The following is a 144,179-nucleotide window of genomic DNA, read 5'->3' on the forward strand; positions in this document are numbered from 1 at the left end:
TTCTCCAGAACAGACCATGTCGTTTCGAACAGTGTTTTGCAAATAACCCCTGGTTAACAAACCGCGGTGGAGCACGTCCTTTACGCTTACCAGCTCGTCCATAGCTTTGCTGCTATGCACTTGCGCAACATGCATGTAATTCTTCTGAAAAAAAACATTGCTAAATCATCGGTGGTTTCCGGAAAGTAAAGAACCAGAGTGCGCTGCGACCTAACCGCCTGTTGTGGTCTGTCATCTACTTCTGCATAGTGGTATTAGTAGTGGTTTATTGGTAAAATAATGAAAAGGAAGAAAAAGATTTTTGCTAGCCCCGACATCTGCAATCGCTACGGAAGCATCTCAGCTCGGGCAACGGAAATAAAAGCATAGCAAGCAGGCTGAAGAAACGAAATGAAAGAGTTGAGGGGTCAGGTAGAAAGGATAAGGGGAAGAGGTACGATATGCAAATATTCAATTTACGCTACAATATACACACAGGTCGGACGCGTGTTATGTCCATAATAGAGAAAAAAAGCACAGGCGCACATCACAATGTACACTACCGCTGGTAATCATCCAAGGTAACACACGCTGAGCATTCGGTCACTGCGCGTCACTATCTGGCGAAGAATAGACGGGACGTCAAGCCCGTTCGAGTAATGGACCGAGGCTCACCATGGTTCGCTCACGGGTGATTTCTGCCTGCGTCGGCATTACTTCTTTGGTAACCTTTAAGGCAAGCTACTCTCGGGAGCCGTTTCGACAAATATCATCTGTAATCCTATGTAGCTCATTTTTGACGCTGATGGCACTGGAGTAACGGAGGCTAGGAGAAGTCACCAAAAATGTTGCCACAGATCGCTTGTGCACTTTCGGATGTACACAACTGGAGGACCTAACGTGAGATGAGGCGACAAAATTTATCCTTTGATTGCACCGTGTCGCTTCTAGAACGTACCGAGTAAAAAGAGAAACGCTGGCGAGAGAGCAGAGAAGCGCCTTTATTCCTTGTTGATTCTTGTTCTAGTAGCTGCACAGAGCCGCTATAAATTTTGTCAGTGCTCCGTCATTTAGGATTAGGTTGTCAAACCCTGTACTTAGACCAAAGTCAGGGCACTCATCCCTTCACAGTGCAAAGGCTATCTGTAAACGCAGATGAAAGTATAAATCGCTCGTAGAGCGCTTTACAAGCCAGGCCATGAAGGCGATGTTTCAATCAATGTTTCAGTTGGCCGTTGCGCGTCACTGAGATTTTTCAGGCATTGTTGAAAGTGCCACCTGTCCAAGGCGCAAATTTGGCAGTCGTCGAAGTACGGTAAAACACCTCCTGTCTTGGCAGAATATTTACGAGGCTTCTGGCTCTATGGCTTCAAATGCTAAATTCGATGTGGTTACGGAGGTCGAAACTCCCCACGCGGTTTCGAAGGTTCGCTTGTATACGGTACCGTTGTTTTTGAAAGAAGTGTTTGCCAGGTAACAGGAGCGGCTGGCACAGTTCGCTTCGGGTTAAAAGATATCCGGCCTTGAAGTCGCCCCCTGATTTTTGTCCAGAGTTTGCTTGCAGGTGTTCATCCCTAAGTCGACGGGAACACGTGCGAACAGCGAACACATGTGACATTATAGGAGCACGCTGTTTCTTTCAATGACCGCATCCATCATATTCGCAATAATTTATTGCCTGTTTCTCATGCTTATACTCGTACCATGTATTTGCAGAAGTTACGAGAGGGCATGGCTTGCTTCTCACTCATTTAGTTGAGCCCTTACGGCTACCTTAAACGACCAAACCTCTTCAAAGGTGAGGACAAGGGTTTGACTTCACTAACAGAGAATTTAAGCTTCATGGGTGGTATAACTTCTTTAGTGTACGACTTAGAACCAAACCTTGCAGCCTGGTAACTACGTCTAAATATTGAGACTGTCAACAATAGTTAATGCGTTCGATAACTTTTCAAACTACCTAGCAATGATATTCCCGAGTCATAGCTGAAATCATTTTTGGCGCCACCTTTGTGAATAACATCAACTCGAGGCATTTTGAGCTCGCCCGGCAACAGTCCGTCTGGAAGAACGCAGTTGCATACAGACTGGGCGGGCGAGCAATCATGGAAGCAACCTCTTTAATTGGTTCAGCTTTGATCTCATGCAGACATGCTGCGCAATCTTATTCACGGAGTTAATAGGGTCTATAATTTCAGCCTCATTTGTTGTTTGGGGAATCATGGCAACGGTTGCAATTTTATATGAAACGAACTGCTGATCTTTGCATCCTTTCAAGCTTTTTAATGTATTTTAATTAAAGAATCCCTAAGTTCACATGCGTATTGTAACCGAGATCTGATTGAAGAGGTATAGACCATAAGCACTTCGTCGGATAGGCAGTATTTGAGCCTACGTCTGACGTGACCGAACTTGGTGCGTGCAGAAGCGTAGACATTATCAATATGTGTGGACCACCTCAAGTAGTTTGTAGTTATCTCCCATTATATTAAACAGTCCGTTTGTGATATCAGTATCTGCTTGACAGTGTATTGGTTAAGTTGACGAGCCCTTCCCGGCGTCTTTTTCATGCTCGGACTCTCCTCCGTCGCTCGCATCTGGGTATCTAAGTTGACAGGTGGCCATCGATTTAAGCGCGAGATTTTGGGTTCTCTGCTTCGTGTAAAAGTGTATTATTTGGCTCAGGTGTTCATGACATTTCAGTGCAGTGATTGAGATGGTAGATGTGCTCTTCTGGGAAGGTGTTTAGGAGCCCCTCAAGGAAAAGGAGACTGCTGGTTTGTAATACGGAAGAAAATTGTTTTCTCAGGAATAAGTTTCGTATCCCAGAAATCAAACCAATTCCAAATATGATTAAGAGTTTAACTAAAAACTTGTTTATTTTGCTTTTAATAGCCTTGAATAGCAAGTAGTAATGAGCGACAACCGCAATGCTAACACTTTAAGGTCTGCAGGTGGCCAAATCTTTCCCCTATGTTCAGAAAATGCGAGGACCTAGAACACTGTCTTGCTGAACATCACATTTTACACGGACAACCTCTAAATGATGGCCTTCAAGAGCAATGAATTGTTCGCGCAGATATAGATAGCACGATATTCAGTTTACTGCAGTACAGGTGTAGCGCCCCCATACCAGTTTGCTGGTGCTTCATGCCAGGATCGAGACTCAACTCGACATATTTGGTTTTAAATTGCAATGGTTCTTAATTTAGCCTTGGTATTGATATAATTGCAGCAAGTGATGCCATGTATGATGGCTCCAGTAAAATAAAAAGTGATGGAATTGGGACCACCTAAGAATGATGAATAGAGGAGCCCAGCGAAGACATCTTGAAAACGAAAGCCTTCCGCTGTCTTGGTTCCTGTCTTTTATACTGCCTGCCGCCTTCCCAGAGAGGATCTCGCTGTAAAAGTACTTCAGGACGATCCCCACTGAGTTGAAAAACGGAGCACCTTGCTGTGCTATGAAAGTGGTGTTTATAAGAGAGGTTTAGACCGGTAAGTTATAGACCGGGTTTTGGATTTTAGACAGGGCTAAATATTGAAGAGAGGTGCCCCAAATATTTTAATTTATCCACTTCACAACGGTTGCTTGCATGTGTTCCTAGAGAATGGTTTTATGTCGACATATAAGAATGTTACAACTTTTTGCGAAAGAATGTCCACCTCCTACCTGAAATTACCTAAGCTGCTGCAGCGAACTGCTAAAAAGCCAACAAGCAAACTAAAAAATTGTGGGCAAAAGCATTTTTGAGCAGGAGACCATTTATGGACGCAATTTTGTAGCGAGAGCTACACTTCGCTAGTAATTAAAACCTTCAACGTGGAACCCCCTCAGCTGCATGGAAACCCTTGAGCTCCGTGGCGGCGCCGTGGCTGGTTACGTGGTTGGTCACGTGGTGCGGAGCAGCTGCTGCTGCTGGCAGTGCGGCGCCGGCGAAACCCCGCTGCAACAGCTGTGCGCACGCTCCGTGTCAAGTGGAGGGGAGGGAGTGGGAGAGAGTGTATCCTTGTCCAGAGACGAAGACGAAGGAGGAACACCCAGCGAAATGGAGCGGTGAAAGACTGACTTTGCAATTCGACTGAGCGAGTTCCACTCGGCCAGATGAAGCTATCGCGTCACTCCAGGTTTAACCAGAGCTAAACCACAGCCAATGTTTTAAAAATACAATCTAAAATTACACCATAACAAGCAATATATACACAGATAACCCGACAGCAGTCTTGTATTGATTTTCAGCAAACGTTTTTGCTATTGGTAAAAGCCCTTTCCAATGAATTTTCTATGGCAGCCTTAACTATTCGATGCGACCGGTGGAAACTGTTAAAAAAAATCATTTTTCTACATATCATGAGAATGGACCATTACCTTCAGTATTTCGATAACAGTGTCTTACAATTGTCCAATTTTCAAACTTTTTGTTTGAGAATGCTGGACATAAAGCATCTTACCTGTACAATGTAGCATCGGGTATCGCAAGAAGAAGAAATCATTTAAAAAGAAGATATTTCAGTGAGCACAATAAATACAGCCAATATATTCACAAGAATAACACTATGGAGTAATATTAAACTTAGACAATGCTTCAATGAGGCTTAATTTAGCATACTAGTGCGCAGTCACGCTGTTTTGCACGGTGAAACAGGATTATAGACAACCCCACAAAAAAAAAAAAAACTATTTACTCCCACTGAAAACATGAGGCGAGTTAGCCAAAATTTTATTCCTAAATCATATAGAGTATTTCTGCTTGCGGTTTCAAATATCACGTGTAATCTGTTTTACAGGCCGCAAAGGTGTATTTTTCCTACATTCTCCTTTCAAAAACACGGTGGGCGACGCACGCCATGACACTAATTTCGCGGCTTCAATCTTTCGAGGAGGAAAGTTACTAAACAAACGTTGTTTAAGAGCTCGATTAATATTTCTGTAGACACTGAAACGACAGATGAAAGTGGAGACGGCGACGAGGAAACGCAGCTGTGGGCGTGCGATGCGGCTAATAAGCTTAATACTAATGGGGGCTTCCACGTGGCGGTATGAACCTGCTTTCTGGTTTTTTTCGTCGGCATTCTACTAAGCGGACAGAATAGACTGTGTAGAAAAAATCAACCTGATTTCAGTTTGCACACCACAAACATTGATGTCAAATGAGGACTGAATATGTGTACATTTCGTAAATAGAAATCATAACATCACATGGTGCATACAGCGTGGAGGTAGACATTGTATGAGTTAGCGGAGAGAAGAATGGTGATCAATAATTTGGAAATATTGGTCGCGTGACAATAAACAGCGATATATGATTGCCGTAACGTATGGACGCCAAATAAAACCTTAAAATGGGCTGTTTAGATGCTGCAGGCGCTACTGAACTCAAAAAAAATTTTGGTCTGTAAGTACCAAACCAATGAAGACACGTTGAGAGTTCAGAGCGCCAGTTTTTTTCGTAAAAGCTACTATGTATTTATTTTCAAACAAGCAACGCTTACTGAAGCTGTGTTGATAAAATCGTAAAAGATACGCCCTGCAAGACAAAGCGCAAAGCAGGAAATGAAATACTCAGCAGGAGTGTGAAGAAAAAGGATATCAGCGGCAGGCAGTTCGCAGGTAATGAAAGCGAAAACAGTTAGTTCAGGGGCAATTACGCGTTACTTTGTAAACATCGAGAAGCACGCCGTTTTTCAATGACTTGGTGCTCACATCCTCGATGCTCTTTGTTATTTTGAACACCTATGCCTTCGGGCGAAGAATGCTTTATGTTCTGACTGTGCACAGAGGCTCCCGCATAAGTGATAAAAGTGATTTCACGTGCACCCAAATATCCTTTAAAAACTGCACAAAGCAGGGTTTTTATCGGTAACTGTGTTGATTATATAAACTGAAGCGAGCACTTGAGGCTCTCTGCAAGGTCATAAAAGATAATTGTTGGATTATGAACAGATATCTTCCCACGAGAGAATATCGAAAATATTGACAGTCTGGCAATAAGTAGAATATAGCTGCCTGAAAAGATTCAATCACAAAAGTTTCCCATGGTTGTGCGCAGAGGCAGGCTTGCAATAAAATTTTATTAAATACTGAAGGGATAAGGAATTTCTGATATGACACAGGTTTTAGTGGCTAACTGAATTAAGCATCTGTTAATTAAAATGCTTGCATATGCGTCAAATTAACACGTTTGGTTCCCAACAAATGACACGGGCACAGCACGAGCGCACTGGTCTGCAACTTGAATTTCTTCAGTTTGAAGAGAAATCACAGCAAACACATACAATGAAATGAAACTTCGGCGTAGCTTATGTAGAGTTCGCACTTTAGTATGCAGGAAAACATGCAGCTAAATAGTACAATATCTTATACAACTTGCGATTAAGTGGATTCATTCATTCATTCATTCATTCATCTTTATTCGACAGCTTTACAGAGGTCTGAAGCACAGACAAAAAGCTGAATAAGACAGCTTGACAGGGTATGCGCCCCTTGACAATTCATATTCGTACGGACATGTATAAATGACAGTTGGCAACGTCAGTTGCAAATTTATAATTCAGAACATAAAGAGTCATGATTGAAAACTGAATGAACAATTATCTTATTACCAACTGTGGACAAAAAATACAAAATATACTACTAAAAAAACATTCTGGGTTATGATACAAGGTAGATACAAGGGTAATGGCTGAGTAAAACAAGCAAAGGACGACAGCAACGAAGCACAGGGGGATACAGGATAACAAAGCCAACAATCGGAACGTTAGGAAAACAATAGAAAGTGACACGTTGATGTAATTTCTAAAAATTGTAGGAAAAGACCTAGTCTTTCTTTTACGTTTCCTTTTAGCTTACAGATTAATTTTTCATAGATTACAAATACTTGGTTTGGTTTGGTTTATGGGGGTTGAACGTCCCATAGCGACTCAGGCTATGAGAGACGCCGTAGTGAAAGGCTCCGGAAATTTCGACCACCTGGGGTTCTTTAACGTGCACTGCCATCTCACAGTACACGGACCTCTAGAATTTCGCCTCCATCGAAATTAGACCGCTGCGGTCGGGATTGAACCCGCGTCTTTCGGACCGGAAGCCGAGCGCCGTAACCACTCAGCCATCGCGGCGGCAGATTACAAATATTTAGTAGGGACGGTAATCTCATGCGTAATGACTGAGTGCCGTAATTGGTGCACACTGATGGAATATGCCATATTTCATGGTGACGCGTTTCATAAACATTATCATTTCTCATAAGGTTCGATAATGTTGCAATGATATTATTTCCTTGGTTTCTTGTTTTAAAGTATCGCTTGAGTAATGCGTCATTATACAGAAGGCGGACTTGACGAATTTTCAGATTACCAAAGAGGGGTTCTGTATGAGCATCATATTAGCAGTCGGAAATGACGCGCAAGGCTTTTTTCTGCATTAACAACAGCTTGTTCATGTTAGAGGCAATGGTAGTCCCCCAAATTAGATTACAATAGCTAATGTGCGAAAGAATGAGTGAGTTATAAATAACTCATTTTATTCTGGTCGCTAAAAACGAACGTAATTTGGTTATTACTCCAACTACTTTGGCAATTTTGTTAGCAACCATATCGACATGTGAATTCCAAGAAAAATGTTCCTCGAATATGACCCCAAGACTTTTGTTGGAATGAACGATGTCAATGACTGATGCGCCGATCATTACATTGCTAGTAACGGACACGTCATGATTTTTTGCCCTGATGAGAATGGCTTCAGTTTTAGTAGTGTTGATTGTTAATGAGTTTACAGAGCTCCATTTGTGCAATTTTAACAATATAAGGTTTGCCCGGGCATTATGCCATGTGCAAATGAGAGGTTCCGCACCCATCCCAGTTGAGGCACCATAATAATGTATTACTAAAGTATGAACTTCTCAAAGGCAACTCTGCAGTCACATGGCTCGTAATCCAAAATATCAAAGGGAGTTAGCGTGAAACAACACATTTATTGAAAAATTTAAGCGAAACATGAGCACATCCATACCTACATCATTTACCAAATAAAATATCCGATGGGTTTTGTAGTGGGCTGGGCTGTGTGACTGGCTATTAAGTGAAGCAGTGTCAAATCTCCTGAGTCTGAAAACTCTCGTTCGCGCCTCTATGAAACTTCGGACTTACATAGATATTTCAAGAGCCCCTCCCCCTCCCCCCACCCCCCAATATGGGTCCAGACGCGCCCATCGGCTCTATAGTATAAGGAAAGGCTGCATGTGTAATTCGCTGAATTAATACGCCTCTTCAGAGAATATCAAACCCTGAATACAGCAGCTGTTTATGCCAGCTAATTAATATTGGTTGGCAGAAACATGGCGTCATCTGCAGCTAATTTTCGCGCCGCAAACTAGGCAGGCGTGAATCAAAAATTAACGAGATGGCCGCAGGATATGTGAACAAAATTTCTGTTGCTTATGGCACAGGAGATTTATGCAAAGAGCATTGTGTGGGCGTCATTTCCTAAATTTGGAAATTCAATAAAAGAGACAACCTTTGCACTAAGCCCGCAAAAGGTCAGCCAGCGTTCTGAACCGAAGCCGCCGCTTGATTTCCATATATTGTAGACCAGATAAATGAATATGTTTGGTTTTAGGGAATCCGAGAAGCAGAGAAGAACATGTTTCAGAGAAGCAGCGCAAATTTTCTTCACATCTTTCAGTGCAGCAGCCCATATCAGTCCAATTTTTTGTTCGGCGTCAAACTCTTTCTTCCCTGCTCGGTTCGACTTTACTGTTTGTTCGCACTCCACTACACTGAGCTTGAATGCTGCCGGTAAGACAGTTCATTTATATGTATAATCGCAACTGCCCTTCATGAAGCACTACGACGCCTCCGGCGCTTTTCATCAAGTTTTTCCGCATGTTCTCAAAAATCTGCGCACTTAAAAGCTGCCACTCTAAGTACCGCCAGCAAGATTTCTTTGCATATGGAAAGTGATGGCATATCGGAGGAAATTTCTCTGTGTGATTTAGCTTAACGAAATGACGCAGCCGCAGTCAGGTCCGATTCTTTATCTTCGACAGCCGCATAAGCGTTCTTCGGCTGTCCCAAACGATCTGAAACAAATAAATCATATATGGCCCGCACCCATAAATAGTACGCACCACGTGAAATTTCCGCTTTTAAGCATGTAGTCTATACGCCGCGGACTAGAGTCTGGAAAATCCGGTAAATAACGAGATATTTATCATACAAACTTGTTTTTTTTTGAAGTGACAGTAATGCTCAGAACTCATAGCGTCGTTTCCTGCTAGTTTTTTTTTGTTGAAGTTTAACTTGTCAGTGCAATAAATACCAACCGCGAGCTCCATGACTTCATCTGTCTGCATTGAATAAGGGTGCTGGAGAACGTCGAGTGCTCTCCGTAGCAGTCTGACCGGAGAGGGAGGAGGAGGGGAGAGCAGGCCGCCGGCGAAGCATGCTAGCACGCTCCCCCCCGCGCGCTAACCGCTGATCTAAACTCTTCAGAGCCCACCTGGCCTGGAAGGGACTTCGTGGCCGTTATCTCTGTGCCTCTAACACCGAGCAGTTCATAGATGTTCGAAATTTTCCACTTTACTGCACCCTTGATATTCCTGGCACTTATATAAAGATTGTAGCAGACATTCAACAACATGTTGGGCGTTAACAGACAGGCCCTGCAATACCCGCAAAGCAAAAAGAAGACCTAGAAGATAATTTTGCAAAAATAGCTCTACTTTTGTCCTGGAATGGACCTAATTAGACTGTTCATGGTTATGTACGGAATTCTAACCCGAGTTGCATTTAAAAGACGGCATGCTTTTTCAACTCCTACTATATCAATTTACAAAAGGCGGGGAAAACTGAAAAAAATTAGGTACATGATAGGCGGTAATGCCACAGTATGTACAAAATATCATTCCTCTTACCCATTGGCCCTCTATTGATGTTGCTGATGTAAGAGGATTCCCAACTGGAAGGCGACTATGCAGCAGAGTAAGAAGCACTGCAGATAGATTTCAGCCGCGCGAGCGCACTTAGGCTGTATACTGCAACTTTTGCTTGAAGTTTCGAGATAAAACATGCCTTTCTCAAAGAAGGCTTGTCGGTACAAAAACACAAGAAAAATGCTTTGCGTAAATTGATAATGATCACTGAGTTACTCGCTTCTGCACCATGTCGCAAAGCTCAGCTGCTGTTGTTCAGTGGCTGCGAAGTCCTGCTTTTGCGCTTTTCAGTTCAGCCTCAAAATACGAAAATAGTGAAATGCAAAAACAGCTATATGCTTGAAATTTTGAGCGCGAGCAAATATCTTAAAGGGAAGCTGAAACGGTTTTTAAATTGCATGAAACGCTGTGGTTCGGAAGAAGGGAATTTGAAAATCATGTGTGTAAATTTTTTCTCGATTCTGTTCGCAAAATGAGCCGCAATCGCTTCCTAAAAACCCGCCGCCGACACGCCCTCTTCGTTTCCGGAAGCGCCGAATGGGGGGACGGAACTAGCGGAAGTGACGCCATTCACGGGTAGTCTGGCTGCCGTCCTGCTTTGCTTGCTGCTTTTCGGCCTGCGCTTTGGTGAACGACGGATCCATAATTTGCAAAACGCAGTTCTCAAGCCAGCTGAAGCAACGCGCTACGCAGCAACACAGTCGGTGTTGGCCGGAGATCCCGTAGATGACGTCACGACGATCCCGGCCATTCGCGGCGTTTGCTCGGCGCCCTGAGACGCTGGTGCCCGTTTTAATCCGAAAAATAGCTTTTTGCGTTTATTTCCACCCTTTTCGAATGCGATATTCTTTTTCAGCGGACTAAAAACTATAAAATGCCGCATGGAACCCAATTTTTTCGAAAAGTGCTTCAGCTTCCCTTTAAATGAGGTAAGTAACTGCGGGGTCTATTACGAACGTATTTTAGTGCCACCTTCTTTCGCCATGAACCGATGTGAAAATGTTTTGTTGGGGATCTAGAAGAAACATTATAAAACATATATAGCGTTCAACTAAATATTTATTTCAAAAGCGTTTTCCACGTTAAGACAAGATTCCGCATTGCTGATATTGCGCAACGAAACAAATGAAAAGCACCCGGTATTGACAGCCATCAAAGAAAATAAGGTTTCATAAGAAGGAGGTGGGCGCGCGCTTTGCTTCTAGAAGCGGCAAACAAATGCCTTATATAAGCGGTATATAGTTTCTAACGAGAATGTAGCACCAGGTGCAAGTGCAGAAAACGATTAATATTAGATTTCGTGGAGTCACAACAGGGCATATATAATATCAGTGAGCGCAGTGTTAAAAGTCACATTTTGCAATAAAGTAAAAGAAAAAGAAAGTTGGTTTCACTTCACTAAGTCAGAATAAAAAGAATACTGTAAAAAAGTTGAAATATTAAAACGTAAGAGTGCGAAAGCCAAAACACCACCATTTACTAGTGAATAGCTTACCGAATTGCCATTCAGGCGATTTCAAGATGTTCCAAGGTTTGCCTTGTTCTAACTCATAGGCAGGCAAAGTCAGTATAGCCGCGTTTGTGCAAAGGGGCTGTATTTTTATGAGCACAGTACATTGCCTTGGTCTGTAGATAAACATATATCCTATGTGCACTTCCACAACCTTTTGAAAGCAAAACTGATTGACCAATTTTGCTCACGCCGGAGAGAGCAGTGACCAAGAATGCAACAACTGCAAGAAATAATTTTTACTGAGGTGCGCGGAGCATTCACAATTAAGAAGAATCCTGAATTTCACGACGTGATAGAGAAGAGGCAGGACACTGAGCGACTCGAAATACATCAACGAAACCGCAATTAAATTTCCGCACGACCTTCTGCGCTTGTACTTCGACCTGCGGCCTACGTCGTGCAAGTTTATGACCTTCAATATTGGAACAAAGCCGTCCTCCTGGCGTTTCAAGCGCTGCGGCTGCGTGTATTCCCTGGGAACCGATAGCGTGGTATTATGATGTCTTTTGTACTCAACCGGCTTGTAGCAATAATGGAATGCCATTTCGCATACTCTTGCATATTTTTCTCCGCAATTTTTTTTTTGTTGTACCTCTGTGCTTTTTTGATCGCAGGAGCTGTATCATTGGTAAGTAGATACATTGCATGCGAACTATCATCCGGAGTAACTTAATACTGAGATTTGATGTCGCCGTGGTCCTTGTCTGCTCCTACTTCGAGAGCTTTGTCGAAAGGTGGAACATGTCAGGGAGATGCACTATTCACGATTACAGTAGAGTCTGCGTCTCCCCCATGTGGAGCGCTTGAATTGTGCTTACCGTGCGAGAAAACTGAATTTAGAAAACCGGCCACGGTTTCCGGCCAAGGTGCTTCAAAAACGTTGCCTCCAAATGCTAGAATCTCGATTAGGGGCCGACTTCTAGGTAGGGAATTGCGTCGCTCGAGCTGTCTACACAAGAATGACTCATAGTGGCGCACAGTGCGAAACGCTGGTTTTACAAGCATGGCTTACAGACATTGATAGCGCTAGATAAGGCAGGTGAAGACTTATCTCTTCTGGTACAGACAGAAATTCCTCCCAAACAAACACGGTTCACACAGCCCTTCTATTCATGCCACTTTAAGCATTCTCGGTGGCTTCAAATTTCTTTTTGTTTGCGCACATTCAATAATATCAACCCAGCTATTTTGGCTTTGTTACGTGGAGTGTATCGTTCCGATGCGTCACGTATGTAATGAGCGACGCCGTAGTAGAGGGCTAGAGACCACTTTCGACCACCTTGTTTCCTTTAACGTGCACTGACGTCACACAGAACACCGGAATTTCCATTGCCCCTCCATTGGAACGCAGTCGCCGCCGAAAGCAGTTCATTCCATGACCTTGTGTTCAGAAGCAGAACGCGAAACTCCGCGAGCCCCATCGGCGCGTCTCAGCCATTTTTACTGCTGGACGAAGGTGTCTCCTAGCCATATGGAATGTCCTATAGTTATTTGCGTCTATAGCAGCTTCAACTCACTTTGATTGCTCGATGAGCGCACGTGCAATCTCTGCGAAAACAGACTGCCGTTCGTAGAGCACAAGCCCCAGAAAGAGCAGTGGCTACCAGCGCCGGAAATTAGTCATTAGGAAACATCACAGTAACGAAGCTCGTAAGAATGACTAACACGCGCTTTCTGCTTGAAGAAAGCACTCACTCTGGCTCTGAGATGCTTCGAGCTCACCGGTCCATTCTGGACGCCCACAAATGTAAGGAATCTCCCACTCTGGTGCCCACAGATTAGCTGTAAGCTGCACCTGAGGATACTGGCTCTGCCCCAGGCCAGAAGTCAGCGTACTGTGATGAACAAAACGTATTTTTAGAGAAAGGCGTTCGTTGGTGTCTTAAATTTGCAACAAAAATATACTGCTTTTTTGAGGCATGCGTTTTAAAAGCGTGTTGTTGTTCCGCTTTGTTTTGTGCCTGCATTAAGAAACCGGTGTTTTGTGGGATCACCCAGAATAAAAAAATGGGAGGGGCTTCAAGTAGGTGAAAAGCGTAGACGTGCAAAACCAGGTGTTCATTCTTCAACTGGAGATCGCTTAAGCTGCGCTTTAAGGGTATCATGCGAGAGCTGCAGTTGGTTAATGACTATATATCCAGAATTGGTCAATCTCGACTAAACTTTCATAAATCGCTGTAAGTCCTCATACCACTACAAGCGCAGCGGCGCAGCGGTTAAGCTGCGCGCTACTGCCCTCGCAGGTGGCTGTTTCTGTCACAGCCATCGGTAGGGATTGTGCGACGCATGTTGCTCTTCCCGAGCAACCTCTCTCAACCAATCACTTATCGAACTAATCAGAACTTACCCAATCTTCCTCCCATTGGCTGCAGCTTGCGCGCCGCGGCTCCGAACTTGCCCGAGTAACTCGGGTAAGCTAGGATTAATTGGGTTGGCAAGACAATACAAGATGACACGATTCTTACCGCTGGCTGGTACGCTTCGAGTAGTGTTTTCGCACTAAAATAGTACATACACACCATCTCAACATCAGCGTCAACAAAATCACTGATTAGGCTTAATAACCTTAGCGGGGCGAACGTTTGGGCTAGTTGGTGAACGATCATGATGGAAACCAGCGCAATAAAGAACGAAACACAAAGACAAGAGGGGAGACACCACAAGCGCTGGCACAAAGTAAGTGTTTCATTCTTTTTTACGCTCTTTTCCAGATTAATAACCTTCCCGCAGAAGAAGTTCGCAGAAAAATGATCCTTCTTTCATTCTCAAATGCCTGCACAGGTGCAAAATAAAAAATATTCCTCTCCTGTAACATACTAGTACTAATAATGATTCTGAATTTCCACGAGTACACGGGAGAAACATAATTTTACTCCCGCCGGCACCTGGCGTTACCTGCTTTTCAAGCTATTACCACCGATACCATAGACCGCGCTTTTCTCTTTATGCCGCCGGTCGTGGGCGAAGTGAGTGCAGCTTTACCACATAAACGAAGACCCAGAAGCGACCAAGGACATTATGTGCTTATTTCTGTAGCTAATTTTCTCCCTCCCCGGCGGTCTGCATAGTTGTTATGTGTGCCATAAATTCCTTTGGCAGACTGAATAACAACAACGAATTCTAGCCGCCAGGTATGCGGTTGGGATCATGATTCGACTGCAAGACACAGAGGTTCAGTGGTACCTTTTACTGAGAATCTGTAGCCTAAAAAATATAAAGTTGAGAATTGCAAGGATGAGGCGCAGGTTTTTATCACCGTGCCGCCGAGAACCCACCGACGGTGGAATGGGCACAAGCTTCCACCGGCGTGGTGTTTAGCTTCCTTAGTGCGAAATGCTTGACAAATGACTTCCTGACCTACGCCTTAAGTAGACGAAAAAAAAAACGACCGCAGCGGTGGCCAAGTGGTTGAGCATCCGCCTCGCACACGGGATGTGCGGGGTTCGATCCCCAGTGCCGCCGGGTACCCAACGATGATATAATGGGTGAAAGTTTTTTCTTAGAAGCTCAGCCTCTTTAGTGTGTAATGGTTGAAAAATCGGTCTTTGACCCCACCTTGACAAATAGAAAATACCTTGTGTCATGGCGCTTTTTGGCAATAGGTGCCCTTGCGCCATAAAAATCCAAAATCCATTCCTAAACGATAAATACATTTTGCCGTAGCGCTATTTCGGCATAAATATCACCATAGAGCTAAGAATTTTCCTACTACAAAGACATGTAGTGGGAGCTTCAACACGCGAGCCTTAGAAGCAACGAAAGCCTTAGAAGCAATGAAAAGGGGAAAAGCAGCTCGGGAGGATCAGGTAACAGCAGATCTGTTGAAGGATGGAGGGGACATTGTGCTAGAAAAACTAGCCACACTGTATACGCAATGCCTTATGACCTCGACTGTACCAGAAGCTTGGAAGAATACAAACATTATCTTAATTCATAAGAAGGGAGACGCCAAGGACTTGAAAAATTACAGGCCGATCAGCTTACTATCCGTTGCCTACAAAGTATTTACTAAGGTAATCGCTAATAGAGTCAGGGCAACGTTAGACTTTAATCAACCAAATGATCAGGCAGGCTTTCGTAAACGATATTCCACAATAGATCCTATTCACACTATCAATCAGGTGATAGCGAAATGCGCAGAATATAACCAACCTCTATATATAGCTTTCATTGATTACGAGAAAGCATTCGACTCAGTGGAAACCTCAGCAGTCATACAGGCATTGCGTAATCAGAGGGTAGAAGAGCCTTATGTCAAAATACTGGAAGATATATGTAGCAACTGCACAGCTACTATAGTCCTCCATAAAGTCAGCAATAAAATTCCAATAAGGAAGGGCGTCAGGCAAGGAGACACGATCTCGCCAATGCTGTTCACCGCATGTTTACAGGAGGTATTTCGAGGCCTGAATTGGGAACAGTTGGGAATAAGAATAAATGAAGAATACCTAAATAATCTGCGATTTGCTGATGGCATTGCCTTGCTGAGTCACTCAGGAGGTGGACTGCAAATCATGATCAATGAGTTAGACAGGCAGAGCAGATCGATGGGTCTAAAAATTAACATGCAGAAAAGCAAGGTAATGTTCAACAGCCTAGCAAGGGAACAACAGTTCACAATTGGCAGCGAGAGCCTAGAAATTGTGACGGAATATGTCTACTTAGGGCAGGTAGTGACAGGTGATCCGGATCATGAGATGGAGATAACTAGAAGGATAAGAATGGGGTAGAGCGCATATGGCAAGTTCTCGCAGATCATGAGTGGCAGTTTACCAATTTCCCTCAAGAGGAAAGTGTACAACATCATAATCCTACCGGTACTCACCTACGGGGCAGAAACGTGGAGGCTAACGAGAAGAGTTCAGCTTAAGTTAAGGACAACGCAGCGAGCCATGGAAAAAAAAATGATAGGTGTAACGTTAAGAGATCGGAAGCGGGCAGAGTGGGTGAGGGAACAAACACGGGTTAATGACATCCTAGTCGAAATCAAGAGAAAGAAATGGGCTTGGGCAGGGCATGTAATGCGAAGGCAAGATAACCGCTGGTCCTTAAGGGTAACAGAGTGGATTCCAAGAGAAAGTAAGCGTAGCAGGGGGCGGCAGAAGGTTAGGTGGGTGGATGAGATTAAGAAGTTTGCAGGCAAAGGGTGGATGCAGCTGGCAAAGAATAGGGTTAATTGGAGAGACATGGGAGAGGCCTTTGCCCAGCAGTGCGTGTAGTAAGGCTGATGATGATGACACGCGAGAGGTGCCCGAAGAAGCTCTGCGTGGCTGCGTTGGAGGGACCTGTTTCGTTTCGAATTATGTTATACGGTTTTGTCTCATCTTTAAGCAGCGCGAAACACAGGACAAGAGGAAGAAACATGAGACGACACGAGTTTTTTGTCTCCCCGTTTTCACGGAGTAGTTCTTCTTAAGATTCGGAAAAAAATGACGGTAATGTTATTTGACATTCAAATACGGTTATAATCCGCCGCCTGCTATTTCGGTCAGGCCTTCGAATCTTACTGCATACGATTTACGACCCACGTTTGCGTAAAAATTCTCTGACCCCCCACTGATAGATGACCGCGCCACGGCAGTCCATTCTATCCGGATCCGAGGGATATATCCACCCCTAATCCCAACACAGCGAGACGCTGGAGAGTTTCCCTTCGCAGACCGTTCCTGTTTTTACCCTCGCCACACACTCTCTCCCATGCCGACACCCCGTCAGTGACTTTTAACCTTTCCGCGCCCTCCGCTCACCAGGTGGCGCGGACAGCGACGGCGGCGACGGCGCGACGTTGCTGGCGGAGCCTTCCCGGCATGCCCCGCCCACTGGGCTTCCCGGCGGCGATCGATCGCGAGTCGCCGCCCGGGCCTCGTGGCCTTGCCGCACGGGACGGCTGAAGAAAAGAAGAAGCGGAAGAGGGGGCGCCGCCATCTTTGTGTCGAAAACTATGATTTCGGCCGTGCATCGACCGCGCATATAAAAAGTTCCTGGGTACAGTCCAGGATTTTATTATGTGGAAAATAGGTGAAGCCATTGAACAACGAGTTCCTTCATCTATGGTGTCGGTTTTGGCACGATAGAAAAAGTAGGTGATTAGAAACTTCGACCTGCAACAGCTCATAAATATTGTTTTAGGTCCACCTGTTGGCTGCGGCCAAAGGAGAGTCCCAATCGATATCGTAGGTTTTGTATCAAAAGACCGAGTGCGGGCAATGCAGCTATATTTAGCTCACAGCATAGAGCGTTTAGTCCTTTGCTTGTGTTATACTCAGATGATATGTTATGCTTGTTTGTTGGTCAGAACGCCTCAAGAGATATTTCCGATATTTTCCGCTACTGTTACTAAATAACCAATGCCCTAAGGATTGTTTCATGGCATTGCGCTATAAGTGGCATGTCTCATCGTATACGCTGCATTTGTAAAAAACAAGGCCTGCCCCTGCTGGTGGAGGCCTTGCCCCTGCATCGGATACAAACAAAGCTGGCAGTACAAAACAGAACCACGGAAACAAAATGGCGCTGGTTGACAGTACCGTGGGGTCTTCTCAATGCTAGGCTTCCGCCGCCACCACTCTTCCTCTCCTCCCGTCTGCCTGCCTTCCCTCTCCTGCTCCTTCACCCGCATTGGGGAACTGGTGTTCCGCAGCGCTTCGCCGCGGTCAGAGCCTCCGGCCCGCTCGATGGCTGCAGTCGCCGCCTGATCCAGCGAACGCGAGGAACTTCTGCGCTGACGGAAAAGGTGAGCCAAAGAAACCCGTGTTGCTCTGCATGCACCAAGCAAGTGCTAGTCAACAGCATCCCGCGCGTATCGTGTCTTATCCTTCGTTGCCGATTCGCACGGTGGATTATGTGAGGATACGAAAGGCTGTGATTGGGTTCTTCTGAAAACCGCGTAGACGCTACAGCCGGTGTTCGTAACTCAACCAAGTGCCCGCGCTGTTTGCGTTTCTTCAGCTTACTAAAGCAAAAACTGGGACCTGCGGGCTTCACATGACAACACGTAATGGAAGCCAAATAACTAAGAGGAGAGAGTTTTCTTACAATTACGGTGAAACACACTCTCTGGAGAAAAAAAAACGGCCCTTCCGATTGGGATATTAGTTGGTTACTGGTGTCTTTTCGCTCAGCGGGCTGCTGCAATATACATCGAGCACGTTGAGGTAAAATGCTGGAGACATCTCGGCTGCCTCACGCGGCTTTGCCTCGTTGCGACTGCAGTTCGGTGCGATAAAAGGCATAACCTTTAGCAAGAGAGTGTGTCTTTGTGTCCTATTTTTAGTTCAGTTTCTCATGGCTTTACAAAATAGCCGTTGATGCACAGCGGCTCAGCATTAAGCCAGCACGATAGACCGGCATCAAACGTTTTCGACGGGTGATGTGCGTTGCGTAACTACAGATCCGTTCACAGTTATGGAAGTTGTCGCTATTGAATATCGCTTTATCTTGGTATCAGTCTTTTCAGTTTTATCTCGGGGTTCAAGAAACATTGCTCCGTTCCGTAGTGCTGTGAACACTGTGCCCTATTATATTGTACCAAGATAGGTTAAGCCCAAATACAAACAAATGTTCTTTTGAGGCTTGCGACAGTGCACAAGATCCTTGATCGAATTAATCATTCTCGTGCTTTCTGTGTCCGTGAAGTGGTCGCACTGGTGCGCTCCCTTTAGACACTCGGTTTGGACGCGTTGCGGGGACAGTGCAGCGGAATTTAACACACTCTGAAAACACTGATTTCTTGGTCATCGGTCGCTTTAGCGCTTCATTACGCAGCAGACTAATGTTAATTGGCGTGTTATCACTCCATCTATATTAGCCAGTTCTTAAGGAGAAACCGCGCGAAATACGGGGACGAAAAGAAGAGGAAACACACGACGAGCGCTGACTCAAAACTGAAGTTTATTCACAGGAAACGACCAAAATAAAGCAAGCGCGGGAAAACAAGCAAAAAAACGCTTATGCTGCTACGTAGAGTCAAGGTACACAGCTTCGGTATCTTTTAAGCCAGTGTGAAAGGTCTTGATTTTAAGGCAAAGAAGCTTTCTGAGATACCATCGTCCTCGATTTTCTGCTTTCACCTTTCGAGGACAGCAACGCTTTCTTCTCGCTCGTAGTGCTTCTTGTAGGTACAAATTTTGCCTTTTACCAGCGCAGCTTTAATGCAGTGCAAATGCCATGCATTATTTAGGAAACTTGCTGATAGGAGGACGGTGAGTAGACATTTATTTACGTGCTTTTCAGACGTCTGAAATTAAATGCTTGAACCCTGTTAAAACATAAGTGCTTGCTGCGGAGCTTGCTCTAGCTTATATGAGGCCCTGACCAGGCCTTGAGAGCACTTAGAAGATCTGCGTAAGAAATCGTATATCTCTGCTTTTGGTGCTGCAATGGGGGAAACAAAATGTCTCAAGTGTATAGTCAAAACACGAAAGCACTAAGCCAGGCAAAAGACTGGCGCTGGCAGCGCGCGACCTCTGAAAGTATTAGGGGTTAAACGAGTGGGATGCGAAAAGTTTTACATCAGCCCGACATAGGTGTCCAGGCCACAACTCTCAAATTAATTTGAGCGAAGTAATTCTCGTACACTGGATTTCACTCAAAGCGTAGCACTTGTTTTATTCAGCAACAGATACACCTGCCAAATCTACCAGATTAGTCCTTTTAAATGAAAATCCGCCTGAAACAACCGCTGTATATCACCGTTCCCGTAAAGTAAGGATATTGCACTACTGTTCGTTGAAGGTTATGCCTCTGACAGCTCTAACTGCTCCATGATATTTATTCCATGAGTTGAGGTAACAGTCTACAACAGTGCACGGGTAGCATACTCTTTATTCGACACTTATGAGCGCACATCTGTATACCTCAATATGTAAAATAACACTCAATCTGTCGCTACATACAGCGAGTGACACGAAATATAACATTTTCTTCATTTCAGAATTTTTTTTTGCGGTTAACGCCTGTATTGGCCTCTGCTTGTCACAATCAAATTTTACCGCACCGGTAAAATGATTATTTCAACCTATAGGCCACTTTGCGAAGCGTTGAAACGCATAGGAACTGACATTAACATATGAATATATGAATACCGCAGAGATGGCCTAGTGGTTGAGCATCCACCTCGCGCGCGGGAGGTGCGGGGTTCGATCCCAAGTACCGCCGGGTGCCTACCGATGATAGAATGGGTACAAGATTCCCCAGGCCTCGTGCTCGGCTTAATCTGCGTGAAATGTTTGGGGAATGGGCGTTTGACCCACCTTGATCAAAACGAAAACTACATTGTTCCATGGTGCCCTTTGGCCTCAGATGCCCTTGCGCCATAAAAATTCACTACCTTCACCATCATTGTTCCTTAAGTGGCCTTGGTAGATAATGTTGCTTTTGATGTGTAAGCTGGCGTCTTACTTCATACAACTATAAATCACGGCAGCCCAGAATGGTACCGGGTTTTGCATCGTCGACCCACGTAAAGCTTTTTGCTTGGGTGGTCCTAAATGAATTTCGTGAGCTTCGTCCAAAGCAGAGTGTCGTTCGCGCTGCGTCGTGCTGCGACAGCCCCCAACCGACATAGTTGGGCGAGCAGATCTGAATGTGAAGTTTCTTGAACTCTAATTTGCGCAAATGTAGAAAAACTTACTTTTCAACAAACCGTCCGTAATGGTCGGACTGACGACAAACGTCTTCATCGGGGAAGATTTTTTTTTGTATCCCGGGCTAGCGAAGTGTTTGCCGCAACGTACCTGGCAGGAGTAAGCTTGGCCCTTCGTAGTGAAATAGGTCGCGTCAAGAGACCGTCGCTTCTTCCAGTACCGTGCTGAGACATCGGAGGGCCTTTGAGGATAGCTGCTGGGCAGTTTCTGGGGTCCGGTGATGCCGCCTCGGTGTACGTCCTATTTTCGTTCGACAATGGCGTGCACATGCACCATCAATGACGCGCAGAATGCGTAGCTTCGAACTGTCAAAACAAGCCAACCATATCATCTACTATATCGTACCATATTGACCTGTCCTTGGTCGGTCGCCGGGTCATTTCGCAGACATGGGACGAGTCCGTGCACAAAGTCTCCGTTTGGCATTGTTTCACTTGAAGCCAGAATGTATTTTGGGCACCATGTTCTTCCCAAAGACACACAGTCGGCTGCCTTGCCACAACGCCAGCATAACGACAAAAACTAGGATGTGTATATACAGGTAATCTACGACAGGCGTGTGTGTTGACGGACGCAATCAACGGCCGTGTTGCCAAGAAAGCTTTTTACCGCAAGGCTGTGTCATATAATATAACGATGAGTAGGTGCCGTTGGGAGGAAATGTTTACCCATAGGGCTGCTAGATGTCCTGCTACTCTGTCCATCCTTCCACCCTCCGCCCATGTCGACATCGTCGGTGATTGGGAGCAGAGCCTTGTTGACAATCCAATCGTTTGTGTCTAACCATGCGAGTGGCCGCATGTGCTTGGTAACCCTGTTATCGCCGTTGCTGTTGGACTGGCCGTGCGAAGAGTTCCGGCTATGTGAGTGTAGATGACGTTTTGGTAGAACACATTATCCGTTAGACACTAGAGCACATGAAGATATCTGATTTTGAGGTGCCGATTCTCTCGCTTTCCAACAAGAACCAAAGATGGCAGGTGTGCCAGACTGTGAGAGAGTGGAAAGGAGGGCAACATTAAATGTGCGCATCAAAAAATTGCTGCAACGACCAAGTGCCAATTCTGTGGGATTGCGTAAAAGTTAGTAAAAAATAGATTATATTAATGTTAAGTGCGCGTGTGCAACGCTCTGAAAAACTCGAGCACTGTTTCTGTGAGAATGTTTGGGTGACAGAGGATAGGTTAGCTTGAAGGTTTACATTGTAAGCTTTGTGAACTACTAAACAACGCTCGAATTGCAAAATATTACATGCTAAGAACAAAGTTATCAAGAGTGGTGTTAAACGCCGTGGAAGCAGTGCTTGCTTCTAGTGACCAAATACACCTCGTCAGATTTAGTACGATATTACCTAAAACTCGATGCGTCGAAAGTCTGTTCTGTTCTTAAGGCTACTTAATTAAACGGCACAAAGTTATACCTGTTTAACGTAAAAAACACGTTGATATTGTCACCGAGAAGCGGTTGACGTACGCAGGGCTGGTTTACTTATACGCGCAAGACGCTTTTGGGACGCGCAAGACAGCAGGCAGCTAGAGATGAAGACGCGAAAACATCTAGCGCCTAGATGGCTCAAGGCTTGCCAACTGCCAGGTAATACAGTTTAGCCGCGTATGGCGCCACTATAGGAGTTAGTAGTCTGGCATTACTTCCTCTCTCTGAAAGACACCGACAAGGTGCGGCAGCAATGGAAGGCAGGACAACAAGGGTAGTCGCATGTGTCGGGCGTGCGGTGTAGACACGAGCGAGGCGCTAGAGGGCATGGTACGACTTCATCCGGGCGACGTGGGCAACTTCGGAGGTCGGCCGTCTAGAAGAGCGAACGGTTCCCTGGGGAAAAACTTCGGAGGTAACTTCACTGACCTGGCGGAGCAACTCGTAGGGGCCACAGTATCGGCATAAAAGCTTCTCAGAGCACTCTCGCATGCGGTTTGGGCTCCACGCCCAAACTTGTTCGCCGGACTGGTAGCGCACATATCGGTGGCGGAGGTTATAGCGCCGATCGTCGAGAACTTGCTGGTGCCGGATGCGCTCTCGAGCGAGTTGGCGGGCGGCCTCGGCTTGACGAACGAATTGGGCAGCACCATTGACAGATAAGGTACTACTAGTCGGAAGCAACATGGCTTCCGGCATGGTTGTGGCTTCGCTACCATGTACTAACCGAAATGGAGTGAAGCGGGTCGTTTCCTGGACTGCAGTATGATATGCAAATGTGCGATAATGGAGTATGGCGTCCCAGTTCCGGTGGTCCACGTCGACATACATGGAAATCATGTCGGCGACCGTCTTGCTGAGCCGTTCGGTGAGGCCGTTCGTTTGGGGGTGGTATGGTAAGCGGTTGTCTTGCGGTGACTGGTGCCGCTAAGGCGCATAACCTCGCGCGTAAGCGCCGAAGGGAACGCTGTTCAACTGTCAGTTACAACGATGATAGGTTCACCGTGACGAAGCACAATATTTTGAACGAAAAAGTTCGCAATTTCGTCAGCGATACCGCGAGGGAGAGGTTCAGTTTCACAGTACCGGCTGAGCTAGTCGGTGCCGACCACAATGTGGCGGTTACCCAGCGAGGACTCCGGAAATGGGCCGAGTAAGTCCATGCCGACTTGATGGAAGGGGACCTGAGGCGGATCAATAGGCTCCAGTAGGCCGACTGGCTTAGTCGACGGCGTCTTGCGACGCTGGCACTCGCGGCAAGTTATTACGTAATGCTTCACAACTGCAGCAACCCAGGGCCTGTAGTAATTTTGCCGTATTCGTGCCAAAGTTCGACAAAAACCCAGGTGACCAGAAGATGGGCATCATGGCTCGCCTGGAAGTCTTCGTCGCGAAGGGCCATAGGCACGCGAGTAGATAAACAGCATCCGCCGGGCTGTAATTTTCTTATACAAAACGCCGTCGCGTAAACAGAACGACGACAGTCCGCGAGAAAAATTCGTGGGGGACACTGAGCGCTTCCTTCCAGATACTCAATGAGGGGCCGTAATTTACTGTCGTCTCTTTGGTGTTGAATGAAAAGGGACGTGGAGATGGCGTCAAGATAAACTGGATCGTCGTCGGTGTCAGGTCGGTTGTCCTCAATAGGAGCACGAGAAAAACAGTCGGCATCACTATGCTTCCTACCGGACGTATAAACGATGGTGATATCGAGCTCTTGAAGGCGAAGGCTCCCGCGTGCAAGCCGTCCCGAGGGATCTTTGAGGTTCGCCAGTCAACACAGCGAGTGGTGGTCACTGACTACCCTGAAAGGGCGGTCATATAAGTACGGGCGAAATTTTGTCACTGCCCACACAATGGCCAGGCATTCTTTTTCGGTGGTGGAATAGTTTGCCTCAAGTCGTGACAAGGTGCGGCCCCTGTATGCGATTACGCGTTCGAGACCATCCTTCAACTGCACAAGGACCGCACCGAGGCCGATATTGCTGGCGCCTGTGTGCAGTTCAGTGGCGGCCGACTCGTGGAAGTGTCCAAGGATGAGCGTACTTGGAGACGAGTTCGGAGGTCTTCAAAGGCATTCGGTTGCTCCAGATCCCACAAGAACGGTTCGGAATCTTTCGTGAGGTGAGTGAGGGGCTCAGCGATCGGGGAGTTCTGCGCAAAACGCCGATAATAGGCGCAGAGGCCCAAAAAGCGGCGCACACTTCCCTTATCGGTGGGCACAGGAAAAGCAGCTACGGCGGCTGTCTTATCGGAGTCGGGGCTAGCCCCTTTACCACTCACGATGGGGCCCAGAAACTTCAACTCTTCGGAAGTGAAGTGACACTTTCCGGGCTTCAGGGAAAGACTGGCAGACCGAATTGCTTCGAACACAGCGCGCAGGCGTCTCAGCTGCTCTTCGAACGTATCAGAGAAGATGACAACGTCATACAAGTACACAAGACAGGACTGCCATTTCAGATCGGCAAGAACGGTGTCCATCATCTGCTGGCAGGTTGCAGGAGCCAAGCACAGGCCGAAAGGGAGCACCCGGAATTCGTACAGACCGTCCGGTGTAATAAAGGCGGTCTTTTCCCGGTCGCGTTCGTCCAACTCGATTTGCCAATAGCCGCTGCGTAAATCTAGCGATGAGAAGTACTTGGCGTGGCGCAGCCGATCCAAGGAGTCGTCAATGCGCAGCAGAGGATAAACATCCTTTTTTGTGTCCTTGTTTAAACGTCGGTAATCAACGCAGAACCGTAGGGTTCCATCTTTCTTTGCTACTAGAACAACAGGCGTCGCCCACGGGCTCTTTGACGGCTGTATCACGTCGTCCAGGAGCATTCCTTGAACTTGGCGGCGAATGGCATCACGCTCCTTAGAAGAGATCCAGTAAGGCGGCTGACATAACGGCCGCCGGTTTGCCTCGACTATAATTCGGTGCTTTGTGAGCGGTGTCTGTCTAACCTTAGAGGTCGAGGCAAAGCAGTCGCGGAAAGTCTGGATAACCCTTTCGAGGCAGCGTTTCTGATTAGACGGGAGGTTCGGGTTCACACCAGTTTTTATGGGAGTGTTCGGCGCCTCCACTGATGCCGAGGCTTCGGAAAATGCGTGCTGTTCCGCGAATTCGCCGAGTTCTTAGAAATACGTAATAACTCTTCTTCAAGGCAAACACTGAGGTTCACAGCCAAAATTGGTCACCAAGAGTTCGGTTCGGCCATTGTTCAGCTCAACAATTCCACGAGCAACACAGACTGGCCGACCAAGGAGCAATTACATGTTGTTTTCAGAGATGACACGAGTTCCGGTGCTGTTGTCGAAATCTACAGTAACAAACATGCTAGCTCTTCATGGGATCAATACGTGGTCGTCACCTTAGTCCCGCGATGCTCGGGATCGCCGTCAACCGGGGGTTGAATGGAAAATGACACGTCCAGCTCCTGAAGGTTGATGCCAGCACTGTACTGCCGAAGGGAATCCAAACAGAGTGTCAAGTCGTTGGAGCACTCGGACAGCACAGCAAAGCAACCAGGGAAAGTAGCACCGCGGATCGGTATTAGCGGCGTGCTGACGCCAATCGGCGTAACCACATGGCCGCCGGCGGTGCAGACCTGAGGTCCAGACCAAGGTGTGAAAACATTTATAAGGGCCGGTGCTAACCGACTGCTCATTACAGAAAAATCAGCGCCGGTATCCACAAGTGCGGTCACATCGCGATTATCAGCGATTACTTGGATTTCGGCAGACAACAATCGGCCACAGCACGTCGTTGTCGTTGAGGTCGTCGTCGGTCGGATCTTATCAGTGAATCGTCGATTTCGGCAGAACCCAGCCGGTCACAGCGTGTCAATGTCGTTGAGGTCGCGAGGTCGAGTTGCCGTCGGTCGAATCGTAGCCGCGAATCGTCAGGTGGAGGCTCTTGACTTGATCCAATAGCGGCGGCCCTACCCCCGGAGGACGCCGTCTTCAGTTTTCCCGATGTGGGGACGTGCCTCTGAACTGGCCAGAAGACGCGCGGCTTGGCGAAGAAAACCGCCTTGGGGATGGTGACCGGGTCCGGCGTCGCTGCAAGGTTGTTGGCAGCACGTTATCGGACAGGTACTGCTTGATGTCCCGCGGCCGTTCTCCGTAGCGTGGTCGAGGTGCGTTAGGTGAAAACCCCCTTAAGCCCATTTGGAGGTATGGGCAGTGGCGGAGGATGTGGCCGGGCTGCCCGCAGAGGTAGCAAAGCGCATGTTTGGGGTACGCAAAACGTGCGCTTTGAGCATGGTGGACCGGGACTCCAGTGGTACGAAGGGTAGAGCTGCAGTTGGGTACCGCAGTGAAAGCACAGAAGTGACGGGGGAAAAGGCTTGCCTCACTGGCCGTGGACGGCTTTGTAGCGCTTGACTGTATGTCATCACATAGGGCTCTGGCTGCGGATCTGGTGGCGACTGAACAGCTCTCCGGACTTCATCTCGGACCACGTCCGGTATGGCAGCGACGCTAGCCTGTGGAGGTTCGAAGCGAAGTTTCTCGAGTTCTTCGTGCACCAGGCTCCTCAAAAGATCTCGAAGCTCCTCAGTGGGTAGCGACGTGGGCCTACAGCGGTTAGCGGCTGCTACACTAGCCTGACGGCTGTAGTGCGCGCCCCGTTCTTGCAGAGAACGCTCCATGCTTGTTGCTTCTTTTGCAAAGTCGGCCACCGTTCTCGGCGGGTCACGTACCAGTCCGCAAACAATTGCTCTTTAACGCCACGCATCAAGTGGCTTACCTTCTTGGCCTCGGGCATAGCAGGGTCGACCGGATTGAACAGTCGCGTCATGTCCTCTATGAACATGGTGACGCTCTCGTTCGGCTGCTGGCACCGTGATTGCAAGGCGATTTCCGCCTTCTCGTTTCATTCAATGGTGTTCAACGTGGCTAAAAGATCTCGGCGAAAGATCTCCCAGTTTGTGAAGGAAGCTTCGTGGTTCTGATACCACGTCTTGGCCGAGTCCTGTAGGGCAAAGTAGACATTCCGTAATTTGCGCTCGCCATCCCACTCGTTGAAGCCCGCCACACGGTCAAGGCTGGCCAACCTGTCTTCGACGTCCTCAAACCTGTCACCGTGGAATGATGAGGGCGATCGAGGTGTGTGAAGGACGAGCGTCGGAGCATTCCCGGAATGCTGACTTCTCTGGCTAGCCGTAGCGGACGCCATGGCCCTTACTGATCTTGTGAGTTGCCCGAACTCTGGTTGTAGGCCTCGCAGGCGGCGGCTCGCCTTGTGGACTGGTGTTGTAGCCACGCGTTCAGAACTGGCGTCTCGGAGTGTCATCGAGGTCAGCGCATATGAACAGCTACCCAGCACCTCCATCAAATATGTCAACGAGAAACGGTTGAGGTAAGCAGGGCTGGTTTACTTATACGCGCAAGACGCTGTTTGGACGCGCAAGGCAGCAGGCAGCTTGAGAAATGAAGACGAGGAAACATCTAACCCCGAGATAGCTCAAGGCTTGCCAACTGCCTGGTTATGCAGTTTAGCCGCGTATGGCGCCACTATAGGAGTTAGTAGTGTCGCAATATCATTTGTCTTCTAAAATCTTCTGCTGGTTTTTATTTTCTGCTCGATATTTCGCGGCGTGTTTAACACACCCTTTTTCTCTCTACGCTTTTGTGGCAGTTCAAGCGACAAGAGTTCAGTAAAGTTACAGTGACAATGTAAACTAAAGGTATCTTTGCACTGAATAGCATCGGGCATAACTGCGGTGTGTTTTTAAAGCAAAATACCTATTTTAGGAACATGTTTATGAATAAATGAACGCTTGCAATCGCTCGCCATTTCGGATCCTGCGTCGACTAACTGCACGCGAAGCGCTTCATTACGGCTGCCCTTTTTGTGAGAAACACAAGAGTTGCAAGAGAGCGCATGAACTGTGCGCTTTTGTTCGGGCCGCATACGGCGAAGACTTTCAATGCCGCAGGGCTCCAGCACCGCCCACGCGTCTACGGCATAAAGAACCGGTCGAAATCCCGGCGGAGCGGCTGCTTGTCGGCGTTGTCTCGTTACTCGACACATTGCCAAGGGCAACGCGATAGAGGCTAACTCCTGCACTCATGGGGCTTCCCGCTTCATTGCAAGTGCACGTGAGGAGAGAAGGACATGCATGGAATCCTCTTACAATGTGCCACTTATCTAGTTTGTTTTGATTTGTTTTCGTTCAGAGGCGTTTTTGTCACGCAGTGCTATTTTCGAGTAAATACGGCCATCCTTGTTCCGCCAGTTCCTCAACATCACTGCCCGTTTGATGAAGAAAATTGTGTGAGAAATGTCCTTTTACCTACTTCGAGCAGTTCCTTTTTGTTGACCACTCGAAACCGCATTGTTTGGTTGATATTTCTAAAGGGCGTATCGAGGGTACACTGACTAGAGGCGCAGAATAGCCAGAAAAAGCGCTACCTGGTCAACTGCGAAATTTTTGTCACGCAGTGCTATTTTCGAGTAAATACGGCCATCCTTGTTCCGCCAGTTCCTCAACATCGCTGCCCGTTTGATGAAGAAAATTGTGTGAGAAATGTCCTTTTACCTACTTCGAGCAGTTCCTTTTTGTTGACCACTCGAAACCGCATTGTTTGGTTGATATTTCTAAAGGGCGTATCGAGGGTACACTGACTAGAGGCGCAGAATAGCCAGAAAAAGCGCTACCTGGTCAACTGCGAAATTCTTTGTCAGAAGTTACTGCTCTGATAGTCGAGGAACGACAGCTTATGGCACAAGTAAGATTTATTGCTTTGTTCGAGCTTACTTCCGCCCAAACATCGCCAAAGCAGGAATGGTATTGCAAAGGGAAGTGGACGCAAGTGAAAGGCGAAGATAATAATCTATCATTGCGAAGACGTAAACATTTACTTCAGAATTTAACGTACAAGACGATGAATTCAGAGAAAGTTCCACATTGCCTGTCCCCGCTGAGAATATTTGACAGCGAGAGCTGTACATTGATTGCGCTTCAATGCACCGTCTTTGCCAAAAGTGACCTGGTGGCCCGTAGTTCTTCTGATGTGACCAGGGGACTTATAGTCAAAAGGAACGCAGCGATGAAGTCAGTTCACATCACACCTTTAATAGTCGCAGCCAAGGAGGTCTGACGACCTCAACATTGTTGCTCTGCTCCACGCCGCTTTTGCGCTGTCACGGCAACCTCATTACTTTTGGACGGAGCCTTCCAGAAATTATGGCTTATTTAGGAGAGACAAATGGGCAATCGACCAGGTCGACCATCGACCAGGCCTGTTGTGCCATTATCGCATAGTTGTGACCTTCAGTTTGGAGCCTTCCTTCTGGGTTAGTTTAACGCACATTCCTTCTCAGTGCATACGTACGGTCTTGGTCAAAAAACCTCAGGCCGCTGTGAATGGACCAGGGGCGACAGCGTTCCGCTATCGTCGTGCTGCCACCACCAGCGTGCGCCGCTGCTCGCTTGCTCCGAGGATAAAGAAGGCGAGGGAAACATGAACTTCACATTCTGGCATCCCATACTAACAGCGCCTGTGAAAATCTAGTGCGGTGTTCGTTCTGCCTGCTGCGTGCTTGTCTTGCGGCCGGGTAACTGCGGCGCTTTGCGCAAGTAAATGCGGGGTCCAGGCCGAAGTTTGCCGCCATCGGAGCAATATTTTAGCATCCGTTAAGGTTCATGCAACAAGTGTTAGCGCCGGAAAGAGCAGAGATTTTTCATTACGTTTTCATTTCTTTATTTTGTCCTTATTCATAAGGCTCGTACACTTGTTTTGTAAGAAGAGGATGAAAAAAAATGAAGGGGACGCGTTGATCACCTCCTGGCCGTGGTCATCTCGCGAGGCACTTTACAAAATGGGGAGGGAGTACTTGTAACTCTATCGGCTAGACAGGGAGGGTGAACGTGCTCTAATTCCAATGGTTTACTTACTGGAGTTTATTAGAAAAAAAACGCGCAACGCGGAGCACAAATATACAGTCGCTTGAAGGTGAAGAGGTGTGGTTTACGACGTATTTTAAATACTGCGTATTAGAACAATAGTTACGTGCCTTTTCCAAAGGGAGCATTTGTAGTCTAAATTTAGTTATCGCTTCTGACCGTGTTTTCGAAGAGCGGTGAATAACTGGTACACATATCCCAATGCAACTTGTTTGGTACCCCACATGGGCGCGCTGAGACAAGTTAAGGTTAAAATTTAATCGTGTCCCCACTACAAACAGCAACACGTTGAAAAGCATGAAACCTTATTTTTACCCAACAAAATAAGCAAAATATCTGTCAGTATAATGCGAAGGCTTGGGCCTGTGTACGTGTAGGATAAAAAAAATCATAATGAAGAATTTTAGCGATTAGGCAGTTTTCTATGCTGCAGCCCGTTGCAAGGATAACAGGCAGCTTCGCCCCAGCCACCGCCTTTACTCGCACAGAGCACCGTAGCGCGACGGCCGTAAGACAAACACGAAGCAGGCAGACCGAACGCTGCACTGCGTTTTCGCGGGCGCAGTTATCAAGGAACGCCAGAGAGTGAGGGACATGCTTCCCCCGCCCTCTTTATCCCTCTTTATCTTCGGCGCAAGCGAGAAGCGCCGCTCTAGCGGAGCGAAGCCGCTCGTGGCCCATTCAGTGCGGTCTGAGGTTTTATAACCGAGACTGTACATTGCTTCTTATCTTTTGCGCATGCGCTTGCGTTTGAGGCAGCGTGCACACTTCGACCGCTCAGTTTGACTTTTGCGCGTCCGGACTCCGGAAAGCTAGCGTTTCTTGCATGGCGGCATTGAGAAGATTGTATTCGCCAAAATGTACAGCTTGAATCCTGTGGTTATTAGTCTAGATTTAAGATTCTGCCGCTTACTACAATGTTAATTTTAATTTTATCCTGGTAAATAGATTACAAAGGAAATAACACGCTTCGCACTTTTTATATTCTGGCACTGAAGTCGATTGAATAGGTGTTTTTACAGCGCAGCGGTATACCTTTACCTTGCAAGGAAATTTTGATGTCGTCGGCGTAGTCAGTAAAAAACGCCAGCCTAAAGCCTGAATGCTACTCCGAATGGAAATGTACCCAACAGCATAGAAACCATATATCATACTGATCGTAAAGCAGGGAGGGAAATCCGACTGTGCGGCCTGCCCGTGGCCCCCCCTGCCGCCGGATACGGGCCGGTGTAGTTTCGGCTACTAGGCTTTGTTCCGGTGCAACGCCAGCGGTGGGGACGGGTTGTCCGGGGCCCATCCTCTTGGGAGCTGCAGCGACTCCCACGGCTGTGAGGGCCAGCCGAATCGTGAGGTCCGTTGTCTGTGCAGAGGCAGGCCTGGAGGCAGACCAGGTTGGACCCACGAAATCCGGTAGAAAGGAATGTCAATATTCAAAAACCTCCGCTCGCGGGAACGTGCACGGCTACTAATGCTCGGTTTCTGGCTACGAAGAGGTCAGGTCCGCGCGGTAGCGTGCCGACGCACGGTTTCTGGCTACATAGAGGCCAGGTCCGCTCGGGGGTTTCGACAGCCCGAGCTCCTCAGAATCGATGTCCTCGGGGAAGCAGTCTCATTGCGGATTGCTTATGATGGGTGACATATTGCGGACGCCGAGGCTGACCCGGTCTTGGGGGCCACTGGGGACGCCGAGGAAGAGGGTGTGCAGTAGGACCAGTGCGAAAACCGTCGATGTGTGGAGTACCGGTGGAGTAGGCCCGGCTTATCTCACCCTATGCCCGATTCTTGGTTCGTGGCCCGGGCGCCCGGCCTTGAATACTCCCTCCTCAGTAGGCGTGGAGCAAGCAAGGGGAGGAAATAAGTGCATGGTGGTTGGAAGGTAGCACAGGTGGGTCCCCCAGGGTTACCGGGTTATGGTGCTGAGGGCGAAGCGCCGATAGGCTGACGACCTGGGCCTCTGTTGGCCGGACTACACCACACACACTTCCAGAGTCTGAAAAACCGCGAAACACAGTCGACGGCTAGTAACCGGCCGGTCCGATCCAACCCTTAAAATCGTGGAGGAGCAGGTGGCTGCGGACCCCAAGTTAGGAATTTTTTTTTTCTTCCTTTCCTGTCTCCGACGGTCGGAGCCACTGGGTGGTCGTGCATCCCGTGGGGGAGCCGCACCATTGGAAAAGCTCGATGCCCTACCTGTCCTGGCCAGGCGGGCCAGAAATGGAGTCGATGTCAAACGAAGGATCAGAGCAAAATCTCGCTGTCCCCATTTCCCAACTCCAATTTCCCATACCCTATATCCCACCCCCTCCGCTACGTCCTAGGGGAGATCAGGGGAGTCTCCCCGGGCCCGTTCCCCCGGCGATGGGTCGCTTGTAGCATTCCCCCCCCCTTTCTTTTATTTTTCCACCTACGGGTGGCAAAACGATGGATTGCCTTCGGGCCTTTTCATTTATTTTACGATTGGATGAAGCCTGTTATACGTCAGTGGTGCAGGCAGGAGCTTATTGGTTTACATTCTTTTTATGGCAGCTCCACCATATTATATGATCGTAAAGCAGTCGTAATGATAAATAAAATGAGAAAAAGAACTGAAATAAAAAAATCACTGAAAAATTATAAATTTGAAAATAAAAAGTACAGAAAGAATAAAATATATTTCAAATAAAGAATAATCAAACCTAAAAAATAAAAATATAAAGCGTAAATCTCCTTTGAAATCAATTATACAGCTCAGTACTCGTTTTCATTAAGGAAATCACAAAACAAGCATCAAAACCACGTGATGGACGATAAGGCGCGTATGAACAATAGGAACACCGTTTCATCAATCCAACTCAACCCACCAACATTAATGGTTCATGCATTGATTTAACCTTAGCAAAGAATATCTCTACAGTTAGAACTGAAAATCTCAGTGTATATTATACTCATCACAAAGCAGTCGGGAATGTCGTTGTGAAGTAATAGAGGGTTATGTAAGTACATTTCACTCGTTTCTGCTTTCGCTCTTTGTAGAGACACGTGTGAATTTTCAAGCCACCTCGCAATGGGTAATTGTGCATCGTTTTACAGCTTCGCTGTCCAACCACCTTAATAGCGTGGATTGGAACCACAATTTTGTTTCCTTATCTAGCAAAATTTGAATAGTGCCAAATTTTTTATCTAGACCCATGAGACGGCTATATCGGGCTAATTATTCGTAGTCCTAACAGCTGCACTCTTCTGGAAGGACGACTTAATTTTGAGATTACGTAAGCAGCATTTCTAGCACAATTAATGAGGTCCTAAAAGCAGCCAATAGAAAAGGCTTCAACGACACCAATAAAAAAACATAATTAATGAGTTCTGCTCATCAAAGCGGCTCAACGTGCCCATTTGTTTTCTCTGCTCTCAATCAAGTCGCGGGCCATGTTGTGCTCCCCTGATGACGTGCTGTCAAGCCATTATTGCTGCTTATCGACTATAAGCCTGATGCTGAGAGAAGTTTATATTATGTGGCGTAGGTGCCTTAGATTAGGCCAGTGTGAACTTCCGAAAGGTCAAACACCAGTCTGACTGACATTTTGAGATGAAAGTAAAAAAAAAATGAACATCATAGACAAGCAGGTAGGAGTGTTTTTAAAATTATTTAGAGGGAAAGATTTTTGTTACATAGTTCTTTTAATGCCTCGATTCAAGCCCACGCTCTATGACATATGCGCGTCAGTGTGCCCCAAAACAGCCTCGTTTCTTTCCTTTGAAGGATGGAGGCACGAAATTTGCTTTCGAAATCTTCTAATAAAACCCAACGCACAGGCGTGAGAAGGGGCGGAAGTCTGCTAAGCTCATTCACCTTAACTTTACCGGATCAGTGAGGGTTCACAACGGACGGCTCGGAAAGCAAACTGTTAGTGTGGATTCGAATGATATGCTTGAACGTCCTGACATGCAGGCACAACGCTCCGCAAATGGCTAAATTTTGGTGGTTTTCGTCCCGATGCAATGTAGTTTGCGCTCTGCCAGTGCTAAGAAAACGTGGTAAGTTGTCATTGTGTCTGCATTTAAAAAGGGCCCTCTGCGATTACGATAGCCTTCGGGGAGGTACTCTAATTTTTAAAATTGTGTCGATGGTTCCCTTCTCAGCGGCTTGCTTATAGGCGTAGTTTTAAGTTGTATACGCCTTAAGAATGTTAGTAATGACAGATTAGCTTACACAAAAATCCGTACGTTGGAAAACATTTCTGTGCGAATAAAGGCTGACAATGCGCCTTGCCATGTTTATTTATAGATTACGTGCATTTTGATACTTTCTACAACAAATTTAGTACACCGGTGAGCCGGTATCCTGAGAAGCAGTTAGCATCGTCTCTGTCATAGCCTACTTATTCCAAACTTCGTGACAGCGTAGTGTTTGCGAATTTATGCTGCAATCGCCATGAAAACTATGAAAGTAATTCTGATGCAGCTATTGGTGAGAATTTTCAAGTGTTTTTATCAAAGATTTTTCTTAATGAAGGGTGGCGCTGTGCCTCAGGCAGCTGGAGTGCTTGATCGCGGCAGGCATCGCAGGGCGACAAAAGAAGAAAACGGAGACTAGCAGCGGGGAGTATCAAACTGAAATTGTATCACTGAAAACTATACGGGCATTCAGGTTATTAGTGGAATTTTCATTTCTTGATAATTTTGCCGCTTTATACAATTCCACCTGATATTTAACTGACCGCGGAACAAAGCATAAAGCTTCAAACCCCTGCACAGCAAGCCATCACCGATTTCGAAGTGGCAGATTAAGTTCGAAAGATTGTAATTAAAAGTTCAACAGAACATTCAAGCATGCATTCAATTTGATTCAGTCAATCTTAAAATGCAGTATGAAATGTCCAACCATCGCATGGGTCGTCGCAGAAGGTGACTTTGCTCAATTATAATAGTGTGAACGGGCTCGCAGGCTTCGCAATCAAAATTGCGGTAGATACACGTGAAGCGCAAGAGCTCTAATTACGAACTCTTTACTGAGGAATGTTGAAGCTGTATGTCTTTCTAATCCCATTAGGTGCGAACTACATAAAAGTTCTTGAAAATGGAACTTTGCCCATCAAAATCTTGCAAAAATAGCCCTGCAGTGAGAACAGCTGTCAACTCTCTGTTGGCGCACGTATTCGTATGTGCGGAGTTTGCGTAAAGTCAAGACCCACAAATTTCCTGACAATCATGCGCGTTGTTAGCAACATCAGTCGAACTTCGGAAAAAAAATTAGCACACAGGACGGCGCAATGCAAGTTAAGGAGCACATACGTATTTAATACACCGCATGGAAATGGATATTACACGCAGAATGGACGAAGTCTGAAATGGCCGGTTGGGGACAGTTGTAGGCAAAGTACTGAAAAATTAGTTGATGCCAACAATGCCAGACGTCATGAATAGGCGGCAAAATTAAATTATATGTAATTGGCCGGGCCTGCATTCCTTTCTATGACCGTAAAAAAAATTACTTGCTCAGCACAAAAATTCTGAGGAAACTTCAACAAGAAAATTTTATCACACAATGTGTTGGTTACATCAAAGCCAGCTGCAATACACGAAGAGACCAGCGTCCGAAAACCCCTTGTGCAATGCTTTCTTGCGCCTTTCAGCAATTAAAAGACACCCTTTCAAATGCTTTGAATGCCTGACATTGATTTCCACGCGTAGGCTTTATGATAAATGTGCAGTAACGCTCACTCGGTTCCGTGCCTTATGGCGATAACATAAACTAATATTCGCCAAGTCTCTGGCGTTCGCGGAACTTATTAGGCGGAAGGAAAAAGAGGAACATCAATCGGTTCTCCCTCTAACTCAAGCAGCGGCAAACAATCACTCTTATTTTGCGAGGACTTGATGTCGAACTCAGGGCAATGGCGCGTAGATGTATGCGCCTTCGTGAATTTCCCGCATTCCTTTCATTTCGCTGATGTTGACAACCTCTGGTAAGAAAAGTGCCCTTAAGAGGCGCCCTGCGAACAAAACACACTCAGTAGTATTTCCTAAAAAAATATGAAGCACGGCGCCGGAAGTAAATTTCACAGAGTAGTATTATCTCCATGCAAACGACTGATGATTGCCATTTACTTTCTCATGCATTACATACGCTGCTGCTATTTCACAGCCAGGAATTGATCGACAGAAGTGATTCGTCCTCCGCAAAATTGAAGCGTATCTGTATACGACGCACTGCTGGAAACAACGCCCACTGATCGATGTGTTCCAATCGATGTGGAAGCTTTCCCCGAATGGCAGTCCGCCGTACCGTCTACGCTGCGCGGCAAATAGTACGTGGACACAACGCTTTACGGTACTTACGGTAACTTGTGGCACGAGAAACTTGCCGGCTTCAGTCAACCAGTGTGCCTTCGCGTGCAAGACAAGGACAAACTTGATTGCACGAGACGCCTTAAGGACAAAAGAAACTACTTCTTTAATTACTTGTTTTCTCTAACATTACGAAAAAAACTGCAAGCTCTACACGAATATGGCACGGCAAACAATGTCAGGAGCTCAATGTAAAAAGAAATGCTGTGAAACACAGCTGTCCAAGATTGGCCGTGGTATATGGAGTATTGCAGCAGTATGGAAGCATTACAAGACACAGACGATGGTGCGCGGAGAAATGATGCTGTATCAAAACTCCGGCGCTTTTCTTAACCGCAGAATTAGATATAATCGCATTGTTATTCATCTTTTATAAAAGTACGGCTACATAGTACGGCCTATAGCCCCATAAGGAAAATAAGTGGATTTTGGCGTGCTGCTTAGTACACATCGTGCCGATAAATGAGGATACCGGTTACATATAATTCTTTTGTGTACGAAACGGCGCAAGTTTCGAAAAAAAATTATTGTCAAGCAGGCAGTCAGCAAGAGTGAAGGTGCATTTCTAAAAAAAAAAAAATAGGCCTCGATGACCGCTTGGTGTAGCACTTCAAAACAAGACATGTGTACCAATTGAGTGTTAAAAGTGTGGTTGGTGCCCATCTGAAGCAACTCGGACAGGGGTTGCACTCACACTGGCAGGAAAGCGGTCATGAATTAGAAGCCCTTTGAGATCTACATAGTTGTCTCTGGCAGCTAAAGTGCGCAGCGCCGTTAAGTACTCGTCGACTGCCTCCCCTGCTTCCTGGTTTATCCTGCTGTAACAGAAGCGCTCATCGATCATGGGCTAGGTTTTTGAGGGCACGAACTGTACTTTGTAATTTTAATGTTGACGTTGGTTTGGATCCAAATTCTGATATCATGTATGATTGAGACGGAGGTTTCGAACGATCGAGGGAAAGCTGCCTTTGTGGAGTGAAGACAAAGAGTGTTTATTTCCGATCTATGTCCCTCGTGGCGCGCCACCCTCTACTGTAAATGTTTATGGTTTTTGGGGTTTAACGTCCCAAAGCTATTCAGGCTACGAGGGACAACGCAGTGGAGGGCTCCGGTTAATTTCGTCCGCCTGGGGTTCTTAAACGCGCACTGATATCGCACAATACGCGGGCCTTCACCATTTCGCCTCCATGAAAATTTGACTGCCACGGTCGGGATCAAACCCGCGTCTTTCAAGTAAGCAAACGAGAACCATGGCCACTGCGTCAACGCAGCGACTCTCATTTTTAAAGGCGCGACATTGATTTTCGCGCACTAAAAATGAGTCCAGCCGCAAGGGATGCTGGTGTACACTACAGAAGGAATAAAGAAGGAAACCCGACGCTTTCCGTTCCATCCAGCCCAAGCGTAAAGTATGGCCAAGCCCACTCCTTCATATTCTAGAAATAATATAGTCACAACAGTGCGGGCGCAACTATCAAGCGCTAGTGCCTAAAGAAATTATGCTGACGGATAAATTAGATGTCGTGTAGGGTGGCCAATAATCAGACGCTTCCGGGGACCGGCGACCTGAATATGCTGCGCATGCATTGGAGCTGTGCTGTCGTCGCAAGCGCCAGCGGAGAGATATACTGCTAAACGGGGCCATTGAGGATGGGCGCGGGTCCCCAGACGTCCACAAAGCAGTATAACAGGCATAGCAGACGCCGCTGCTTAACGATAGTGCCCTTTTTTTCCACGGGTCATCTGAATTTCGCTTTCTTTTCCGGCAATTTCAACACTGTCAGTGTGACTGTAGTTAAGCTTCGTTGGTTCATCTTCAGAGCGAACGAGTATAATTAAGAGCTCATTGCACGACGGAGAATATACCTCTAAGAATATGCTAAATGCGGACATTATAATGCAAGGCAATCAAGGGTAAAGTTTATGACCAGATGTGGAAGGCAAAAGGCAAATAAGATGGGAACAGCGAAGGTGTCACAATATTAATTAAGGCAATCACTGCACTCTCGTCAATTCACCAGATGGCATATTCCACGTACAAGGTCGCACAAGCAATCTGCAAGGAATAAATGTTCAGTTTCAGAATTTTCTTTAGTGAAACCACAAGCATACACACTGTTATTTACGATGACATTTGATGAAAGCTGGAATTCGTCGTATGAAACGCAGCTGAACTTTGCACAGTGCGAAAAGAACGGACGCAAAGGCTTAGTGTGGACAGCGAGCACAAACATTGGCGTCTTTGTTTGTCTTCTATTTCCATGCTAGAATTTGGGAAGGTATGAACTAACGATTCGCCCAAGGCTCACCGTTGCTTGCAGTTTGCCGTATGTGAGGGCTTCCCGATTAAACGAGCAGAGTGTATTGGGGCTGCCCTACTGCCTAATCGCCAAGTAGAATGCGCATTCATATGTAGCAGTAATATGGCTTAGCCTACTTATTAGCCTGCACAACTATAGATTACTTCAGAGTGCATCCCACATTGCCGTACGTTTCCTAATGGCAACTCCACAGAAGTTTAATTTTTGTTTTTCTATTTTCAAATTTGCCTATTTCTCTTACCAATTATTTTCATAGTATTCATTACTTTTTGCTATTTACAATTTCGTCTGTATTCTCTCTTTTGGACATCGGCTATCTTTAATATCATTTCCTGCAAACACTCGAGTCAGCCACTGGGTAGGGTTGACGTGACGTCCCAATGCACGTCCATTGCGGGCACCAGGATGCAAGGCCACAAAGAAGCAGTCTGCAGCCTGCGGCACTGCCACGGCCCTTTCCTCCACCGCTCATGACGCCTTTAATCAGATATACGCTTGTCTTTAGTAAAGATGTCAAATGTAACATTTTTAAGTAAAGTTATAAGTGTGACCCGCCGATATAATCGTCAGGGCCTTGCATTACATCAGGCTCGAAGACCGGTATCCCGCTTCCGATTAGTTATAGCTCTTCCGGGAAAGCTAGATTGCCATCGAAATTCCTGGCTCCAATTTCCTATGTGACGCATGTCCTTCCTTCAGTCAAAGCAGCCACTTATCCGATCAAGAAAACGTGTTCTGACCAACGCACCACCAGCTACGGACAATGAATTTAACGGAAACTCCCCTGGAATAGAATGTGTGTATCAATGTTTTGTTCTGTGTGCTGCGTGTGTGTGTGTGTTCCGGCGTTCAGTGGTATGCCCTAAATACGGCCACTGGACACAGTTCTGTGCTGACTCTTCACGCGCCAAGCGCGTAGATGGCAGTTTTGTAAACTTTTTTTTCTTTTTATGGGGGGGGGGGGGGGGGGTTGACTCGAGCGCATTGTAGCTGTCTTTTTCCAACCGCTATAAATTCCCGTCTGGAATAATCATGTAGCAGCCGGAAAACTCTGCTGCCCAGTTGAAGCGTTAGTAAACTCTGTTACGTTTTTTATACTTATGCCTGTCTACTTTAAAAGTATATATAATATGGCCGTGCAACCTGGCTGTGCTACATGCTGCAACAGTACGGAGATAAGGGCAAGGAGCGAGACGTATCTTTTGGGTGCTGATAATCCCGCGCCATAAAAAGCGCGCAAATGAGTTACATGGGAATGAAATTGCTTGCGTGTAGGTATTTCGAAATTCGCCGACTCTGATATTGTCCACATCTGCGCTCTGTGTACTGCCAACCCGATGTTCGGCTTAATGAACCAAACCAACGCACTCCCTGTTTACCCAAGCTGACGGTCGCGAGAGCTGGTATTGTTGAAGGCTGGCAAGTCGCTGGGGCTCGTATTTGATCTGGTTAAGAGCATACTTGGCTATTCAGAGCCGAGTTTTAAGGACAGCGTCATGCATCTTCGGTCGCGTATTGCGAACCCTCTGTGGAATGTCAAAAGTCACGACTGCAGCCATGATCTCCAAGGTAGGAATGGGAAAGGTTCTCAAGTGAGCCTCTTCGCTCGAGACGGTTTGTCGACGGGCGGAAGAGAGTGCGGCCCCTATGGTCTCCAGATCTGAATGTCAGCCCCGATGAAAGACAGGGTCAGCCTCAAGGTGCCTCCAAACGTATTCGGAGAACTGCTCGAAGACTTGGTGAAGGGGTCGAAGTTGGTAGCGAGTGGCATTGCAGGCGTTCTAAGCTTGCGCGAACTGACTAGCTGTGCGTACAGCCTATTTAAGCTCCGACAACTCGGCAGGCAGCGCCGAGGCTGGAAATGAGAAGACTGTGCGAAGATTGGCTGAGATGGCGCGAGTGCGTCGTCCTCTCTGCGTTGGTAGCCATATACGTGCCTAAACCAAAAATAACTAGATTGCTAGCATTGGAGCTCTGTTAAACAATACATGTTTGTTTGTTCTCCTGTTCATGTGGATTCTTTCTACCCTCCACATACTCGTCGCCCGTTCCCTTTTTTTGTTTGCACTGGCGCCTCGAAACAATCATGGTCCCGCACGAGTAAACATGGCGACGTGTGAGCGCCGATAAATAAAGCGCACCTTCCGGATATTGAGCAATAAAGTGCTAGAAAATAAAACAAAACAGAGGCCGTAACGTCAGGCGTTCACACCTAAGAATAACATTACATCCTGGTTCCATTCAGCCTTCTCCTGTGAGCCATGTCTCTTTGCGTGAGCATGGCGCTGAGCTTACTGTTATATTCCGTGTCTATGGAATTGCATTCCCAGTAGCCGTCCTTTGTTGATAATTAAACATATCGAAACCTGAGAAAAAAGTAAATCCTGAGCGCCACAAAAAGAATTATACTGGAGGGCTCTGGTTAGAAAGCTGCCCACTGCAGAAGAAATGAACAGCAACAAAGTAGTCATGCGGTCTTGGTTTACATAGGACAAACATACGTTGTATGTTAGATGGAGTACGTCAAAAATTTGGTGTTCACCATCTGACGTATGACGTATGCTTGATGTACGTCAACTGGCCCCCTAGGCTACTTTTTCGCCCTTAGGAGAAATTTGTTTACGGGCTAGGGTGTTTGACGTCCCAAAATGTACCGGGCTATAAGTCCAACAGTAATTTTCTTTACGGCATAGCCACTTTATTGCATAAATCGCGTCTCTCAGGTCGGGCGCTTTCTGCATCATCACTGTCACGACGCGGTTATTCCATCGTAACTTCTGATCTCGCAGTAGAGCAGATGACTTCGTGATTCCGTGAAAAAGAGAGCTTTGAGCTCGTGCGCGGCGGGTTTACTGCTTAATTTCAATTAATTTCCTCCCAATATAGCAGAGCCCAGAGGCAAAGCGTCAGAATCGGTGGAGTGTTCACATGCTATTTTGTGGAAGTAATTTGAGATTAAGCTCGAGCGTTCATAGCACAAAAAAGTTCTCAAAAGTCAAGTTGAATTGCAAATTCAAGGCACTGAATGTTTTTCGCCCCTCTGAACCTATGCTCTTTAAAGCTCTCACGTACCTCCGGAGTCTGAAGTGTTCGGTAACGTAAAATATTGTTCAGCTTAATCTCAGGCACAAGCAGTTCCTTCGGATTAAGATAACGACTGAGAAAACTGCTTCCTATGAAGCACACGTAAATCCGACCATTTCGTTTCCAATACATTGGTGCAACCTGCGTGGACCTTGCTGTATGCGGACTAAATACATAAAGGTTGATATAAGGATTCGCGCTTAACTGCGCAAAAAACTAGAGCTTTGCAGAATCTGAAACCGTAGGGAAGAGCTGCCCTTGTTGTAAGGAACAAAGCGGCTTTTTACCGCTATCGGGATTCAGTTATCGGGATTCAGTTACCGGGATTCAGATATATCGTTTGCGCATGATTGCAGTCAGATCCACGAACAAACCCTGCTGCCATCAGCACCCCACTTAAAACACCACAGGCACTGTCGAATTTCACTTCTAGCTGTTGTAAGCATGCGGCCTTGATCTCTCAGCAAGCGACAAGTACAGATTTCTTAGATATCACTTTTTATTGTGGAGCAAGTGGTTATTGTAAAATACTGTTATGAGCACATTGATTAGAATGGTCGATTTTTCTGATGGGTCGCAAAATCTAGCCCTTAAGGTTTTTCCTGTACTCGCACGAAGTGCTTAAATCTACCATACAAAACTAAAGAGGCACGATTTCACAATAAACCGCAGGAAACAGTTGCATCGCGAGGTGGGATCTCGGGAAATATTGTGTACGGGAGTAAGCCTTCTTGCACAATGGACACCATTCTACTGTACCGCCCTGATGCTTCCGAATTGACGACTCTCTCCAGCTGAGCGAGTACCGCACTGAGGCCGACGCCGCTGTCATCGGTGTGGAGTTCCGTCGGGGAACGAGGGTCGAAATGACGCAGAATTGGTGGAATGGTTAGGAGGCGACGGAGTGTCGTAAAGGCTTCATTACAGGCTGGCGACCAGGCCGAAAGGTCGTGGCCGGAAAGGAGCTTGGTCAGGGGATGATGATAGTGGCAAAATTGCGCACAAAGCGGCGGAAGTAGGAGCAGAGGCCGACGAAGCTGCGGAGGGTTTTTACAGAAGAGGGCTTCGGAAATTCTGCCACAGGCCGCAACTTGGCCATGTCCGGGAGGACACCACCCTACCACACATGTCCGAGAATGGTGAGCTGCCGAGCTCCGAAGCGGCACTTTTTGTAACTGAGTTAGGGCCAGCGTCGGCCAGGCAGCGAAGAACAGTCTCAAGGCGCTGGAGGTGAGACGAAAAACCCGGGGAAAAGATCACAATGTCGTCTAGGTAACAATGGCAAGTGTGACATTTGAGCCCTCGGAGTAGGCTGTCTATCATGCGCGCTCTAATGTGGCGGGTGCATTGTAGAGGCTGAAGGGCCTCACATTAAATTCATAGAGCCCGTCGGGTGTGGCGAGTGCACTTTTTGGGTGATCGGCCTCTGCCATCGGTACCTGCCAGTAACCGGAACGCAAGTTCAATGAAGAAAAGAACTCAGAGCCCTGCAGGCAGTCGAGGGCGTCGTCGATACGAGGAAGAGGGTAAACGTCTTTGCTTGTAATCTTGTTCAGACGACGGTAGTCGACGCAGAACCAGATAGAACAGTCTTTTTTCTTTACCAGGACCACCGGTGACGCCCACGGGCTGTGCGACGGCTGTATCTCGTGGCGCTTGAGCACGTCGGTCACCTGTTCGTCAATGAAGCGGCGCTCAACGGCGGACACGCGGTACGGACGTTGGCGCAAAGGGGCATGGGTTCCAGTGTCAATACAGTGGATAACGGTGGTTGCGCGGCCCAAGGAAGGTTGGTGGTAGTCAAACGAAGCTTGATAATGGTGCAGGACGGCGACAGGCTAGTCTCGTTGGGTAGACGTCAGAGCGGCGTCGACTAAAGGATAAAAAGATAGACAGAAGACGGACTGGCCACGGGAACAGGCGTAATGGCGCTGACGTGAAGGCCGGCAGTGCTATAGACGAGGGGGTATGCTAAGGCGGATCGAGCAAAGTAGCACTGCCATGCGATTGGCCACGGAATGAAGTAGTAGGGCAACAGAACGGCTTGGCCACATAAATAGCGCTTGAACCACGAATAATTGTCAACACTGCATGAGGCAGAAAAACAGATTTCTGCTCAGCGCATCGTATAAGTGGCGAATAAGTGACAGTTGCGTCGGAGAGAGCAGCACAAGAAAGAGGCACCAGCACTTAAGAGAAAGGCGGAATGTCTGTGTCCCCCGAGACCCCAGTAGCGGCAGCAGCACCGAGTACGTCCAAGGCAGCGTCACTGAAGGGCGATAACTGAAGCTGAGCACGGACGCAGTCAATAACGACGTGATGTGTGGAGAGGGAGTCCCAACCAAGGATGACGTCGTGAGATGAGCGGGCGAGGACGATGAACTCTATTGTGTAGGGAACGTTCTCGATAAACAGGCGGGCGGTGCAGGCGGCTAACGGTCGAATGTCCTGAGCGCTGGCAGTGCGGAGAAAAACGGCAGGAAGAGGCGTCGTCACTTTTTGAGTCAACGACAGAGGGTGTGACTGAGAACGAAAGCGGCTGCGCCAGTGTCAACAAATGCTTCGACGGCGACTCCTTCAACAAAAACGGTAATAATATTGGCAGGCGCAGAAAAAGGTCTTGAGTGAGTCACTGGTGACGCAGTTCTTGCCTCCGGAACTGCGGCCGTTAGTTTTCCGCGGGGGCGGTGGGTTGGCGGCGGAGCATTGGAGAACGGGAACGGCGGCCAGGAGACGGCGAGCGGTGGGAGCGGGGATGGTAAGTAGGAGGAGAAGAATCCGGAGGAGGCGCATGTGACGCAGGCGAAGACGACGGCGGAAGGTCGTACGTCGGCTCACGCCTATAATCGTAGGGACGGTGGTCATGACTTCAACACAAACGAGCCACGTGGCCAGCGACGCCACAGGCGTAGCAAATAGGGCGGTTGTCTTGTGTGCGCCGGGGGTTGAGTGGCTGCGGCTGTGATCGGGGGCGCGCAACCGGATGGTGAGGTGGGGTTGCAGGTTGCTGGGGTTCTAACAGTCGGGTAGGTGGCCCCACACGCATCTGTAGCAATCACAGTACGGTGCGGGAAATGGGCAAGGTGATCAAAGATGAGTCCAATTAATGCCCTTGCAGGCAGATGCTTCGTATTGGGTGGGAAAATATAATCAAAGAAATATCCACAGGTGACGCCGCCCAACCAGCTCTGCATACAAGATTGAGTTCCACACCAATGTTGGATAAAAGGTTCTGAGTAAAAACAACTTGAGGGAGGCGGAACCTTGGCCAATGAGGAGTGATAAAGAGGGCTGGGTGCGGTACGAAAATAGGTGTAGCCTCACCAGGAGCCGATTCAAATGCCCGCAAAAAAAGTCGTCACCGCTAAAAGGTGAAAATGGGAGTCACGGTTAGGAATACGACCCTCCAGGTACAGAACTGCGGTGGAAACAGATTGAGGGAGGCCTAGGCATAGGCGCAGTGCGCGACTTTCTATCAGTAGCAAAGGATGAAGCTTATATTTAGGGGAGCCAGAAAAAAGTATGCAGCCAAATTCCAAAATGGTTTTGACATAGGTTTTGTAAAGAAGCACAAGCTTCTCCCGGCACATTCCATATTTTCTATTACTAATTCGTAGTAGCCTACCTAGTGCACGCTCATATTTCTCAACGTTGGTCTTGATGTGGGGCCGCCAATCCATACTGGCATCATAAATGACGCCTAGATACCTCAAAGATTCCACATGAGGTATGCTGTCCGAGCGATAGTGCAGCGATATATATAATAGCCCGTTGGTTTTAAAAGCTAGCACGCTGCTTTTGTGCACATTTAATACCAAATTTATTGCATCCAGCCAAGCCTTCAGCGCACTGAGGTAATCCTGGAGAGGACGATATAGGGCATGAATGTCTGCTGCAGAAGCAAAGAAGGCTATGTCATCTGCATAAACATATACTGTAACATCAGGGTGTACTTGAATGTCGCACATCAGCAGATTGAATAGAAGTGGCGAAAGTACAGAACCTTGTGGCACGCCTCTGGTCTGGGAATAGGTGTCCGAGGTGAAGGAACCGTCAGAGCAAAAGAACTGCTGTCCTGTTAAATTTCGCTGATCCATGCATAAATGTACTACGGCGCGTGTAATAATGCCAATTTAGAGGGAAGGAACTAATATTCAACACAGTCGTACGCTTTAGCAATGTCAATCGTCACTAATGCTGACACTTCATTCTTGCGCATAGCAAAGCAAAATCAGCTCTCTAAATCGACATGGGCAGACCATATGAAGCATCCTCGGCGAAAGCCAATCTGGGCAGAGCTCAATGAGTTGACTTCTAAAACATTCGCTGATAGGTGGCTGTGCACAATTCTTTCTATAAGCTTTACGGAATTGGATGTCAGAGCTATCGGCCGAATGTTATCAATATGGAAGCCTTTCTTTCTATCTTTTAAGAGCAATATTATATTCGCCACCTTCCAGGAGTGCGGCAACCATGCAGTTTCCAATGATGTATTTACAATATCGAGGAGCTCCCGAGTGAAGTCTTGCGCTAAGATTTTAAACATGCCGACCGTAACACCATCCAAACCCGGAGCTGAGGATCGCATTAAAGAAACTGCAGTTGTTAACTATGATTTGTCTCCCACAACATAGTCTAAGTAGGGGTAGGGGGCGAACAGATGTACTCTATGCTGCTCCTGAAAACGTGAAGCAATCCTTTGTGCGATTCGCTCTAACTCATCTTTCGTCTCAATTGGAGAGAACACCGCCGAGCTTGTTAATTGCATGACTGAGGAGTTCACATTCCGTTCCATAGAACGATAGAAAGCCTTCGTATTAATGGGGTTTTACAAATATGTGTTCCAATTTAGATTGTAGTCATCCTTTTCTTTTGCTATGATTCGTTTAAATGAGGCCGAGATAAATTTTAGTTGATCTAATTTGCCGAACTCTGATTTTGCGAAATGCTTCCCCACGCTTCTTTCCTACGAGAGAAAGCTGTCTCACACGCGTCATTCCACCATGAGGATGGTGACTTATTGCACATAGTAGAACGCACAGTGAACTGGGAGCTCTCCGTAGCCTTCAAAACTTAAGAAAACACTCGCTGAGCCCTGTCGGTCCTACATGAACAAGGATCAGATGTCCGAGAGGCGCGCAAAGATGAGTTGTAGGCCGAAAGATTAACTAATTTTAGGGCAGAGCCATGATCTCGAAGGGGGCTCACCAATATGGTGAAAGTAATTGGCAGGTGTTCACTAGATGTGCCGCTGTCAATTGTGGACCATGCCCCTATACCTAATCGTCTTGCTGCCAAGGACAAATCGAGAACTGAGCGCGAGTGTCTGCAGATGAAGGTTATGATCCGAGAATTGCAGCAGCGCACATAATTTGCTCACATCCGTGCCCATAACATATGTCCATGTGAATCAGTATAGGAACACCAGAAGACGTGATATAAGTTGAAGTCCCCTGCAATGATTACCCTGCTAGAATTTGCAAGTAAGCTGTCTAGGCGGTCTGTTCTGCATACTCCATTTTGAAAATACACGTTTGCGATTGTGACAGTAGCGCAGTGCGGCAAAGTGAGATCTATAGCTAGAAGCTCGCAGTCAGAATTCATTACTTTTTTTTTAGTTATTAATGCCCGGTGACACAATTTAACAGAAATCAGGGTCACCAACCCGCCGCCCCTACCATTTATGCGGTCCGCTACGAAAGCACGAAACCTGTATAAAGAAAATGACTGTACAGGGAAGAGCCAAGCTCCTTGCAAGAGCAGAATACCTGTGCTATGAGAAGATAGAATAATTTTTAAATCAGGAAGAGAAGATGCAATAGAGCGGCAACTCCATTGCAGAGACTTTACACCCGCCATGATGACTATTCGAGAGTAGAGGATGAAACAGCCTCTTGTAGCATATCTGACTTGGAAGACACTCTAGGAGGCCCTTTTTTGTCTTGACCTGGGGAACGGAGGACTTAGAAGGAGAGGTTGAAGCACGACGCTTCTGCGTAGGACAAGCCATTTCTACATCGTTAGTGCACACAGTGCTGCGAGAAAGACTTACAGGGACGCTGTCGAGAGGCAGCACACGAGAAGGCACCTTGGAAGATGACGTGTCCACGAAATTTTGAGCACAGCCTTGCTGCGATGTTAATGCTGGTGGAACTACAGGCTGAGGTTGAAAAGAGCCTGATTCGCAACAATATCAGACAACGCCTGCGTGAAGCTGCTGAGCATGCGCTCGACCACAACTGGGTGTGCTTTTTCGAAGGTTGACACTATTGAGGCAAACAATGTCGCCTCGAGGTCAGGAGTAGAGGAACGCTCAAGACTGGTGTATGAATGTTTTTTTGCGGTTAAGGACTGCATAAGTGTCTGCTCGTGAGAAGCGATTCTGCTCAATTAATTCCAATAAACGTTGCTCCTGTGACCGACTTTCACAAGTGGCATCATCGGCGCTGTTACTGTTGCTGCATAGACAGCAGCTTGGTTGTTCAGCGGTGCAGCAGTCGGAAGAGTTACCTTCACCACACATCCAGCATCTGGCCGCCGACTTACAGGGTCTACCACTATGTACAAATTTCCGAGAGTTGCTGCATTGCAGGGGTCGGGGATCCAGCGGGTCCACGCGGTGGACAATGGGACAAATTTTCAACTCCGATGCGCATGTGCGATCAGCAAATGTTGCTATGACTGACTCCATAGCAACACGCACTCCGGCCATTTCGCGAGAGCAGCGGTATACAGAAATAATTCCCGCCCCGGCATCCTGGAACTCCTCCAAAATTTCTTAAATTGAAGATGACGGGTCCACTCCACGTACAATGCCCTTAGTTGGCGCAAGCTGCTCAGGAATGAAGCCTTTAACTGGCAGAGAAATGAAGGTATAACACAGGAGCCGATCCGACACACATTCAACGTTTGCTGACTTACAAACAATGCCACTCCTCACGAAAGGTCGCACTTCAGAGGTGTCGAGATAGTGAATGGTTAGACTTTTTAGTTGATGCTCCATTGTTTGCGAATTCTTCATTTTGAGAATTCCATCCCCTATCGGTACAAGCGCCAAGCGAATTGAATTGACACCATTCTTTTCAAATGAATTCAAAGGCAAGCTTTCGGCCGGCAGACTGGCGAACCAGGCTGCCGAGCCTCCTCCCGGGGAGGTGAAGAACATACCCGCGCACAGCGCACCGACAACCTTACTTCAGCCGAGCCAGCAGAGCTACCGTGAACCCTGGCCAAAACCACACGAACGTGGAACGGCCTCACCAAAAGAAGCGCCAGGCAGCAACAGGAAAGGAAGGAGGCAGGCGGTGACGAAGACAGCTGTTCGACCCGAACTATGGCTGCTGATCCTTCCTGGGCACTGTCTCGTTGATAAGCGGTCACAGCACGGGCGAAGAGCGCGAGGTTGTTCTTCCTTTTTCTTTGAGGCAGCGGTCAGTCCAGGGCACGCACTAGGAACGGAGTGCTCGCCGCTTGTCTTCTTCGTTAAGAGCCAGCCTCTGAAGATTCGGGATCCGAAGGCCAGTCTTACAATTGTTTCGGTGCCGTCTTCCGAAATGTGAAACGACTAATTCATAAACAACTTTATGTAGAAAAAATGCGCTTGTACAAACTTTCTGGGAATGATTAACGAGGACGTGATCTTCAGGTCCACGACGTTCAATCCTTGGTCAGGTTTATAGGCAAACAGGCTCACCGAAACAAATAAACAAAGGGTAGTTGACGTAACCGATACAAAACAAAGAGAGACCTGTATAAAATAACGAGCTTCTTGGCATAAAGCCGAAGGAGCGGACGTCAGTGCAGAAATAACAGAAACAGGCTTGTGGCGCCGACGCTGATATTACTTCCTGAGCAGCGGAGTCTGGAACAAGAGTTGAAAGAAGAGAAAAGGCACGGCGCCAATGATATCCGGGAAGGAAAGCAGAAGAAACACTCAGGGCACTGAAAAAACAAACGAGCGCCTTTGCCCAGGAAAAACAGCGAGCGAATTCCGCCCTCAGGGATCAAGCAAAAGCATGAAATCTGGTAAGAGCCAAATGCAAGTCGGCCAGGCTTAGAAACACTATCATAAAGATGCGCAAAAGCAATTGGCTGCGGACCCTGAAGGATTTGTCACCGCGTTTCCCGGTATCGATAGAGGAATCTGGTCTTCTTACGTGTCTCTGAGTCAGCCATACTTCTTTATTCGGCTCTGGCACTGTTAGCTCAACTGTATAACCTGTGAGCGTGAATCTTGTGCTTGCAGTTGATTATAAAGTAACGCTAGTTTTCTTGATGTCTTCTGTGAGTAATTATCTTCAAAAGAGTTTCAGAATAGTTTTGTTGCATATTTGCTCTTGTTTGTTAAATATTGAACACTAATTATTTAAGCCTAAATTGCAGATACAACGAGAGTCTTTCCTTTTCAAAATTTCACATGATTAGTTTCGACATAACACCCAATGAAAGTCAAAGTATTGAGAGCGAGACTGGACGGCTATGGCGTATTATTGGTTTCGCAGGTCAGTGCCAGCACCGTGCTTGATTCACTCTTGAGTCCGGTGTACTTAAGAGTTGCAGTTTTTATTTTTCGAAGCTACACTTGCTAGAAATCTTGTTCGCATGAAACAAATTACCAAAACGCTGATATTTAGAAACGCTCGTTCGCACACGATCGGGATATGAAACTTTATTATTTGATGACTAAGAAAATTGTTTTTTTTCTATACTGGGTGGAAAGCGGTCGGCAAAAATCCATGCGGTGAAAACTACTGAGCTGCTGGTGTGTCACCGATATACCGGATGATAAGAGACACGATTAATAAAAAATGCTGGTGTCGCAACAATACAATACACCAGGAGTCTGAGGGCTGGCCACAGTGCCATGAATATAAAGTGGAAACAGTACAGGGCCACAGAAGAGGCGTTAAACACCATCACGATTTAAAGAAAAGAATACTGAGGCAATGTTATTCACAATAGAAAGCGCACCACAAACACCCAAAACTGCAAGTCATTGGATAGGCATCCGCGTAATAGCCAAAGGGAAATTCCTCTAATTTCATAACGTGCTAGTCTTTTAAATCCACTGATTACTAAGTATAGCAAAATGTTGTTTTCAAGCCGCAAATAAAAGGGGAATACAAAATGGGCTTCCCTTGTTATGAGCGATCTTCTTCATAAAGTTTTGGAACGAAGACTGGCCTGATTTACCATAAATTTATTTAGCATAAATTATGAAGTTCAGCTACAACAGCAGAACGACTGCACTACTTAGGAGAGTTAAGTGTGCCCAGACAATAACAGTGTCCAAGGTGTGTCAGCACGCACGTACAAAAGGCGATGCCACTCAAGGACCATGAACAATTAACTGGTTAGTCAGAGTAGCAAAATCGTGCGTAATCGAACATGATCAAGATAAATTTCGTCATTGTCGTAATTATTGCATGAGAGTGGGAAGTGGGAAGCATATAATTAAGTATAGAAAAACTTTCACACATGAGCTGAATAGAATGTTCTTCTTGAGGTTGCCTCGAAAATTATTCCAATGAAAGGAGTCAGCGCACGCAATGAGTTTTCTACTTTTTATTTTATGATTGGATTGGATGGTAAAGCGGTTTTCGGAGTTGACTTAAACATTAAGTCGTAAATCGGCAGTTTAACGTTCCAGTGAGACACACAGGCTTTGAGCGACGCCGAAGTGGCGGGCTCCGAGTGAATTAAGACCAACAAGGGTTCTTTAAAGCGCGCTGACACCGCAAAGCACACGGAGCGTTCCGTAGTTCGCCTCCTTCGTAATAAGAACATGACGGCCGGTACCGGACCCGTGACCATGGGATCACCAGCCGAACGCCAAAGACACTGAACCAGCGCGGCGGGTCTTTTGAAGTTAATGGCATAAAGCGGAGCAACGAGGCAGTATGGCGACCTGCTGTTATAATAAAAGAAATCAACTCAGCTTGGGTGGGATGCGAAAGCTTCAAATCGATACGTAAACTTCTAAAGGATTCGATTCGAACAGCAATGTCTGTTTAGAGGAATTTCCATTTTTCGAGAAATTCTAGGAGGAAATTTGAGAAAAATTAGTCTTCATGGCTTGTTTGCAACTTTCAAGGATCGAAATATTCCATTTTTTTCAAATTAATTTATTTTGGAAAGTGCTGCAAAGAAAAAAAAGACCAGGAGCATGGACTTCGCTTCTAATAGGGAGAATTTGTGATTGTGATGTAGAACATTATTACATTCAGTAAACACGGGAGACGCGTCCTGTGGATACTACTCGAAACGAAAGTGACAAAGATGCGGCGGTAAGTTGCACAGAACTGAGAGAAGATTGCACTAAAGAACTTTCTCCCGCTCATCAAGAGCACAAGGATAATGAACGCCAGCATAACGAAAACCACGACCGGTTATTTGACAGCAATTAAAAAAATCGCTGTGTGGAACGAATCAGGGAAACGCATATCATTAATGAACCGCAAGCATCAACAAAGTTGGCCCGAAAGGATTCTGGTCAGCACTAAAGATATCGCTGCGCATTTACCAGCAATAACGTGCGGGACACTAATAAATTTATCAAGGATGCGAGTCGGGAGTGCATACATCGTGGCGTGCTACTTCATTCACTGTACTGCCATTCCTTTGGGCTGCTTTTCTCTTCCGTTCATTCGTTTTGTGCAACATCAAGCTAACGATAGTGACGTTTATTTTCAGCCACTAAAAGCAAAACAAATTAATTTTATGCGCCAGGCTTTTCTCAACACCACCGGTTAGCGGTGTTACTATTCTAAAGAAAAGGCGCCATAACAAGGCGTCTTTTTTTATTTGCTTGAGCTGAAGAATGTCGTCAATATTAAAAAAAACTCAGCTCTTTCTGTGTGAACTTCGCTACGCATTTCTGCCACACACCCTTTACAGGAACGGTTATGCGGTAAGCGCAATAAATTGTTCTAGTTTTTGCACAAAAAGGTTCAAGCGAAGCTACTTTATGCAGCCACGCCGATCTCTACTATTGCGGCAGAGACCATCTCTGAGACTGCGTCGTCACCATAATTTGTGCGAGATTACGGCAGATATCTATGTCACTTTGTTCTCCACTTGCACTGGACAAAATTTTCCTGTCGCTTCTACAGCCCAGTCACGAGGAGAGGACAATTTTTAGTTACACAGAAAGTTGTTCTACTCTATACCCCAAAGTGCCTGGAAAACAGTATCGATCGGTGAGCACTACGAACAGGTTCCGGAAGAGTACATTTATAATCGCTGCGCACTTCCTTTGCTATTACTGGCTCTTTTTAGTCGTGGCGGTTTTAACTGCCATAGAATCGCGGTGATGCACTTCCTGCGGTTAACAATTCCTGAATTTTTGCCCTCGCAATGTCACGCGATGAAGTCACAGCACTTGTCCCTCCATACGATGACGTCAGCATTACGCTTTTAAGCTATTAGAACCAAATATCTGCCTTTACTCATAAACCGGCATTTTCTCTTGCCCCATTCTATTCTGGTCGTGTGTGGACAGCTCCTATCTACTTACTCAAGCGGCGTTCACGTTCAACGTTTGTACTATGTTCACTAAAAACATTAGGAAAAAACTTGGTTTCCGACAGTGTTTTAACAAATCGCAAACAGTACTAACGTAGTGTCCACCGTCGCCCGTGCGTCGTGAGAGCAGGTCACAATAATTGCTTGCCCTTCACAGTGATGACCTGTTGTCATTCGGCATACCTTCAGGCTTTGCTAGAACAGTGATCCGTCCAATATTTAAATGCTGAGTATGCCGAGGGTGAAATTTTAACCTGGCTAACTAGCGGTGCATCCTCACAACTTTACGTACCAGCGCAAAAATAAAAACACCCGCACCAGAAATATTTCCAGTTCCATCCCTATACCCAATCGTTTCGGGGAGAAGTATGAGTGATTTGTAGTACGCCATTCTCCCAACGCACAAGAGCCTTGCGAACTGCACTGAACTTTCACTCTTCAGCTAACGCGGCTCAGCCCTACCTTATTAATACTAATCGCCACTAGTATTTTTTGCAAGCAGCTTTTCTGTCAGCTGAAAACAAACACTACTAGCTGTATGTGTTTCGAGACACGTTTCAGCTCTCTTCGGAGTCGCCGAGGGCGGCCAGATGTTCTCTACCATTACAAGCTCGTTCATTGTGATATTTTTTTGCGAAGACGTGCTTACACTTTTTTACATTCGAGTGCCGCGTCCGCGAAAAACTGTCTGGTCAAATCACCTTTTCATGCACAATTCCCTGCAGATTCGGTGCGCTTCATTACAAAAATTAAGACTGCATATAATATATTATTCGACCATCTAAACATGATACACAACTCCTTGTCATTGATACCGAATGAGCACACGTGTGCACACGATCGGTGTTTCTGTTTTCTCTCTCTTTTCTCTATTCTTCACAAGTAGAGATATGATCCGGTCGCGTGCCAGGGCTTGCTACATTGAGCTTTGTTCGAGGGTCAAGGTTTATTTTTCAGTCAAATACATGGCTGAGGAGAAGGGAAAAAAAGCCGCATTAGGGCTTGACGAAGCTCCCAACCCCTACGCTGCTTCGGTAACAGTAGCGTGGAAAGAAAAAAATGGTAACCTCCCACAGAAAGAAAACGCACACATTTCGCAAAATATACACTGGTCAGCACTCTTGGCTCCTTACAATGCACACATTCGAAGGTAATTCACAAATGAACGACTAAATATGGCGTTTTCTGTCGTTGTCGTGCTTTGTGCTGTCTTTTTGCTAAGCTTTTGCTAAGACCACGTAATTTCATTTCGCATATTCTTGTTTATCACTTTGCCAGTTATGTCTTGTCCTCATTTTTTTATTACAGTGAATATGTTTATAGAATATTTTCTCTCTAATGTGACAGTACAAAAACGCAGGGCTTTTTCCGCGCACCAGAAGTGTTTCTGGCGATCTGTTTCACTTTAGTAACGATTGATAATTAATTGGTGTTGAGTACGGATACTTAATTTGTTTTTTTTTCATGTGTTACTTAACGCCAGCATATATATTTACCTATAGTTTTTCTGTCAATGGCGTGCCACGTCATAAAAGCGAGCATTGGCTTAAGTGGGCCTGTTTTTCTGTACTCACTTTCTTGGGTGGCAGTGATGAGATCGAATTATTATTGTTAGTCTCACTGTTACTGAACAGGCAAACGCAGGACTTTACTTTTGAGAAGCGAGGATAAAGTTCTCTTTTTTTTACGCGGATGAGAAGTTTGAGGTGCTCCCTTTTTCTTTTTGGTTCCTTTCGATTTTTACATTATAGGGATGCTGACAGTTCGTTGTCACAGACTGAAAGATTTCCGTATATCCGAGAACTTGCATCGGGCTGCAGTTGATGGCTTGGGTAATCGTTCGTTTACCTCAGTACATCACATGCTTCTGCGTTTTTATTTTTTTTCTGGGTGAAAAAGATAAAAAGCGTTAAGAACATTTTCAGCGCAGAATTAATGCCCATGCGGGCCAGCCAACGAGAAATCGTGGATCATACTACATTCGGCAAGACGTGCGGTATAAAAAACGCCACCTCGGAATTTCGCTGTGCCTGGTGTTCAGAGGGAGAGAGTTATGGTCGTGGAACATGCTCCAAGGATGACAGGAAGCATACGTAGATATTAAGGCTATGTGAGACAAGGGAGCGTTGGGAAGGGAGTGGAGCGAGAAAAAGTGGGGAATCAGTTAATCCCGAAAAGTATGAGGAGGAAAAGAGCCTCGACGAGGCACGAGTCAGTCGGCGCACCTAAATATCGCTATGGCGGGATCCTGACAGGCCTTCGTTCTGAACAGCGAGGACGCAGACATCGCCCCCGCCGCTGGAAGCGCCCCGAGCACAAATATAAGCACGAGCCCTTGGCCGACGGTGGCTCTCCTGCAGGTATTGCGCCACGCAGGCCAGGTCCGTAGCCATGGAAACCGGACCTTTATCTGCCTCGCTGCTCCGCCGTGTGCTGAGTGCAGCTTTATACTTGCCCCTTTCTCGTCCTTGCAAACGGCTCCTGGAATGCATTATGAATCGCCCGTCCCGTTCGCCGCTGTGCAGCGCTCTCTCGAGCCTTCCTGAAAGGGGGCGTCGCCCTCCTTTCCGGCCTAGGGCTATTTTTGTTTCATTAGGGCCGGCTTCCTTTGAGGGATAGAGCGTGCTTCTGTCACATTTGTTTTGGAAGAAAGCATACATGCTTGTATTGTCGCAGCTATCGCCTTTAAGGGAGCATTTACTAGTCCTGCTGTGGACACTTGAGGAGCTCTTCGGGACTGCCATGAATCGGAGCTTAAACCAGGATTTCTTGAATATAAGTTACAGGTAGCCTGATATATGTGTTGCAGGTCATTGTGTTTGTACCTTCCAGACAATAGGCCGCCGCGGTGGCTCAGTGGTTACGGTGCTTAGCTGCTGGCCCGAAGGACGCGGGTTCGATCCCGGCCGCGGCGGTCGAATTTCGATGGAGGCGAAATTCTAGAGGCCCGTGTACTGTACGATGTCAGTGCATGTTAAAGAACCCCAGGTGGTCGAAATTTCCGGAGCCCTTCACTAATGCGTCCCTCATAGCCTGAGTCGCTTTGGGACGTTAAACCCCCATAAACAAAACCAACACAATCTTCCAGGCAATAGGAGAAGCGACGTGGTGAAGAGAACGTCAACTAAACAGCAGCTGCGGCCGTCTCCTCCTTTGCTGTTTTCTGCCTGGCACTACTAACGAGATATTCTGATGTGCGGTGGCTTTTTGCTCTCGCGCAGAAGTATCTGCATAATCGTTTACATCATGTGCGATCATTCTTCGTACTAGATTTAAACTGAAAGAGCGCAAGCTTTCTAGTACTTTTCCTAAAACACCGAGAAGCTTTGATTTCTGTGTGCCATCTAGCGGATACATTAAAGAACAGCGTTTAGAAAGTATATGAAGACATTACGACAGTATTGATTTTAAAAAATAAACGATATCATAAATTTGCATCCGTATAGAGACGCTACAACGGCTACGGGAAAGCAAAAAGGGGAGCCTTTTGGAAGTGAGCACTGCTGTCACCGAACTTGTCCTGATGAAGCCGAAGCTGTCCCTAGAGATTACTCGGCAATCTTAAAACACTACAAGGGCTGCAGGATACGCTACCCCCACCACATAAATCTCTCTCCAGGGAAGACGCCGTCGCCTGGAGGCTGCTACAGACGGGCTCATACCCGAATCTAAATAGACTCAACAAAATACATACCACACAATACACAGACAAATTCCAATGGTTGCATGAAACACCAACGCTCTATCACATAACGTGGGCCTGCCAGAAAATAGAAGTGGCACAAAAGATACCAAACCCGAGTGCGGAGCCATGGGAAGGAATGCTCTCCAGCGACCGTCAGGACGTCGACCTTGGGCTGATCCGACGAGCACAGCTGGCAGCGGCATCCAGCGGAGATCTGGACTAGGGGCAGACGACCATTGCTAAGAAGACGGTAGACGCCATCTGACTCCGCCAAATTCCTCACCTACTCTATAGAGCTAAATAAAGGTTTTCCTTCCTTCCTTCCTTCCCTTCACTACTATTCCTCGGAAATTTAAGGACAGCCATACTGAATGAGTTTCTTCGTTCTAGTATGCACAAGCTCCCGAACACATGGCGTGCGGCGTTTTCGCAATAATGTGATTTAACTCTCGAAATTTTTATGTTGAAATAAGGCTCGTATATCTTTATGTGCCTTGGGTGACAAACTTAAAGTAGCAAAGATTACATTTATTCTGTTCTTTGTTACGCTTTTTCTGTAAGACTTATATTAAGGACAGAAGATAAATTTTACGCGTGGACACGGTGCCCTTAGATGCCGCTGGATTGAAACGAAGTATGTTGTTGGCTTGGACTTGCACGCAAACGTGCTTAAATTTGGAATTCCTAAGCCGTGTTCAATCAGCTGTTACCGTACGTCACTCCTATTATATGTTCTGCGACTCAGAATAAGTACATTGCTAAGTTTGCAATTAGCCGCCATCCTCGTGAATTGGTGAATTATTTGCTCTGCGCGAATCAGTAATTTTAGTTTAAATCCGAAAACAAGCGTCGTGATTAGAAAAAGGCGCTTTTCCAGCACTTACAGAAATATATACCTTGTAGGTGTTAGGAAAAACAGCAGAGTTTCTTTCCTCAAGAAGGTGTTATGAAGCATGCTTTTGTGTTCGGTGAAACTGTCTAAAATGAAATCCACATTGCGAGTGGATGTATTCATGATTTTAGATTCGTTCATGAACAAAGCTGGCAAGTTGCATAACTATACTTTCTCTCATTGTTGCATGCCGTCTAGTTCATCAGAAGGAAGTATTTCATTGTGAAGAAAGGTGCACAAGGAAGCGTGCCATTTTTTACTATTTGTTTTAAATTGTACACTTAATGCTGTACACTATCACAAAATAATCGGCTGCGCACGTATGTCTGGAAGTTCGGTTCGTACTCGTGGGCACACTGGACCAGCGCACAGTAAAAGGAGTAATAATGGATGAAAAGAAGTGTGTCTCTACAGATGTAACCAGATCGGAGCGTCCTCACTGCAAAGTATGTCGGTAGGGGCAAAATTTATTTTATGCACGAGGCCATAGGCAGCGCTCAACAGAGCTAAAATTTGGCGCAAGAAAAGTGCACATTATCAAACAAGCAAACGATCGTAGAAGCAAGAAATGCCTGCCACACCTTTCCGCCAGTCTTTATACGAGGCGCGCAATCTACGATGGAGCAGACCCCACCTCCCCCTGGCTGTCTCGAGATGCACTCTGGAAAGTTCCGCACTCAACCGTCTTCACGAGAAAACATGTCACGCTAGGCGCGCTGTGACAAGCAGGCTCTGAAAGGCTTTCCTGCGAGGACTCGTACAAACAGCCGATTTCTTTTTTATTCCTTGCTGCATTGTTGCCTTTCTAAAAGCATTCCCTTGAATCTCCCATGAATGCGCGCTGAAAGGAATCTCTTCGCGGCGGGCGGGGATGACAGGAAAAAGACAGCAGCCCTTTCAGACTTACTACCGTCTGTCTCTAGAAAATTCACCAGAGCCTGTATCCGTGTAACACTTGTTTTCTACCTTTCTAGCGTTATTGTTCCCGATGCCTTGAAGTCGCGGACATTCTCACGTTGACAACATTACGCAGGCTCGCTCAGAGCTGTCACTATGATACAGGAAAATGGGAGGTTCATTCAACGCTGAAAAGCCACAACTGTACCTCGCTTATTTTTATATTTAGGGTAATGATCTTATGACAATCTGTAAACTCCATTTGTGCATTGATGGAATGAATTTCGGGGCACAAACAAGTGCCTCATAATCAAATATAATTCTCCCGAGTTGTATTTTAGATATTTTGCATGTATTAGCCTTTAAGTTTATTCGATTTAATTTTGTTGTAACTCTAGCGACGAACATGCCCGCGATTTACAAGTCCAGCTTTCTTCGACTTCATTTTAATTGTGAGGCAACAGCGGATTATTACACAATAATGTTTCTGAGCATATTGATGGGAATGGTCTAAGCTTCCGATACGCAGTAGAATCGTGCTTTCGACGCCTGTCCTAAGCTCTTGTCGATTAGTTAAGACGAAAATAGAAATGAATGGGTTGCGTGGTTGGAAATAATTGTGAGGCAGCTGCGAAATATAATGAGATACTGCTAAACATATGCTGGTGAGAATGGACTAACGTTGCTGTGCGTAGCGAAATCTTCTTTTTAAATCTTGTCGTGCACTCGCACTGAGTAGATAAGACTGCCCTAGAAAGCCATAGGGGTGCGATTTTGGCAACTAATAGCAGGAAAATTGATGGGGACGAATACGCTCCGCCTTAAGGGTATGACGCGATAGCGTTAACGAGTTGATGCCGGTGTATGCGGAATTGGTCATTCTCTACTTTACGTTCACAGATCGCGGGGAGTCCTCATACAATTCCTTCCGCAATGTTAGAGCGGTTAAGTGATGCACCACTGCCCTGTGTTGGAAAGTACTGGTGCCGGTGGTGCTTGTCTTTAACCTTAGATTTAACTGCCACCTCCCTTGGTGGTCAGTTTTCTCACAAGGCGGTGGGCACGTGGCGGTGCCGCCACAAGTTCACATCACCTAAGTGGCCCACCTGGGTTGCGTCTTCGTGGAACCTTCGCTCACAACGCCGACGACGGCGACAACGGCGACGCCGAGGAATTTTTTTTTAAAGCGAAATTTATTTCCCCAGGGCATCAATGATAGGTGAAGGTGTGATGAACGATGTAGTAGAGATTAAATGAATGGAAAAAGGTTAGCTGATTTGATGAAGTCCAGTAGAGAACGATGGTACGGTCCCTGCGTCCAGGCAATGTATGAAGCAGGGTTGCTTGGTGAAAGACCTGCTACCATCAGGTGCCGGATCCTTGCAGGCTTGAGAGCTGGGCAGTCCCACAGTAAGTGATGAATGTCGGCCTCAATGTTCACGTGTTTACATATCGAACACCCTGGTCGAGGAAACAATTCTCGGTACTGGCACGCCGAGGATTTTCTGCAAAACAGGAGCCTTAACGCTGACTCAATAAAACTAGGAGTGTCCCGAGGAGGGTTAAGGCAAATATCGATATTTTTAGCGCAGTCTTACGATATTCGAAAAGACTGCGTCCAAAGAAATCTTCCTGTTCAGAAAAATCTGCTTGTCTAGAATCTCGGTATATGAGTAACATTTTGCTGACTTTCTTAGGCGACAAGATTTCTGCTGCTTATTAAAACCCTCCCTTCAATATTTTTATAGCTTTGTTAAATAAATGGTGTTATTTGAGAACCTGCATATATTCGCACAATTTCAGCCCCCCTCCCCCCTTTGGGCGGTAAAGAGAATATTGCGGCAATTACAGAGGCAAAAATACGAATGGGATGTAGGTACGCTTCGTCTCAGAGGTCTATTTGCTTCTTTAACTCACAATGAGGGAAAATATGCGCTTTTACCCCTTCTTGCTAGCGAGGCCTCAGTTAGGGAAAGACGCACAACGAAAATGACTACTGTTCAGAACAAATGCAGCCACCGCAAATATGGTAATACTACCACCGCGGAAGCTCGCAGACTGTCCACTGATCAGTGCTTGGAAAAGAAGTAACGTTGCGTAGAGCTCGAAAAATGTCCTTGGTTCGCCTATACGAATTATTTTTTGTCTCTAAACAAAGAAGATACCGTAAGAATTTGGTTAGGATCATTGTAGTCGTTGAATTCGAGGATCCAAAATCTGTGTGGCTGAAAATAAAAAAAGACAGAAGGCGTAAGTGGAGCCTTTTTCCTGGCAAAAGACCGAAGCACCGCGCATGAAGGAGGTCTTGTCGTTCCTTTCGGTAAATATATTTCGATAACTGGAACCCACACAAGATTCAGTAACTAACACCGCATTTTGCGAAAACTGACTGTTTTAAATATGTTTTTCCGCGGAAAATGCCTGATTCGAATCATGTTATGGTGGTGTCTTAGTTAAGTGACAGTTGTTACTTTTTTATGCAAATTTCTGTTCACTGTGATCTGTACCTTTCTGCAATACACTTATCGATACATGCCTTCCCTGCCTGGACCCTGACAAGGTTCTGCAGTGCGTACTAAATTAAATAAATAGAAAGAGGCAGCCTATGTGATGCTAGAACCTAGACCATAAACTTAATTGGTGAGAACAAAGAAAATCAGCACACTAACAGAGTCGAATGGGGCAGTGTTTGAGTAAATGACAAGAAAGAGTCCGAAAGGTGCGAAGCGAGAGGAGGAGGGCTAAAAACAGCCAAAAGTGTCACTTAAAGGGCTAGCTAAAGTGTTGTGAGGTAAGCATTCGAGTGCTTGAAGACATTTAGAAACACTTCTTGCCCTCTTTTCCTGAGCAGGGCATGTTGTTGGGCGAGTTGTTTGACATTGTGAACACTGAATCAACTCACTCGGGAAATAATTGAGGAAGGATTCATTAACAAGCAACAAGACGTCTGTGTCAGTACACCCTCAAAGCCCTGTTTGAAAAAGAGTGAGCTTCTCTCCGATTCACTTTAAATTCTTGCTGCCGTGGTTCTTTACGCGGCTCCTTTTCACAACCCATTGTTTTCGCCACTGCTCTCTCAAAATTGTTGCGGGAAAGAATATATTTACAGCTATGTACACCAGCGAAGCAACAGCTACCAGCGGCACTCAGAACACAGTCAGAACTTCGTTCTCGTCTTCGTCTTCGTCCACCCGTTCACCCGCTCAGTCTCGTCGTCGTCTTCGCGCTTCAGGATCCCCGGCTGATGAGACGCCGTCTCGGCGTTAGAGTGGCGACGTATGAACTTCGTGATACGGTTTTAGGCGGCAGACATGGACGACGTCGGTGGAGGGGCCGGAGGACGATGGCGAGCACGCAAGGGGTGCAATTTCATAGTTTACATCGGTGACACGGCGCACCACACGGTAAGGGCCCCGGCAGTGAGAAAGGAGCTTCTCTGAGAGACAGACGCTGCGTGACGGCGTCCAGAGAAGGACGAGTGATCCGGGTTCATATTCGACCGCCCGGTGATTGCGGTCGTAGGCGGACTTCTGGGAAGCTTGTGAGGCACGGAGCCGACTACGGGGTATTTGGCGCGCAAGCGAGGCCTGGGCGATGGCGTCCTGAGCGTAAGCAGTGGTGGCGACTGAAGAAGACGGCATGAGTGTGTCCAAAAGCAAGATGGGGGCCGACCAAACAAAAGGTAGAAAGGGGAATAGCCGGTTGTGTCATGCCGTGAAGAGTTATACGCAAAAGTCACATAAGACAAGGCAGCGTCCCAATCTCGGTGGTCTGGCGAGACGTACATTGCTAACATGCCGATGAGTGTGCGGCTTAACCGTTCCGTAAGCCCGTTGGTTTGTGGATGGTAAGCTGTCGCGAGCTGGTGCTGCGTGGCACACGAACGAAGAATGTCATTAATCACTCGGGACAGAAAATAACGACCACGGTCGGTGAGCAGTTGACGAGGGGCGCCATGGTGAAGAATGACGTTTTGGAGAAGAAAATCGGCGACATCAGTACCGAAGCTGGTAGGCAAAGCACGCGTGATGGCGTACCGAGTCGTATAATCAGTTGCGACAGCGATCCACTTGTTGCCGGAGAGGGATGTGGGAAAAGGGCCAAGAAGGTCGAGGCCAACACGGTGAAAAGGTGCCGGAGGCACGTCTATGGGTTGTAGGAGACCGGCAGGCAAAGTGGAGGGCCGTTTCCGGCGTTCACACTTGTCGCAAGCGGCAACGTAACGATTGACGGAACGATACAGGCCAGGCCAAAAGAAGCGGTGCCGCACTCGAGCGCACGTGCGGGACACGCCAAGGTGGCCGCCTGTCGGCAGATCGTGCAATTCTTCAATGGACAGAAGAGCGTAGATGTTGGGGTATGACGAGCAGCAATGGAGGACCATGAGAGCGTAGATTGCGGCGATATACAATGCCATTCTGGAGCACATAAAGTTGCAGAGACAGAGATCGGTTTGCAGAGCGGAGGCCATCAAAGATAGGGCGTAAAGATGAGTCGTGACGCTGTTCTTGGCGATATCGGTAAGAGCAGTGATAGCTAAGAGGCAGGGCAGGGTCTCAGCGTATTCTAGGTCAAGTGGCTCCACAGGGTACCGGGATAAACAGTCAGCGTCATGGTGGCGACGACCGGACTTGTACACTACAGAGTATGAATATTCTTGGAGGCGCAAAGCCCAGCGACGAAGGCGATCGGTGGGATCTTTTAATGAAGACAGCCAACAGAGAGCGTGGTGATCAGTGACAACAGCGAATGAGCGGCCGAACAGGTACGGGCGGAAGTTCGCTACAGCCCAGACAACGGCGAGACACTAGCGCTCAGTAATGGAGTAATTTTGCTCTGCGGCGGAAAGTAGGCGGCTGGCATAAGCGATGACGCGATCTTGTCTCTGTTGACGTTGGAGTAGCACGGCACCGATCCCATATCCGGAGGCGTCGGTGCGAACCTCTGTGGGAGACGACGGGTCAAAATGGGCTAAGATGGGTGGAGAGGTTAGCAATTTAACGAGGGAGGAAAATGAGTGCTCTTGAGCAGGGCCCCAGTTAAAGGGGGTGTCGTTCTTAAGAAGGTCGGTGAGGGGGCGAGCGATGCCGGCGAAATCTTTGATGAAACGGCGAAAATACGAGCACAAGCCGACAAAGCTGCGCACATCTTTCGACGACTTAGGAAGAGGAAAGTCCTTGACGGCTTGAACTTTGACTCGATCTAGGCGGACCCCAGCAGCATCAACCAGATGTCCGAGAATAGTGAGTTGGCAGCGACCGAATTTGCATTTCGATTAGTTCAGCTGGAGTCCGGCGTTACGGAACACTGTCAGAATACTGGAGAGGCGTTCGAGGTGCGTGGCAAAAGTAGGCGAGAAAACCACAAGATCGTCAAGGTAGCAGAGGCAGGTCGACCACTTAAAGCCGCGAAGAAGGGACTCCATCATTCGTTCAAAGGTAGCCGGCGCGTTACAGAGTCCGAATGGCATGACTTTAAATTGGTATAAGCCATCAGACGTCACGAAGGCGGTCCTTTCGCGGCACTTTTCATTAACGGCAATTTGTCAGTACCCCGATCGAAGATCAATTGAAGAGAAATATTTGGCGCCGTGGAGGAAATCTAATGCATTATCGATCCTCGGGAGAGGATGTACGTCCTTTTTTGTGATGCGGTTGAGGTGCCGGTAATCAACGCAGAAGCACCAGCTGCCGTCCTTCTTTTTTACCAGGACAACTGGTGAAGCCCAAGGGCTTGACGAGGGCTCGATGATGTCTTTTGCGAGCATCTTGTCCACCTCTTGATTGGTGACGGTGCGTTCAGCGCTGGACACGCGGTACGGACGTCTGTGGATAGGAGCGGCATCACCAGTGTTTATGCGATGCGTCACTACAGAGGTACGAGCCAAAACACGGGCCTCAAAGTCGAAGATGTCGCGAAAAGATGATAAAAGGCACCTAAGATCGTGAGCTTGCATCGGCGGTAGGTCAGAAGAGATCATGTCGGCGTAGTCGTCCATTGGTTTCTCGGTGGTTGTGGCCGCAGGCAACAGGCTTTGATGAGTAGAAGGTAAGCAGGTGTCCACGACTGATATGACACAATCGGCCGCCGGGCAGAGCGAGGCGATTGAGATGCCTTGCGGGAGCGGTTGGATAGACGAGCTAAAGTTCAGAACCGAAAGGTACGCTCGGTTGGCCGAGATTGTACAGACAATGTGCGCAAGCGCAATACTTCGCGAGAGGGCGACGTCAAGGTCCGGAGTGACTACGTAGGGACCAGCAGGGACAGGAGGAACAGATGAGAAAGAAATGTAAGGGGCGGGTTTAGGCGTTAGACGGACAAAGTCGACAGCACAAAAAGCGAGGTACAACTGGGGATGGTGATTCAGCAGAAAGGGGAAGGTCAAGCTGGACAAAACTGGTGCTGTAGTTGATGGGGGCTGAATGCTCAGACAGGAATTCGAGGCCAAGAATGACGTCATGAGGGCACTGGTCCAGAACAGAGAATAGAACGGATGTATGGCGGCCGGAAATGGTCACACGGGCTGTGCATAGTGCAACCACAGGAGGCGTTCCGCCGTCGGCAACGCGGAGGACGGCTGTGGGTGCAGGGGTCAGTACTTTTCTCAGGCGGCGTCGAAGGGTTGAACTCATGACGGACACGTGCGCGCCCGTATCGATTAGGGCTCTCACAGGGACTCCATCGACATGAATAGCGAGCAAATTTTGGTGCGCGCGGAGGGCTAAGCGAGGATTTTGGGACTGGGGCGGTACTGCAGCATCAACTCCAGACACTGCAGTGTCTAGTTTTCCGCTTGCGAGCGTACTTAGGGGCCAGGAGAGGAGCGACGGCGTAGGGTCGAACAAGACTGCCGACTGCCGACGCAGGGGGGGATGGGGAGCGGCTGGGGCGGGAAAACTGGCCGTTGACTGTAGCACTCTGCCGGGCTGGACGGGGCGTGAAGTGGCTGGGCTGTTCGTCGTTGCGGTGAGAGCTGAGAGGATTGTATGCACTACGACGGGACCAATAATTGCGACAGTGACGGGAGATGTGGCCAATACGGTGGCAGATGAAACAAATGGGCCTGTCTTCAGGTGTCCGCCAGTCGTTAGGGTTACATCGACGTGGAGCGAAATAGGAAGGTCGGTCAAGAGCAATCGCAGTGATGTCGGGTGCGGATGAAGGACGTACTTGGCTGGCGGGTTGGAGGCCAAATTTGCAAGCTCTTGACGGACGACGGCTTGTACCAACGAGATGGTGGGCAAGTGGTTGTCGCCATCACGTAGGTGCAGGGAGGCAGGGGACATGGCTTCGAGTTCGCATCGAATGATGCGGGTCACATTTTCTTGAGGCGCATGAGTTTGCCGGTGCAGCAGGTCTTCACATGATGAAGTGGCAGCCGTGTTGGGGAGGCGTGTGTACCGCTGGCTAATACGCCTTTTAGCTTCCTCGAAGCGGCGACATTCCTAAATAATGTCGTCGACTGTAGTGCATTCTTGTAGACGAGCAGGTTGAAGGCATCGTCGGCGATGCCCTTCAACACGTCACCCACTTTGTCAGATTCGGGCATGTTATTGTCAACTTTGTTGCAGAGGGCCAACACGTCCTGAATGTACGAAACATAGGATTCCGTAGAATTTTAAGCTCGGGATGCAAGGTCCCTCTTAGCGGCGAGTGTTCGGCCGAGCGGCTGTACAAACACGTCACGCAGTTTCTGCTTGCAGACCTCTCAGCTGGTCAAGTCATCTTCGTGAGTTTCGTACCAGATTTGGGCGGTGTCTTTTAGGTAGAAAATTACATTGGCGAGCATGAGGGTTGAATCCCAACGGTTGTATGTACTCACGCGTTCATACATCTGGATGCAGTAGGCCACGTCAACGTTGTCGGCGCCAGAAAATGTCCCAGGGTCACGAGGAGCAGAAAGAACGAGTGATGGAATGGCCGATGATGATGTTTGCTGGCAGGCGTCCTGGGTCATGATGAGCGAAGGCAGCTGTCAGCCGCTGCGGAGCTCCGTCGTTGGTAGACGTAGGGGAAAGGCGCACCTCCACCAAATATGTTTCGGGAAAGAATATATTTACAGCTATGTACACCAGCGAGGGAACAGCTACGAGCGGCACTCAGAACACAGTCAGAGCTTCGTTGTCTTCTTCAACCACTCAGTCTCGTCGTCGTCTTCCCGCTTCAATATCTTTAGGGGCGCCACTTGTATTCTTTTCTTCTAGTTTTCATTCCCCTCTTACTTCAGCCATCATTGCTCTTTTGGGGTGATTTTATGGTTAGCCCTCATCCCTTTTAGGCAGTGTTCATTGTTGGCTAGTATTGCATCATTTTAGGCCGTGTTCTTCGTTGGCTCTCATCGCTCGCTTTTAGGCTGTTAATTGTTCGCCCATTCTAACCAACCTTTCACTTCATTCTCATTATGCATGTCTTCACGCCGCTTTCTGAGATCTTAATGTCTATTTTGCGTCTTTGGCTTATGCATTTTATTGTTTTTATCTTTTTATCCCTGTCATCGCCGGCCGCACAGGACTGGCAGTGTGTGTAGATCTTTTTTTGCCAAGAGTTGTTATTGCGTCACTTCCCCCGCCCCCGCTCCCCTTCGCTGCTACGTCTTGATTTCGGTGTGAATGGGAGTGTGCCTGATGTTCGGCCAATAGGAGTGGGTCGGACATCCTTGTTTCTTTTGTGTCTGCATTGTGTGGGTTAAAAACGCTCCGGCGCGCTGCCCCGGCTTTTTCGCTTCTGCGCCCTGTAATCACTGGCTAATTTTGGGTCACTGCATAAAAACGTGCGGATTTCCTTCCTTTGATAATAAAGTTGTTAGTTCAGCGCACTGCGTGTCTCGTCCTCTTTTCGTCCGTCGTCTGCCAGCGCTTCAGTGTTCACAATCTCTTTTCTTGTATTACGCCACTAAGACCCTTAAAACAGCCACGTATGCTATGTCTCAGTAGGTAACTCGAGAAGTTTGGGGCTTGGTGCAAAATTATAATAAAGGTACAAAATGCACGGGAATTCTACGGTGACAAAGGCCGAACTGCAATGTTTTCTCCATTGCCTTCGAGGCGAAAATGTTAGCCTAATATTTCTCTTTCCGGTTTTCTTTCTTACCAATTCCCATCACTCATCTTCAGCTGCAAGCTTCTCAGTGTTGTTCCGTGTGTGCACTATATTAAGCCAAGTTCACAGATATGCTCGGTGCTCAGATAGTGGCGAAACAGGTAATTTAAATTGTAAAAAAATACAGGTGGAGTTCGTGTATTTTAAGACGCAGCAGGCACTGCCGCGGTTTTTTTGATTGCTCCACACATTGCGCTTATTGTTTACTTCAGTAGACTAGGCACAAACCCTGACCACATATAGATTGGCCAGGTTTTTTTGTTGACTGCGAAGCAAAATCACGTAGGCAGTTGAGAGAAAAAGTGAAGAATTAGGCGAGGCGGAAATTCAGAATAGTGAAACGATTCAAGAGTAGAACAGAATAATTCAATAAAAGTAAAAATGAATTTTAAAAAATGTGGAGAAAGAAAAAATACAGAATTTTAAGGCTTGTGGCACAATTTCGGAGAGAGTTAACAAGAAAACCTATCATTTGCAGTAATGTAGTCGTAAGAGTATCCGCAAGTGCTACTTAACGCGAATGATGATGATGATGATGATGATGTCCTCAGGCTTAATGGCACATACTGAAGGTGGTGGACCGGCCAGGGTGCATTGCTGATACAAACGCACAGAGGGGCAGGGAGCGGAACAGTTGGATAATTTTGTGTCGAAGACTCGAATTTGGATTAGAAATGGCGATAAAAAACGGCAATGAAAAAGCTGTAAATTCACATTCTAGCATAGGAATCTACTGTGATGCACTTAATGCACTAGAAGCTTTAGTCGTGTAGACACCGTGGTGGCTCAATGCTAGAGCCATTCATTTATTGAACAGCAGGTCGTAAGACCAAATCTGGGCAGCAGCGGTCAGGTTACGATAGAGACAATACATTCCACTGTTTTGTAATGTGCGGTTTCAAAAGACTACACAATCCCCATTTGTAGAATATAGTCTGAAACTTTTCCATATGTCATCTATGTCTCTCGGCCTCCCTTTACCGCCTGCTTCATCCCTCCTCTCACGGCAGGATGCAGGTTTCCGTCCAGTGTGGAACGATGACGAGGCTTCTCCTTTGCTCATAAAATATTTGCATTTGCGAGTGGCTGCCAACAATTTGAATCATAAATGCAGTGATCATTGTTGAATAGTCGTTTTGCAAATCATTTATACATGTATTTCGTCCTTTATTTGCGATGCAGCTCCTACCCAAGTTGAGAAGTTCATTCGAAAGCACCAAGCTTCATGTTTCATATCTTTCTTTTGTACTCTGTCGTGGCATGTTTTGCATTTTTCTTCTGCAAGACGTAGAGAAATTGCAAAATATTCCATTTTTAACACCAGCGGCAGTGCCCGTCACATGCTGGAGAGCCGCTGAAAGTTGCAAGATGTGACGGTGGACCGCAGGTACAACAGCCACGACTCGAAGCGCAGGGCGTCACTGCTTTATTTTCTAGCATTCGTGAGCGGGACCAGATGAATAGCTGAGGGTGACGTTTTGCACTTGTTTCGACGCTTGCTGAGCCTCCTTGCCAATATCAGCATCGCGTTGCAGAGAGAGAGAGAGAGAGAGAAACATTTATTATTTCATTGAAGTGTTCTACGAGTCAGGTAGGCGACCTCCTCAGTTCAGGACTCCGGTGGCTTGGGCGGATGCCTGGACCAGTCTGATGATGCGACACTGGTCCTCCAGACCATTGCTGGTCAGGGCTGCCTCCCACTGCTCGTATGATGTCTGTAATGTTTTTAGATGAGGTGGTTTTTGGGGACAATTCCAGGAAATGTGAACAAGCGTAGGCTTATCGCCGCACCATGGACAGAAGGGGCGGTATTTGGAAGGGTGAATGAAGCTGTACAAGTACAGGTTAGGAAAGGTATTCGTTTGTATTCGCCTCCAAAATGTGGCTTCTTCTGTGGTGAGTTTAATATGGGGAGGGGGATATATTCTACGATCTAATCTAAGCTTCTCCAGCCGTTCCCCATAGTTTGATGGTAGAGGGGTGAGGTACGGGCAAGGATCCGCTCGGTTTGTTAGCTCACGAGCTAGATCGTTTGCCGCCTCGTTGCCTTCAAGACCTGAATGGCCCGGGGTCCAAGTGATGTTATGGGGGCGTTGAAGTGTAGGTGAGAGGCCCGACGGTATGAGAAGAGCCGCTGTCATTTTTGGGACTCTCCCTGTAATGTAATATTGACAGGCTCGCTTCGAGTCAGTTATTATGTGAGCTGATTTGTCCGCCAGATAACAATGTCTTATGGCAAGGGCGATGGCGGAGGCTTCCGCCGCGGCAGGATCCTCAGCCCGGAGTGAACACTCGTCAGTAGATGAAAATTGTGGTCAAGGGCGACTGCAACAAAGATGCTTGGTTCAGATTACGCCGCCACGTCTACATAGACTGCTTTGTGATCTGACTCTAGACGCCGGCGTAGATGAGTGACTCTAGCCTCCCGACTGCCTTTGTGGATTTCTAGATGCATAGGTTTTGGGAGCGGAGCCACCGAGATCTGTCTTCTTATGTTTGCAGGTAAGGAAGTGTGTCGCCAGAGCTCTTGTAGATCTCGTGGTGTACCAATGCGCTGAAGAATGGCTCTTCCGGTGGTGGTCTGTTGGAGTCGGGCTCTCTGCGATGCTAAGACCGCATCTCTGATCTCCTCAAAGGTGTTGTGGACTCCAAGCTTGATTAGACGTTCGGTCGAGGTGCTTGGAGGAAGGCCGAGAGCTGTTTTGTACGCGCTGCGAATGACAGTGTCGGCCTGCTTAAGTTCTCCCTTTGTGAGATGATGATACGGAAGGCCGTATGCTATTCTGCAGATAACCAAGGACTGTACAAGACGAAGAGTGTCTTCCTCGCGCATGCCTTTCTCGTGGCGTGTTATACGACGAATCATACGTGTAGTTTGGTGGGTGGTTGTTTTGAGAGTTTTTATGGTATGTCCAGCGCGTAGGTTACTTTGAATCCAAAGGCCGAGAATTCTAATGACCGAGACCTCTCGAATCGGTTGGTCTTCTACATAGAGATCTATTGGTCCAGAGTTTTGTAATTTTGACCGTGCACCCTGATTACTTCTGACTTCTCCGGTGCACAGCGAAGGCCACTACTAGCGGCAAATGTTTCGACAATCGATGCCGCTTCCTGTAGGGCTTGTTCCGTCTGTGCAAGGGATCCCTTAGTCGTCCAGATAGTTACATCGTCTGCATACAGTGTAAATCCTATATCGTGTAATTCTTGCAGCCGACGAGCCAATCCTGTCATGGCAATATTGAATAAGAGGGGAGAGATGATTGATCCCTGCGGAGTGCCATTGTTTGACATTGGTATGGTATCTGATCTGGTATTTCCAATTCCAATTGTTACAGTGCGGTCCGTGAGGAAAGCTCTAATGTAGTTAAAGCTCTTCTGTCCACATCCCAGGGAGTTCAGTTCGCGGAGGATAGCTTCGTGTGAGACATTGTCAAAAGCTCCCTTAAGGTCAAGCGCCAGGATCAGATGCTCGCTTCCTCTTGGGATGCCTGTAAGAACTTCCTCCTTAAGCAAGAGAAAGGCGTCTTGGGTTGAGAGACCGCACCTGAAGCCAATCATGGACTGTGAAAAGAGATCCCTGTCCTCAATGAAATTCACGAGGCGGTTTTGGATAACTCGCTCATAGAGCTTTCTGAGGCAGGATGTAAGGGAGATCGGTCTTAATGTTTCAAGGGTGGGCCGCTTTCCGGCCTTAGGAATTGTGATAATCTCTACATGTCGCCACTCGCATGGGACTCGTCCTTCCTCCCACAGGCCATTAAGGTAGTCGGTCATTTGCTCAATATGTTTTGAGCTAAGGTTTCTTATCATTGCGTTGGTCACTTTGCTCCTGCGGCTGTATTGCGTTTGGCGGCTCTGTGAAGAGAGAGGAAATATACTTCATTTCCATTTTGAAACAGCGCAACAAAGACGGGACGTGGAAACTGAGGTGTAAAGACAAACAAGCGCTGTTTCAAAATGGATACGTACCAACTTGCCCAAATTTCTGCTTTACTCAAGAAAATATACTCCGTAAAGATGGCGCTCCCGATATTTTTGTGAAGACGTTTACTGTAGAAGCTTATCACGTATCAGTTTATAAGTAGATTTAATGAAATCGAATGCAGCAAGAAGCTCTATAAGAGTGTCGATATATGCTTGAAAATTCTGACTGGGCAGAAGTCGGTGCTCGCAAAAGCCGTAACGTTCAATTCGGTTCATTCCGGCTGTTGAAAAGTGGTTGTCAACATCGCGAATGCAGAATTTAAGTGATCTTCATGGAACTCCGCGTTGCGATGAGCCTGTGGTGCGTACGCCTTTGACGCCGAATCAATGGAAGAGTAAGGCCTTGGACACTTGGGCTGTAGCTTGTCGCCTGCAATTAAAAAAAATGCCTGAAAAGGATATTTCATTCATATGAAGGCAGTGTAGGCTTCTCTAAGGTAAGCAGCGGGAACGGTGCCACCGACGTGATGCGTAAAGCGCGTTTCTCGTATCATGAAACCGCACAGGCAGTTTCGTTGCCATTCACTGGTACTATTTTCGGTATAGGGCGGGAGAAAATGAACAGGCTCGGACGGCTTCCTCAGAGAAAATTTACTCCTAGCTGGCACCTTCCGTATAAAAACAACACATGATGCTGACAGTCATGAACATCATACTACAAAAGTGATACAGATCCAGCACACAACAAAAGGCGTGACTAAACAGCGAACGGTCGCGAGCTTAGATGAATAGCTTTAATCAGACGCATTTCAGACAAGAGCACGAGATGTGCATCGATCTTGTGGGTTCTTTTTATCAAGGTGTCTTTATAAACTCTCGCTTATTGGCTAAGCTCACTTCATTCATTTCTCTGCTTTGTCCTGCGGTTGTACAAGGTGGCTATTGGGAAAAGAAAAACGGCCCCGCCGCGGTGGCTCAGTGGTTAGGGCGCTCGACTACTGATCCGGAGTTCCCGGGTTCGAACCCGACCGCGGCGGCACGCTTTATGGAGGAAAAACGCTAAGGCGCCCGTGTGCTGTGCGATGTCAGTGCACGTTAAAGATCCCCAGGTGGTCGAAATTATTCCGGAGCCCTCCACTACGGCACTTCTCTCTTCCTTTCTTCTTTCACTCCCTCCTGTACCCTTCTCTTACGGCGCGGTTCAGGTGTCCAACGATATATGAGACAGATACTGCGCCATTTCCTTTCCCCCTAAAACCAATTATTAAAAGAAAAACGCAGTCTCTGTGTCGCTAACGGCGAGTACCTGAACCCCGTGGTGTGGGTAGTGATGAAGCAGAGGGTGGAAAACGCCAGTGAGATTGAGCGGGCAGAGTTTTAAACACCCTGCGACTCTTCAACATGCCCTCACATTGCAGAGAACATGGGCGTTTCCGCATTTCGCTCTCATAGAAATGCAGCCGCTGCGGCCAGGATTTCTATTTATCCACTTCGTGCTCAAAACTTGAAAGCAACTGCCACCGAGACGCCACAGAGGCTAACACTGCGTTTTGACTTAAACCTGGAGTCATCAAGGGTGCGAGATTGCGTTAACCCATGCACGTGTAGATTCCAGGAATGAAAATAATTTGAAAAGTGACTTCGAGTGTCAATTAAAGGTTGGCGCATATTACAACCGAATTAACTTCAAAAAATAATTCATGTTCCATAAAGAAACTTTTCCGTAAATTTTATTCAGAATTCCAACCCACACGACTCTTTGGTCGCTAGTCAGGCGCCTAATCGACTAGGACACATATTCACGCCGACTTGAATGAAGTACAAGGAGGAGGGGAGGGGTTGGCAGGGGTGATTTGTGTGGGCTGTTGCCTTAATTTGAAGGTTTGCAATGTGGTAATTTGTGGAGTGAGCTAGAAGTGAGATGCTACTGTAGATATAGTAACATTATGTGCCTAAACTACGTTATGGAAGGCTTTAAAGGCAAGAATGTGGAAAATGAGTTGTGATTACTTCGATAATGTGTGATTGTGGACAAAGTTCAATAACTGTATGTGGAGAAAAACCGCCGAAGGGAGCTGTTAGAACTAACGCGTTTTACCGTTAAAAGCTGAGGTTAGGTGCCCCCCTAAATTATCACTTTCGCTTCTCCACACACGAGTATAATAATCTTCACAAACGTTTCGTCATCCGTTTCCATGGACACTTCACACAGTAGCAGCCCTCTTGTGTTTTCTTTGCGTGCCAGAGTCTGCATAATAAACTAGAAAATAGTACAAACGGCAGCGTACACGTAGAAGTAGCGTGGGAGCAGCGCAGGCCAGGCCCAAAAATGGCCACTGGCAGAACCTGGTCGTTTCCCGTCCCTTCTCTCACTCCTGTTAGCGTGTTCTCTGGGCGTAACAGGGGGCGTTGGCTTTTATTATTGATGACCTTGTGTCGCGTGTTGTAGGCGTATTTCTGTCGAAAGGCACGTGTGCGACGTGCAGAAACTATTACAGGATCAGCCTTACTTTAGTAGGAGGTTCATACTGCTGATGACAAATATTATATCAGTTTTATGGACGTACCTTTTACTACCAACGAGTGTAGTGGGTAATACAGCGTATTTATTTGTTTATTTATTTATTTCGAAGATACCGCCAGCCTTCATTTGAGGCCTTAGGCAGGATCGGGAAATACAGATACAATCAAACAGAAGACAGCATAAAAGCATTGCAAGACATTTTTCAGCATAGTTTGCACATGCAAAAATGAAAAAATGGAGGCTCATGAGTGCTACTTGTAGAACATCGCTGTAAGAGAGAAAATGACAAAAAATAAATAATAAACAGGTTCCACTTCATCTGTTTCCAATAAAATTTTTACATATCTATGCTATTCTTTATCGCGCCGTAGAATGACTCGGCCGACCGACTTTGCACTGTGTCTAGAGATAGGAAGTTCCAATCTCTGACCGTTCGTGGGAAATACGAATTTTTGAATCTATCAGTTTTACTAGAATATTCATTTATTTTTTTGAGTAGTGCGATCGCGTTGGACGTCTAGTGACTGGTTCAATGTACCTATTCCTGTATATTCCTAGCATATCATGGTACAGTAAATACATGAACTTCAACCTTTTTCTATAACGTCTAATTTGTAGTGGGTCTAGCCAGTTTAAAAAGTATGCTTAGTGAAGTGCGCCAGCTATAGGAACTGAATATAAATCTTACTAATTTTCTTTAGATGCTTTCCATTTTTTTGATGTTTTGCTTGGTCCATCGATCCCATACAATAGAGCAATATTCAACGATTGGTCTAGTATTGGTTTTATATGCTAGAAGTTTTATTTCTTGTGTTGACTGCCGCTCACAACAGGGCACAACTTAAGCACTGATAAGCAGTTGTGGAAAAAGCCACTCCTGTAATAACAACAAAAAGCTATTTCTACTTGGCCATACTTTGGATAAATGTGTGGAAGTTTATTGCGAGGTTAAAGTCAATTGTTTGTAGTGATCGTGGTGTCAATAACTGCCATGATTACACCAGTTGAAAACGAATAATCACAGTAACAATTCCTGTCGGATATCATTAATGAGTGGGAAATCTAAGATGCACTAGAGTCTTGCGCTCAAGGCTGAAAGCCGCATATAATCGTGTCGGCATTAAGCAAGTTTCTCTGACCTCCTGTCAATACAACAGTGCAATTGCTGCCATTAGCTCCAGCGATTCTCCCCACCATTTTGCTTGTTTTGGCCACACACATAGGCAAGGGCAGACAGGAAGGTATACGGACGCTGCCGGTTCTTTTTTCTCTCTGCTGCAGCAAAAATAGAATGCACACTAGCCTGACAAAAACAATTCTCTCTCCGCCACATCATTTTCTGTTAAAATGCTGACTACTGGGACAAACAGCGTGCCCAGCTGATACAAATACCTTTTTCAGTTGGTGTAATTTGTGGCAGATGCGTGGTAAACACTAAACGATATCAGAAAGAAACAGTATGAAAAGTAAGAGAGGAACTACCCTACCATGCGTGATAGAAGTCACTGATGTTTAATCAATTATGGTAGTACACATCTGATGAACACCATCTGGGCACAAAGAAAAACCGAGAACACAAGCATAATTGACAAACAGTACAGCTGCACTGAATTTGCAATCCTTCATCATCTCTAACGTTACTGCCGAGAATATTTCAAGTTGCAGTATGGTGTCTATACGTAGTTTTTGATGCCACTTGCTCGACAACGCGCAGCCAATTATAAATGGAGCGTCTAGACTCTTATGTATTTCCTTCCGTGAAACATTGCCGATCTTTTCATTTTTACAGCGATTACGCAACTCTGACCCGGTCTGCCGCTCGTCACTGCTTACGGGCTAACATATTTTACCCGTACAACGCCCTGTCTCTCCGAATATTGAAGGCAGATTGTTTTATAAACCGGTTTTCAATTTGAAGACTAACATTCTCGTACCTTTTGAGGTTATAGGGATTTGTTTGCGCAGTGTTTGCTGACCACGGAGTCGACTTGAATATTCTGGTCACCGTTTTTGCGCTTTCAAGTGACGACACCGGGTGAACTGAAGTAATGCTCACTGAATAACGTTTTCGGTTGTTCGGAGGAGTACCAAATATTAGAATGACAAGGAATGATTCACTGCTTTGTTTCGTTTTCATTACTGGCAGTTTTATAAATCGGTATCTGCGCATCTATAAATTCTTTGCCAGATACACTTCGTACCTAAATATGAGCACGCTGAAAGTGGGCTTTCTTGTACAGGCTTACATGCATTTAAAACGAAGACATCTAGCTGCCCCTGTATTAGAGCGATCCCAGTGTTTTGTTTATTCTCGCCGAGAATTTAGTGGCATATACAAGAAATTTAAGTGAAACTATTTGTATTTTACTAACGTATGCAAAGGAAAATGTACCTTCTTCATCAGTGCAGACGAAACGACACGCCTATGAAGTCAGAAGTTTGGAAGCACAATTTTTAAAGTATGCACTGTAAGAGCTATCACAGAATAGAAGACAATGATGCAGAATGTGCACTCAAGTCTTCTGTTGGCACGCCAACCATGTGTTGACACACAGTGATATTCAAAGTAAAGGCAGGTGTAGCGCTTGGCACAAGCGAAGAGAATTCGCATATTTCAGAGCGCAGCGCGCGCGCGAAGAGATAGCAGAGCAGTGATGTAAATTTGGCGGCCGCTGGAGCGGTGAAAGGAAGGATTGTTAGCGTTAAATACTGTCTGCCCTCGCAAATTGAGACCATCGAAGACGGAAGTGGATGTTTTGTTGATGTAGCTCTTTTATCCATGCATCTCTTTGAGTGGATAGGTACTTCGGTCGATCGAGCATTATTCCGAAAGAGAAAAAGTGCTAAAGCTTGATGTCCCGCGAAAAACGAAAAGCTCGAGCCACGTATTGACCACCTCTGTCGCTGGAGGCACTAGGCGCGAAGAAAGTATTGGGGACGGTGGTGTAACGTCTTGGATATGAGTAGTCCTTGGTTGAGGACGAGGGAAGGAGGCACAGCCACATTGTGTTTGCATATGTGGTGTATCGTCTGAAATATGGAAGTTCGTTCAAGCAGCCAATGTATGCAGTGCGCACAAAGATTATATCGGTGTTTTAATGTGAGCATGGCCTAATAAGCGCTTTCTTTTAGAGGTCAACATTGGGTACTTAGTTGGAAAAAGAGCAGTAACGTGTTTTCGCTGCTTTTAAAAGAGAGATTTTTTTGTCTAGTTGCTTACAATATTTCACTGACTCGTAGGAAGTGGGCCAAGGAGTGCGATGCCTTATTAATACTCAGAGCCTGAAAGCGCGTGTGCTAATGAGTTCCCTCCAATACCTTGGTGGTACGGTATTAATTGAATATTCATATGTGGTTTAGGGTGGGCATTGGAAGTCGTTGCACGGGTGCGTAATGTCTCTAAACTGGGGACAGATCTCTTGCCTATGAGGTCAAACTAGGATTTGATTACTGTGTGGTGCAGGAAATGTGATTAACTGAGGAATTACGCGTCTTTTGTCAGTCCCAGCAGTAAGTACTTGGGAGGTGTGACTGTGAATTCTGACTGCGCTATGATTGGAGACATCTGGTGTCAGTGCAGCATTTGTTAGAAACTCACTTTGATGCTTTCGCCGCCTAATGCTGTTCAATTAGCGGCAGCGCCGGGCACAGGGTCTGATTTTTAGGTATGAAGAGACCATTTATGGGTACTAGTACGTCCGCTCTCGGGGCGCTAATGGTATTAGGGTTAAATATCTGGTGCCGTAGTTATGTTTATGTTGTGTTTCACGGCCAGGTGATGAGCCCCACAGACGAACCGCTTTTTCTAGATGTTCAGAAAAAAACAGTCAAAACACAGAACACAGCGAAAAGTCGAGGAACACACACGACGACTGGTTAATGTACATGTACCGCATATACCAACAAACCCAGATTTCAACTCTACTGCAACGCTTTTTCTTGTCTGCAGGTGTGCCTGGTGGTGCGGGGGGATATTTCAGGCTGTTCATGACACCTGTTTGTACCAGGGCTTCCACTGTTTCAGTACTTCATGCAATGTGAGATCGTAGTTGAGCTTTGAAGCCTGACATAGGATGTAGTTGATTTGAGTGATCGCTTTCGTAACGTGCGCTGTACACTCACTAGCCTTTCCTCATTAGCCGAGAATGAAGCCGAGCATTTTTGTCCTGTAGCAACGAGATATTGTTCTGCTTTTACCGACAGGCATAATGTGCACTCTGTATGTGCCAGAGGCGCTCTGAGCCGCTCGGCAACAACAGCGTAACCATATGTGCCGATAATTCATACATCAGTCACGTTCTTGTCTTTCCACCTTTTCAACGTTTGTCGTTTGATGTGCAGGCTAAGGCGCGGCCGCCGGCATGCTGCGCAGCGGCTCCCTGCTTGTCCTGGTGGCGGGCCTGGCGCTCAGCCTGGACCTTGAGGCCATCCAGCGCACGTCCCACTTCCCAGCCGCCGGCCCCGCTACTTACCAGGGCCAGCAGCACAGCTTCCACGGCGCCTCCAAGCGGACCTCTGTGCCCCGGCGGGACCCCGAGGAGCTCCACGGGCGGCCCCTGGTGGCTTCCACCGGCAACACTAGCCCCGAGGAAAGGCTCTACTACCGGCTCCTATCCAGCCGGATGGCCCGGCTGCTCCCCGCGCTCCTGGGCGAGAACCAACAGCAGGGACACCCCGGTGGACAGGCTGCCATGGTCCCCGCCTTCTTCGACGACGATGATGGCAGCAGCGGCGATGCCGGCGGGCGCTCAGCCAGCCACGCCAGGGGTGTGGCCGATGAGGACGCCGGAGAGGAGGACGAGGGCGACGAGCAAGAGGCCGACGAAGTGATGATGTACCTGCCCAAGAGACGCGTCGTCCACTCGTCGGCGCCCAGTAGCAGGAGGCGGCTGCAGCAACCGTCTTTCGGTGAGTGCTTCTGGCGGGAACGAAACAGGAACAGCACACGGCAAATATTGAAGTGAACTGTTCTACTATGTTGGGGTTGCAGGATTAGATACGACTAACACAAGCCCATGCAGGTAGTGAGGCGATCGCGTCGGCAGTGAAAAGAGCGTCTACCGGCTGGAAGTCCGCCACTTTAGAACAAGTGCTCCCGTCGTTTTACATAGTTGCTAAGGAACAGTACGCTCAAATGCGTAACCTTAGCGAAGATCGCAGTGTTAGTTGCCATGTTGCGTTCACTTTCGCTACTCCCGCGCAAAGCGGGTCACCTCAGTTACATATTACTGTGCGCCGTGCTCAGCCTAACTCGAAGCGTGTGAGTGGTTGCCAGAGTAAGTAGCAGAAACAGCTTGAGAGACGACATGCGATGGGCCACAGAACGAAAATGAGAGCTGTTTTCATTGTAAATGAGTATCTGCTGTGTGTAAATTTCTCGGGCAGTCATGTAAACACAAAATCTGCAGAAAATACCGCTAGATATGCATTTGTAATACTCTATAATACCATAATACACATTCCTAAACATAAAGGTAGCGGCTGTTAAGAACACCACGGTCTCATTCTCGAGCGCACCACGAGACAATGCTACTTCCTTCCAACATGCAAATGAGAGAAAAATATAGGAGCTGTACACAAAGGAATCAAGCGTCGCCAAAAGTACTGGTTTACACAATCGAGGCTGGCTTATCGCCTGCATAAAGTTCGACCCACGACACTCTATTTCAGAGCTGGCTGCCTCTTTTTGGTAGTATGTCGATGGTATTCGATGACGCACGGGAGCTGCTCTTGAACCTGCATCTACAAACGAAGTTTACATGCACTCGAGTTCACCCAACTCTCTTTACAGCCATTTTCCTCACCTAACTGCATGTTTTTTGGCGATTACTTCGTAGCGTATGCATGCCTTTCGGTAAATTATTAGATGGGTATCTGAAAGACAAAATTTCAACGAGTGTTTATTCTGAAAATGACGCAGTTTTCCTGCTTTTACACAAAATACTGAATCCAATACGGCTCACCGAACTTTCTATCTCCATGCAGAATAAAATTGACGTTCCCTAAACAAGACAAACGCCGACTAGCATCTTTCTCCTATTACTTCATCTTAATCTGATCCATGATTAGCACCTTTGTTTATTCGTTCTTGGCCATAATGTTGTGTCAAGTTAAGCTTCCGCCTCACTCATTCTTAGCGATTCCGCGATCGTATAACGCCAGATTTGCTTCACGAATTTATGAAGATAAACTTGCCTACGCCAGTAATGATCTAAAATTGCAGATAGCAATCGCCGTAATTACTGATCTATCGCCATGGAGTGCAGTAGGGTTTCTGTTTTAGCCTACCCTTCAAGTAATAATTTTTCATGTAAGAGTAACCCAGGTGATGAAGTTAATGACTGACATAATCAAAAACGAAATACTTGCCATATTATCGCTTAGCAGGATTGTAGTTTTTACCTGTGCGGTTAACGATGCCGTCGATAAAGCACTTGATACTTGCGGCGCTATCGGGGCGCCTCACGTAGACAGGTAACAATATCTATATTATTTTTTTGAATGTTGGATTGAGATGTTTAATTCCCTTTCGAAGGCCCGCAATTCGCATAACTGGTTCGCAAGAAGTTGCTTTGTCAGACCTCGCAATAACGGAATGGCTTCACAGTTTACGCGCAGGATTTCAGCTAGACCGCTGATATAATTTAGGTGTTTAAAGCATTCAGCTCGGCGCCTTGCGAATTGATGTCCGTTAGGGAAGATATTGCTGTAGAGTGTTCTTGCACATAATTAAACGGCCATGTTTATATGCACTTGCGTAAAAACCGTAATCGTCCCGGCGATGGTTTGATAAACACGAGGGGCAATCATTAATGGAGCGAGAAAGCTCTTGTGTCCCATTTGCGTTTCCCATGCAGACTCTCCAATAGCCGAAGTCAGAGCCGGTGATCGCCTTTGCGCCCATGAATTTTTGAGCAACGTCCCCCGCGCAACTTAGCCATTGCGATGGCGTGGCGTACATAAACCTCTCCACAAAATACCACGGACTTGAAACCTCCACGCACATTTAGAGGTATGATGCCCCGATGTCAGTGGTGGACATTCTTTTCTCAATGTTCCTCGGGAGGTAATAAAGATAGTGCTCTTAGCCGAGCCGCAACTTGTCGGCTGCTTTTTCGAGGCATATTTTTGAGGTTCACACAAACCATCATAAAAGGAAAATAACGCTGAAGAAATTATGAGCTAGGGTTGCATGTGGACCCTTGGCCACACAGCCAGTACAAGTTTCCATCTGTTTTCACGGGCACTGGGCGGCATATCGCGTAGCCGGAAATTTCTAAGCGCTGGCAAACATAAAACTATGTCTGCTTTATGGAGTGCGGCTCTCATATTTCCAAGCATTGGTCATTAATATTTAGAATTTGTCGTGTTTGTGCGATGTAGCTCTTGATATTTCGAGACTCACCGCCTAAAAATTCATCCAGATCATGGGCCACTCAAAGTCCCTCTTTTCCTGTTGCCTTCTGAGGTCCATCATTTTTAATATTGTCCACCCTGTCGTTATTCAGTCCTGCATCATTTGATACCGCACCTTAGGAAAGGGTAATAACGCAGGATGTGATGAGGATGGGAAGTCGGATCGTTTTTCAGCCACCAGAGAGAAAACGTACTCCCCACTCTTGGCGATGCATATAGGCGGCCATATTTTGAATACAACAATTTCGTCTAAAAAAATCTCCTTTGCAAAACTTAGTTTTTTGTCTTTATATTTATGCGTCTGCGTTCAACAGCTGGGCAAGACTGCATGTTCAGTAGAAAACTTCATGGAACATTTGCGGTCTATCTCACAGCCGAAGTAAGTGGCAGCATGAAATGGTTTGCAGGGCAGCCTTGAAACATTTTGGACAGGCAATGTAGGTACCATTAGCCGCACTCAGTGGGTCGCAGTCATACGTTTAGAACAGCCTTCACGCGATGTTAATGTTCAGCCTCTTCGTCCTGCTTGTCTTGTATGCCTTTAGCACCAGCTTCGACTTTGTCCCCTACCTCTTCTCTGTTTCGGAAGGATGCTCGGCTGAAGTTGCCAAGGTTGGAGCTAAAGGCGTTCCTTGCTTAATATTGGAAGGGTGCGCCACTTTTATGTAGCTGAGCATAAAGAGTGTTCACAAACCGGGACAACGGTTGATAGTGGAAGAGTTCTGCCGGAGTGACTATGCACCCATTCGCTGGGAAATCATTGAATGTAAAGTTTAAATAGTGAGAAGGAGCTACACAGCAGATACACGAGTAGCGTGTGTATAAGGGTTTGCAGAAAGTAGCAGAGAGAAACCCTGTCTCTAGGTGCCCTGGGCCTGCGCCGAGAGGCAGTGCATTTGTCACTGTGCCTTTCCATTAGCGGCACACTATTTGGTCGTCAGAGCGCCCTTTTCTGTGTGGAACAGAAGACTAAAAGCAGCGCATTGCACCCTGACAGGTACCCTCGGCTCGCACCGAAATCACCCTTTTCCTTGCTTTCAATTTCTCATGCATTTTTTTCGCGCCCTTTAAACTTGAAACCGCTGGCCCCGCAGTTTTCTGCGCACAAACTCGGGATGCAGCGCCAGCTGTCGCGCCGTTTGGATCAATAAAGCGCATCAGGCTATTTTGTGTCAGCGCATTAAGGCCGAACTGCGCGTTGGCGGGCTTGCTCTTGTTATTCTTCTGTGCTTCGCGTTAACCTAATGTATTGGAAACCGCCGGCAGCCGGAGCGGCGTCAACGATTTTGGAAAGCCGACGTCGATTTCCTGTCAGCGCAGCGCCTATAAAGTGGCGCCCAGGAAAGCGTCACGTGATATATTGAAAAAGGGCTCCGCGTGAGCTGCTGCCTCGGTGTACCCCTTGCGTCTCAAACGCGCCACAGCAATATCTGGAATTAAAAGCTCGAATAAGAACTTTTTAAACCGCGTAGCTTAAATTACAACCGACACCATTTTTTCCGCTGGCTGGCTTCCCGAAGCGTTTTCCCGCTATATGGCACCTCGTAATATACCTTCCTTTACCCTTACCCACACCAATCTGGAGAACAAATATTTCTTGCAGCGCAAAATATTGTGGTTTTTCTCTTACCTGGCTTCTTGAAGGAAATGCCGGGCAAGCCTGAGACAAGCTACGTAAGGACTTCATTTCTCAGTTTGCTACGTGGGTATGAAAGAGCAACTGAGGGACAGTTTATATACAATCTGGGTAGTTTGTTCGCGCGGTTTGTCTCATCTCCCGTTTGTGTAAGCTGTCAGTGGATGGTCATTCTTCATCCCATGTCAGAAATTGAAGAACAACTACAGCTGGTATCACAGAGCGTTTCCCAGGCTCGCGAGAAAGCAAACCTTGCCTTATATCCTGCTTTCGGCCAGGAGGTAATTTATGATCAGCCCAGAAAAATCCGCTCTGTGAGAACATATGACCACAGGACACCGCCCATAACCTGTATATTTGGTGGAGACGAAGATGGCAGAGCGTTTTGAGGTGGTCGTCAGCGTTTAAGCCAGCATCGCCCTAGGTCTCTGTGAAATAGGTGACTACAAGCGTGCAATAATGTGAAAAGCAACGGTGCACCTCAAATGAAATTCTACGTAGGTTATTGAATCAACGATGGCATATTTCTCGGCCATTAGCCATTAGTGAACCTCACCTGTGGTACCGGAGCCAGCGATGGCTACACATCTCTAACATTAAAATCGTAGAGGGCCCGGAGAACGGATCGAGAAAATAATTGTTTCAAAACACGACCACAGTGACGTTTTCATTGCAATCAATATTGTTTATACAGTAACGAAAACACTCTCAAAGAAGCAAACCAAAGAAAGCTGAAACTTGCCTCCACAGCCCTTCCATGATTCAGTGATTCCGGCTTGTACATATCCCGAAGAGCGGGTGTGGTGACGGTATGGCTATAAACTAACGACTGCTACCGAGTTATCCCCTTCAAGTCACGCCTCATACTACCTTACAGAAGCACGATTTTGGTTCTTTTAGTGAGCATGAAAGCGCAGCAACGTAATAATTACGTTTGTGCTGCACGCAGAAATTGCATCGACGGAGGTCACAACATGGGCCAGTTTGATATCGTTTTGTGCAGAAGCTAAAAACATCATTTTATATTACCTTGAGAGAGCGATTTTCCTTTAGACAGTGGTGGTGCACTCATTTCGACCGAAATTTGGAACTAGTTTCTGCTCTTTCGACCGAGCACCTAGCCCCGTGTAATTTTTACGCCGCGATCTTTTTTTTTATCTAAGCCAAGAGTGAAATTTTATATGATCCAGGAAGATTTTGATCTCGTTTTGTACTCATATGACTGAAGGAAATGACAACCAGTGACATGTTCCGTTTATATTCTAGGCCACTGTGGCCGCAACGTTTAGTTAGCTGCGCGTATTACCCAATAATGGACGACATCAGTTTTGTGCAACCCTCGGATACGAAAATGTTGCCATATTTCGGAGTTTATATAGCCGCTTGCATGTAACGCACAGTGCCTGCCGTGAGGGAGTTTCGTTCTGGTGAAGTCCAATATCGCACAAAGTTTCACCGGTATAAATACGAGAGGTAAAATAAGCACCGTTGCAAGACACAGGACCGTTGATAATTTAAGCATTCGGTTATGCACATAAAATACATCTGCTTCGCTTTTTAATTTGCCCTTGCTTGCCTGTTCAACCCACTGACGTACTGTTGCTTTCATTGTCTGAAAAACCAGTGGGAAAAATATGGCGGCGCTGCACAAAACCAGCAATAGTGTGCTCAAGGAAGCGACTGCGCTGAGGACTAGTATACAAGCTTGAAATGCACGTGGAATAACTGCTAGAGATTACGAGAGCGATGGCAGTTTTATGTCACATCTTAGGTTTCAAGACGAAAGTTTTATCTAGGGAGAGAGATATCCTCCGTGGGCGATATAGAAATACTTATAGCGAAGCATAGATTTTTTTTCTTGACTAAAGAGTGGGAAGAAGCATGATCCCCAGACGAGTTTGGAAACTTTCCTGGAGAGGAAGACATTCTCTTCTTCTCCTTCGTCAGCACTCGTCCTGTTTCTTTTGAGTCTGTGTCATTCTTGTATCTTTTGCGCTGCAAGTCTCCATGCTGCCTCACCGACTGGGCCACCCGAAGGTACTAGTCGAAGGAAGTTCACTTTGAGCGCGACACTTAAGCGCTCAAAATTCCATGGGTGCGCACCGCACGTGCCAGCTGATCATCAAGAAACGTCAAGAACGAACCTTTTTTCACTGGTCGGCGTCTCTTATTTTTCAAAAGGTCATCAGGCTTGTCCAAGATAAGCCAGGCGTCTCAGTAAGAAAGAGAAGGGTCATGGTGGAAGGACGTGTTGGGCATAAACCATGCGCTGATGGGCTGGAATTATGTTATTAGAGAGAGAGAGAGCGAGTTCCAAGAGAGTGCCTGTAGCGACTTAGCGATCTCTGGCGCGTCGTCCGCTCGTAGGTTTTAATAATGTACCCGAACACCGAGTGCATAAACGCTCAACTCTTCGCCTCCACTCTGGCACTAGGCATTTCCTGGATAAAGGAGGTCCTTGGTAAAGCTTTCCACCACCGCACCACGCTCCAGAATGCATGAATGACGTATTGGGAGGAGATTAAGTTGAAAAGTTGGCTGTAAGACGGTATGTCACTGTCTAATACATGTATAGTCCGTCACGTTTTGCCTCTTGAAGAACCTCCACAAAGAAATACAGCGTTCAGAGCCTAGTAAATTGTTTTGTGTGTTGCAGGAACGAAGCAGAACTGCAAATTGGTCGGAAACGCTTTCGCACTTGAACACCCTTCAGAGTTGGTGTGAAATTTTTATATCGCTCTCGAGGGTGAGTGATGAAAGGTTGCCGCCTATCAGGCAGAGCTTTGTAACGCTTGAGCCCGAAGTACCGAAAAGACTTCCCTGAAGGGAACACCACTTCCCGGTTGGAACCGTAATTGTAAACGCCCCTCAAAAACGCAACGCCGTTCAGCCGATCGCGAATATCCTTTTGGCGGTACGAGTGAACCCACTCGCTTCCTCGGCAATGCCGTGTCGCGTTTGAAGGCGTAAGTACCCCGAGGCGCCGGCAAGCCATTGATGTGTTCAGTACACATTTTCGCACAGCTCAGCCGCACCTCCGCAGCCCCCAGGCTCCCGCTCCGCAAGTGAGCCACCCTCTGCAGAAGCTGCACAGCGCGGGTAATGAGTGCGCTCGTGATAATCTGTGCGTCTCGCTCCAAAATGTCGCATACGGTGGGGCGTGAAACTTTGCTCAGAATACCGGTGACGACGTGAATTTTGCCAGCGCCGTATAAGCGTAGTGCGATGAGCAGCTAAGCATTGGAGGCAGTGTCTGACTACAATTATACGTACTTGCCGTCAGAGCCAGGCACACACATCAGGAGGCTAGCCGCGATCGTCTTCGCGAAACGATAACTTAAGAGACTTTCCAAGTCAAACAGAGCGAGGCCCTCACTGAGCCTCACTCAGGCGACGCTTCTGCACGCAAACTCCATCGTAATCGAGCTCACGTTCGAGAAAAGCTTCGTCTTCGGGTAAAAGAAAATCTATACAGGGAGCAAACGATGCGACGTCCTCCATGTTTATAAGTAAACAGGCAATCCCCCAAGGTAGCGTTGCTGCTATCTCAAGATTGTCTAGGAAATCCTCGAGTTTTACAGCGATAGCTAACATGAGTGATAACGTGTTCATCGCCATATCACTATAAACCACTGCAACATCTTCAAATTCGCGGACTGTTTGACTCGTACGATGTTGCAGCAGCAGCAGCAGGAATTGGAAAGACATGTGAGGCGAACAATTCCCCCAAACAACCTGAAAGAGCATCTTAAAGAGAGAAAATTCAATGAGCCTTTTTTCCTGGACATTTAGATGCTTTGTGCTTTTCTTGGCACAGGGGGTATAGATAATTTCAGAAACCCGTGAGTAAATCCTTCGTAATGTTTGCCCCATGCTAATGCTATGAACTTTTCACCTGCTTCGCTTTTGCCGTGGGTATTTACTTCGACGTTTAACTTCCCCTGTAGTTTACTGGCGTACATTTTTGCCGCGCTCACAGCGCACCCCAATTTTTCGTGCTCCTACCAGGGGAGTTATTTTGCGATAGCCTAGGAGAGAGAGAGAGAGAGAAAGAAAGACGAACGGAAAGGCAGGGAGGTTAACCAAGCGACGCCCGCTAAGCTACCCTACACGTGGGAAGAGGAACGGAGGGAGAGATAGAAAGGGGAGAGAGCAAAGGGAGATCACTCTTCCACATGACCGTTGGCTATTACTTGGTGGGTGCACAGGGCACCACACACTGATAGATCACAACCTTGCACTCAGTCCGGAGTCACGATAGCCTAAGAGCCCCGGTGAAACGAAACGCCGGGGATGTAGCGCACTTGGCACCTGCCAAGGTTGACAAACGGAAGAGTCAGCTGCCACCAGACGCCTGCAGCCTGCCACGTTCGGAAGGTGGCAAAGTGCAGAGAGAAAAAGCCCCATCTCAATTTGTTCGCAATGTGTCGGCAGGTTATGACGCCACCTGCACGGCAGGTTACAACGAGGTCCTTAGGTTGTCGCGTATTCAAAGGTAATAGAAATTAGGTGCCCTGCAATTTTTATTCGAAGTAAAAATTCGTTCTGTCACTCTTCCTGGCTATGTTTACGTTGTCCGAGCGCAAAGAATTCATAAATAGCTTACGAAATTTGAATGAAAAACCTTCCCGTTAAGAGATTCAAACGTGTCGTGTCCTAAGCGAAAAGAAGGTGACACCGTTATTAAGTGAATATCAGTGTACTGTAGACTCAAAGAACCGCGCCCAGAAGTCAGGGTTGGCGGCCGACTTTTGCTTGCGAAATCCGTCGGTGGCGGTGACATCTGTACTTCACTTTTTGCTCCGTTCTAGCATATCAAAGCTCCGTGTTGGCTGAAAGGGCTCCATTTGTCATCAGCACGCAGTATTCAATGGATACAGGCCAACTTCAATTTGAATGGGCAAAGCTTGCGCTCATCATTTGTAGGTAAGATACAAGAATAAAAAGTGTGATAAATATTCGCCACATGATAAAAAAGGCGTGAAGCAGGCGTTACTCGGCATGAACAGAGACGCTTTCCGGTCACATTCCTACAACGAGTGTACGTTAAGCTTTGCAGTTGAATTAAAGGCGTGTCATTCTTTATTTAATTGCAAAAAAAAATATGGAACATTACCTGTCAGATTCCTAGGTACACAGAGTTTCATGCGAAAGGAAACCTCCAGCTACAGTTATTCTGTCCTGTTATTTCTGACGCTCCGCCCTTGGTCTGAAAGAAGAATAATTATCTCCAGAAACACAAACATGGAAACGATACTTAGCAACCAATACAAGACAGTCTAAATGCCAGCGTTTTGCGCATGTCCACCTGCCCTGACTTATTAATATGATTTCTCCCAACCTCTCGGCACAACCCATCATTAAACGTTTGTTATTATTATAGTATTACTTCGTTAACGCACTGCACGGCTACATTAGACGCTTTACCTATGTTGGGCAACCGCGCTCCTCTGGTTTCCGTTGTCGCTCTCGTACGTTCCTTTTTTGTTACTGTAGACGCTTCTCGCGGTCTTCAACAAGGAGCTTCGCTCGATTCATACTTTTTAAGAAAGAGTGAAGACAAACAGAAGTTGGACTGCATTTATAATATATCGTGTCTAATCACAGAGACTTGTTTTATCGGAAACGGAGTTTTTATAATCCGTACAAGAGCAAGAAAGCAAAATGCAGCTGTAGCCATCACCGGAAAATTTCGCAATTTATATGCAATCGTCGACATTGATTTCTGGGCGCCAATCCCAGTGGCCATGAAGCGCTATTATTCACTTTAAATTGGTTTTGAACTGCATTTTTCGGGAAGGAAGTCAAGAGCTTAAATCGATTGGCGGGAATATTTTTACATTCATTTTTTCCAGAAGATAAATCCGTCTTTCGGTGCCGGACAAGCATCAAGATAGCAAGAAAGAGATAGAGAGTCAATTATTACTGATAATATTAAATTGATGTAATCCTCAGAATCCTTCAGATAGGATGAGCCGCTGCACGATGATGCGTCGCAGGCAGCAGTGAAGAACAAGGGAAGCATCACGAGGAATTCTGCGTTGCAATTACTGATGCACATGCTCAAGGTCACTGATGAGCGTCCACAAAATTCTAGCAATGTTTACTAGAGCAAAAAGCTGCAGTTGATTCGTTTAACACGATGGGTGGCTGGCCTCATTCGGCAACCTTCGGTAGAGGGAACCACCAGTTCAATCTCCGAATCTTGGAGATTCACTAGATTCAGTCATGAAGTTTGGCCTCCTTGTAGTTTACATCTCGACAGTCTTATAATAGCTTATGCATATTATGTACGCTAAACGCAAGAATTTTGCGGACCGTTACGTAATGTGGCACTGAGGCGAAGGATAAAAAATGATCATTAGCTCCAAGAAAAACAAAAATGGAACTTGATGTCGACCCAAGGTGATCACGAAACGCTTCTTCGTGCTGACCTCTGTGCCTATAATGTCGCACATCTGTCGTTGTTTATTTCGGCGTATTCAGACAGAGACGCAAGGAAAGCTTTCTCCGTAGTGGTGCCCTCTGGTTTTCAAAATGAAAACTATTTTTGCCAATAAACCAACGTTTGTTTTTATGACAAAGAAGGGCAGAACCGTGAAACGAAACAAACCTAGAGCAAATTTATTGTCTCTAGATTTTCATCAACCGAGATACAATAAAACCAAAATAAAATATAAACTACAATGCGAGGTGTCCAGCTTGAAATCGTGCTGCCATGTTGGAAATGCTATATCTTTGCTTAAGCAACAACCAATAACGGTAAACTATGTTGGCACATTGCGTACATAAACCGAGCGTGCGTAAAACCTCGATCTGAAACATTGCTGGGCCCATGCGCACTATGAATTACTCCATATTTTTGCATATGCTTTTTGTTTTCGCACCTGTACGCACAGTGTAATAAAACTGCCTAATATGCTGACTCATTGTGGAAGAAGGGGCAGCCGTGCTCCCGTGGATATAGTCTCCCTATTCTTGCTAAACATGGAAGTAGCCATTTTGGAAACGCCCCCTGAAAACCAACCTCTACGCTGCGGATCAATTACACTTAGCATTTATCTGGCCACAGCGATCTCCTTCGAGCTACATGCTTTAGCAAGTATCATTATATGACGGCCAGTTTAAATAGAATTTCTCCAGCATTTTGGAGAGCAGTGTGCTCAAAAGTGTGAAAACATTCACTTTAAGCATATTTCAAGTCTGCGGTAGCCATGAGTTGTTGATGTTCTGGCAGTTCATGTGCGAGCATTCTTGGCAATACCATGATGGTGCCGCAGAGGTTAGCACGGCCTCATCTATAGGCATTTTACCCCCTGCTTGCTTCAGACGACGAGCTTCCACTCGACGCTCCACTGTCGGTTACCGCTGTGACAAACAAAAATACCGGAGCCTGATCGCGGGCAAATTTTAGTTTCACGCGTCAACCGTCGAGGGTGAGCTAAACTACTGATTCTACATTCGCGGCGCTTTGCGACGCACCTGAGGATTTCTTTACCCTCTGCCCTTAAGTTATGTTAACGAGAATTCCGCCCCTCCCCTTCTCCCCCTGGTTCTAGCAGACATGGAACCGTCGGCGCCCGTGTACGGCGTGCGCAAGAGGGTGCCGGCCTTGAAGAGGCGCCTCCAAGTCCAGGTGCGAAGGGAGGAGAAGCGGAAGCGCTCGACGCGCCGCCAGCTCAAGGAAGCGCCGCTCTTCCGGCGCAAGACGACAAAGAAGGCGTTCGGCAAGAAGCCGACCGGCTTCTCGCTCAAAGACCACAAGCCTTCGGTTTCTGCCCCTCACTTACTGGGACAGAAGGCCTCCGGGAAAGGTTCCGCGGTGCCCACGGTGCCAGCCAATACCACTGTCCACAAGCCAGATGCCAAGGCCGAAGGTAAAAGTGTGGGTGGCGGGACCAGCAATGGTGGAAGCAAGAAGAAATACCACATCATGAAACGCAGTAGCTTCAGCACGGATGACAAGGTTAGATCTCTGTATTCTTGTGTTGTCCGCTCGGACTGGAAGCGAGGCTGCGTTATAAAAGCATCCTACGCTGCATCTTGTGTTGAAATATTTCAAGGAGGAGTTTTTCACTTTTTCTTTTCCAAAAATCACGGAATTTGTACTGTGCATTTGTAATTTTTCGTCCCTGCTGTTTAAAGCGGTATCGTCGTATACAAGAAGGACTCCATCTTTTCTATTGTATCGACTGCCACTGAGACGTTATTTTCACATAAGTGGTTGTTCAAACTTTCGTCCTCTTCGAACTTGACAACAGCGCCGAGCTATCGTATCTCTCAGTCATGCCATCCGTGTTGCGCAATCGGCAACAAAACGCTTGGTTTGCTCCGATGTTTCCTAGCCTAAAGCTCTCAGGACGCTCGGTGTTTCCATAATTTAGATAACACGGTAGCGGAAAAAACGGTTTGAGGGCCTAATAGCACTAAAAGCGGTCTGTTAAAGTGGCACAAAAAAAAAATTTGGAACGCAAACAAATGATATGGTTTGTTTCATAGCCGTAATGAGATGCCTTCTAGGAAGTTTCTGTCGCAGGCGTTCAGTGGAACATAATTTAACAGAATTTCGAATGTTGCTCGTTGAGCCCCTCAGCATTTCCATAGATGTGGAGTGACGTCAAGGTATACCTGCCCACATTATTCTGACGTCTCCGAAAGCAGTGGTTGTCCTCAAAAACAACCAGAGTTTGCCGGGGACGCCGACGATATCATCAGTGATATGGTAGTCCAGGTTGGCAGGTCGACCGTGACGTCAAGGTAGAGTTCAGCGCCGACGCCAACCGATACCAAAACTGCCGCTACGAATATGTTTGTAATTACTTATTTACGCGCACTGGCAATTTTTACCTCATTGCTTTGATTACTAGGCCCGTAGGCGTGTATCAAAGCAGGAAACCGAACGCCCATTAACTTTGTGTCTGCACCCCTTTTTCCAGTAGCTGTACCCTGTTTTCTTCATTAGATATCAAGCAAATCAATCAATCAGTCAACCAATTAGTTCAATTTTGTTTCCAAAAAACTGAAGGCGGCAAGAAAGAAGCAGTCCTAGTGACCACTTAAGCCTCACCACCTCTACGAAGCGGCAGTTTTGTAGAGACTCAAATGGCTACATAACTTTACGCTGTTAAGGACACATTGAAAAACAAACTATATTACATACAAGAAAGATGGTTTTGTGCAGAGAAATAATATTTAGACGCAACAATACATATTGGTTGTACATATTTACAATTTTATATACATTTGCGCATATTGTAGGATGTACACTACAAACGCCTTCCGAGCAGATTCACACTCTACTTTATTGAGTTATGCTTAAATTACATAGTTTAAAAGCGAATCAAGTAAAGCACGGGCTCACGCGAAATACCGGCAGTGCCCAGCCGTGCTAACCAGCGGCTTTCATGGCTAAATAAAACAACACAGAGCTAAAAATGTTGTTGCGCACAATTTTTTCTATCGTTCTTATGGAAACGGTTACGTAGCTGACCGTTACATTGCAAAATTGTTTTCGGTAGGAGGCGTAGCTTCTTTAACGAAACGGCAATGAATTCCTTCGAATGAGTGTCTAAAGAAATCGATTTCACTAATTACGATGGCTTGCGAACAGCAGTGCCGTTAGAGTTGTAGCGTCCATTGCGATTTCGTTAAGATACGTTGCAGCCACGGAGCGATTGCCTTTGCAGATGATCTTTTAGTATGAGAAAATAGTACTTTGTTTGGCAGTGTTGGCTTTGAAGCAACGTCAAGCAGTTGTTACTCCCGTGAAAATGCATAAAATGAGTGGTTACTAACACTGCGCTTAACGCAGGTAACTGGAGAACTGCGGAACATCTTCGGCGATGAGGAAGACCACGAGAAGATACAAGACAAGAAGACCCTGAAGAAGAGGGAGAACGCGATGGCCAACCTTAAAGGTCAGAGGCCTAAGCACGCGTACGGCACTGTCCACAAGTTGTTTCTGGTTTTCGCCTGAGCTGAGAATAAATTGCGAATCGTTTTTCTAGCCTTCAGTTGCGGCCCAGAGATGAATTCGTTGGCAAACTGTACTCGATATCAAGCGGATTAGTCAAGGTGCGATACGCATGTGACTCCTTCCGATATGTTGCAAACGCTGTTTGCTTACGCGTTTGCACTGAAGCAAAACCCGCCAGCATCTTGTCCAAATGTTGGCAAGCATACTGAGGTTTTCCCTCCCTTGTTCATTCTAGCTAGCACTGAAAGAGGTTCAACAACCACAGATTCTTGCGATTTATGTGTGCAGAGGGATATCTTCAATTTCCAAACGCGATAGCGTCAAACCTCCTTTTGTGTTTGTCGACTTGAGAATGTCTTTTAAGATGAACGTTGAGGCAGTCGTAACTTTTAATTGCCCACTGCTGTGCAGCGGCGGATGTCACGGTGCATTTTTAAGCTATCTGCAGATGAGAATAAATGAAAACCTAAAATTTTTTTATTGTCCTGTTTTCTTTAAGGAAAAAAAAGATTTTTAGTATCACCAAAACTTTATATTTGGGCCTGATTGGTGTAATTGCTCCGAGTATGGAATAGTAATACTTTTCGCAAATATTTTTGCATCTAAAAGCGAACTTAGAATACAGTTCGCTTGTTGATGTAGCACACGTTTAATTATTTCATTGGAATGCCCAGATCATGGTTATTCCAGTATACGATTGAAGAAGCTCTTGACATTCCCTGATAAAGTGGCTTTTGTGTGCAAAAGCTTTCATTCTGCATGCGTCCGTCCATAGAAAGCGCTTGAGTTACATTTCGAGGAATTGTGGCTCTGAGATCATCCCGAGAGGACAGCGATATCCTTGGATTTACTAATCTTAGTTTAATTCTTCGCTGTCAGAATCACTCCCTATTTGGACTCATGTTATGGCTTTGCACTGTTCCCTTTGCTGTGCCTTCATTACCTGTTCATGAGTGCGATGAGTGTTTGGCAAGCAATTTTGAGTTTCACTTTCATGCATTTGTGGTGACGATGACTTTTTTACTACATCCGTTAGCTTACTGTTACGTTCTTTTGCCCTTGACATTGTTTAGCGTTCGTTTTCCATTTCAAATTATTTTAGGACTCGGCCACCTGGGTATTGTTCTCTGTCTTACGTATTGTAGTTGTGTTGTTTTTTGCTGAGCATTATACCCGCCGCAGTGGCTCAGTGGTTATGGCGCTCGGCTGCTGACCCGAAATACGCGGGTTGGATCCCGGCAGCGGCGGTGGAATTTCGATGCAGGCGAAGTTCTAGAGGCCTGTGTACTGTGCGATGTCAGTGCACGTTAAAGAACCCCAGGTGGTAGAAATTTCTGGAGCCCTTCACTTCGTCGTGGCTCTGTCCTGAGTCGCTTCGAGACACGTTAAACTCTATAAACTAGAACCTTGTGGAGCATTATGTGATCAGCACTAGTTATTTCGTCCCCCATGTGAAAAGGAGTGGATGGTGTCACTTTCAGGCACCAGACTACTTTCAGGTTCGAAAAAAAAGTCTGAGGCTAAAATGGCTGGACGGGTGTAGAACATGGAACGAAAGTAACTGTGGAAAATTCTTGTGGCCACTAACCAAGTGGTGTTTTAATTAGGTGTCTTTATAACTCACCCTAGCAGGCGACGCGTGCACCAGACATTAAGGCGCACCGATATACTGTAAACTGGCACGGATGTAGGGCTTAATCCTTCGTTCGAAGCCCTCCCATTACCTTTTTCGGTGCTCCCGCTTGTTGGGAAGTCGTGTTTGAAAGCATATTATGCTTTTTTTGTCCAGTATTTCTTTTTGTTTTCGCTGGAACATTGCATACTCTCCTGCAGGTTACATACGTAAATGTATCTCATCTGCACTCGGAACTCGAGAGGGGGAGCTTCATACAGGCTCTGTTATCACTGCTCACTGCATGTGGCTCTTCATAAGTTGTTCAAGGCGCTACATGTAGCGTTTCGTCCCCTATTTAAGTGAAAAAAATAGCTACGCTTTAAAGCGTGAGAGACAGTTGATTACTGTAAAGCTGCGACAGCCATGGGAGGTCTTGCAATTTCAACTAGTCTTACAAACTTGCGACGAATGCTCTGAATGTCTACTGAAGTACCTGATTGTGAATAAGGGCTTCGGCACACCAAACGAGGTGAGGGCCTCGTTACAATGGTGAGAAGAAAGTTGCGTATAACAGCACGGCTTGACGCCGACAGTATCATCTTATTTTCCAAATGGTGGGGAATTTTGGATGGCTACGAAACAACTAAAACGAACAACAACGGTGGTGTAGCGCACAGGCAAATGTGTGGACATCTTTTTTTGCAGAACTGTGTTCGAATAGAACTGTCGGTTTTTTCTCATTTTAATATTTACTGTCTTACCCCTCTATTTTTCCTTCAGACTAACCTCCTGCATATTGATGTGCTAGGCGAGAACTATGGTGTGGTGGATGTTTTCGCTGAAAAGCAAAAAGGGCCCAACTTTTTAAGCTTGCATTTATTGCTTGGACGGTTCAGTATCGCTAACCATACTAACAATAGCTAACCGTCGATAACTTCGAGGCCGCTAAAGCGGTTTGTTTAAGACGAGCCTAGAATTCATTATGCACGTAGCAGGCCATGGGCCGCTTGTATGAAGCAAATGCCTGAGAATGCATTTTTACAATTTGATAAGGAAGGAACATCGGGCAGTTTTCCGGAATATAGCTGTGAAGCTTCAATGCGCTGAGTGGCTACAAGGACTAAACGAGACAACGACTGTAGTTGCTTAGTTGGCCATACAGGCGCCAAACACCCAAAAAAATGCATATCGCAAATAAAGGCGCTTAGTCGAACTTAGCTGCAGCCTGGCTGCCTTAAACGTGCAATGGCCTCTGGGCCATTGAAGGTATAAGTGATGCTGATGATATTGATGATGATGATGACGTTGTGGCGTGTGTCGAAACGAAGTCTGCCGGCTTCACAATGAATTTGCCAATATTTGCTTGCTTTGGCGTGACCTAAGAAAATAGGCTATGGCACTGAAGGCGTTCACTTCCCAATTTCTCGGCGCATATTGTTTGCGCTACAAGGCTATCATTGTACACTGGATCTTGACATTGGCCTATGTGAAGCCTGACAGGACGTCAAATCTGGTTTTCATGGAAGGGTACTTTATTTCTTATTGGTAAATTACCCACAGCGCCACTAGGAATTACAGCGGAGGTGATCTTCATTCGTACAATACCCGAAAACGTGGTTTTCGGCAGTATTTTTTTAACTATCTGTATAGGAAAATTCATCACTGACATATTTTCATGTGTACGTTGGAACCTTCATCATATCCTCAAATCATTAGCGCCCACTGATTTTCCATCGCGAGAAACTTAAATATGTCATGCCTCCGTAAGCTGGCGTACTAGCCGAAAAGAAGAGCGGTCTTATCAGCCTACCGTTAACGAATTCCGAGGAACATGCTGCGATAGATGCCGCCATGATCCCTGTCATTTTGTTTCTAGACTGAAAACAGATCGGCTCAAACTGAAGCCTTTAATGACACACTGATAGCCTCCGTTTAAACCGGGCTAAACTCCCAGCATGAAATATTTACTTGGCTCAAATTGATTCGGATTCTATACAAAAGCTCTCAAAGTACACCCAATGTCTCGCTGAATGCAATATGCAGTTGTTTTAGGCGGTATTTATTTCCTCAGCGGATCAATGAACTATGTAATGAATGGGACTGACCGTGCTGGAGCAACGCAGATAATGCTATTTAATGATGTCGAGCCAGATAATGCACTCTCCTTTCCAAGCGGTGCGCGTCTCGAGTTTCGGAATGAGCTGACGTGAGCCAGCACGCACAGGACGGAGTTAATAGCGCTTGCTCAGACAGCAGCTGGTTTCGCAAAGGAACAAATTTATTCACTTCGCAGTGGACAAAACAAGCAATAATGAAAGGGAGAGGACAGTCGTTGCCGAAATGTAGTGCAATCCCTACGCCTTTTATCTTAGTGCTTCCTGCAGCTGCTAGACAAGCGGGAGGCAGAAAGTAAAACGGGGGGGGGGGGGGGGGGGGGGGTAGAGAGAAAGGACCACATGCATTAGCGGTAAATATCAGCGTGGAGAGCGGCGGTACAAAGAAGAAACACCAGGACTGCCTGTGTGGTACAACTTTCTATCTTTTATATCAACCTGTGCTTCACTTTGTACAGCTGATGAGAGGGCTTATTCAGTGTTGCTGTACTGACTCCTAGTAACAAAAAATGCCTTTGAGCTGCTGTGCTCGTTCAACGGCGTCAAAATAGTCCCAGGTTCCTGCCATGTCAACCGCAGCTTTAGAGCTCGAAATGACGTCACCCGGATACCTTTTCAAGGAAAATAATTCGCCTTTACAGCAAGAATAGTTGTGATAAAATTCAGGGGAGAGTGAGGAAACACGCAGCGTTTCGTTAGTTACGGTCCCCTAACTTTCACGTGTGTGAAAATAATAGCTAGACAGTTGCATCCTCTGAATTGCCTCCTGTACACTACATCTCAGTTCGAGGGTGGCCAGACAAGCCCTTTATAAGGAGAGGCAAAAATCGCGAAGAGAGCCTTAGTGAACGACAAAACGCTCGAAAAGACGCAAAATTCTGCCCGCCATATTATTCAGAACCGTGGAGCTCAACCAACATGGCATCCTGGATCAACGCAAATGTTCTGTTATTAAAACTGGTTATTGTTCTTTACTTATGAAAAGTTTGAGAATTTTTGCGCCTTGGGGAATCAAGACTGTATTGTTTTATCAGCAGGATACATGTTGGGCTAAACGCGACGTTGTAGCGTTCTGGTGGAACTAATGTAAATTTAATGTTTTTATTGCGTCGATGTAATTATATACTCGTGTTTTCCGGCTCTGTTGGATAGTCTGAACATATAAAAGGAAAACAATGAAATGTCTACCAACGCGCAGAAAACATGAAGAAAGCTGTAAAGACGCAAGCAGCGCCAGTGCCAGGAAGCATTTTTGTGTCCCCAAAGGGGCCGACCACGGAATGGTGACGAAAACGAGACTAAAAAGCAGAATCTGTATGAAACATACTGCGAACCTGAGCGTCGCACTCTGTTCAACGCGCAGTAACAGCTATTTGTACACCACATTCAGACATTGGAGCAAGCTTTGTTTGAAGTGGGCTACAATAAAATTACATACCTTGTGTTCAGGTGCTACGAATCGAACCAAATCGCATGTCAAATAAAGACGGCTGTGCGAAAGAGCTACTTCTGTGGCACTACAACAGAAAAAAGTTCTGATGAAGGCGCGCAAATGAAAAACAACGCGTAGTAGCCATGCCACACGCCGAGCCAGTAGTAGAACTGCACAGACTGCGGTGGGTCATGGAGCAAAACAGTGATGGGTTCATTCTTAGTACAATGAATGTCTTTCGAATAGGTTCGTATTATGATATATATATATATATAAGCAGTGTCTAATTTTGCCTCGCTGCGCGGAATCAGGCAAAATGCGACATTTTGATGTTTTAAATTTTCTTTAACTTTAGTGCGTTACCTTTAAGCTCCACGCTTCATATTTGGTGAGCATTTTGTCAGTATGGTAGGTGATAGATCGGTGGCATTTACTTTGATATCTGTGGACAAAAATAATGGCAACGAATTACGAATTAGGATCGTGTTGTGTCCTACCATCCCCTTGTCACACCCGATATTTTTCGAAGCGAATGTCCAAGATGACCGACTTTTAAAGGCTCGCTCTAGAGATGCCCTTAGAAGTCGCTGTTTGTTTTGGATAATGTGTGTATGATATTATGAAATAATGAAACTTGTAGGTACTGTTCATACTCAATCGAACAATATCACTAAAACTGCCCGAGAGCTATGACTGACGGCATTGCTTTACAACCAAATTTACATTTGTTGTTTCGCCTGATCGTCCGTGTTTAATACCAGCGTGACTGCCCATCTCTGCGACTTGCGCATGCGTGTCGCTATTTTTGTGCGCTCTCAGTTTGGATAAGGAGATTGTGTTGTAACTACAGCGATACGCTAAACTTTCTAAAGCAAACAGAGAAGCGCGCATGGAGCACGCCAAGCAATGGAAAAACTAATAAGGATGGGAACCATTCTTACAAGTGGTAGAGCGAAAGGTTCAGAATAGCTGACATCAGGCACGTATCAAAGAAGGGGCCCGGTCAATCCCCCCCGCAGTCGCACTCAACCCCCCCCCCCCCCCCCGCAGTGTTGTTGTTAAGCATAAACCCTGCCCCCCCCCCCCCCCACCCCCCACCCCACGGGCTTCGCCCTATACAACTGCCTCGGGCCCCTCCCAGAAAAAGATTAGCTGCGGTTTAACTACTGCTGAACCTAGTCAGAGAGCGAAAGCTGTGGTGTATCAAGTAAGTAGACGCGGCTTGGCCTCGGTAACGTTGAGTGCTTTCCGCATACTCGACAGGCAACGCGCTCACCCCGCCAGGTCTCGGTTAAATTAGTGGTTGATCGCGAGAGGTTGGTCACCCAATGAACGCTGCGGCCTATTGCTGCAGTGGCGGGTGTCTGCCACAATGTTTTCAGCGTTAATTCATGCAGCCAACATCTCTCTGTCCCCACCGCCACGTTCCTCAAAGCGCGATTGAGGCGTCCACTGCCCCAGGGATTCAGTTATGCGCCCTCCCTTTTCTCAAAAAAAGAACGCCGATGGTTTATAGGTTCAGTGCCGCGTTTCTGCCCCAACGTTGTCAATGCCAACGCATGCTGCGCACATCTGCCACTACCGCCACGTAGCTTAAAGCGCGACTGAGGTTTCGACCGTCCCAGGCTGCCAGTTATGCGCCTTTCCTTTGCTTTCGAAGAAACTTAAAAGCGCAGTAACCGTCTCACGTATATTGTTGTACACCCGAATCGGTTTTGAGGAAAGGAAATTGCCTAGTAACTATCTAACATATATCGCTGGACACCCGAACCACACCGTAAGAGGTTTGACCTCTGGCTCACTTGCAGGTCAAAACCGCAAGCACCGCGAAATCTTTACGAGGTAGCGTGGTCAAGCTTTCGCTTCAAAAATTCTGTCTACTTGCCTGGGTGACATTAAATATGCATTCTCCAAGGCTCATCCTGACGGCGCACAAACTCAACTATGGGCTCTGGTGGTACTCCAGCAAATGATGGGTTGAAACAGATGTAATAAGTAAGGGCCTGTAAGGCTTTACATCAATCCCATCCCGTCCTTCATTCCACACTGAAACGCAGCCCTCTTGCTGTAATGAAACAACGAAGTCGCACTAAAGTTGTTTTTTTGAGACCTTCATACTTCGGAAATTTACCGTCAGCAAATGATGGGTTGAAACAGATGTAATAAGTAAGGGCCTGTAAGGCTTTACATCAATCCCATCCCGTCCTTCATTCCACACTGAAACGCAGCCCTCTTGCTGTAATGAAACAACGAAGTCGCACTAAAGTTGTTTTTTTGAGACCTTCATACTTCGGAAATTTACCGTCGGTAATGTTGGTGGCCTGGACTTCCAGCTTTTTTTAACAGTCTTGGAGAGGCAATATTATTGCCATTAGGCTTGTAGAAAATTTGGAAATCAGGAGCAGAACATTACACGCATTACGCCGCTCTTAACCTTTGAGGGGCTGTTATCGAAACTTGTTTTGAAGAAAATCGAAAAAAATGGCAGAGAAATTTGGCACCAGCCCATGGTAAACAGAGTCCTCTGAACAAAATAAGTGAAAGTAGAACCGGCTAAGTGCATTTGGTGGTTACTTATCCGCTTACCTTTTCTTCATTGTGTAGGAACCCTTTGAGTATTCAAATATTGTTAGAAGTGTCCGGAACATGAGGGAGGAAAGAAAAGAGAAAACTAAAAACGCAATCAGCGATGCGTACATGTTTTTTGAATAAAAAGCAACGCAATAATTGCTTTATACATTTATCAACACAAGAAAAATGGAATGAGAAAGCAATAATATTATGAGAACTAATGACGCGCAACGCTACGCTTTGCATGTCGGATGCACTAATATTTACGTGAAGTCATAAGAGCTTTGTTAAGCGGCTGGTTTATGCATAGCGCTTGAATTCGGTAGTAACAGACACAAGCATAATTTGTTGTTGCGTTATCCATATACGAGTAAGTGTGGCCGTAGATTTTCCGGGGTCTTGAATTTAAAGAAAGGAGGAGAAGTTTGAAAGCACACATGATAGAAACTTTTTAACCGCAATTCATGGACTTGCGGCGCGAAGTGACGAAGAGCAGGTAATAGAAGATAGTGGTCATAATACTTATTGCACACTGACTTTAAAGGCCAATAATAAAGTATCAGCTTTGTAGCCAGCCTCTCCTGTGATTAAAAATAAATAGAAGCTTTAGCCATCAAACAATGCGTTCGCTAGTTACACGCAAAAGTGAACGATAGCCCCTCCCTCTTTTACAAGTTCTACATTGCCAGGAACAAGGACATGATCAGGAATCAATGTCCTTTCCTGATGCGAGAAAGAACCATCGAGAACCTTTTTCAGTTCTAATGTACACAACTTTTTATGGACATCGAAAAGCCCACAAAGCGAAATATCTGTTTAGCCTCAAACACTTCACTGGGAATAACTTAGTCCAATAGGCCTCCGCTGAAACGGAGTCCGTTTTTTTCCATGCAGTGCGTCAGTTAACTCTAAAAATAAGCACTAAACGGAGCCGTATTTTCCTACGAAAGCGCATCAACACCGTGCCTTTTTCAATGGCTTTTAACAGGCTCCATGACTGCCGACGATGCATCCGGGGTTGGGTCCGGTGGCAACGACGGCTCCCCATCCGCGTCAAAAGATGGCACTGGGCGCAGCACTGACGAAGATAAGTTCAAAAAGTGGCTCCTGGACGAATACTACCGCACCATGGCTCTGTCTTTCGCTAGCATGCGCCGCAAGCGCATGGCCACCCACCAGGATACGCTGGACCTCCGTCAGGTGAAGCGCACGACGCTGCCTTCGTCGGCCCCGGTCCCTGGAACCGCCGACGAACAGTTCCAGGTACGTTGGATTCGTGTCCTGAGTATATTCGATACAGGCAGGATGCTCTTCTTTTGCGTTGTTTACTGTCAAAAATGTTGCACATGTTTGCAAAACGATTTCGACATCAATGTGAGCACCACAATGGCAAGTGTACCTTGTGCCCCGTCTAAACGTTACAGTCATGAATACTAGAAAGGGTGGCGAATGCGGGTACTGCATAATGCTAGAATGCGGCATTAAGGCCATTGTACCACAGAAAGTTTTGTTTATTGATTAGTAACTGTTTCATGAATAGCAGGTTGTATTGACTGAAGGAACTCAATTAGCGCAGGGAGAAAATTAGTGTAACGCATATCACAGCCACTTAATTACCACTCATGCACTCATAGCATGGCAAGGAGCACCGTTAAGCTTTTCTGAGATACTGAGGAGCAATAATGTTAACTTAATGTTGCATCCTTGTGGTGCCACCGGCATCGGGGACAAACTCCAGGTATGTCGACAAACAGGCATGAGAATACATCGAAAGCAATCAGCCTAATGAGCAATCTTGTGCACACAAACAAGAGAATATCTTAGCGAAGGCAAAACGTACTCCCCCCTAATTGAAATCGGACGGACCGCGCCTTTAGCTCGTTTGTACTGAAACACGGCGCAGTTGCTTGCAGACAAAGCAAAGCGCCAAGGAGAACCGTTCTTTGTGCTAAATAATTAGACTGCGGCGTCGCAGTCCTTTGCGAAATTAATTAATAGCATCGAGAGAAAATTGGAGGACATATCACACTCCGCGACGCGAGGCTGTAAGTGATCAAGCCTTGAGCTTCCGGCTATACAACAAAAAGACAGTAATACAGCGAAGCTCGGAAACAATGTACTTGCGCCCACGAGCTCCGCTTTGTCATGAAAGCCTTTTATGTCCTTGCCTTTTATCATCGCTGCGCTAAAGAAATTGTCAGCGCCCTCGGTCTGCGCACGCAGGCTATTTACCTGGAGTGTATTTTAGCATGCTGCCAAGAATAAGATCAGAAATCTGTGGCTAAGCACAAAAAGTTGAATTTCAAATCAAATCTTTTGTTTTGGATTACTGGATTGCCTTCCAGGGCTGTATATGACTTCCGTATATGCGGGAAAGCTAGAGAAATATATCACCAAACGTCGTTTTTATGCGAGGAGACATAGGAGTTTAATGGAGCGCTTGTGGGCTCATAAATTACGACCATTGAAGGAATGTTCAGCCACGCGATATCCACAACGCCGCTGGGCACGTGGAATGGTTCTTTGAGCTCCTAGTAATGGGAGCTTTTTGACGAAGTCGGGTTTGCGCAAGAAAGCTGCGTGAACGGAAATAGCACACGAATAAAGCAGAGTTGATTAATTTATACAGGTTGCTGGGCATGAAGAATTGCTCAGATGGTAGGCTCAGAAAACTCTTCGTATATTCCATTAATGACTTTTCTTTACGTTTCCATGCTTTTTGTTGGTTACCTTATGGGCTTGACACAATACGTGACAATACTTAGAAAGCAATACAACATAAAAACCGTATGAAGTCTTTACTAAGTTTATGGATAGGATACACGAATTTGGCGGTGGCCTACGCACACTGCTTATGCACACCGCTATGCTTCCAGTTAAAACGCCGAAAAGCTTGATGAAGACGTAAGCGGCTAAGCGAGAGGTTTACTGTCTTGATATATTCCATCGTTTATCTTTGTCGTTTTTTTGTCGATAACGCAGTTACCCAAGAAATAAAAGAGAATGCAAACGCCGTAAGGGGAGGGGGAGAGCGAGTTCGGAGTCGAGATTAGAACGTTTACGGATATAGGGTGGCCGCAGCGATTGCAAGAGAGGGATCATTGGAGATCAGCAGAAGAACGCTTTCTCCTGCGGTGATATAGTGGCAGTGGTTTTCTGTGATGATGGCGATTATAAACTAAATAACATGGAGTTTCTAAACATTACCTAGAGGGAAAGCTGGCATCACCGTCTATGCGAGTTTCTGAAAGAGCCATCAAAGAGCACTTCATCCACCGTGGGAGTGCCGGGAAAACAGCAAGGCTCACCTAGCTTGACCCTAATACATGACTACGGCAGCAGAAATACAAATTTTCACAAATTACTTTTTGCAAGGAAGCGTTGTTTTGCAATCAGTATGTCCCGTAATAAAATATGGTAACTGTACATCGCGATAAATGAACACAAAATCAGACAAGCACTCAATTTGCCAATGACGAGAGAGGGCTTTCTCAACATGCCGCCAAAATAGCTAACCATGTAAAATATTCTTTTACGTTTTAGAGACACGCTCTTTAGAGCGAATATCCATGCGAAAAATTGTTAATTCTTGAAATACTACAGTTTGGAAGGTTCTTTCTTCGCATTGTGAAACATAGAAACGTTTTATTGGTGTAGTCCGCTATTGCGGCACGCGCCCTATTTCCGTGCATTGGATATGCTCGTGCCGCGAGAAACTTAACCCACTCCCCGATTTTCTATGAGATACTTGTTAGTGCGCACTAAGTGCCGGTCTTGGCATGTCCTGGCGCTGCGTATACAATTTTTGCCATGAAAACATGAATTAGGAAGCGAAACCTCTCCTACCACAACTAAGTGATGACCGTGTTCATGATGACAGGTGAAAAATGCTAGTATTTGTGTGAATTAATTCATGAAGGGGAAGTCGTTCCCGCATGCAATGCGCGATCGCCGCTTATCTTCGCAATGAATCAAACGCAATCCTCGGCGAGTACGGCTAATGTAAGCTGCGCTTGTCGAAGCACTTAATTTTTGCCCTTTTAATTGGTCTGTGAGAGTCCTGCGAAAAATGGGCAGATTTGACACAGCAGCGGACTGTTGCATTCTCAGTTAACAAAAAAAAAAAACTTCCCTTCTTGCACAGGTTCCCACAGAGAAATACCGAGCTTGCTGCATAAATGGCTCCCAGTGAGGGGGGAAAGCGGAATTTAAGCCTACCACAAGACACCGTGCTCAGCTCACTTCAAGTCAAGCGCCTCCGCATGCTTCGGATCTCTTATGAACTGCCTGCGTAGCTGGACTACTTTACCACAAAGTCAGAAAAGATCAGTAAAAACTACAATAGTGAAAACGATACTGAACAACCAAGAAAACCCATTTCGTAGCACAGTCAACAAGCCACTAGATGTCAATCCAGTTTACTGCCTTCCCAGCATGGCTCGAGCGTCCATGGTGGGTGAAGTGAAAATCCGCCAGCTTTCCATCTAGGGTACACTAAGAAACTACGCTAAATAGGTTTTGGAGTGCTATCTAATGTCAGTGTATACGTTTTGCAGTTGAGAGGTTCCTTGCAACATTCCGAGTTCTGAAATATCTGTAAGTTATTCAAGTCAGTTCAAGGATTTAGCTGCGCCGACTGGCAGCAGTTTCGAGGAAACAATTGTTCGTGACGCAAAAGTAAGACGCCGACCAAAAGAAAAGATGGGATGATGTTTCGGCTCCCGTTTTTGATGGCGCAGCATGCTGAACTCTCTTCGAAGACTGGGACTCACATTCTCAGCTGCTGAGCTCTCGTAGAGCGAGCTGAATTAAACTTCATTGAACGCCATGATCAACTGAATTTCTCATCTGAATCATGAACCACTTTTTCTGGCTTAGTGTTCGAAACTGCGATGGCATACCGTGCAGATTGGAGTCCTGCAATACTTAGGCTGACGTGTGAAGCCGACCACCGTACTTATCAGTCATGGAGTAAGCTAGACTATCCAGTCGTGCCGTAATGAATCAACAAACGTAGCATCGCACGTAAGTAATGTCGTGAAGCCAACCTGCTCCATGTAGTGCATCCTGATACATCGTACTTTGTCCAAGTGTCAGCGTCACTCTCTGAAATGCTACAGATATATCGCGTGAAAAAATTTTTTAGCCGGACGATATGCTTGACTGCATTCAAAGAATTGTTCAAAAAACAGCCAAAGAAACAGCAATACAACAGCACTCGTAGCGTGCTGCCGTAGTGAGCAAATAAATGAATAATTGTTTGTGTCAGGCGTCATGTTAGTACACTTCAATTTTTTAAACAAAACCTCAGAACAGAGACTTACGCAATGCTTATAACTTCGGAAAAAGAGGCTTTAAAAAAAGCGTTAAAAATCACGAGGGTACATAGTCAAGCGATTCTTACTAGCGACGCTTCTATTTACGTTTTTCTTGCAAAATAGTTAACGCCATTAATAATGACACCTTTTTACACGTTTTCCGCACCACAGCATGAGTATTGAGTTGCCGCAGTACTGAACAGTTTGTGTTGAATCTTTATATGCTTTGAAGTCAAGGCTGCAGTTAGCCTTTGAACCGGGCGTTGTTTCCTAACGAGATATTTACACTAACAAGTCAATCGCTTCATACCAGTGGAAGATTTGATCGCTCCTTTGGTCTGTGTCTAGTCCCTCGCGCTTATCTCTACATAGCACTTGAAGGCCTTTGTGTTTTTGCCTTGTCTCATGGAGAATACAGTGTCTATGTAGATAACATTCCTTCGTAACGCCCCAAAATCACTACTCTGCATGCGTACATACCAAAGATATGGATAAGAAACCACATACAGCACAGACTAAGACGGGAGCAAGTAAAGAAAAACAATGATTCATTATAATAAGTCAGAGGAGGTCATCAAGTAGTTTCAGCAAGGTGACGTAAATTTGTTATTACAGCGCGTTACTACTACTACACTTCTGTTACTACACTCCAACTACTACTACTACTACTATTAATACTACTACTAATATTACTACTATTACTACCACTACTGTTATTACGACTACTGAGACTGCGGCTACTACTGCTACTATAAAAAGTACGAAGAATTCTTCGACGATGGCGCTAAATACAGGAATTGGCTATGGCGGTAAAATGTTAAATGAACAGTACTACTGTTTGGCATTTCCCTATAAATGAGGTTACACTGAATGGTGCACTTTTTTCACTGTAGGCGGTGGAGGACAAACTTCGGAGCATCGAAGACGCAATGATCGGAGAAGCCGTGGCTTTGGTGCGAGACGGCGCCGGCGACGAGGCTGAACTGCAGGCCATCAACGCCGGGGTCGCGTCAAGGCTGGACGCCGCATACGACCTGGAAAACGTGCGCCAGTCTTTGGACCACTTGCAGGCCACGCTGGAAGGCATGCGCCGCCAGGAGCTCCAGGCTGCTCTGGCCGCAGACGACGACGAAGCAGACGAGGACGAAAGTTCCGGCTTTGCTGCTGCCACTGGCGCCCTGCGGAACAACCCCGCCGATGTGGAGGAACTGGCCCAAGGCTCCTCCTGGGCTCCACTAAACGAGAAGCGTAAGATCTTGCGGCTCGTTTTAGCAGGTCTAAATCCGTTGTGCATTTTAACGAGATGATAAAGGCGCAGTCTTCCGTTACAGACGAGTGCAAAAATATTGGCATAACCTCATATATATTTCCTTATGAACATAGCGAGGGAACAACTCGCGGGTATGGTAGGGGTTTAGGCGTTAAACTGAAAAATAAATCATAGCCAGAGGTGACCGTGGCGCCAAACTGTGTTCGAAATTAACCGCTCTGCACTCAGTAGAGTTACGTCGCCTCGCACTATGAATATAAGAGAGCATAATACAGGAGGATATTTTTTCTCTTAAAACTTTTATAAGCCTTAATTTTTTTCTATTTTAACTAGTCATGGTGTAGAATTTCATTTTCAGTCTCTTGATATGACTTTAAAAAATTCACACTGTCACTATTGTGACATTTGCGTTGACAACGGTAGCGCTGCTAAGTGCAAAGAGCGGTCGCTTATGTTTCTGAAGTGTATCATCACTTTTAATTTACTGAGAGATGTTTTAAACACGTATATGTGTTTAAACCGCACTTTTAAGAACATTTAAGCATCACGGTAAGTGTCTCTGTCAAAACTGCTAATACCCGGAGCGTGGAATTCAAGCAGTCGTCACATTTGGAATACCAGGCTTTGCAGCCGCCGACTACCAAGGGAAAGTAGCATTCGCATGCGCTGTTTGGAAAGGGTCTTGGCCTAGCACCCAATATTTTCTGCTCAGCCTAGCTAATTGGCCATGCGTAATTAGCTGATAAGTATATCCCAACCCCTCCAAACATCAAGCCCCTTCAGGGGCAGCGCTTTTTAGACAGATGATATATATGATGGCAGCACGTATTTAAACGCTCAAATCCAACACTGTCACATGCCATTATTGTATTCATCGGTTCATCTTTTAAAGCGGGGCAACATAGCTGCGCATCTAGATGATGTCAAAGAGTAATTCGCTGCGCAAAGAGTAATTTGCAGCAATCACGAATGTCGGCTATTTTCGAAGGTGATTTTGAACTTTTTATCGGCATTTTGCTCCTTAAGCCCAGGTTTAGAAGATCGTTAAATAGTTTTGAGTAATTACATAATCAAGTTGAGTGAAAAAAAATCACGATAATACTCCAAAGGAGTGCGAAAAAAAAATGGGACGTTCCAATTGCGTTAGACGTTCCTTCTTTTTTGATTCTTTGATTTTTGGTTGGCACACCTCATGTGTCAGACGTATTCATTGAATTGACATTTTTTTATGACGTGCACGATATTCAATCATAAAAGACCTGCTGCCGTGGTGGCTCTGTGGTTATGAGGCTTGGCTGCTGACCTGAAAGACGCGGATTCGATCTCGGCCGCGGCGCTCGCATTTCATTGGAGGCGAAATGTTAGAGGCCCATGTAGTGAGCGATGTCCGTGCACTATAATGAAGTCCAGGTGGTTGAAATTTCCGGAAGCCTCCACTACGGCGTCCCTCATAGCCTGAGTCGCTTTGGGATGTTAAACCTGATAAAACCAAACCTTCATAAGAAACACGTGCTCCTGAGTAAGCAGTGTCATTTCAATGTTACTTGTGCCCCATGTATGCGCTGTTTGTAAGAAGCACTGCTGAAGACTGTGCAAATGTAACGTTGTGTCGACGGGGCCTTGGGGCGATAAGTAGCGTCCGACCTAGTGCATGCCAGCTACTAAGCGGCACGCATGCAACTTAGCAAAACAGCTGCTCCCATAATCGTCGCGGCATTGTCACAGTTGTTCTTTAACCGATATGCAGGAAGAGACGGATACTTGCGCATTGAACATGAATCGAGCACTGTGTAAACAGTGAAAATGGCCGAGACATGCAGAGAAAGCCTATCAAAACAGACGGGCTCAAAAGTTAAGCTTCACACTGGAGCTTACTGGTCGGATCCAAAACTCGTCCGCACAGAGGATGAAACATTACGAACTCAGTAATGGGGTTAAGCACATATTTATGAAATGCTTTCTAGAGATAACCCGTAGCTCCTGGTGGATGCTAAATATAACTTGGCTGTAAGTAGGAATTGTGTCAAATGAGAATCTTTCTTTTTGGTTTTATTACGTTTTAGTTACTTTTCGGAAGCACTTATAACATGCCGGTCTAAAAGCGTGCGTGCGTCCCAGTCGTACGTTAGCAGGAATAAGTATCCGAATCACAGTCAGTTATATGATGAAACTTGCATGTATTGATAAAGCTTAGCTACCTCCATGACATAGCCAGCTTCAATGTATATTTTTGTCTGGAGCACATGCGTACAAGGTTTGTCCCCTTTTTATATTGGCGGAGGATGCGTTGCGGCAGACAACTAAAAATCGCGGATTTTTTTTTATTTACACAAAGGCGCAACCGGCACTGCTGAAACTGCGCTAACTTTCTGTGCACTGATCCCAGTAAGGATTCAGTTGATTGGTGTGTCCTTACCTCTCTGACTTTCGTTACCCTTGTTTTCATACTCCACGGGCAGCTTTGTACAAGCAGTTTTATTTACTTGAAAAGTGCAGAATTTTGGGTTCGAGTTGGTGTTCAGGAGTAGAATCTGGGTCAGGACTACAGCGACATTTCTACAGCGGAAAAAAGAGTAGCTCTGATGATGCGCCGAAGCAAATGTTGTGGGGTCGTTTGTTTACCCATCGAACAAGTAATGCAATCGTATTGTGGACGTACAATGAAATACAATTTGTGGGAAAAATCATTACTTTTCTTCACTGCTCCCTTTCGCTTCAGATGAACAACTTCATCCCTACTTGCCTATTTTAAAAACCCACAATCGCTTGTCGGCGCATTGCATAAGAATGGAGAGGAGGACGGTTATACAATATATTGCAACAACATACAGCACAGTGCAATAGCATACAATGCAAAAAAAAATAAACAAAGAAATCAGTGGTGGTAGTATCAATGGGAGTTTGCGCACGACAAGTAAAACAAGCCTTGGGTAAAGTTTAATTGCTTCAGTACATTATTCAGCCCACAGAGATAAGGAAACGAGAGGCAGGTCTTGCCATGTAGGTATTAAGGAAGCATAATGGCACCGAAACCAAAGAAAGCATATAGGACTTTTTTGTTATTTATTTAATATGTGGAATTGATCATTTATCTTCCTGTGTTCTTTATCTCAGAGTGCCATGTCACCATTTTGTGGCGGCTTTTGTACGCAAAGATGGAAACCAGATCTTGCGGACAGCTGCAATGCCGCTGAACCAGATAGTTAGCTAAGAACAGCTAACGCTGCCAAAGATTAGAAAGGCTGCACTCATTTCTCCGTCACCTGCACCTTATTGCTTTCGCCTGGATACCTGCACAGAGCGGCGTAGTCTGGAAGGACGGGGTACTAACATGAGGAATCTATCTCTTAGTGTTTCCTCGCTTCGGACCCTTTCAGAGAGCTGCTTACGCCCGTCCAGCTTGAAGCAGGAGGTGTGTATGCCTCCAAGCAATAAACTTGTCCGGAGTAAGCGCGTCTCCTCATCATCAGCACCTCCTTTATCCCTTAACTAGAGGAGGAACTTCTGACAAATGAGAGGTGTGGAGCTCTCATTAGCGAAATGCTGCTGCCGTTGTCTGTTGCAGGTTGTGCTTGCAAAGATCTGGTAAGCCCTTTATCCTCTGTGCCGATCTTTCTGTGAGCCAGAATAACTTGTCGAGTCACGGCTAGTTGGTTCAGTCGTGACCTCAAAGTAGACAGTCGGATTTACTCGTCTCCAGAAGCCGGTTTTCTTAGAAACAGTTCTGGCAATATCCGGCCGCTGTGGAACAGAGAATATTTGCTCCAATCACGTCTGCCGCTGTCCTGACAAATTTTTCGTTACTCTACTTTCTGTCTCTTGATATCATTCTAGGCAGCCTTCAACTATGTTAATTTTGACATCGAGCTCTGTTAAAACACACGTTTCTTTTTATTACGTTATCTTAACCATTTATAATTTCTTTCCATTCTCTAGTTGGGTCATGTTCCTACGTAAATATGTTTCGTTTGACGAAACAGCTAAACCTTACACTAAGTAAGCGAGGCGCACCAGTGTCACGCATATGTTGCCTGTGTATACACCGTGCGACCAACAGAAATGCCGCCATTTTGCTTAGTTTCGCATTTCAGAGTGAAGTCGCGTGATGTCACCCACGGCAGTACCACCGCATTTGGTGTTAGAGCTTCCATCCTAGTAATAATAAGTGACGTGTAGAAGAACTGAACAACAGATGAGATCAGGTCAGTCCGCTTCGCGAATCAGAATATCCAGCGATGGTTGTGCCGACTGCGCATTTGCTTTCTAAGTTTGAACAAGGCGGTAGAGCACCATTTTTGTTCTGTCATTTACATTCTTTGCTTTTTTGTAAAGAACTCCATCTTCGAGCTTGATGAATTTGCTCTGCACTGTCGTGATCCTGGTGCGGGATGCATTCAATACGAAACGATGTTTGGGACGAACGGCCCCGTAGCAAGAGAGTATATAGCGTTATCATTCACGAAAGGTCAGCAGTGGGGCTACGATGGAACGCTGCGAGTTTTCTGAAATCTTCACAGTGGAAAGAAAAATTCACCTGTGCTTAGCCTTGCCGGGCAAATCGAAGAATTTAGCGATGGCTCAGCTGATTCTCCTGTCACCGCGAAACTAAAATGCGCTGCTTAACATTTTACTAGCGGCAACTCGCCGCTAATAATGGTCTATAGCGTCGTCGCGTATTAAGCGGACGCAGCGCAATCGAACTTCGAGGGCACGAAGGATGTGGCAAGGCCATCTGTGTTTTTAGCAGACATTATAGCGCCATCTCCCACGAAATAGTGTAAACCCGATGTGGTGAAAGGGGATGCCGTCCTAAAGCTTGCTATAAACAGTTCCTGCTGTAATGTCTGGCATCGCAGCAAGTGCGTCCGCCAACGACGGCTGTTGCTTTAGGAACAGAAAAACCACAGCCGAACCCTTTAGTGCATTTTGTTTATTGTTGCGTACATTAGGAACTGGCAGCTTTTTCTCAGATCGTGCTCTGCAAAACACTGACCTCTTTTTTTTCGGTGAGATTTACCACCCTTGATATCATAATATAACTTATTTTTGATGCCTGTCAGCAAACCCAGAAAATAATATTTATCACAACAGTGAGCGTGGCAGCTCGTTCTCCGCCATTGTTTTGCAGCACGTTAATCCGTCAATACTACTATCAGTACTTCTTTCTGAATCATTGGCAGGGTGTGCCTCCTTAAAATAAAATTCATTACACGACGCGTAGGTTGCTAAATGCACAGCTTATTACTACTGGTGTTTTTGTACATTTTTCCAAGTAGAGCGAGAGTTTGTAAAAATTTTATTCATGCACATAAAAAAATACCAATTGGTGTGGTTCGTTGGAAAACTAATAACATGGCTTTCTTGAGGCCTGTATATACAATATACGGGGAAAAATAGTACTTGGAAATCGAAATAATCAATAGCACCTAAAATGCTTAAATTATTTGCTGCTGAGCCACTGGATTGGGAACAGCTTGGGATAAGAGTTAATGGAGAACACCTAAGTAGTTGGCGATTCGCTGATGACATTGCCTTGCTAAGTCACTCAGGAGCATAGCATGATAAATGAGTTAGACAGGTAGAGCAGAACGGTAGGTCTTAAACTTAACATGCTGAATGCCCAAGTAATGCTCAACAGTCTGGCAAGAGAAAAGCAGCTCACAATTGGTAGCGAGGTGCTGGAAGATGTAAGGGAATATGTCTACTTAGGGCAAGTAGTGACCGCTGATCCGGATCAAGAGAGGGAAAGAATTGGAAGAATAAGAATGGGGTGGAGTGCACATGGGAGGATCTCTCAGATCATGAATGCCAGTTTACCAATATCCCTCAAGAGAAAAGTATCCAACAACTGTATCTTATAGGTACTCATGAGGCAGAAACGTGGAGGCTAAAGAAAATGGTTCAGCTTAAGTAAAGGACAATGCAGCGAGCTATGGAATGAAAAATAATAGGTGTAAAGCTAAGAGAACAGAAACGGGCTGAGTAGGAAGGGAAAAAACGCGCGTTAATGACATCTTAGTCGAAATCAAGAGGAAGAATTGGGCTTGGGCAGGGCATGTAATGTGAAGGCAAGAAAACTGGTGGTTCTTAAGGTAACGAAGTGGATTTCAAGAATAGGGAAGCGTAGCAAGGGACGGCAGCAAGTCAGGTGGGCGGATGAGATTAAGAACTTAGCGGGCATACAGTGGGCGCAGCTGGTAAAGAACAGGGTTAATTGAAGATACATGGGAAAGGCGTTTGCCCTGTAATGGGCGTAATCAGGCTGATGATGATGATATCAATGCATAGTGTAAAACTCAGCTGGCAAAGTAATAATAAAGGCGAGGGGGGCATTTACTGGCATGATGACGCCTCATTAGCAGAAATTTTGTATGCGCAGCCTTAAGTGACGGTGCACTCAAGACATTTCCATCTACATTTAAATGAAGTAAAACTGTGCACTGCGCAATTAAAGCGTATGGTCAAGAACTTTCAGCTTCATTTTATATTAAGCAGGTTAATGCGGATGCCGCGACGCGCGCTTCTTTTCTAAATTATGCTAGAAACAACTCCTGCGGAAAAAATAAGTCCTTATCTTGGCCTTTGTTTGAATTGCTCTGCCGCGTGAGTAATTTCTCTTAATTAGAGGCTAGATGTGATGCGACTAGCCTATGGCTACAAGAGTTACAGGCCATGTTCACTGAGTCTGTTTGTGTAGTGAAAAGCTTACATGCATCAGCGAGAAATTCATTTTCCGCAAGCACCTCACTGCAGCATTTTCAGCGCATAACGCTACTGTGAACTGTTCTCTCCTTTTGCAGACAGCTGCCCCGCCGCGCAGGTGTTGAGTAGCTCGTGTCCTGCAGCGGTGCAGTCTTTCACTCCTGTTCCAGCCATGCAGCAACTGCTGCTGGATGCCTGCCAGTGGCAGCAGATTTGCTTCGTTTGTGTGAGTGCATAAGTACTAACCCCTTCGCCGTGTGCGCTATTCATGCAACACGGAGATATTGTATTATCCTGACGGAAATGCTTTTGTGCAACACTGGGTACGAACCTACAAGGTAGAGAATGCCTTTACCTAAGCTGTGCTTTTTGTTTTTTATTTGTTTTTTTTTCTGTTCTTCGTACTAAAGTATGTTTGGCACATGCAGTGATGCATGCGGTGTTGTTGCGTCTGTATTAAGAGCCGGGAAAAAATAGAACTGTTTGGCAAAAACAGCGCCTGTTATTTTGTCACAGCTTCCACAATATCAGTGCCCCGCCGCGGTGGCTCAGTGGTTAGGGCGCTCGACTACTGATCCGGAGTTCCCGGGTTCGAACCCGACCGCGGCGGCTGCGTCTTTATGGAAGAAAAACGCTAAGGCGCCCGTGTGCTGTGCGATGTCAGTGCACGTTAAAGATCCCCAGGTGGTCGAAATTATTCCGGAGCCCTCCACTACGGACCTATTTGTTCCTCTCTTCTTTCACTCCCTTCTTTATCCCTTCCCTTACGGCGCGGTTCAGGTGTCCAACGATATATGAGACAGATACTGCGCCATTTCCTTTCCACCAAAAACCAATTATTATTATTATCCACAATATCAGTCTGTGTTCAGGCGCATCTTGTATGTGTCACTGCCAGAAAAAGCAGCAGGAAAATTATGCTTTAAAGCTAACCTCTCACGTAGTTTTGCCAGTTTTCCCCAAATGTCTCAAGCACACATTATAAGAGGAACGTTTGGCGGAATTTCAGCGGCATAGGATATCACGTTTAGGAATCATACTGTGCCTCAGATTGTATTTCCACTGAGTAAAAAAATACGACTGTAGCGACGAAATCAGCAGGTTCATTCTAAAAATTCTTTAAGGACTACAACACTATTTGGTCCCCGGACGCTTCTACTGTTGTTAAGGCGCCTGCATCTTCAGGCACGTTTTTGATGGTTAGAGATAATTGTTACAGCACATCGGCAAGAAAATGTCAGTCTCGGTATAGCACCTGTTTTCCTGAAATAAACAGCCATCAAGACAATGTACAGGACGAGAACATAAAACTAGCATTCAAGTTCGAACTTTTGTGCTGTACTTGCTTTATATTATGCTCCTGGCTGTAAAAAACTGGAGCTCATAAACTTCGGTTAGCGAGCAAGTACTTTCTTTCCCACGTAGTTCTACGACCATCACTATGCAGACTTAACACTATAGTCCGTCGAAGTTGTAACCGTCGGTTTAGAGTTAAGGTTATTGGGTGAGGTTTGCTTCATTGGCGGGCTCCTATTTTTTTTACGAATTAACAAAAATATTTCACCTGCAGGGTTCTTACTACGGCCTCGGAGCTGAAGACTGTGAGGGAGGGCCTGGCGGTGGCGGTGGCGCCAGCAGCGGCGGGTCCACTCAATTCACGCGGCTACTGGTCAGCCAACTGCTGTTGCGCCAAGCCAAGCATGGTCATGCGCAGGGCGCATGCGCCGAAACATGCGTGGCCGATTTCCTGCTGAATCACTGAGGGGTGCCCAGCCAGGGGACGGCAAAATCCACGTCACGGCGCCAGAGTTGCAGCAAAAAGGGCAGAAGAGATGGCGCCGGACACTGCGCACGGAGATAAAGGGTTCGCCGCCATCCACCCAATACCTTAGGGTGCCAGCTGCCGGCAGGGTGTGGTTTCTTTTACATGTTGTTTTGACGAATGTAAACCGGGTGCGTGCCTCTCAGGTTTGTAGCGGGTATTTTGCGGCGAGTTATGCCTGCGTTTTCTCGAATTTTTGTTTGTCCACATTTTCTGCTCGTGTCTTTGGGTTTCGGTTTTATGTCTGTAAATCGTGCGTTGCTCCTCCCTTGCGTTTTCTCCTGGGCCTTTTTGCGCCTCTTTTACAGTGGCCGAGAACACGCCGAAGCAATGATGCTGCAAGGTGCACTGGGAGCAAGGGGTTCTCTTTGTGGACGGTAGCTTTTTCTGTAGGGAGAATTGGTGAAGAGAACAGGTATTCTGGCCATGAGCCGAGATGAGGCTATAAGCACGAGACATTAGTGTTAGAGACCTTTGCGTGGCTCACACTGCGTAAATTTGTTCTTATTCTAAAACATCGGGACGCATTCAGCATTTAGTACGTTGTTGCATATGACTAGGTCGGTATTCTGTAACATTTCGCATAATTATTTCATTGATATAGAGCATAAATTGTAGTGCCGAGCACTCAAGCCATCTTCGAATATTCCAAGTCAAAAATTCCGCCAGTGTGGTTATAAATTTCGTTGAAATTACGTTTTTTTCGTGTATTTTGAAGAGAAAAACAAAGTAAAATAAGCTGCGACTTTTTCTGTTGCGGAAAATCTGAGCCTGTTTATTCATTTCTTAGGCCACAGGCGTTAAAATGTTTGTATGTTCTTTTCCCTAACAGCTTAGAATTACTGCTAAAGATCTAAAATTAGGACAAATTTTTCGAAATCTTTTGCAATCGAGGAATTTCAAGGTATAAATATGAGTGCTACTTACCTCATTGATATGCCCAGTTTTGTGCTTGTGTCTCGAACGTGTATACTCTTAAGGCCTCTCACGCGGAGCGAACGAATGCACGGGTGAGATTTTTGCCTGCAGTGCGGAAATGAGTCATCAGCTGACAGCAAAGAAATGCTTATAGCAAGGAGCGCGAAATGATTGAGTTTTGTGGGGAAACGACCGATATCCAAAAAAACCTAGAGATTCTGCGTAAACTACACATTATTGAACTTAAGCTGTTTTTATGAATGCTGACAAGCGCCTTCATTCATGCTGACCATTAAACACAGAATTTCTGTTATCTAGAAACGCTTACATGTCACATTTGAAAATCCGCCGTCATAGTACCGTCAGTAATGGCTCGTTTGCGTTTCAGCATGGCTTAAATTTTGTTTCCTACCAGGACTGAAACCATGGCCACAGCACAAAAATCATGGATGAGGAATCCACCGATGTCAATTTTTCTGTATGTCTGTCTGTCTCTGTCTCTCTTTATCTTTGACAAAAAAATATAGCCGTAGCGATCTGTGGTCATCACAGCATCAGGAAGCAAAACTGAGGGCTTTAGGTATTCCGCAGCGAGTGTTCTATGATAGCAAACTGGTTTCTTCTGTCTCCTCAATGTTGTGTCTTCTTTCGCTATGGTTCTGCTTCTCCGTTTTCTTGAATGAGCTTTTTCTTTAACCTGTTGACCACGACAAGGCAAACAATTAGCTCTTTTTTGCCTGCACAGATACAAAGCATAAGGCAATAGATGCGCTTTAATCTGCCTCGCATATAATTTTACCGTGGGATAATAGGAACGGGGAGTTCTTCGTATATAGCGTAATCAAAACAAAAAAAACGAAAACGCGTCCAAAGTGTGTCATCTGGTGATGGTATGTGCACTTGTCGTTTGTAACGTCTGCACTGTGTATATCTGTTCAGAAAAGCTCACGCAGCAGAAAAGCGCCAGTGTATAATGTCGTCTAGGAGAGCATTGTGATTGTCGTCGATGCTGCGTTTGAGTTGCTTCCTTTCTTTTTCCTACGGCGTGATATCCTGTGGTCTCTGCGTATCTGTCGAAAGAGACTCCGAAGCCGGTTTCAGTATACTTACATATAGGGTTGACGTGCCATCTTTGTCCGAATAAAACACTGCGGATGTGTTCAGAACATGTGATACGAATAAAGAAAAATATATACTGTTCCTTCTGCGTCTTCTGTTCTGGGCCAACCGCACACAGATTTCATGGAAATGAGGTAGATATACAAAGAATCTAGGTTACGTAGGGGCTCTCAGAATGTCCACTCTGGCACTATTACACCGCATTCAGCTGCTCCTAAAAAAAAAAACACATGCAGACCGGAAGGGTAAAACTGTAAAGCGCGCGTGGGTCTGCATACGCCGTGGACACAGGCATATGAAAATGTGGCACTTGACTTAAAGTGTTCTTTTCACAAGCTTGCAAAAGCAGCTCTTAATGTTTATTTTATTATGTGCGCTTGAGGGAGCAATCAGAACCACTGCCTTCAGCCAGCCTACTTTCCACGTAGTGACTACGAGAAATTGGAAGCTTGAGAAATTGCTTTTGCTAAGTGTTCTTGTGTGAATCCGAAAAGAAATAAGCGATTGGAGATTGTGATAGCGTTCAGTCCAATATGAAAGAAAACACTTAAGAGGTGGTGTAAATTTAGGCACTCTTTTATTGATTTTGAGACTGAAACAACCAATGGGATTACTACGGGGCACAAAACGAATGCTTAAAAAAACGACATAAAAATTAACGCTTGCACCAACAAGTGACGAGTGATCATTGCCAGCGTGCGAGTGTTCTTTTTCATGCCCAGCCATACTTCAAAAATGAAAAATAAAACTTCAGTACAAAATATGAATCCACAATGCAGTTCATTATTACGTGTTGCACTGCCCTAAAGTTTAGCACGCTAGCACAGAAAGGCTACATCACAAGAGCCTTGCAATGTCTATGGGATAAGAGAAACAAGAGTTCAAGCGCACGTGCGCTCTGTACTGCTGGGACGCTCCATGAGAACTAATGTACCCAGCGCCCTGCAACGCAGGAATACCGTCGTATTTGGCATTCAGAACGAGCGCTAGCCTGCAAAAATCTTCGAAAAGGCTACTAAAGGACGAATGCGTCTCTTATAACCAACATTGAAGACCTAAATTTCGCTAATACATGTGTAATAAAGTTTGCCAAACTGGTGTTATATGTACAGTACTCACGGATTGAAATAGGACATTCGGAGCGCTAGCCTTGCAGTGCCACGCAGGCATGTGGTAAACCACAGGCCGGCTGATTGGCTACTGGAAGGAACAATTCTGCTTTGTAGATGTTCTCCCTCTCACGCCATACCACAATGCACCACCTTGGTTCCATGAGCGTCTACGGGCGGCGCTCCATGAAGCGACGGCCACGCGCTCCGAATGTCCTATTTCAATCCGTGAGTACTGTACATACATTTTGAAAATTTGAGCGAAAGAAGCACATTTCATGTTCCATAACAAAACTTAAGAGTGCCGGTGATGTCTTACCTCAACAACACATTCATAGAGATTTGCATTCAGAACGAGCGCTAGAGTGCAAAAATCTTCGAAAAGGCTACTAAAGGACGAATGAGTGTCTTATAACCAAGATTGAACACCTAAATTATGCTAATACATGTGTAATAAAGCTTGCCAAACTGGTATTATATGTACCTTAAAGCATAACCTACTCTCATACATATAAAAATAGTCTGCATCAGGCGCCCTCTGCTACCAGTTTCTGAGCTCAGTTCTAAAGCGGATTATGCAAGAAGAATCAGTTCTCGGAAGGGTTAGGGACACTAAGAGCGTAATCAGGGGCACTATGAATGAGGTTTCATGTTTTGCGAATGGCGGATGATTACTTTCATTGCAGCATTAGAAAAAGAAAGCACACCTTGGTTGTTAGGTGCCGAGCAATTTTTAAAATAAATGAGCGTTTGTTCGATACGAAAACGTTACTCCAGAAACGCGCACCCCTTTTCCTTCTTGGAAATAACACGAACACAAGCCATTCGTCACCAGCCCGTGACCCAGATCAACAGCATACGCAATCCGAAGGCCACGTGGGCATATTGAACCGTGATGTGACTCCCGTTTTCCCAAACTGTGTTGACTTGCATGACACTTGAAATATATGAAGTTGTAAACAATGCACTAATCTTGAATCGACGGCATTTTACATCTTCTGTCGTTATAGGAGCATTCAAAGCGCTTGTCTCGTACGCTGAGGTTCTGCTGCATTAGATGCTTTTGAGTTCTGTGAATATTTTGCTCCTGAATTATGGTAACACTTAATATGATCTGGAACGCGCTATAAAGGGCGCTGGGAAGTTACGTCACGAAGCTATAATCAGTGGTATTTGCTTGACTATGGGCCCTATAAATTATATGGTGTATATTATGAAAGGTTCTCCTGCTTGTCATAAAACCGGGACAACGTTTCGTTGTAAAGAGAGTCATGCGCTGATGGCGCCGCAAAAGGAAGATATCAGGCAAATAAAGGAGGGCTGTAGCAATATTTGTGCGCAAAGAAACGCCGTCCTAGGAGACACAGCATGGGCAAGTGGTACAAACGTTCTTCGACACGCCTCTCCTGTTTTACACTGTCAACCTATATTTTTACACATAGTTTTCGCATACCCAAAGTTGGTAGTTTAGTATCGCAGTTCATGTTTATTGCGAAAAAATACAGAACAAATGAAGTGCCTATAAGCACAACAAGACTATGACAATACAGTCGAGCCCACTTATAACCACCGCAGTTGTAGCAAACGGTCGCTTGTTGCGAACGACAGCGAAGCTATGGTCAAGATATGCTTTAGGGAAATGGCACTGCTTCTCAGATAAAACGAATCACTGTGGCCGCACTACACAGGAGGCGGAGCAAACACCCTCCGCTGTGGAGAAAAGTGGCCTCACGTCGGCGCGGAAGCCGGAAATCTTCTCCCTGCTTCGTGATCCCCGTACCTTTTTCGAAAGAGCGTGACGACCCTAAAAGAGCCGGAATTCACTACAGTTAATTCCTATTCCCGTGCACCCCTGTGGCTGGTAGATCAATTGGAGCATGCGTGTGTACCTGGTAGGCGAGGCGTAGGAATTTCAGGCGAAAGCGTAGTAGTCGAAAGCGAGACAGAGGTAGCGTTAAGAGCAAATCTGCAGCACACGGTCGACGATCAGCCAATGGCATTGAGTTGAAAAGTTATTTGGCAGTCACTCAGGAGGCATTGCTGGCCCAACCGGTCAAGAGAAGTGAGTCACATGCCCAATCAGCTGTCTGCAGTCCGCGCTGCAAGCAGTCTGCAGGCAGCAGGTATAACATTCTGCGGCCATGTGAGATGCGCTCTCTTCTTCACTGCATCCATGAAACGTTGGAAGCAAGGAGGGCCGCTCTCATTTACCGCATTAGCCAAGGGATAGTTTCCCATGAGAGTTAAGATGTTTAATTTGGGAAGCTTGCGAGAGGTTTTTAGGTTTTGCGGCGGCAGAAGTGGCGCCACCGTTATCTTCTTGTCGTGTCTTTCCGATGCCCTCATCGTGTAACTAATGCTCCATCTTGAATTCACAGGTGACTCGTACCAGAATTCGTTGTACTTAAACCCTTTACCTGATCGTGCTGTCAACTAGCTAAGTCTCTTGCTGATTGAAATATGGCTGGCACGCTGTCATAACAGGTATGGTTGCCATGTTGTGTGGCCGCTTGCAGCCTAAGAGTGCCAAGGCTGCTGACGCGCTTTCAAAATTGCGATATCTACGGATTCTGGCGAACGCCTGTATAAGTCGCTATTAACTCCACAGAGGAAATCGTCGTCCTTGCAGATGCCCGTTTTCCTCTCAAGGTCCGACTCCCTCATCGGCTCACTGGTACAATGCGAGAACAGGCCACTTTTGTGTCGTGTGCATTCGGTTTCGGCCTTGTCATCGACGAGCGGACCCTAGGTCCAGCACTCCAAACCTCGAAACAAAAAGGGGCTCGGGAAAGGAGAAGGAGGAGGGAGAGAAAATTTAATGAAGACAGGAGAGGCGCTTACGGGTGGCAAATTTCTTTCACACCTGCCGATAGCAATAAATGAAACCTTGTAGACGATCAGGAATGATGCGGATATATCTCCAGCTGCAGTGAAAGATTCAATCGCGACTTAAAATAACACGTCCGTAGGTAGCTCAGCTGGTTTCGCGGAGAAAGAGACATGGCCCCGTTGAAGAGCTTCGAAAGCGCCGTGATAAGGGAAGCTTACGTACATCACGGAGTAATTCAAGAAATATATATGACCTTTGTTTGATTTTGGGTCATTGAGTGCCTGCCACGGTGTCTCCCACAGCGTTAAGAAGGTTGCCCGCCGTTAGGACGTGGACATGGTGCTTTCTGCGAAAAACCGACTTCGGCCGAATCTGTGCTGCGATTGAGCGACACGATACACCGCAGGGAGGAAGGAACGGGCGTGTCGTGAGTCGCTCCGATAGGTTAGTTTGATGTGCTTGCGGAGTGGCATACTTCTTTCTTTTATCTCGTGGCCTGCATTACACTGGTTAGATGGGGCGCTGTCTGAATGTGCGTCTTCGAGAACATGTTATATCACTTGATTCGGGGACTCATTTGACAAATCAGGTTAAAAGTCTTAAGTGCCCACCACTCTTTAAACGAACGCGTGTTTTTTGGATCCACAAAAATAAGGCAGCCCGGGGGATTATGGAGGCTTTGAGAATACGAAAGGCAGCTAATGCCTCTGTGAGTGCGCCATCACTGTTATTACTTGACGCAGAGTTCGACTTTCTTGACAATTACTATCCTTGTAATTGGGCTTGAGTTGTGGTGTTGTGCCACGTGCTCTTCTTTTTTGGCTCGAGTGGTGGAGTCATGATCTGTACGGCGCATGTCATGTCCTTTTGTTTTTCTATTTTACCTTCTGTGTATATATTTCATGTCCCAATAAATGTTTTTCAAGTGAGAGTGAGCACTTGTTCTGGCCTTGTTCTTCTCCTTCCTTATAAAGGCGTATTTATTACTTCCTTGTTGAGCGAAATATCATTAGTGTTTGTGTTGGCACTCGATGGTACGCATACGGCAACCTCATGCAACCTTGTAGATGGCGGTTATATTAATGACTGGTCGCGCGAGGTTGCTCAGGACAACCTGGAACATACAAATTCCACCAGTAGTGGCAGCACCTTCCATCCCATCTCAGGGCAGTGGCGAATCGCTTAACCGCTGCACCACAGCGCCTGGAGTGGTAAGAGGACTCCCGCCATTCTATGAATGTTAAATAGAGAGAGACAAATTCCGCATATATGGACATAAACCCATTAGCTATAGTGCCGTACTCTTAAGGCGAGCGCGGGCCGAGCTACGGCGGGGACTGCCTTCACGAAGTTAGCGCGCAGATAGGTTGGGGGGGCGGCGGCGTCTTGGAGACTGCGCTCACAAAGTTAGGAGGCGGACATTTTAAGACAGACGCAATCTTATGTGTCGCAGGCGACATTTTTCGAGCTTCGTATAGGACGAAGGCAATTCAAGTGACCGCCATGTTCTTTATAAACGAGATCTATTGTGTTGTTGCCTTAAGCCACGGGCCTGTTTAGAATAAATAACATAGCAGTCAGTAAGAATTCACATATATATTCCAAAAAGACGCATTATCTCTAAAGACATGAACCACATGTCTTACATAGTGCCTTTCGGCCTGGGGCTTGATGCTAACGGATGTGCAATTGCTTATTAAAAGCGCCGTTGACTACTTGAACGGATCAAACAAAACATCCTTCTTGCTGTTTAACTAACGGCGAGGACACACTCTGGGCATGCTCAAAACAATACCGCAGCATGTCAGCATCGCGCATTTCCCCCCGTACCAGCCACGCGCCTGAAATTTTTTGTCCCATGACCGAACTCTAACCTTTTCAGCCTCCTTTCTCAAACATGCAGCTAAAAAGATTGGAATGGCATTCCCAAACATATCGTGAACATCACCTGTCCTATATCGTTTGCTGAAAATTTAAAAACCTTTTTTGTATTGAACACATGCCGCATTGTCATTTACTTTTTCTGCGGATTCCACCCCATAAGTAGACCCCCAACCCCCATTAGTAGCCTTTATTAAATAAGAATAAATGAAATTAAATCATTATGCATTTTGAGCGTTCATAATCTCCTGAAGGTTAAAAAGCATTCGTTCTCGGTCCTCGGAAACTTAGGCCTTCGAAGGGTGCTAGAAGAACCGCGCTTCGCGGCTTAGAAAATCAGTTCCTGTCTTCACTATTGAGAATAGCTGCACAAGTTCGCAGACCCGATACGCTCTTCAAGGAGCTTAGATTGGAGATCACAATGGCCGTCAGAATTACCTCGCATACTGAAAAGTGGGCGACTGCTTCTGATATGCGTACCGGCGCCTATTACGATTCGTCACGTGGTCGAACCTGTAAAACATATTCGCAGTGAAATCTTAATCTTGTCACTAGCGTATGCACCGCGATGAAGAAGTTTTAATGCCTTCCTCTCTACGGTATTTTAGAGCGTTGAGCACTACTTCTAGCGTTATAGCGCCAATCGCAACCCAGTGGTTTCCAAGGTAACCGAGGTGGTTACGTAATGGAATAAAATAATAGCAGGCCGCAGCGTGATGCCAGAGCATCACCACTCGAAACTAAAATCTGTGAATCAGGTATATCTATCCCCGTCTGGCGGGCGTCAAAGACAGGCATTCGTGTAAAATTTGTGAGCCAACCGTTTTCCGCATAATGCTCCATGTGGTGTCATGCGATTAGCGTATCGTGCAGCATAACCTTGCTAATTAAATTAGAGGGTAGCTCGCAGCAGGATTTCGAACCGGCTACCTATATACCCCCAATTCCAAGACTTTACGAATCTTCATATGAACATTGCGGCTCAACCGTTTGTCGCTGAGTGTTCGGAACGGTAGCATGCGATTGCTCGCGTGCACCTTAAACCTTCTAGTTAAGTTAGAGTCTAGTTCACGGCATGGATTCGAACCGGCGACCTATGTTAGGTGGGTTAATGCTTGATTTTGGATTGGTGCCTCGCCGGCAGTGCATTTTTTTTGAAGTGACATATTTTTTTTCTATGCAGTCCGCAAATGTTGTATAGGCCGCAAAAATTAGCTCTTGCTAAAAAAATAAAAAAATTTCACTCCAGTCTAACAGCTGGCACATGGTACACAGAATTGCGTGGGATACACGGAAAGTTTTGCGTCACCGAAAAAGAGAACGCTGTTTTTGTTCGCACCGAAAGATAGACCACAAGGACCAATATTTTAAAACTTATATATGTATATTCCGCGATGTGTATGAAAGGCTTTGCAGTAATCTGTAAAATACGTTCCACTGTTTCAATGTAAACGTGTTTAGATTAGGCAATTTGCTTTCTTCTCGTAAGTGGCGAGTCGGAAGGCAGAGGGAATGTTGAAACTGAAGAGCTTAATTTCGCATTGACTCGGCATGTGTGTGCCCTCCACAATGCGATGCCAGTCTTCCATATTTCCAGTTTTCTTTTATGAGTTCAGCCCAATTCTTCGGCACAAAATGCTTATGTGTTCCAGTAGAGTTGCTTTTTTTGAGCGCAGGTTTTTTAGCTATACGGAAGCCAATAACCAACTCCCAGGGTGTGCTTTTCAACACATGTAGGTCTCCTATTTACCAATGTTTGTGCACCTTAAAAATTTTGACCGACTGGAATAAAGATTACTCTGGAAGCGATCGACTCTTACACAAAGCATTCTGCCTACCCTTCACGCAAGCAATCGACTCTGAAGCAATCGACCACCCATGCAGTAGTGGACACTGAAGCAGCCTGGGAGCAGATGACTACGGCGATCAGCTCTCTTCCATTAGGGCAGAGCCTGATCGGTCCCGGTCAAATTCCGCGCAGTACGCCTAATGGATGCTAAGAACTTGGCGTTCATGCAGAGATCAGGGGTTGCTGAAGTAAATGACGCGTGTCATTTGGTCTCTCCGCTAATTAGTGGAATAAGGCAGGCATTTCTAATGAGGTTAACGTTCCCCGTTCCGCTGCGCCGCGGCTCTACTGTGGACTTTTTGTTGTACAGTAAACGCTAATCGCTACAAACACCATTGCGCGGAATATTTTGGTATTATTTGGTATAGCAGCGTTTATCTGGACTTCTAATTCGTTTCGTGCAATTGTTTTTTGCTCGGCGTAAATTACCCACTTTAAAATGCCACTCGGGTGTGGGGTGCACATGGCCAGGCAACAGCGCGCTACTTTCCATACAGTCGTGTATGTATGCAGTGTCATCTATTATTTGCGTTTATGAATGCTATTTTCACTTTTTCGGAAGTGATATACTACCTTGGTTTAGGGTTTCACCACTTAACCTAATAACAGCAAACGAAGACTTGAGGCGCATTGCTTCGGCTTTGTTGCTTCTCCGTTATTATTGCGGCTGGGACTGTTGTTAATGGAATGTTTTTTTGGTTTGTTCTTTTTTGCATTCTGACTGCTTTTACTTCGCTTGTTAGACACTGCTTTTCCTGCCAATGCTTAATACTGCTTTAAGTTGGAATTAATTTCTTTTGTTAATAGAATGGTAAAATTCCTTTATACTCATGCGATTGGAGGGGTTGTTCCTGCGTGTGCAAGCCTTCTTGTTGCTGGTTTTGGTCGAAGCGATCTTACGATGTGGCACGGACCCGCAGTTTGGTGTTACAAATACGCCGAAAGACGCGGGATCGATCCCGGCCGCGGCGGTCGAATTTCGACGGAGGCGAAATTCTAGACGCCCGTGTACGGTGCGATATCAGTGCATGTTAAAGAATCCCAGGTGGTCGAAATTCCAGGAGCCCTTCACTTCGGCGTCTCTGAATGCTTGAGTCGCTTTGGGACGTTAACCTCCCATAAACCAAACCAAACAAATACGCCTCTTTTCTGCCACATAAGCAGTTGGTAGGTTTGCATGTGTCGTGCTGTTTCTTGTGCGGTCTTACTTATTTTTTTTTATTTTCGAACGCTCTCAATGAAGGCATACATTTGTACATAATATGAGAATTCGTCACAGCGCGAACAGGACGGGGACAACGGGAGAGAACGAACACGATGGGAGGAGTGCTGTACTTCCGATTGATAGCTTACTGAAAAAAACTGAGGCTTAAGTGCAATCCTACAGGTCATTTTGGAGAAATCAGACAGTTATCGAAAAATGCTATTTCATTACCATGCAGAACTAATAATGGTGCGCTGATACATTGACTGCCTGCTAATCTTTAATGATATGCATCCACGATTTCTCTTTCGATTATGTCTTTTCCACGCCCAAGAAATTTGTTTTTTTTTTACAAGTGGTTTTGCATTTGCAGTCCAGACAATGCCCTGCAAGAAGTCCACTCTTTCGTTATTTGACTAAATTGTAGTTCTCCCTAGCTCTTTCAATAAAACAAAAACCTGTTTGGCCGATATACACTCTATCAAAGGTAAGAGGAATGCTGTAAACTTCATTAGTTGTTCTGTGCGCGAACCAGAGTTGGCACTTGACAGCGCACACCGGCTTTTTCTTTTTACCATCGTTGGACGAATTTTTGAAAGCTTGCTGGGAACTGAGAAAAGCGCATCTACATTGTATCTTCTTGCTATCTTATTTAGGGGTTGGGATACCTTATGAACACACGTTATCACTTGAGTGGCCTTCCTCTGATCTTTATTGTACTTGCGTTTTACTGCTCTTCTTTTGCAGCGAGTTTTCTGGAACTGCTGATATATCTTCCTGGAAGCCTGACCTGCGTAGTCACTCTGTTCGTTGTTTAATGCTTTCTGGCACCTGATATCGACAAGTCTTATCTAAAGCAACATTGAGACAATTAATTGCGATCCCTCTCTTGGTGAACTTCGAGTGCGCAGTGCTATATGGGAGCCGCGCCTTCTTCGCGCTGGGATTGAATATCCAGAAAATATGCCCGTCAAAAATGAAATTTTCAGGCAGAGAAACTGCATGCTGCTATTGCATGGGAGTGCGAAAGTAAAACTCAGGCCTTTTAAAGCATCTTTGAAAGATGCTAGAATATCAGCAACTGCTTTGTCAATTGATAAAATTTTCAGCTCGTCCATTATCCCCAAAAAGCAATCTACATATCTAAAACTGCACAGATGGGGAAATGAGCTTAGTAAACCTTTGTCAACACTAGGAAGAAAAATGTCAGGAAGAACAGGCCCGACACAAGGCCGATGCAAATTCCAACCTTTTGTGAGTAGAAATGGGCGTTGAAATGAATGGCAGTTGACTGAAGATAAGAAAGGGCTAAAAAACTGTTGGTGCTTACACCTGACCTGTTGTGAAAAGGCACTTCTCCCGTCTCTTTAATTACATTTATAACATCTGTAAACAATTCCTTGTGCGGAATAGAGAATTAAAAGTCTTCGATGTCAATTCAGAACCTGAAGAAAGCTGTTGTGGTCAACCCGAATGCTTTCTTCAGTTCATCGGTAACCTGGAGTGAGCTGCGCACGGGGAGAGGGCCTTGAGTCTTCAAGGTCTAGAGATGTATTCGGAGATAGTTTCCCATTGCAGACTGCCATCTACTCTTTTCTGAAACTTTGAGTCTGAATGGAAAATTCGGCTTCTGTGTATAACACGAAAAGAATGCTTCAAGCGTCAAGTTCGAGAATTTTTCACCCTGCTTGCGACTGTATCCAGGCGCAGGTTTTGTAACATCCTAATTGCTGTGCTCTTGTGCGATCGCTTCTTAAACCTTTTCCCACAATTGTTGGGAGTGCACCTGTTAGTATGGGGTTCCAGGGTATGAATGACGAATATATTTAACCCGACCAAGGGTAATCCCTGCGTTTCTGGGACCACCGTACACGGATATTGGTATCAGGGGCAGTTCGTTTTGGCGCGCGTGTACTGCATCTACTTCCTGCTGAGTGTTCCACAATTCGCTCAAGTGGCGTTTGAGGAATGTTGGCCGTAATATAGACGGCAGCTTTCCCAGGCGTTTCCGCCTCTTCTCTTGCTCTTTTATCAGGGATAGAAGGGCACTCGTACCTTATATATCCTGAGATGGGACAAAACTGATTATGCTCCTGCATCAAGAACGCCGATGAATGCAGCTTGCTGTATAACAATTTTGTCTTAATTTCTCCACCATTAAAAGAGAGCCTTCTGCACTTTCAATCTATAACCTCTTGTCGATGTTTTCGGCTGTTTCTATCTATGATGTATATTGCTTTGAAAAAGTTGTGTCAGTTGCGTCAGTGTGTCTATACCGCCTCGCATATCGGTACGCTAGCGGCAGGTTTACATTTCTGAAAATCCACTGACCTTGCTGTCTTACAGCCTGCAGTTCTCTTTTCTGAACTTTTCTTGCGCTGTTCGTCTAAACGGGCTTCCTTTTGGCGCAGCTGCGCAATTTGCGCTACCAGCATCGCAATTTATTTCCGTATAGAATCCTGCTGGTGAGTTCAATCCTCATGTTCCGGAAAATGATCGCCAGTAAATGCCGGCGTCCTGTGTTTCGTGCGTCGCCCTCTCTTCAGCGCTGAAACAAACGACGTCCTGGTCTGTGGATTTTCCGTGGGAGCCTCTTCTTCAGTCGCGTCATCAAACAGCTCTTGCGACACATTAGCAAATCGGTTCTAACCTCTGACGGTGCACATTGTTTCCGTCACCCTGCCCTTGGTAACTCGAGTTTTCGCTTTATCCACGGACACTGAGGGGAAGTGATGTTATGATCATAGGCCACATTTGAATTTTGCCGCGCCCGTTTCGGTCACGCAGTCAGGGTTAACTCTGTTTGGAAAGAATTTTTCTAAATGCCTTTCTCTGAAGCACGTGTAGAAGTGCACCGGCCTAGGTTTGTACGTTTTGCGGCGTACAATGTAACCGTTGTAGTAATATTTGTCCGGAAGAGTCTCTGGTCCTTGTAATGCGACCAGAAAGGTGCCCCTGTCCCCACGCGAAGTTTGGGCAAATCAGTATGTTTCCAATATGGGGTGCCTTGCCACCGTCTCCGGGAAATCAAGTAGGTCTAGGTCATAGACGGCATATTTCTGAGTGTATGGACCTCACGCAAAGTAAGTCTGTACCAGAAGATATCGTTCGGACGTGATTGGAATCTATGTTATTCTGCAGATTTTGCGTGCATACTCAAGCCAAACGCACTGCGACACGGTTGAACGATATGTTGTTTACAAACCCCTGGCAACCTATGGTGCTAAGTACTGCGTCTACCACTCTCTGTATAGTTTTAGTGGGCACTTTTGTAATGTCAAGCTCTGCTAATGGTCTGCTGTGCACTCTGAAGAAATGCTGCAAGGCTAGTGTTGGATAAGCATAAACTGGCGTATCAGGCTCTTAGCTTCTTTGCCAGGAGTGCGTTGACTGGCGGCACTAGTGCTTTGACTGGCCGGGGTGTTCGTTGCGAGGTGTCAGTGGTGATTACTTGTTGCACCTCCATAGCCTGCAGTGCGTCTCTGGGCTCACGGTAGCTGCCCGGGCGCTGTTTTCGTATTTGAATGAACCCCCGCGTTGCTCGGCGTGCAGAAGTTGCCCCGTTGTCGCAACAAGCGGTCACGTAAAAGGCCGATCTGGTACTTACCGTTGTGCTTGCCGAGGTAACTGCGACGACCCCAGGGTCATGCCGCGTCCGCATGCTTGACGCGTCATCTGCAACGAGACTCAGTCAAACCCGGGAAGGCCTATCACCGAAGCCGCGTCGACATTTGGCCGCTCCTACCCGAAGTTTTGCGTCCTTGGCTGAATTCTTGCCACGCGCGGGTTGTTTGGCCTTCGTGTTCTTATTCAGGACTGTGGTAATCGCTGCGTGGGCGCTTGCGCTTGCCGAAATCTTCATGGACATTTTGTCGCCAAGGTGGTGATCATGATGATGATGTCCTCAGGCTTAATGCACAGCAACACGCCATCTTCCTCTTTTTTTTTGTTATAGCGGTGGTGCTCTTGTGGCTCAAATACAAACTCAGCGAACAGTCCGTTACTATCAAATCTTGAATGTCCAAGCCATAAGTTCATTTGCTGTATGAGCTAAGATCTTGAGCTCATATGTCAGATACTTTAAATTAACGATAATAGTATTAATTCCGAATATATGGATTCTTGTTAGATGTTCATTATTTGTGTTTAGTTTTCTAGGGTGACAGGTGAAATTGGGCACCAAACGTAGGACATTTACTCTTTTATCAAGTACCTTAAGTATCTACAAAAGTAGTATTTGCATTTTAGTGCCTGTTTCGTGGCGCATGAGGAGTACAATAAAAATCGGCCACCCTTTTTTCTCTCTGAAGCATGTACTTTGTATTGTGCGCTGAAGCATACAAATTGTGTTGCAGGACAGCCTTGAAAAACGTCTTCTAAATCTTGTGTGTTATGATCCCAGTTCATCCCGTGTTTTTGTATTTTTCGGCAGATATTCAGCGCCAATCTGCACGTCTCATACCTTTCGAATTCCTCCTAAAATTTTCAGTGCCTATCTTTCTCCATTCGGCGCTTAAAATGTGCTTTTAACTGTCTATGTTTGGTGCTTAAAAATCCGGCCTCTAGTCCCGAACTCTGCGACTGGTTGCATCAAGGACACTGGTCCAAGGATGATGATGTGTCGCAACTCATCCTGGATATTTCTGGCGTTGTGCACGCTTCAGAAGAGTTCAGCGCCGTGGTCGCACGCTGAGAAATTTTCACAAGACAGCAAGCCGCCAACTTCTGAACCTACCGATAAAAGCCGCCAGACTCTGGCCCGCTTGAGCATGGCGCATCTGATCAGGACCTGGCTGGGCCGCCTCTTTCTATCGTGGACGGAGTGCAGGATCAGTTACCAGAGGCTGCCGAGGAGTGAGTGGATATGCGTTCAGGCTGCTCCCTAGGAGTTCGTTCGCTGGAGTGCAGTGCACCGCGTCTGGAGTCACCCACGGACACCTTTTTATATTCCAAGATTTCCCGTGTGGCACAATAAAAGGCTGACAGTATGCTAAACTAGGTCGTGGAGCCTGTTCTTTTCAAGAAAACTTAGCAGACTGCTGCTGCTTGCGTTGTCCACTGAAGTCTGCAAAGAGCTGTCGGCCGAGTGTCGAGTGGCATGTGATATGGTTCTCTAAACCTCGATACCTCTAAACCTCGAGGCGGACGCCTTAGCACCATCGGAGGTCTCCATGGACAGCAGCGTGCTTCTCAAGCGCACCACGGTTGAGGAATCCAGTGTCAGCGGAGAACCTCTTAATGTACCCCATGTAATGGGCACAGAAATAATGGGCTCCAAAAATAGGCAATAGCAGCCCTAGGGCCGCCAATTCAGTGGCAGCTTTCCCCGGCCCGGCAGGCGGAGTTCAATAACGTATTCTCACAAAAAGTCGGGGCTCCCAGCTTTTGAAGTCTCAACCTACCCCTAAGGTTTGAGGCGTACGGTATCGATGGTAGCAGAACCTGTAAAACCCATATTTGAAATATCTGGCGTGGTTGGAGCTCAAGTTCCGGAAACTGAACGAGCTATTGATGAGCAGGCAGAAACTAGTCTTGATCTGCTTGTACCGCGTATATTTTCGTCATCTAACCGAGAGGCATGTCTAAAGTGTGCATGTTTCTTTGATTAATACACTGGATATGACTGAACTGTCGTTTTCCATTGATTATGTAGGGTGGTTTAGGAGCAGTGACTTCATCATTAACGGTCAGCAGTGGCTAGTTATTTGTGTATATGCGCCTTTAAACCGCAGAGATAGAAGAATGATTTTCCTCTTTTTGGCAAACCTTCTGCACGCAGATAGGGACATTTTACTGCTGGGACATCTCAGTTGTGTGTGTACCAATGAAGGTCAATCAGTGTATCATGGACGTTATAACTGCAGTTCTGTACTCGCTGACTTAGTTTGTAGACACAACCAAAAGCTCACATTGGCCGACTGAAAACGATAGCATATATTTTACACATTTCCATTCCTCTTTGAATATTCGACTTGACAAGATCTAAGACTCTGCGGGCGCATTAACCACTATGCATGGCTGTTGGGTGAGGCCGATATTCTTCAGCGACCGCTGCGCTGTGTCTGCAGAGACAGGAAGGTATGCTCGGCGTCTATTCTACGCACGATTGGCGCTTATGGAAGCCTGACAATTCTCTACTCTCACGTGAAAATTTTCAGCGCACTGAAGCTGCTTGCTTCAAAAATGCATATACACGTGCAGATTTCTCAGTCTCTCAAAGCTGGGAACAATTTACAGCACGCTAACAATTTAACCATCGCAGCATCATCACGGTTCTCATTATTGAAGCGCCTTCAGCTTCGTGATTTTTCGGACACCCTACATGAGGTGCAAAAAATTGCCTAGGAATCGCATCTTGAAATCATCAACAATATTAAAGCACAGATGCAAAAGGTTAGCGCAGAAAAAATCAAGGTGCCTTGATTAGGTCGTGGACAGAGGGGTTCGTTAATGAAGAACCGCTTCGCCGGGCGTTTAATGATAAATGGCAGGCTGCTATTTCCAAAGAGGTTTTGGAAATTCGACACGGAACCGATACATACAGAGGCACGCTAGGTATTCTTAATGCTTTTTATGACTACTATACGCCACTCCTTAGGGTAGCAGTAACCAGATTAGTGGGCTAGATTTCAGCCACTTCAAAGAAGCGTTTCCTCGACTATAAGATGTTCAGCGTGGAGCCACAGTGGGACGTATATCTTCAGGCTAGGCCAAATTGGCCATTTCTGCTCTGCGGGGCCAGAAGCCTCCTGGCCCGGATGGCCTAATTAGTCACTCTATAAACACTTTTGCCTTGCCTAGCACATGTCTTGCTTAAAGTTTTTAGTGGTGCTTATAATCCGGGCTATCTACATCTCCTGTTCCATTCTGGTCATACCATACTATATTCGAAAATTGCAGATGCAGATCGGCGGAAAAGTGTTGAAGGATTATCGTTCTGTATACTTAAGCAACGTGGATTACAAGATATTTGCGAAAGTTTTTTTTCTCGTCTGGATTGTGGCACTAGATTTATTAGGGCCGCACCAAAATTGTGGAATCAAAGTTCGTAGTATTTAAGCGATACAAATACCACGCATTCGATTTTGGAGATAGTGTGAGATGAAGCTTTTAATTAGATTGATTTGGAAAAACATTTTGATAATTGACAATATGAATTTGCATCAAAGAAAGAACTATTCTATAAAGCATCCACTGCAAAAGCGATTTTAGTAAAAAGCTTAACAAACCTATTCCACTTGAATAATCGGTTCAACAGGGCTGCCCACTATCGGCTTTGGTAATCGCTTTATATCTTGAGCCCCTATCCCATATCATCAACAAATAGCAATTCATGGGTGCTCGCTATCGTAATAACAAATTAAATTTGGGCTTTTGTGATGATGTTCTATTTTCTGTTCTTTTGAAAAAGGTGTGCACGAGGATTTCTACGTAACTGAGGAGTTATGTGAGAGTTCGGGAGCGGCTCATGGCCTTTAATAGTCAAACTAGTTTTGGCTAGGAGACTGGGCTAGAAAAACAAGCTTTTTTAAGCACCTGGTGGTATTCCAAAAAGTTACAGCATTTGGGATCCCTCTCGCATGGGTATCGCAATGGTGTGCCTCACTTGGATTCTCAAATCTCGTCCGTCAGGTGAGAAACCCAAGCTTGAATGGGTAGGAAACTGTCTGTGTATCCAATATCTTCCTGGTTTTCAGGATCGTCTACGTTATGCATGTCGTGCGTTGTGCAAGGAAAAAATATACAGGCTGTACATAAAATTTTTGCGACCATTGATTGGCGATCCCAATGCGAGCCTATGCGCCGAGACAGTTTTTTTCTCTGTTAGCAACCTGGTGAAGCTAGTCTTCAGCACTTGTTTTTAAGGTACCTCGATGCCAGCGCCGCCGTTCAGGATGGTGGCATTCTTTGACCGCATCCACGCCGCCTTTTCTCGCTGCGACGCCATTTTGAATCACAGCGGGCGAGCGCTGTTGCTCGGTGCAAGCAGCTGTGCTTGCGTTGTTCCAGGCACAGCGGCTGCGGATTACTCGCTGGTGGTTTTACTTGTTCAAGAGTATTCGACCGCATGATTGTTGAGCTTGTTAAGTCCACTGAGCCATCATAACGGGCTGTTGTGTGCCAATGTGCTCCGGGTCAACACGTAAAGGCCTGCGTTGTTTTCGCCTCTCCCGGGACTCGCAGCGGAGAAAGAAATGGGAAACTCAAGTAAAGCGGGATCGGTGGAACGCAACTGACAGCTCATATAACTGCGAGGTGAGTTGCGAAACAGTTAAGTCTTATGGACCCGTATTTTGCAATTAAAGCAAACGTGTACGTGTGCGCCGCTGCTGCGTAGGCAGCGTATAGGTACGCGCATACGTACGGGCGCGAGCGCGTTTTTTGTTTTGAATTTCGCTTTTCTATGCGAGTAGTGCCCTGATTAGGAGTCGGGAGAGGATGTTTTTTTATTCGCGGAATACACTAACACGAGCAAAAAATCGTAAGGTCGCACGCCTGTTTCATATTTTCACGGGCAGCACTGGCGTTTCTTTTGCAGAAAAGTTCGCGTCGCTGTTGTTTAGACAGCAGAGTTACATTTCTGTTGAGCGCAAAATAGACGAAAGAAAAGTTAAGTGCACGTAATTTGCTACTGAACGCACACACTTCTTCGTCTGGAGAGCGCGGCTGTTGCGCTGGTGCCAATCGAAGCCCTGCGGTTCTCCCCGAGCTCTCAGTAGATTTACTGCGGCTCTCATGCCAAAGTGCATAGAGGATTTTTTTATTGGTATATAATTGCCTCGTACTATTCGAAAGCGACGTAGCCGAAGTTATGGTCGCAGGGCATATTTGCGCTACGCTGTTCGTAAGCAGACCTTATCGTTGCCTGTTCTTACCCGATCGTGGTTTCTATTCTGTGACAGAGGTAAATCCATACGCCGGATGTGCTCAGGTAAACCTGCAGCTTACGAATATTATGGGTCATATTTTTCCTGAGCTTTCTGGCTCGGCGTCCGTCGTAGCCGGCGCGTTGTTTGGAAACGTGCGAAGTTCGTTAATACAGCAAGGTTTTTTTTATGAACATTTTGTGTTAAGCACATTAAATAACTGGTTATTTTTACAAGTATTTTTGTATCAGTCCACCCGCCGCGGTGGCTCAGTGGTTAGGGCGCTCGACTACTGATCCGGAGTTCCCGGGTTCGAACCCGACCGCGGCGGCTGCGTTTTTATGGAGGAAGAACGCCAAGGCGCCCGTGTGCTGTGCGATGTCAGTGCACGTTAAAGATCCCCAGGTGGTCGAAATTATTATGGAGCCCTCCACTACGGGCACCTCTTTCTTTTTTCTTTCACTCCCTCCTTTATCCCTTCCCATATGGCGGGTTCAGGTGTCCAACGATATATGAGACAGACACCGCGCCATTTCCTTTCCCCAAAAAACCAATTATTATTATTATTATTATTATTATTATTATTATTGTATCAGACCAAACAAACGTGAATAAACACATTTGGTGTTTTATTTATTTTTTAGCTCCACTTTGAAGTGGACGAGTTTGAGAGAAATCGACAGGATGGACGCCGCCTGTTATAGTCTACAGCTCGGCCCACGATGTTTTACTGCAGACGTGAGTAATAATTGTACTGGAGCGTATTATTTCCGCGATTGGCAGTTATTGCGATAAGCATTGAGACGTCATTTTATTGTTATTATTAATTCAGCTAAACATAAGCGAAGGAAACTGCCTACGAGATGGCATGCCGAATGTAGACCTGCTGGCGTGGGAGGCACCAAATCGTCCTCAACAGTTGCTATAGACGCTGATCAAGAAGACTCTGCAAACTGAGTCGAGACTGTACCTCTTCTTTCGAAGAAAGTGCAGTCGAGCATGATAGCAATGAAGGTATTTCCTCGGTCTCTGCATATGAGCTACGAAAGGCTCTGCAAGATGCGAAAAAGAAAAACACTGATTTGCACGAAAACTTGTTGACAGCAAAAAAGAAGTAGGACTGCTGCCAGAAAAACAAAGCGGCAAGAAAAAATCTCTCTGCGCTGACAAAAAAATTTGGATCTCTTGAACGAGGACCAGAAAGCTGCCTTGAAGAGAAAAAGCCGGAAAGGTAGTACATGGAGTGCAGAAACCATAAAGAAAGCCCTGCAACTCAAATTTGCTTGTGGCTCTGCAGGCTACGACTTACTTTTAGAACAGGGCAACCCTCTTCCTTCATGAAGAACACTCTGCAGACGACTGCAGCACCTGTCATTTAAGCCCGGTGTTTTGATTGATATAGTAAATATGATGAAAGTGAAAGTGGCCGCAATGTAAAATTTTGAAAAAGATTGCGTCATATTTCTCGATGAAATGGAGATTCGGAAGGGTGTCCAGCTTTACCGCAGTGGTGACAGCTTTCTTGGCAAGGTGACGTTCCCTGAAGCCGACCGAGCAGCAAACCATATACTCGTCTTTATGGTTGGAGGCCTAAGCACACGTTGGAAGCAGGTGATTACTTATCACTACACAGGTGCTTTTGTCAATGAAGAGAAGCTGAGAGACTTTGTCTTCTATTTAATCAACCTTCGTGCAGACATTTCTTTGCGTGTGCTGTGCGTGACATGCGACATGGGGAGCTCCAACCATGCGATGTGGCGGAGCTTAGACCTGTCAAGTTCCAGCTACTCTATCACTACATGCACTGTTCCCCACCTATGTGACAATTCCATGGCATTGTTTTTTATGCTGGATCCTTCACATGTATTAAGAAATATTAGAGGGCACCTTGTGCGAAAAGATCCCATGAAATTTAGTGAAGAAATAGTGGCAAAGTACAATTTACGAAGCAGTGATGTGTTGATTGAGTACATAGAAGCAGTCCTAACAATGGACACAGAACAACTGAAGGTGGAACCTAACCTGAGTACCGTGCACATTTCTAACGGCAACTTCACAAAGATGAAAGTAGGGGTTGCTGTTCAGTTATTCCGGGAAGCACCTGCAGCTATAAGGTACTTTGTAGAGCGCATGTAGCTGCCGCCCGAGGCTGAAACAACGGCCTGACTTTGTGAAGCCATTTTTAAATGGTACACAATCATGACTGCACGGCACCCTGTTGTTGCTTTGAGCTTAACAAATGAAAGTAAATATGAAGAGGCTATTGCAACGCTGAACCTCGCTGTTGAAGTCATTGAGAACTTTGGCATTGGCATAAAAAATGTCTGGAAATTATGCCAGGCAGGAGTGCTAATGTCCACTGCAGTAGTGCTTCAACTGCATGAATTTCTGGTAAAGAAATGCGGCTACGCATTTTTCTTGACAGTACGATTGGCCCAAGATTGCCTGGAGAAATTGTTTTCGGTCATCCAAATAATTTCTCCCGTGCCCAGTGCATATGATGTTAAAAATGCGCTCAGAATTGTGTACGTTAGCCAGTTCCTCACGGTACCTAAAGACTCTTGTTATGAAGCTGACGACAGCAACTACTTAGAAGATTTATTCTCTGCAGAGATTCGAGAAGTGCAGAAAGAATTTCAAGAACCCTCGTACGATGATGAATGCAGAGTGGGCGAGCCATTGTCTCTTGTAGAAAATGACATCATTGCTCACTCGGCAGGGTATTTGGTGAAGTCTTTTATCTCTACTAACAAACCATGCTCTGCCGGTACTGAGACCCTCATGGCTGATGAGGCTTCCGATGAGCACGCTCTTGTGCATCTCAAGGAGTGCAATCAAGGTTCTAGAAATTTGGTCTATTTAAGCCATACGGTACTGCGCTTTGTTTCTTCCTGTGAATGTGTCTTTAAGAAATTTTCACAGGAAAATGATATTTGTCATTTGGATCACCCAAGCTATACATTGACGGGCCTTATTGAGCGATCAGTTTCTCTGCCGCCTAGTGAGCGCGCTGACCACCCAAGCGTTATGAGAAAACTGATATGCCGTTTTGTTGTATTGCGAGTGCGTATCTACCTCCACTGGTTAAACGAGCCTGATGATTCAGATGACGGTTATGGCAGCAAGACTGTGGCTGGTGTGAACTTGCCGTAGAGTATTTTGCTTTAAATGTTGCACCACACGGTTAATAGCAGGATTTTTACCACTGACTTGCTGGCTTATTTTGTAGTTTGCATCTTTATTTATGCTTTGTTTTCATGTTTGTTGCAAAGGCTACACTACAGTTTACATAGCAACTTTTGCCTCTATGTCTTGCTCGCTTGTTTGCTGATTTGCATCTTTTTTCATGTTTTGCTTTTATGCTTTCTTTTTAAGGTTAAACCCCGCTGTACATACCCCACTTTTCTGTCCCTCTGTCTTGTTTACTTGTATTGTGGTTTGCGTTTTTTCATGGTTGAGTGCCCTTGACATTAAATAAATAATTTGCTTTGTTTTTTTTTGTTTTGTAGACTTTTCTGTCTGTAAGGGGCGAGGTTGACAAGTTAGGTTACATATTTTTCTGCAGCAGTAATGAAGCTCAACCTTTAGTTAGCAGTTATTTTCAACAGCCTATGCCATCACCACCCAATTTTTCAGGCAAAATAGGAGTTGCATGCTTAGGCTTCGACAAAACTGCAGTTTTTTTCCTAAGCCTTTTCTGGTCGAGCGCAAGTGAAGTCTGCATATGAGCGCTCGCAAGAATGCCGGTGGTTGGGCGCCCGTCAGAAAAATGAAACGAGTGGAAAACTTGCAGTGGTGGTTTATCCTACCGCCAACGAGGGGCAGTCAGTTTTCGTGAGCCTCGAGCAAGAAAACGCAGGCGCAGTGGCAACGTTGGTATGCGCGGCATCGTTTGTATATACCAGCGCCGCCCTGTAAACAGATGTAATTGCATCCCTGTGAGCAATAAACAGGCGAACCACAAGCAGCTACACTTTGAAAGATTAAAAAGCAGTCAGGTTTAGTCTTTGCGAGCGCAACAAACGGAAACAGCCCGCGCGACAAAAGCGAAACCAACCACCGCGCGCAAGCGGCTGTTATCAAAGCGCAGGACTTGAAAAAACTAAAAACCACGTAGAATAAGAAATAAAACAGTTCTTCCACTCGCACGGAGCGGTAGCACCTGCTGGGCAGCGGATCTTTAAAATGACAGCCAACAGACGGCACACTAATTGTTCAACTTCGACCACTCGGGGCCCTAAAATTAATTCGTACAATCACGTCTTCGACCCTCGGATGTTAAAATGGCTATTATGAGTAAAAATATGCGCAGTGCAATATTTATGAAAAGGATTGTTCAAGTCAAAGCACTCGAAGCGCGCCGAGAACATGAACGGCGCCGTTACGAACGCTTGCGCAGCCGATCCCACGTGCTTCAAAATGGTGGCGCCGTTGAGGTTGTCTCCACCCTGAACAGCGGGCCTGGCATAACAGATGATTAAGTCCCCATTTACGTATTCTGTTTGCGCTCACTGGTCATAGTCGTGAGGGACCTATACGGGGGTTTCTTAAGGAAGTTGCCGATGCATTTCATTTCCTCACTGTACGCTTTCGTTACAGTGCCTGCACAGTCTCGTCTGAAAACAGCTGACAAAAGTTGTGATTGTGGCGTTATTTACTGTACCGATGTGTTAACAGCCTTATCCAGCCTTTCTACACAACAGTATATTAAAGTGGGCGCAACGAACGGATGTTTAATCAACTGGAAAGGCTTTCTTGTTTGAACTTCACACGTCGATCGTACCTTTCGAAACGCGGCTTCGTGCTAAGGGGACGTTTCTTCCATGGTCAGTGAACTGCCGCCTGTGTCAGCAGCCAGAGACAATATATAATCATTGCTTTATGTTTCTCTTAATGGTGCGATTTTTTTCAGATACTCTTCAACACACCCTCGAAAAGGACATCGTGATCGCACCCTATAATGTATGGTTTTTGCTTGAAATATGAACTTCTAAGATTCCATGTGATTTTTTTGTACTCATGGGAACATTTAGTTGAAGAACAGCCGCATGACAGATCGCTACGCAGAGCCGCCACATTCATCGAAGTCCCTGTTCAGAGAGGAGTGTGCTGGTGCGGGGGGTATATGCTGCGTAGGATCGACCTCCTGCCTAGCCGCCTTTATTCGTTGCCTGTGTGTATCTCCTGGAATTCTGATGAGCGGGCAGTGCGATAACACGATGCTAGTGTGGTTATGCATGACGAGTTCGCGGGATGCGGCCTGATAAAGTAAGGCTGGAAGTCTATGAGTGTTATTGTATTTGCATGCGATAAAAAAGGCCCAGTGGGGCGTAGGGGGCGTGCCTGACTCGCAACTGAAGGCTCATATGTTTAGTTCCTAACGGCGCAAATTTTTTTCAGACCAAATAATTTACCTTATATTCCTATATGTCATTTTTCCGTTTGAACTACGTCGTTACATTTTAATCATAATTTACCGAATGCTTTATTCACAGTTCATTTCCGCTGTTCCCCGCGTGACGTCATCAATCAGCACATTTTCTGCAGAACAAGAACCTTAACTCAATCATGTTCAGAGCTATGAGCCTGCATGGGGCGCGTCAAACCAGGTGTATGGATGTGAAATACGCCACTGCAGGGCTACTAAAACAGATATTACCCTTTATGTATATATCCACTATTTAGCTTCCGAAGTTCTCAATCTGAGGATGTTGCTGTCACGGCCACCAGCATGAACATATGCACGAGCCTAAATATGCAATTCAAGATCGAGAACTGAGCTCTAATAGTTTTTCCCATCTTCACTGCTGTATCAACAGGCGTTGCTGACACGGCCAGGCATACGAACACATTATCGAGCCTAAACGCAGCATTCGAGATTAAAACCTTAACACGCATCTTGCCTGAGCTCACGGCTGCACGAGAAACTACTCCAGATAATGATATCTGCACAAACTTGCCCTATGGAGGCACATTTACCCATTCTGCATCACGAACCGCACCGAACAGCAGGGTGAACACTGGGTATTGTGAGAAATATGCAGGGCTGCACTGTTTGCCATCGGCTAGACAGAAACAAGCACTCACTCAGGGAACAATTTTCACCAACGATGCATGTGACCCATGGGACACAGTATGCATTAGGTTTAGTCTTCCTCCAGGATGAAGCAGATGCTGCCGCTGAAAAGTTGAGACCATGCGAACAGACGGCGTGCTCCAGTACATATAACACCTTGTGATACGCCATAGTGCCGCTCCATCCTCCCGGCCGAACCCAGAAATCATAGTGCGAAAGGACGTACCAACTCTCAACGCTCTCTGCACCCCTCGACGCTGATTGACGATCCCGGTGTCCCTCTCACTACCTGTCACCTCTCAACCTCTTTAAATATTCGCTCTCTCATTTCTCTCCAACCTGCTCATCCCTGACAGTGGAGAGGACGTTTTTTTCTCCACTTTGCCTGTTGCCATGGGTGGTTTCACATACGAGCGCCAATGCTGGACGCATTTTGCGACGATTGTCATTGTAATGGTAACGCATTTAAACTAGGGAAAGGTTTTGCTGCCCATGAGAGGGCGAGAGGAAAAAAGTGCCACAAAAGCAAGTCATTTTTGAAAGCATAATTGCATACGAAACAACCTCACATCAAAATCAATGCTTATCGACCTCGTGCATGAAATCAAAAATTGATTTCAGTAGGAAAACATTTTTGAACCTTTATGTGAAAAGTAGCAAAGTGATAATAAAACGCTGGAAACAATTCTGTAGGCATGACGGTTATGGGAAGCTTAAAAAGCAGCCATGTACCACAGTATCTTAGGGAAGCTGTCTCAGTTTCAGGGATGTATTTTAAACTTGATTATGGCGCGCTAGTTGGTTCGGAATCGGGAACACTGTCGCTCTGCACGCGTTAACGTGCACACAATGAAGAACAAACAGCACCAGGAAGAATGTGATGCACAGCGCTGGCGTACACCTAAATGATATTTGTGGAACTGTCCACAACAGATTGTACTGTCCACAACAGATTATACTGTCCACAACAGATCCACAACAACTGTCCACAACAGATTATGTGGTGGCGAGTGAGCACCGCGCGTTATGAGGTGAAGAAGTGAAGGAAGAGACGCGCGGCGACTGGAATAAACCAGTTTGCCTGCGGTTCTTGTGTGATTAGAATATTCTAAACTTGTGACCTGGAACATAAACGTCAACGCTCCGCCCCATGACGTTTCCCGGGCTCCAACGTCCCACGTCCCCTCCGCCTACGCCTTCCATCGCCCGCCATTCTAAGCGAAACATCCTGGCCTACGGTTCTTACAAGCCAAAGCCCGTTTTCGTATGGCGAACATTACCTCCCAGCAATCCTGGTTCGGCCACCATCAAGCCTCACTGCATGCCGAGGTCGCGCTCGAGGTTCGTGACAACCTCGCAAGTCCCCCAGCAGGGGATTCGTATGACCATTTGAAGGCAGCCACTCTACAACGCACTTTTCCATCCGACCGCAAACGGATGCAACAGCTCATTTCCGCTTCAGACATCGGCGACCAGCGTCCATCACAACTTCCGCACATGCAGGGCCTGCTTGGTGACCGCGCTGCCACTTTTGACACCCAGCCCTTTCGGAAGCTCTTCATGCAACGCCTTTCGCCTTCGGTGTAGATGTTACTGGCGACGGCCACTGACACGCCAGTTGACACTTTATCCCACAACGCGGACAAGGCCAAGCAGGTCGCCATGCTCCATTGGGGGCACCTTCTTTTTTCATGTGCTAGGTCCCCAGCTGTGAACGATCCGCCGCCGCAAATTTCAACACCATCCCTGGCGTTTCCTCAAAAACTTGTCGAGCTGTGCAACGA

General features: G+C 46.1%; 1 protein-coding gene across 2 annotated transcripts; it reads left to right on the forward strand.

Moving 5' to 3' along the window:
* The first annotated feature begins 18,047 nt into the window (after positions 1-18,047).
* LOC144124678 (uncharacterized) lies at positions 18,048-118,660 on the forward strand. Of its 2 annotated transcripts, none has more exons than XM_077657510.1 (8): positions 18,048-18,154; positions 79,012-79,578; positions 91,282-91,688; positions 93,534-93,639; positions 102,419-102,693; positions 107,642-107,996; positions 114,819-114,946; positions 116,291-118,660. In XM_077657510.1, exons 2-8 carry the CDS (start codon positions 79,032-79,034, stop codon positions 116,480-116,482), a joined length of 2,010 nt encoding a protein of 669 aa, XP_077513636.1. In that variant the 5' UTR covers positions 18,048-18,154; positions 79,012-79,031; the 3' UTR covers positions 116,483-118,660. The 2 variants fall into 2 exon arrangements, with proteins under 2 accessions (XP_077513636.1, XP_077513637.1); XM_077657511.1 differs by having other exon boundaries at positions 91,285-91,688.
* Positions 118,661-144,179: the final 25,519 nt, after the last annotated feature.

Source organism: Amblyomma americanum, chromosome 3, assembly GCF_052857255.1.
Source record: "Amblyomma americanum isolate KBUSLIRL-KWMA chromosome 3, ASM5285725v1, whole genome shotgun sequence".
Classification (NCBI taxonomy): domain Eukaryota; kingdom Metazoa; phylum Arthropoda; class Arachnida; order Ixodida; family Ixodidae; genus Amblyomma; species Amblyomma americanum.

Coding starts and splice junctions, on each gene's coding strand:
- LOC144124678 (XM_077657510.1), top strand. CDS start 79,032: ATGCTGCGCAGCGGCTCCCTGCTTGTCCTGGTGGCGGGCCTGGCGCTC. Junction 79,579..91,281: donor GCTGCAGCAACCGTCTTTCG/GTGAGTGCTTCT, acceptor CCCTGGTTCTAG/CAGACATGGAACCGTCGGCG. Junction 114,947..116,290: donor AGCAGATTTGCTTCGTTTGT/GTGAGTGCATAA, acceptor TTTCACCTGCAG/GGTTCTTACTACGGCCTCGG.